This window comes from Ceratotherium simum, chromosome 20, assembly GCF_057802395.1.
Source record: "Ceratotherium simum simum isolate JZ-2026a chromosome 20, ASM5780239v1, whole genome shotgun sequence".
NCBI lineage: Eukaryota > Metazoa > Chordata > Mammalia > Perissodactyla > Rhinocerotidae > Ceratotherium > Ceratotherium simum.
The window spans coordinates 6340166-6471670 of record NC_141919.1 but is presented as its reverse complement, the minus strand read 5'-3'; the positions used below and the strand labels follow the sequence as shown (position 1 = coordinate 6471670).

Genomic DNA, 131505 nt, shown 5'->3' with positions numbered 1-131505 from the left:
CAACCATTTGTTGGTTGTGTGATCGCAGACAGTTGACTCAACCTTCAAGTGTCTCAGTGAGCTCGGTGCTTTATATGTGGCCTGTTTATCTTGCAAGATTTTTGGAAGGTTAAAATAAAATAATGTAGGGAAGTGATTTATAAGGCATGTTCTTATTGTTCTATACATAAGGATAGGTAAATAGACAGACAGATGAAGTGAGTGAGTCACGGACTGAAATCTTTTTTCGTTTTTTTTTTTTTTTTTGTGAGGAAGATCAGCCCTAAGCTTACATCCATGCCAATCCTCCTTTTTTTGCTAAGGAAGACTGGCCGTGTGCTAACATCCATGCCCATCTTCATCCACTTTATGTGGGATGTCGCCACAGCATGGCCCGACAAGTGATGCGTCGGTGTGCGCCCGGGATCTGAACCCAGGCCTCCAGCAGCGGAGTGCACGCACTTAACTGCTACGCCACGGGGCCAGCCCCACGGACTGAATTTTTGTGTCCCCTAACATTCATATGTTGAAGCCCCAGCCCCCAATGTGATGGTATTTGGAGGTGGAACCTTTGGGAGGTGATTGGGTTTAGAAGAGCTTGTGAATGTGGAGCTGCCATGATGGCATTGGTGCTGTTAAAGACAGCCAAGCTTTCTCTCTCCACCATGTGAGGACACAGCAAGGGGCTGGCTATCTGCAAGCTAGAAAAAGGGACCTCACCAGGAACTGAATCTGTCTTGATCTTAGATTTCCAGCCTCCAGAATTGTGAGAAATATCTGTGGTTTAAGCCACCCACCCAGTCTATGGTATTTTGTTAGAGCAGCTTGAGTAGACTAATACAGGTAGGTAGGTAAGGAGATGACAGACAGATAGATAGATGATAGATACACAGATGATGGATGGAGATGGAGCATATATATAAATGCTTACTGAGTTCTTGAAGGAATAGTGCTTTGATTGCCTTCACTAGGCTATTGAAATAAGAGATCCCCATCTTAATGGGAGCATGAAAGTGCTAACTTTTATGAAGTAAACATATGGAAAATTATAATAACTGAGCCTAACAACACACAGCACTAAGTCTAGTGCAACACTGATGAGATTAGCCCTGTAAGAACAAAGAGCGCCATCCCAGAGAGGCTGCCGGACTCCTCCAGGCACCTGTGGCCTGATCACTTCCTCTAAGTTGTGTATCACAGTCCAGAGGTCAAAGCCCCTGCTCTCTGGCTGCAGAGACTTGCCTGCCCTTTGCACTCAGAACTGCCTCTAGGAAGCAGGGCTGAAATTCAGTTTGCTTCTAATAGTCCCATACCCACTCTCTGCCATGCCTGTCAATATTATCAGGGACAAATTTTCAGGGACAAAATTCATAATTCTTGACATTTTTTTTTTAAAGAACTTCAAGCTAAAAATAATCCTGAAAAACCTTCAATGAGGAGCGATGTCAGCATCACGGTGCAGTGACCCTCTCCCCTTAGACTCTCCCCCAGAAGATTCAACAAAGAGGACATTCATATACCAACAGAGGACATTCACATAACACAAAAACCGGCTGAGAGACCCACGCAGCCATACATCTGAAGGTGGAGGTGCTGGACCCCCAAAGGAAGTGTAAGGAGGCAAGGAGAGATCCTCTCCCTCCCTCAATGGCAGTGACCCCAGGACTGCATGGTTCCTAGAGAGAGGGGGGGAGTGGCAGCCCTCTGTGGGAAAACCATCCCTCTCCAAGTTCCCTCACAGCCTGTGGGAGCCCCACATGGAGGTGACTGAGTTGTTGCAGGAGTGTCTTTATCAAGGTAGCACCCCAGGAGAGCAGACAGCGAAGGAAGAGCGAGAAGCCCCTGGGATCAGGCAGGTGAAAGAAAGTGTCCCTCCCCCAACCCAGCGCTCCAACATAGCCAGTCCGCCAGAGCACCCACAGATCATGGTAGGCTCAGAATACACAACTCTTAACCTCCACCCAGTGGTGGCAGGTGGAAGCTTTGTCCAGACACTATCCCTATACTTAAACACAAATCTATGCTGCCAAATAGTTTGAAAAAATATATTAAATCTCCAGAATAGAAGGAAAATGACAGGCACCCAGAAATCAATCCTTGAAGGCACAGAAATTTATAATCTAAATAATAGAGAATTCAAAGTAGTTATCATAAAAAAGCTCAATGAGTTACAAGAAAATACAGATAGTTCAATGAAATCAGGAATTTCTTCACAAAAGAGATGGAAACTATAAAGAAAAACCAATCAGAAATGTTGGAGATGAAGAACACAATGGAGGAGAGAAAGAAAAATCTGGACTCTTTAAATACCAGAGCCAACAATATTGAGGATAGAACTAGCAATCTAGAGGATAGGAATGCAGAAATGCTCCAGATGGAGGAGGAGAGAGAACTAAGAGTAAAAAGAAATGGAGAAATTCTCCAAGAAATATCTGACTCAATTAGGAAACGCAACATAAGGATTATAGCTATTCCAGAGGGAGAATAGAGGGAAAAAGGAGCAGAGAGCTTATTCAAAGAAATAATACCTGAGAACTTCCCAAACCTGGGGAAGGAGCTGGAAATACAAGTGAATGAAGTCAATAGATCTCTTAAATATATCAACATGTAAACACCCTCTCCAAGGCATATAGTAGTAAAGCTGGCAAAAGTCAATGATAAAAAATATTAAGGGCAGCGAGACAAAAAAAAAAATAACGTACAAAGAAATTCCTATCAGGCTCTCAGCTGATTTCTCAGCAGAAACTTTACAGGCTAGGAGAGAGTGGAATGATATATTCAAAATTCTGAAAGACAAAAACTTTCAGCCAAGAATACTCTAGCCCGCGAAAATATCGTTCAGATAGATGGAGAAAAAATAAGTATCCCAGATAAACAAAAGCTAAGCGAGTTCATTGTCACAAGGCCCCCACTACAAGATATGCTCAAGAATGCCCTCAAACCTAAAAATAATCCTGAGAAGGCAAACATGTAACAAACGCATGAGAGATGTAAAGATGATTTTGAATTTCATGTGTTGATGCACTTACACAGCTGAAGCTATTTTTAAATAAATAGAAATATTCTTTTATTTTTTATGAAAATACATGAACATGACAGCAACGTGAATAATACCGAAATTCCACCCGTCTCATCCCAGTTCCCCTCTCCAGGGACAGATTTTCACAACTTCGATGTTACCCCCATAATCCTAAATATGCTGATCCTGCTGCATAACAACAGATCCATTTTAGACAACATCTTTACCACCTAACATGAGGGGGAGGATAAACTCCCACTCCCACTACTTCTCCTCCCTCTTCCTTTCCAATATGTCACATTCATTTCATTACTTTGCTGCTTCTCTCTTGTAACATCATGTAAATTTGCTCCCTTTAGTGATGAGGGAAGTGGCAGCACAGTGGCTAAAGCACTGGTTCTGGAGATGGACCACCTGGCTTGGCATCCATGTTCTTCAGTTTCTCAGCTCTGCATCCCTGAGTAATTTACATAACCTTCCTGTGCCTCTCTTTCCTCACCTGTAACCCAGTAAATGGATAATATCTATCTCATGGGGTTTCTCATGATGATGCAACAAAATAATGCATTTGCAGCCTTCAGTGCCCAAAACACAGAAGCTCTCAAGAAATACTAGCTATTATTATTAATTTCCTGGTTTATCAACCTTCACCCTAAACTCATGATTTTCTCTATGCATGAGACTGTTTGTGTCCCCCAGTTCCTCTGCCTTTCCTTTCCCTTTGTACAACTCACCTTCTGTCAATAATGTGTTTGCTTTTGTTTGTCTGTGCTGCTAACATTTACACTTTGTCATGTAATTGAAGCACTGTCCCATGTTTAATCCACAGGTTGGCTCCAAGAGTTGAAAACCAATAAATTGTTTATATATGCTTAGGTATAAGTGAAAAGAATGACAGTAATGATAGAAGAGATGGTAGGGAGGAATTGGGAGTATTTTTTGTCATTGTAAGGTACTTGTACCACCCGTGAAGCAGTATAGTGTTTTTTGAAAACGGACTTGCATTTACTGTAAATGTATATGGCAAACCTTAGGGAAATCATTTAAAAAGGGGAAAAAAAGAAGTATAACTGATATGCTACAAAAGAACAAAAAACAAAATCATATAAAATGCTCAATCAAAACTTAAAAAGGCAGAAAAATAGGGAAAGACAAAAATAGGAACAAAGAACAAGGGCAACAAATAGAATACAGTAAGAAATGTAACAGATAATAATCGAATACATCAATAATCGCTTGGAATGTCAATGATCTAAATATACAAATTAAAACGCAGAGATTGTCAAAGTGGATCAAAAAAACCAAGACCCAACTATATGTTGTCTACAACAAACTCACTTTAAATAAAAAGACACATATAGATTAAAAGTAAATGAACAGAGAAAGATAATCCATGCTAAGACTAATCAAAAGAAAGAAATAATTGTATTAATTTCAAACAGAGCAGACGTCAGAACAACGAGAGCTATCAGGGATAAAGAGAAATATTACATAATGATAAAGGGGTCAATTTTCCAAGAAGACATAACAATCCATTATGTATATGTACCTAACAACAGAGCATCAAAGTACCTGATACAAAAACTGAGAGAACTGTAAAAAGAAATACATGAATCCACTATTATAGCTGGAGACTTTAACACTCCTCTATCAGAATGGACAGATCCAGAAGGCAGAAGTCAATTAGAACATAGCTGAACTCAACAACCCTATCAATCAACTGGATATAACGGACATCTACAGATGACTCCATCCAACAACAGCAGAATACACATCTTCTCAAGATCACACGGAACATTCATCAAGACAGACCACATTCTGGGCCATTAACACCTTAACAAATTTAAAAAATGGAAATGATACAATGTCTACCATCAGAGAACAATATAATTAAACTAGAAATTAATAACAAAAAGATAGCCAGAAAATCCTCAAATACAGGGAGATTAAACAACACACTTCTAAATAACATGAGTCAAAAAAGACATCTCAAAATAAATTATTTAAAATATTTTTAAATATTTAAAATATTTTGAACTACAGTAAATAAAAATAACATAATTTATCAAAATTTGTCTGATGCAGTGACAGCAGTGTTTAGAGGAAATTTATAGCACTGAATGCATATATCAGAAAGAAGGAAGATCTAAAATCAATAATCTAAGCTTCCACCTTAGGAATCAAGGGGGAAAAGGAGCAAATTAAATCCAAGGTAAGCAGAAGAAAAGAAATAATAAAAATTAGAGCAGAAATCAATGGAATCAAAACAGGAAATCAATACAGAAAATCAACAAAATCAAAAACTGGGTCTTTGAAAAGATCAGTAAAATCGATAAGCCTAGAGCTAAGCTAACTCAGAAATGAAAGAGGACATCACTACAGACAGATCCCATGGAAATTAAAAGGATAATAAAGGAACGCTATGAACAACTCTATGCCCACAAATTTGATAACCTAGATGAAATGGACCAATTCCTTGAAAGACACAGTCTGCCGAAACTCACACAAAAAGCAATACAGTATTTGAATACGCCTCTGTCTATTAAAGAAATTGAATCAATATAACCTTCCAAAACAGAAAGCCCCAGGCTCCGACGGGTTCACCGGCCAATTCTACCGAAACTGAAGAAGAAACTCACCCCCCGTCTCGCGCCCTCACCACCCCTCAAGCCCGGTCCCGGGGGGTCGCAGCCGCGGGCAGGGACGGGCTCCCTCAGCCCGCCCAGCGGTCCCCCGCCTCGGGAGCGGGAGCCGGGCGGAGGGCAGGGGTCGCCGCTGCCGCAGCCCCACGACCCGCCCGAGCCCCCGGCCGAGGGCCCCGCCCCCACGTGGCCCGGCCCGGGGTGGGGCTCCGCGCCCCCCGCGCTCACCTGCGGGGACGCCCGCTGCCGGCAGCGCCGCCGAAGCCCCGCTCCGCTCGGCCGGCGGGAGCTCGGCAGGTGCCTCAGGACGCCGCCTCCTCGGGGCGCGGGGGCGGCCGTCGAGGGGGTGCCCGGCCCCCGACCAACGGGGGACACGCGGGAGCTCGGCCGGCCGCACAAAGGGCCGGGGGACAGACGACACGCCGCGGCGAGTCCCTCACGCCGCTGCCCAACCGAAGCTGTCGGCGACTAGAGGCGGCGTCTCTGTCCCGGAACAGCGGCGACAGTGGAAGTAAGTGCGGCTGTGGGCGGGAGCGCGGCGACAGCAGCCGGCGTGGAACGGTGCCCAGCTCACCCAGCCCGCCGGCCTGCGCGCTCCGCCTCGGCCAATGGCTCGGCGTCCTCTCGGGTTCCGTAGCCGCGGTCCCGCCTCCGCCGCGGCCCCGCCCCCGCCGCGGCCCCGCCCCCGCCGCGGCCCCGCCCCCTCAGCTGTGGTGAGGGAGTGCCTGGTAGGCTGCTTCCTGGTTTGTGTCTGGTCCCAGAGGTGTCTTCTTTTTGTGTATTTTCTATAGATGTTTTCTTTGTGGTTAGGATGGGGGTTGCATTTAACATCCTAAAGTTATAAAAATCTAATTTGAATTTCACCAACTTAACTTTAATAGTATACAAACATTTACAAATTACGTTTTTATGCATTGCGTGACAATAAGTTTAATAATTTTTATACATTTATTCCTTAAATTATGTAGAAAATAAAAAGTGGAGTTACAAACCAAAATGAGAATAATATTAATTTTTATAACTGCCCATGTATTTACCTTTACTGGAGATAAAAGTGAAGTATTTAAGATCCTGTTTCATAAAATTGACCTTGGCACAGTTAGTGTAGTTCATTCACCCTTTAATTACTTGCTCCTCCTAAGATAGAACTGGTTACTACATGGATGGTGCTTTCTGATAAAATTGCAAGGTGATTTATTTTTTCTCTTTTAAATCACTTTGAGGGTATACTCTTCTGCTCTTTTCACAGGGCCCACACAGCTTAAGTGCTTAATCTGCTGGATGTGGTTGAATGTTTTGATTAGCTCAAGTGTGAGGCAAAAACAGAGTTATAGTTGCTCTAAATTTCATCTTCTTTGCGGAGTTTATAGAAGAGAAGTGTGGGGCTGGCCCCATGGCTTAGCGGTTAAGTGCACGTGCTCCGCTACTGGGGGCCGGGGTTCAGATCCCGGGCTCGCACCCACGCACTGCTCCTCTGGCCATGCTGAGGCCGTGTCCCGCATACAGCAACTAGAAGGATGTGCAACTATAACGTACAACTATCTGCTGGGGTTTTGGAGAAAAAAAGGAGGAGGATTGCCAGTGGATGTTAGCTCAGAGCCGGTCTTCCTCAACAAAAAGAGGAGGATTAGCATGGATGTTAGCTCAGGGCTGATCTTCCTCACAAAAAAAAAAAAAAAAGAAGAAGAAGAGAAGTGTGTCACAGCCGGAAAACCACAGGGCTAAGTGTTGGTGGTATAAGCAATAGAAGTGGCCCAGAACTACTTATGCTTATGCTCAATATTTCTCTTATTTTTGAGTATTAAGGATGTGAGGGGCCAGCCTGGCGGTGCAGTGGTTAAGTGCGTTTACTCCACTTTGGTGGCCTGCGGTTCGCAGGTTCCGATCCCAGTCTCGCACTGAGGCACTGCTTGTCAGGCCATGCTGTGGTGAGGTCCCATATAAAGTAGAGGAGGATGGGCATGGATGTTAGCCCAGGGCCAGTCTTCCTCAGCAAAAAGAGGAGGATTGGCATCGGATGTTAGCTCAGGGCTAATCTTTCTCACAAAAAAAAAAAAAAAAAGGATGTGAAAATTATTTGTTGGAGCAGATAAGGAAAAGAAGTGATGAAAGAACACACACTATTTTTCTGTAGAAAGAGGGAGGATATGAAGGGGAGGAGAGGCTATCCCATGAATAACTTCTCCTTATTAGCTACTCAGATAACAGAACTATCACTGTAGAGCCAGTTAAGGAATGCCTTGAAAGTCCTATAGTTAGGAGAAACTCAATTTTCCATTGGTAGGGGGTTCGGACTTTTCAGAGTTTTTCTTTGCCAGTAACAGACATCTATGATGTGCTTGTTCAAGCCTTTTCCCCTTATTTAAACAATGGAATGGCTATCTTACCGACTTAAGTTCTTAGTATATTCTAGATCTGATTACTTTGTTGGAACTATGTATTGCAAATATCTTCTCCCACTGTGTTGCTTTTTTTTTGTTTAGTTCACTTAATGGAATGGTGTGTTTTGAAGAGCAGAGGTTCTTAATTTTAATATAAGCCAATTTATCATTTTTCTTTTATGGTTAGTTAGTGCTTTTTGTATTCTATTTGAGAAATCTTTGCCTACTCCAAAGTCATGAAGATATTCATCTAGGTTTTCTTCTAAAGCTAAATTGTCTTGCTTTTGACATCTAATTGATTTTTGAGTATGGTGTGAGGTAGGGGTCAAGATTTTTTTTCCATATTGATATTGACCCAGCCTGTTTATTGAAAATACCATCCTTTCCTGACAGCACTACAGTGTCACCTTGGTCATAAATCTAGTGACTTTGTATGTGTGAGAGTCTAAAGTACCCTCACACTTACTTGGTCTCCTAGTCTGTACTTGGGCCGTTACCACATTGTCTTAATTTCCATAACTTTATAATAACTCCTGATATCTGAATGTATAAATCGTCCAGTTTTGTTTTCCAGATTTTCTTGGATAATTTTGGCCTTTCAAATTTCCACAAACATTTTAGAGTCACTTGTCAGTTTCCATTGTTAAAAAAAAAAAAGAACCTGTGAGGATTTTGATGGGGATAGCATTGAATCTGTAGATCAATTTAGGGAGAGTAGAAATCTTTACCATTTCTCTCAATAATGTTTTATAACGGTCGAGGTCTTACATATCTTAGTTTCCTTTTTATTAAAAATTTTACTGAAAAGAAAGAACGCAAGTCAAATTTATTGGTTCGTAGTGCAAAGCCATGGGACTTCTTATGTTTTTGAGCTCAAAACCTTCAATTACAGCTGAGAAATCGGAGCCCCAGGGATGGTGGGTATGCCATTCACCAGGTCTGGAACCCCAGTCTTGATTCTCAACTCAGTGCTCTCTCTCCAGCACTGCCCTGCTTCTCTTCAACACTCTGAATTTAGCGTAATATGTAATTTCAACTCTTCTGTAAGCGATTTTAGATTTAGTAATCTAACAAAACCAAAGCTCTAAAAAGAGCTATGTTATAAAGAAAAGTCCTGTTTCTAATATCTATATTTTCTTCTTTTAAATTGTTTAAATTGGGTTTGTTTTTAGTGGACTTCATAAAATCCATAAATCCCGTTAAGTTGTATGCCAAGTTTTACATAGGGACACTTGGAGAAATCCCATTTTAATGACCTCAAGGGATCATGACCCTACCCCCAACAAAGCAAAACGGTTATAAAAGATAGGTTATTTTATTTTTTTGAGAGAAGATAAAACTCATCTTAATCTAAAAGTCTCATGTAATATTTCCTTTCTTTTTTCTGTCTGAATCATTTTATGTACACGGCGAACTTGCTATGTTAGGTAAGAAAGAATAAATAATTATTGAGTTCAGATTTCCATATTTGATTTCTTTTAAATAGGCCATTCTTATTAAGTTGCTCTTATTATCTCTTTAATGGTTTTATTACTGTAAGTGATCTAGCTGTACTCTTAGCTGATTTGTAATAGACGCTTCAGTTTTAAGGATCACTTCATAGATTAGATTTTGTCATATACTTCAGAATATACCTCTAGTCTCAAGGTACATGTTTCTAAATTGTCTAAACCTCTCCATTTCCAGTGCCACATCCTAGTCTAGTCTCTACTGTCTTCTGTGTTTGTTTGCTCTCTTCAGTGGTTTCTCTGCCTTTAGGACTCAGATTTGTTCTTTACAGGAGTCTACTAAAATTCAGAGTCCAGAGCATCTTCTGCCTCCTGCACCATTTTGCTTCAACACGTCCTGTACCCATTTGTCACATCGTTCCTTGGTCGGGAACCTGCATTGACCCCTCTGCCCCCACATCAGTCTTCAGCTCTGCCTGCCCCTCAAAGGTGCTGTAACATGGTGTGTGAGAGACACATGGATCCTGATTCACCTCAAAACTAGTTCTTTCAGTAGTAACATCTCTTAATATTTTGCTCATCCCCTCTTTGGTGTCTTTGCTCAGTGTTTTCACCTTGATAACACTCTTAATTACTCTGGTGCATGTTAGTTTTTTCTATAAACAGCAAATCATACCAGATTTGTGGTATAACATCTACCTCACTCTGTTATAATGTTTACATGTAAAGTCAGGGGCAGGAACAGGAGTGATGGAAAAATTCAGGAAAAACTGCACTTGGAATTTAAACTGTCTTTAAAAATTTAGTGAGGGTTGATTGTTTCAATTAAATTACCATGCCATAGACATGAAGATATATTTTAAATTTCGGGTGTTCTGTAATCTGACGGTAATCTTTTTAAAATTTCTCGACTATAGGAAACTCATATCTTGCATACCTTCAAAGAGGACTTTTGTGGGGACATCCTTAATGGGCCATCGTTGGCCACCTCAGACCAGAAAAGAACTTTGATTCTTTAAGTAAGTTCTTGTTTAGATCTCAAATGTTATGCAACTACCTCTACTGCTTCTTCTAGTAATAACCATGGCAGGACAGATAATATTTGAGTATTTAATATGTGCCAGGCACTGTTTTAAGTGCCTTACATGAATTCACTCATTTCATCCTCCCAACAACCATATGAGGAATTATGTTGCCCAGTTCACAGATGAAGAGGTTGGCACAGAGAGGTTAAGTAATTTGCCCAGGGCCGCAGAGTAAGTGATGGAGCCTAGATTCAAACCCAGCAGGCTGGCTGCCTCTCTCCAACAGTGTGAAATTAATGCCGTCTTTATTTCCTTTTCATATTTTAAGGAACAAGTAAGAATTAATACGGTGATGAATAATGGATGCTTTGCAATGCTTGAAGTGTAAGAAACAGTAAATCAGAACATTTGAAACGAATGGTATCAAGTATCTTAGTGTACATGACAGTTTTAATTCTGTTGTAGAATTTCTTTCCCAAGTGTAAATACTGAAGGGAATTGATAGTGAATATTTTTTTCCTTCCATTTGGTACTTGCAATGTATCATTTTGCTATTGCCTTTCTCTAAGAAATTACAAGAAGATCAGGGCCATCTTGTATGTACCACTGACTTCTACTTGAATCTGGAGATGGGATGGGACATTTACAGGCATCTACCCCGTGCTAGAGACGCTGCAGCCTCGGGGTTTGCAGGAGGCTGCGCACAGGAGCAGTAGCAAGTCCAGCAGCGGGTTCTGATCATCTTCACCTGGTGTGTTCTCTCTGCAGTCACTTATGTCAGCAATTCAAGGTAATATTGAGGAAGCTAAGAAACGACTGGATTTACCAGAACCTTTGAAACTCAAAGAAGACAATTTCAAGGTTCCTAAAAGCAAAGTAATGAATGGATACTGATGAAAAATCATCTTATTTATTCATTCACTGTTTTCTCGTATTTTACTGCTCATAACTGTACAGTCTCATCTTGATTATATTTTAAAAATCAAACATTTTCCTAGAGCTGTGAATTAGTTTAGACAGTACAGTGAAGTTACCATATTAAGCTTCAACTGTTCAATTAAACCCATCATGCTACAGTGATAAAAGGATTCATTTTAAAAATCAAAAGTCTTTTTTATGTGATATATTGATTAAAATGTACCACTAGAAGGGTCTTAAGTGTCTTATATAATGGGAATGAAATGTACATAAGTACAGGTAAAAAGGCAAGTCAGTAGTTTGAGATGAGAACGATAATTCTCATGGTAAAATCCTAGCACATCTGTACCTGCACAGCGTGTGCTGCTCAACAGAGAAGGTTGTAAGTGTCACTGCATCAAACAGAGGTTTCATAGTTTATGATAAACCTCATGGGAAAATCCAGACTTTGTATTTTTGATATTCTGGGAAGTAATATGTTATTATAGACATGAAGACTTGTGAAATTTCATTTTAATCAGTCATTTCCTGAATGGGGTCAAATCACTGCACTGTGTTCCATTTTTGTTACAGCTGCCTCAGTTCTAATTGGTCTAGACTCCCACTGCCTATCATTTTTTTCGTCATATCATTTGTCTTTTAAAGCAGTAAAATGAGTGTTTTTCAAATCTCTAGGTCTTGTTTTTGTGTCGTATAACACTTCTCTCTTCTTTTTAAGAGTAGATATTCTTCTTCAACATTTTTTTTGACTCTAGTTCTTTTTTCCTTTAAACAATTGTCAGTGTCAGGTTTTTTTCCATTTAGTATATCCTACAACTGTACACTTACAAAAGATTTCATCTATATCTACCATTCCATCCCTTCACTATTCGAACAGTGATTAAGTGCAAATTTGTATTGCATTTTAGAAAAAAACAAACCTAAAACTTTATCTTTAGGTTTCCTCAAAGTTTAATGAACACATAGCTGTTCATTTATATATACCAGTTTCTTGAAGAAACTGGAAAATTCTTGTATTCCCCCTAGGGAAACTATTTAAGAACCAATTAAACTATGAAATAGAAAGTTGTTTATTTTTAATGTGATCATATGTTCCTGAGCAAATGTAAACTGTTGTAGTTGTGTGCGCACAGTGTAATTTAATGCTAAAGATTGCTAAAAGTTTTAGCTAATCTTTATACTCTGATCCTCCTACTAACTACTAAGAAGTGATCTGTGGCCACTTGTGATTTTTGTTTATATTGGCAGAAAGTTGAAATCTTTGGATGTCTAGGAAATTAAGATCACAGATTGTTTGGGTCCCTGAAACAGTACATTGTGTTATTATTTACTTTAGCACCAGATTTGGGGGTAGGATAGGGGGCAAAAATATACAGGAGGTAATTTTAAAGATAACTCATTATAAATCATTTTTACCTAATTTGCATAAATGAATTAGAGAACTGATTTTAGCAAAAATATTTATAAAGTATTTAGGAAAATATCTAAAGCTCATGTTGGAGAGGGGGAAGTGTGAATAAATTCAGGTGGATTGTGTTTTACTTTTTGGTGTATGAATTTATGGCAGACAATGTAGTATGTGTCTTTTTTATTTCTTCTTTATAAAAATACTTAGAAAATGTAATTTAATGTCAGATATCTTATACTTGAAAGAAGCCTCAATTTTCAGTGGCTCCATGAAGCAAAGTTAAAAACAAACACGGAAAGTGTAAAAACAGATTTGTGTTTGTTTGAATAGCTTGCTGCTAATTGTGTCCTCATTAAGTGTGTGAAGTCTGTGATATTGTCACCTTACATTTTGTTAAATAGCCATTGCTTTTGAAACTCATATAGTATGCAGTTTAGAAGTTAGTTAATAGTGTCTACGTTTTTTTAAGATTTTATATGAAGTATGTATTATAAGAAATTGCAGTAGTACCCTTTTTGATTAGTTTGAATGTTTTCAGGCCTTGAAATCAATCTCGACTGGGTGATGTTTCCTCTCTCCCTGTGTCAGCCTGAATCTTTGCCTTGTCTGTATAAGATCCTAATTTGTGGCTGATGCTTCCTTTCAGGTGCATTAGAGGCCTGACTAGCAGGTCACAGGCGGCAGCTGTAGGGAGAACCTGGCGTTTGGTGGTGGTTCTACAGCCAAAGGCCTTGCCTGAAGGGCCCCTGTTTCTTATGCCTGCGGCACAGTGTCGGGTTTGTTTGGAGCGTTCACAGGGCGTCAGGACTCTCAGACCACTTTCTGAGGGCGAGGGTCCCCATTACAGTGTGGAGCTGTCAGGGCCAGAGGAGTCTAAGTGGGTCTGAGTCCCCTCCCGTGACTCCTGCTCCCCAACAGGGCTCTGTAGCCTTCCTGACTCGCGCCACCAACCCCACAGCAGTGACCCGGCACTCCTGCCTGTCTCTCTGTAAGCAGGACACACAGCTGCTCTTGCACACTCGTCTCCAGCGCTCCCAGCTCTGGAGGGCTAAAGCCTGCAGTCAGGGCCGGCGCGTAACACGGTTCTGACCGGGCAGAGGGAAACAGAAGTCTGCTTGGGATTTGTGAGGACAGTTTTGCTTTCCTGGTGAGAGTGCTAGCCTGTTCCTGTTCCCCTCTTACCTGGAAAGTGGACATGAGGCTGATAGAGGAGAACCAATCTGAGCTTCAGAGACGGAGATAGGAAGTAAATCCCCCCTATAAAAAGAGATGCCATCGTAAGCAAGAGTTAGCAGAAACACATTACACAATAAGCTCTGTAGAGATGACAGATGTAGGAACTGTCAGATACAGAATTTGAAATGACTGTTTAATATGTGGAAAGAAATAAAAGAATGTCAAAAATGGTCAAACAACAAGGTTCTACAAAAATAGGGCAGATTAATAATTGTCAAAATAGAATTTATAGTGATGAAAAAATAATTGAAATTAAAATCTCAGTGGACAGGTTAAGTACAGATCAGACACAGATGGTGAACTGTGAGATCTGACGAGGCTATGACTGTGTTGTCATGTACCTATTGTCTATTGTTCCAAAGTTACCTTCCATACTCTGACGTGGCTGTGACTCGACATTTTTTTGACAGTTGGCTTCCTTTTGGGTCAGGTCACACGTGGAGTTTGAGCCCCAGCTTGTGTCCCAGGCAGCTCAGTTAGTCCTTGTGCTTATTTCCCCTGTTCCTGAGTGTGTTTAGAATAGATGTACTTGACAACTGACAGAATCCCTACTTTGATTCCCTGATTATAAAAAGGGCCAAGTAGAAGCCAGAACAGTAAACCACCAAATCAATGCTACATCTTGGGAAACTGCAGAGAGCCATCGTCAAAAGATTCAGGGTAAAGGCTCCTATCATATCTGTTGAGACTAGACAGAAATCTGATGGATCTTGGAGAATGACTATATTATCATTAACTTATCAGGTGATGACCTCCACTGCAGCTGTTGTCCAAGATATGGAAAACATCTCAACAAATTTCCAAGGATTGGTATAAAGAACACATTGATCACAACACAGGGGAGAAAAATCAATGTTATAAAAATACAAAAATATCACAATGGAAAGCTATGTTGAAATGAATGATAATATGCAACATGCAAAAGTTTGTGTGATGCAGCTAATGCTTTCCTCAAGAGATATATAGCTTAGAATATATGGATAAGAAAGATCAATAATCTAAACTCTGATCTCAGGCTAGAAAAAGAACAGCAAAAGAAACCAGACCAAAAAGAGTGCATATTGTATGATTCTATGTAGATTTTAAGAACAGGCAAAACTGTAGCAAAAAATGTCCAAGTGGTTCTTGAGGACGGAGTGACTTGGGAGGATCTTGAAGGCTGTTGGGTGTTTTCATCTCACTGTCCTGTTTCTAGAGCTGGGTGATGGTTGCACAGTGTGCTCGCTGTGTGAAAATTCGTCAAGCTTTATACTTGTGCTCAGACAAATAAGACAAATAATGTTCTGTATAGCTCAGCTGTGAATATCATTTACATGATCATAAGAATTACAGCACTGAATTTTTATAAAATAAGATAAATATATTTTGGGGAAGGATGAGGAGATGGGAAGAGGCAGCAATAGAAAGGAAGAGTTTGTAAAAGAAATGTTCATCTTCCATTAGTGGGAAATGAGTAGGTAGACGCCCAACCTGAGAACATAAGAAGCAGCAGTGTGAGCGTCTCCCTTAGAGACAGGGAGATAAATGTTAAATCACTGAAAGGATGGAAATTGCTCCTAAGAAGTGGGAAATGGGGTGTGATGGGGGCAAACAAATTAATAGTTCTTTTTCTTACTGTGTCTTGTTGAATAATTGGATTCCTTAAACTATGTGCAGGTATATCTTGATGAAACTAAAAATCAGCCTTTAAAAAGTTAATTATGTGTTTAGAGTGTGTTCAAACAGTTGGGAAACCTAAGATAAACTTAGTTTTAAACAGTGAATTATATTTTCAAATGACACACTCATGTTTTTATTCAATTTCCAAACACCTTTTCAGGTAAAATACCTCTAAATTTAATGAGTCCAATTAGTAATCTGAAAAAAAAAAATACACACACTAGAAAGCAGTGCTGTGCTATAGAAGTCTGTGCTATGAGGATAATGTTCCATTTCTTCATTCTCCAGTAATTACTTTAAATAGCCACATGTGCCTGGTGACTACTGTATTAGACAGTTTACCTATAGAGGATCTAAAAAGCCTGGGATCACAGGGAAAATAGTATATTTACTGTACTTTTGTCAGATTAAGAACTGGACCCATTGCTTTAATTTTGAGATACTTCATCTGAAAATGCATTGATTGCATTTCTTGAAAATAGAATAGCATACTGTGAAGTTGATTGTTTCCCAACTTTTCGGGTAACTCCATATATGATACTCTTTCCTCCTACTTAGTTTGCTATTCTTTTAATAATTGTTCATTGATTTTCAGCCATTATTTCCCACATAAGCATTTAAGTCTAAAAATCTCCCCCTGCCTACTACAGGTTGACCTGTTGGCGTGTGGAATCAGCCACTTGTAAAGGGAGTGAGCTGTCCAGCATTTGCATCTCAGCATAGCTTTCCTGATCACTTTCCTACACAGTCACTTTCCCTTAAAGGTCTCAATGGATTGCGTTATTCAGTTGGGTTGAAAGGCATTTAACAGGAGGGAGATGGATATATTCGAGTGGCCCTCATGAATACGTGAATTCACATACCAACCCCACAGTAGTCTATTCACAGCAGCCTCCCACAAACTCCAGTGTCTTGTATTTTTATAGTCACCTTAGCTCTCTGACCTAAAGTGAATGCTTCTAGAGGGCTTGGACTGTATTTTAATTCCCCCAGCACCTATGTATAGAAAGTGCTCTGTGGGTGCAATTGTACATTAATTAGAAATAAATGTATCTCTGATATTGGGGCCTTAATGTAGCAACAGAAATAGAGGAAGTTTCAGTGGGAACCCAGCTTGTGGGACAAATAGTTTTTAAACCTGGCTCTGCCTCCCTCAGTTCCATTTTGTTCTCCAAGTCAAAATCTGTGCTATGGATGAAACTTCTAGGGCTGAATTTTGTTATCTGTTGAGGCCTGGTTAAAGTCATTGCGATGGGTATTAAATTATTTCTTGTATTTTTCTTATAGAAAATGATGACTTCTAGAATTTTTTGTTATTTCTAATCCTTCATGAATAATACTTTAAAAAATGCAATAAAAATTAAGTACGTGGAAAACAGTCGCGCACTTGGATGTCTTGGTGGTGTCCAAATGCTATAGGAGATTCCCAACACTCTCAGTTTCGGTGAGAGACAGGTCACAGGCCAGGAGCAGGTGCAAACCTCACTTCGGGGGCCCCTGTTCTAGAGGCCTTAGGCTTTCTCTTTTAGCTAAACAGGGTTGAGTGATCATTTTGTAAAAGGCCAGACAGTACATTCTTTAGGTTTTGCCAAAATGAAAAAGTGACCATAAATGATACGTAAATAAACGGGTGTGACTAGGTTTCAAACTTTCATTTACTGAGGCAGCAGGAAGGATTTGGCTCACAGGCCTATAGTTTGCCAACTTCTGAGTTAGAGGAATATGTTTTCAACCTTTATTAGGGCACAGTGACATAGTAACATTCTTTTTCCTAATTACTATGCAGGTTTTATGTTATTCATGTGCACATTTAATTTTGAAGTATAGGTGTTAAAATTGGAGGAGGATAGGTATGGATTTAAAGTGGTACTGGCCTCTTCAAATCAGGAGTGTCCAGGTGAATTGAAAATGTTTACTGTTCTAATTGGAGGTGTAGGTGAGCACAAGATGCCAACACTGGATGGGAACTGAATGTACGTGTCCTTCCCAAATTCATATGTTGAAGTCCTAACCCCCAATGTGATGGTATTAGGAGGTGGGGGCTTGGGGAGGTGATTAGGGCATGAGGGTGGAGCCCCATGAATAGGATTAGTGATCTTATAAAAGGATTCCAGAGAGCTCCCTCGCTGTCTTTTCGCCATGTGGGGATACAGTCAGAAGTTGGCAGTCTGCAACCCAGAAGAGGGCTTTCACCAGAACTTGACCATGCTGGTACCCTGATCTTGGACTTCCAGCCTCCAGAACTGTGAGAAATAAATTTCTGTCATCTAAAAGTCACCCAGTCCCTGGTATTTTGTTATAGTAGCCTAAATAGACTAAGACAGGTACCATTATATGAAACTTCAAATAGAAGCTCCCTTTCCTCCCCTCTTCTCCCTTTCCATCTATTTTATTCTCTCCTCACCCCCATTTCCTCCCTCTCTTCTCTCCTTTTCTCTCTAATGGAAACAGGTGTAAACAGTTGAATTGAGAGTGAAGAAGATGCAAACAGGATTCATTTATAAAATCGTGGTAATTTTTCTCTTTGGAACTAGGTTTGAGATGTCAAATTGCCTGCCTCCTGAATATTGGTCTTAATACAATTTCTTAAGATCAATGCTCTAAACCAGCACTAGTTCCCTGGATTATCCAGGATGGTGGGGAGGGCAGATCGGGGGGGGGAGGAGAGGTGGTGCCAGTCTCTGCACAGTTAGGAGTCTTGAGAGCTCACCATTGCTGTCTATAGTGGAGCCTCAGCTTAGGAAGGGGTTAGGTTGTAAAGTCAGCAAGCTTGATCAAAAGGTGGATATAGAGGTCGAAACTACCTATGAAAACTTATCTTGAGGTGATGTCAGCATCATGGCAGAGTGATCTTCCTCCACTGAACTCTCCCCCTCTAAGACACAGCAAAAAGGACATTCATATTCCAACAGAAGCTATTCACACAACACAGGGGATGTCTGAGGCACCCAGGCAGCCATACACCTGAGGACTGAGGAGCTGAAATCCCCAGAGTAAGTGGAAGGAGGTAAGAGGAGATCCCTTCCTTCCCCAAAGACTGTGACCCTGAGACTGAGACCACACAGCTCTCAGAAAGGGGGGAGGGGCGACTCTCTGCAGGTAAACTTTGAGCCAAGAATACTCTATCCAGAAAAAATATCCATCATATATGATGGAGAAATAATAACTATCCCAGATAAACAAAAGCTAAGGGAGTTCATTGCCACGAGACCCCCACTACAAGAAGTGCTAAAGAAGGCCCTCATGCCTGAGAAAAACAAAAGAAAGGGGATTCAAAGTTTTGAACAAGGATGAAGATTGGTCGACAAAACTAGAAAAATTGGAGCTCTCTATCAGAATAGGTTAGCAAACTCCTAATTATAAAACCAAAGGTCAAGGGAAGGAACATACCAAAAATAAATATAACCTCATCACTTTAAACACAAACTCACAATATAAGAACGAATAAGATGTGACAACAATAACTTAGAAGAGGAATAGAAAAGAAATCGAATTGACTTAGTCTCAGGGAATAAGAGGCCATCAAAAAATGGACTATAACATCCACAAGTTTTTTTATACAAACCTCATGGTAACCACTAACCAAATAATCAGAACAGAGTCACACATGATAAATAAAGAGAAAACCAAGAGAATCCCCATACAGAACTACCAAACTGAATTGGTAGTCTGAAAAACATGGGATGAGAAACAAAAGAAATGCAAAAAACCAGAAAATAAGCGATAAAATAGCATCAATAAGCCCTCATATATCAATAATTACTGTAAATGTAAATGGAGTGAAGTCTCCAACCAAAAGACACAGAGTAGTGTCATGGATTAAAAAACAAGACCCAACAATATGCTGCCTCCAGGAAACACATCTCAGCTCTAAAGACAAACACAGGTTCAGAGTAAAAGGATGGAAGACAATATTCCAAGCTAATGGAAAACAAAAGAAAGCAGGTGTTGCCATACTTATATCAGACAAAGTAGACTTCAAGATAAAACAGGTAATGAGAGACGAAGAGGGGAAATATATAATGATAAAAGGGACACTCCACCAAGAAGACATATCACTTATATATGCACCCAACCCAGGACCCACAAGGTACATAAAGCAATTATTAACAAACCTAAAAGGAGATATTAACAACAACACAATAATAGTAGGGGATCTTAACACCACAATTTCATCAATGGATAGATCATCCAGACAGAAAGTCAATAAGGAAATAATGGACTTAAATGAAAAACTAGATGAGATGGACTTAGATATATATAGAGCATTCCATCCAAACACAGCAGATTACACATTCTTCTCAAGTGTGCATGGAACATTCTCAAGAATAGACCATATGTTGGGAAACAAGGCATGCTTCTATAAATTTAAGAAGATTGAAATCCAGCAAGCATTTTTTCCAACCATAATGCCATGAAGCTGGAAATCAACTACAGGAAAAAAACTGGGAAAGTGACAAAGCTGTGGAGGCACAACAACATGCTACTAAACAACCAATGAATTATGGATGAAATTAAAGGAGAAATCAAATCATATCTGGAGCCAAATGAAAACGAAAATACACTGTACCAAGTCATATGGGATGCAGCAAAAGTAGTCCTGAGAGGAAAATTTACGGCAATACAGGCCCACCTTAACAAATAAGAAAAAGCGCAAATAAGCAACCTCAAACTACGCCTAATAGAATTAGAAAAAGAAGAACAAACAAAGCCTAAAGTCAGCAGAAGTAGAGAAATATTAAAAATCAGAGCAGAAATAAATGAAATTAAAAAACAGTGGAAAGGATAAATGAAACAAAGAGCTGGTTCTTTGAGAAGCTAAACAAAATTGACAAACACTTAGCCAGACTCACCAAGAAAAAAAGAGAAAAGGCTCAAATAAACAAAATTAGAAATAAAAACGGAGAAATTATAACAGATACCACAGAAATACAAATTATAAGAGAATACTGTGAAGAACTTGCAAAAGAATGAAAGTAGACCATCTTCTTTTGCCATACACAAAAATTAACTCAAAATGAATCAAAGAACTGAAACTATAAAACTCCTGGAAGAAAATATAGGTAGTACACTATTTGTCATCGGCCATAAAGGGATCTTTTCAAATTCCACGTCTACTCAGACAAGGGAAACAAAAGAAAAGATAAACAAGTGGGTCTTCATCAGATTAAAGAGCTTCTACAAGGCAAGTGAAACCAGAATCAAAATGAATAGGCAACCTACCAGCTGGGAAAAAATATTTGCAAACTATATATCTGACAAGGGCTTAATCTCCATAATATATAAAGAACTCACACAACTGAATAACAAAAAAAAAACAAACAACCCGATCAAAAAATGGGCAGAGGAAATGAACAGACACTTCTCCAAAGAAGATATACAGGTGGCCAATAGGCACATGAAAAGATGCTCAACATCACTAATTATCAGGGAAATGCAAATCAAAACCACACTAAGATATCATCTTACACCCGTTATAATGGCTAGAATCACCAAGACAAAAAACAACAAATGCTGGAGAGGCTGTGGAGAAATGGGAACCCTAATCTGCTGTTGGTGGGAATGCAAACTGGTGCAGCCTCTATGGAAAACAGTATGGAGATTACTCAAAAAATTAAAAATAGAAATACATTATGATCTAGTTATCCCATTACTGGGTATCTACCCAATGAACCTGAAATCAACAATCCAAAGAGGCTTATCCACCCCTATGTTCATTGCAGCATTATTCACTATAACCAAGAAGTGGAAGCAACCCAAGTGTCTATTGGGTGATGATTAGATAAAGAAGATGTGGTATATATATACAATGGAATACTCCTTCCTTCCTTCCTTCCTTCCTTCCTTCCTTCCTTCCTTCCTTCCTTCCTTCCTTCCTTCCTTCCTTCCTTCCTTCCTTCCTTCCTTCCCGAGGGATCCTTTTGGAGAGCCAAGCCCATGATATTGATTACACACTTTATCAAGTTCAATAAAACACATTTATTGAATTATTACTACATGTTGATCCTTGTGGGGAAATAAAGAGACAAATACACCATAGTTCCTGCTGAGGATATCACAGTCCTGAGAAAGATTTAGATGAAATGACTTTCTGCAAGGCAGAGGGAACCTCCATCCTAGAGATTCATCTGCCACTGGAGAAGCCTCATCGTACTGTTCTGGAGAGAGACCCTGCTTCCTACGCGTTCAGCAGAGCAGTGATGAGACCATTCATGCAAACATTCAGTCAGCCAACAAATATTAAATGCTAGAATCAGAGGAGTGTTGACTAAAAACACAACAGGCTCCCAACTCTCTTCATTAGAAATTCCCAGTATCTTAGCAAAGATGCTCATCCCATTCAGATACTTGCTATTTCCTCATTCATTCAGCTTTCAAACATTTATTGAATGTCTACTAGTTTCCTAGCACTGTGATAGGTGATAGAGATTCAAAGATGAGGACTTTAAGGGGCTTACAGTCTAACAAAGAGATAAATTTGTAAATGAATGTCTTAAAATGTCACAGGTGCTCCTATGGAACTTTATACAGAACATAGGGGAACATAAAGAGGGGAGGTTAATTCCACTGGAAGAGGTCAAAAATGCCTTCATAGAACAGTTCACCCTTGAACTGACTTTAGAAATATGAGTAGATATTGGATCAGAAGATGGAGATGAGGGTTGAGGAATGGGTGTGCAGAAAGGGATGAGATTCCAGGCATCAAAGGCAGCAGCATCTTCATTGATGAGAAAGCCCCTCTAGTCTCTAGGGAACTGATTCTCGCAGTGGGTGCTGGGCATCACGGGGAGAAGATGCTCAGCAGTGGGCTGTGCCCAGACCACAGAGGATTTCTTTGTCATGGGAAGGAGTTTGATTCTTCTTCCTAGCAAGCCCAAGGGGTGCCTCTAAGGTGGTAAGCACCTCCTCTCTCCATCCTGCAACCCATGAGCTCTCAAACCCAGGAGATATTGAGAGGCCACTCACCTTGTGACAGGGAAGCCAGTGCAGTCTTCCTGGGTTGGCCCCCAGCACATGAGGCTTCACAGATCTGGCAGTGGCCATGCTTGTCAATGTGTTCTCCTGGGGAACAAAATCTAGTTGTTTACCTCATTTCTACATGCCAATGCTGCCTAGGCTCAGTCTGAGAGCAGCCAGATCTCTCTCTGGCTGCTTCTAAAAGCAATAGAGGTGATGGATAGCAATTAGACTTTGGGTGGCAAACATGATGTAGTCTACACTGAAATTGGAATATAATGATTTACACCTGACATTTACATATTGTTATAAACCAGTGTTACCTCAATAAAAAATATAATAAAAATAAATAAGTAAAGGCATAGTTTTAAAAACTTCAAAATAAAATAAAATAAAAGCAAGGGAGACAGCACAGAAGAGACCTTGAATGGCTTAAGTTGCCAGTCCTAAATCCTGACTTTATAATAACAACTGCTCCTCTCCCAAGGGCCTTAGAAGTTGGAACATCAAAAAGTTATGAGGCAATGATGTAATTTTTGATCTAGTCAACATGTGTTACAGATTTTATAAGTAGGGAGAGGCCAAAGGGAGCTTCCCACAGGACCCCTTTACTGAGCTCCTACTGACTTTCCTGTTAAAGGCTGAGGGCTCCTGGCCCACAGAGACCCAATCAGTAGCCTTGGTTCAAGTCGAGCAACAAGCAGGACCCCCCCAGATCTTATCCTACCACTCTGGGGGATGGTGGTTACTAGCCAAGCATTGGAGTTGGAGAGTGGTTGACATTTCACAGATGTGAGCTGCATCTCACCCTGAAAGAGTAACAATGAAGAGACAGCCAGAGAATTCTTCATTTAATTGGAAAGTTTATCTTTCCCAAGGGAAAACGCATAGGAGAATTTCCACAGAAGCAAGTCCAGCCTCACAAACTATTGTGAATATTTTAAGAAATCAGTCTTAACGGCAATGGTGATGGAGAGACACCAACCACATTGAGGGTGATAATCCACTGATGGGTCTCTACTCATTGAATTCAACCCTCTACTCACACTACACTCATCCCCTCCTCCCACTGTCTTAAAAGAAGTGGATACATTTCTTCGGTCTGATCCAAAGAGCCCTGTTGTATGGTTTGGAAACGGCTCAGAAAATACAGTTTCAGATTTCAGCAGAGTCACAACCTTCACTTGTCCCTCACCTCACACGCAACTTTCATAGCTCTGGAAGCATCTGAACATTGTCAATCAGATCCAGCCAGAGTGGTGAGATGGCATGTACTCACCCATGGTTTAATCAAGTGGTCTTAGTGAAACTCTGAGATTCGCTGTCTTATTTAGTATAGTTGCATTGAAAAAAGCCCTGGAAACATAGACTTGACTGGAGAGAAGTGGAGGATGTCCACCCCTCTGGCTTTTCCCATAGCTTTACTGAACTAGTACCATTGGGTAAGGTAAAAATTACATGCATACGTTTTCCACTTGCTAGCACTAAACCACAAAAATGAAAATAGGAGGCAGCTAGAGTTTGTCCTTACATAGCAGAAAAAGCCTTTCATGTAGAGTTATTCTATTAGTTTTGTTAACTAAAGGGGAAAAGTACATATCAGAGCAATGCATATATCTAACAGTGGCACATCCCACACATCTTGGACTCTGCTCTTCTGTGTCTTCCAATTATTGCCAAGGTACAGTGTGGACCTGGAATCCGATCTGTAACTTTTAGAATGAGACTGTGGTTCTTAGCTCAGGAGTGACTCCCAGGAGCCCTAGGCTCAAAAGAGTGAGTAACCAGCACCGGCAAAGTATGCAAATGTGCAAGTTGTTCACTGCACAAGGTGCTGCCCAGACATTCAAGTGGAGGTGGAAATCCAGCCCACATTCATCTCACCAAGCCATGCACTCTGGTGTTAGCTGTCTCTGCCTCTGTTGGGGGCACCTTTTACAATTCAAACAAAGGTATTAGAAAGGACTAGTTGCATTCTTGGCAATCAGCAGTCCCAAGGCAGAAAATAGCTGGGACTTCTGTCTAGCAGGAGTGGTGATTTCAGGTTGGGACTATCTCATTCAGCATAGGCATCATATTTTTGCAGCCTTCTTTTTATTTATTCAGGCCCCCCCATTCCACCTCTTAATTATTGCCCTTGCTGTAATCTCTTCCACTTTTGTCATTAGAGGCATGACCAATTGAACAGTGTGATTTTCAGTCCAGGCATCAGCAAGATAAAGAGCAGAGGATCCGGGAAGGAGCTGATAGGAAGAAGTGGATCTTGCCTACATTGCCAATGCTAATAACTTTTGTTTACAGAGTTGGATAATAGCTATGTATCTTTCAAAATATATATGCTGAGTGGAATGGAGGAGGGTCATGGAGACTTCTAAACTCAAATAAAGTGTATTCTAGAGAAATGCACGATCCTAGAGAGCACGGGTCATTCATTCTTTCATTCCATGGATATTTTTTGAACATCTATGTGCCAGGTACTAGGTGAGATTTAGAGATATACAAATTAAAAAGGACCCGCTCTTGGGTTCTCAAAGAGTTTTGAGAAAATGATTTGTAAAGAGATGGTTATAATCCAAATGCTGCCAGGGACCTTTGATTTCCTCGGACAGTCTAGATTAAAGTCTAAAACAGAAGATCAAGGGCATACACTGGACTCTGCTAGACCTAGAGGTCGAGACTGTTACTCTGCCTTGGCATCTGTGCCTATAGGAACTGACACAGTGGTTTGATTCTCCCAACTCCTGATATCCATCCATCTTAATCTCGATGATGTATTAGAGTCAACGCAAGGGTAGGATTTTAAACTAAATACACCTTGCTCGGCTGAATCGAACTCGACTTAGGTGATTCCGAGAGTTATACATATCCACACTCAGATTCTCCTTGGTAACTGCAGATGATGCATGGCTAGGATAACAAGGGTTATTCAGATATTATCATGAAAATTTCAAATTCTATCTTTTGTTTGCCTCCTCATTGGCTTCCATAAGCCAGTAGGTGGCACTGATACCTTGTCCTCATACTTCCTTGATTTGCTCAACTATAATGGCCCCAGTTGGCATCCACAAAGTGCTATCTTAGATACAATCATCACTAGGAATTGCCCCATCTCCAAGATTTCAAATACCGCCTACAAACACAACCTTCTTTTGCCCTACTATGAGTCTAACACAGTCCAGGTAGTGGCCTAGGCTGCTTGGTCATCCTTTCATTTATCCTTCTAGTTGCCTCGTGCATTCCTCACTTGGGGCAGGCCAAAACTTTCCAAGAATCAAGTTCCACCCATTCTTTCTCAGAAGGTGACCTCACTACCTAATTTGCTGATAAGATAGTGAGTTTCCCCAGACACTTTTTGTTGGTGTTAAAATTCCTCTCTATCTTCTTCTTGACTGTTCACTTGTTGTCTGCCTCTGAGGAGGGTCTGCCTCTCCTCTTGGCCATTGTCAACTCTCTAGACAATGCTCTCAACATTTCCTCAGGATATTTCCCCACCAGTGTCTGTCTTTAATCTTTTCTTCACATTTCCCATCATCCTCTGACCTACAAAAGTTCTCCTCAACCTAAAACCAAGTACTTTTCTTCCCTAAGTGACTCTAAAAACATGTTTTTTCCTCCCACCATTTAGAAACAAAATGGAGAAAACCTCAAAACCTTGAAGCATATCTAAGACAGTCAGCATAGTACAGCTAAACTGTGCATCTCTCTCAAGTCTGAATGTCTCTTAATTTTAGAACAAGCTCTGGCTTTAGAACAGAGGAGAATAGAAGGACCTGCCTGGATTTTCATATTTATGTAACACTTAATCATGGATGCCACTAACAGGGTGAAGACCTCTCTGAGGGACCACCAGCAACTAGTTCAAAGCCTGGGGAAGAATAGGTCCCAGGTGCAATGCAGGATTATTTGTCATTCTGACATCTAGAAGGAAAAGGGGTCAGCAGGACCACAAAAGGCTGATATTGTTGCCAGCTCCACTCATGTTCAAATTTTTAACACATTCATCATCAAAGTGCCTTTCTTTACGGGGAGGGTGTCGAACAGATTGCAGTATTCTATAGATTGGAAAAAATGTAGGTGCAACAAGCACCTCTGTTAACAACAGCTGGAAACATGATTAGCCTAATCTCCCAGGACACAGAGGGAACTGTGACTGACTAAGGGAACATGGTACTGGCCACACACTAAACGGCTCCTTGTTGGCCCTGGTATCGGTTCCCCTACATTAAACCCAGCATATATGGGGTTAAAACCAAAAGCACTCATCCCCTTTCCCTGCTTCTTTAGCTACATTCTTATGTAAATATCAGTTTCTTTCACCTTTATTTCTCTGAGCTTCACAAGGAAAACAGAAGTTACAAATTATTAAAGCACAATTGGCCTCACCTTGGGCTCATGCTAAAGTTTTTGCTAATTACAGTTCCCTAAAATTTATTACAGGGAAACCGATGTCCAGAGAATATCAATAAACTGAAACTACCCAGACCCCAACGCCTTGGCTTCCTGGCACCTGAATCCACCATCCATCACAGAGGCAGGCAAACAATATGGGTCACCTGCAGATTCCCTTATCTCACCATCCCCCCCTGCAAGCAGCCTCAAAAGGATAAACACAGGCTGGTGGGAAGGCAGCAGCCAGCAAAGCCACATATGTCCCCTCCTCTACCTAAAACCCCCAGTAAAAACCCCTACATTTTTCCCTTTGGGGTGGTAGATCTGAGTTTTAGCTTCCATCTCCTTATCTGGCTGCCTTTCAATAATAAAAGCCCCTTTCCTTGTCATAAACCTGGTGTTCTAGATTTCATTTTTGGCCCCTGTTGTGTGATGGGTCAACAAACCTGTGTTTGTGTCCAGTAACAGTTGCACCAGGCACTGTGTAAGTACCTTACACTCAGTAGCTTATTATTTCCACGAAAATCGGTGAGGTTGGTGCGGTTTTACCTCCATTTTACAGATAAAGAAACCAAGACTCCATGATGGTGGCTTTGCCACTGAGTGGTCTGTGTGAAGCTAGAGACTGTAACTTGAAACAGCTACCAAATTACCTCTCCAATGATGGTAATGTGGAGATTCAGGGAAAACAAGAGAATCTAAGAACTGGATAGAGAAATATTAATAATAAATTGCTGCTATGAAAATGGAAGAAAAAGATTAAACAAAAGGTAGAAACAAGTAGAAGTTAAATATATAAAGTGAGTCAGTAAAGGTTTTGATATCAGAGGCAGCAACTGGGGAAAAGTAAAATATACGACCTGAATAAAGGGTATTAACATGAAGTCATGGGGTTCACTTTCCCTCTCAAGCCCTATCCCTGACCACCAAATGGATCAATCTGTCTGTCCCTGGGAGAATCCTCAATGCCCACCCTGTCACAGGGGTTGGAGCAGCAATGACACAATTACAGAAAATCGTCATGAAGGGCCCAGGAGGTCACATCTAGGGAGTAAATCTCACTGTGGTGACTGTGAAGTCCCTCTGTCCACACTGTGCTCTCCCATCTGGGATCCAGACAACCTTCCTTCTTCTCTGATGCTTTGCCCATTGGATTATAAACTTCTCTTAGGGAAGGCATTTATGGAACTCAACAATACCCTCCCCCCAGTAATCACCCCACAGGAAATAAGAGGACTCAATGGACATATTTTCTTTGAAGCAATGGCGTTTGCCTTAAGATGACCTTCAGACTTGAGAGGTACAAGAAGAGAACTCTAATTCCAGAGAGTTTTCATCAGGACTTTCATGACGCAGAACTGACCGATGCCACTCACTCCTGGTGGACATTGACTATGAGTTCTGAGAGACAAGGTCTTCATATTTGAAAGCAAAAGGGACATTCCTAGATGATAACATTTCCACAATAAAGGTAAAATATCAGGCAGCATCACTTTCCTGTTAAGAAAATCATAAAACTTCCAAACTTGTCATCTCTGCATTTTCTCCTTTTCTATTTCACTTTATACCTTGGAGTTATGTTTACTGATGGACAATGGAGGTACCTAAAGACAGACTCGTGTGCATATTTTTTAACCCACTTATTGTGGAGGTCTTAGGGAAAGATGGGGGCAGATGGGATACGTGTATGGTCGGCAGTTTTTATTTAAATCAATCTGCAAAATGTAACTGAAGAAGGTAGTAAAAATAGCTGAGAAATCAAACATAAAACTCATGTAATAACCAGGAATCAACGGATGTGGACAAAGAATTATACAAAGAAGGTAGTGTCCTGTCACCTGTTTCCACCCCCGTGGAAAAGTCACATGAGCATCAGCAGTTCCACAACTGCATGAATCTACATGATCTGAAAGCAGGGTCTTGGCTAAATGCTAAAAGGTGTCAGGTACAGCAGCTTGGCTCCACTTTAGAAAGACAAATTCCAAGACAGTTTACAAAACCATGATCAAGAAAAGAGGAAGGTGCAAAGGTGAATGAAATTTAGGATCAGCAGCACAGTGGTGGGCACCCCAAAGTCAGACCTTTCTTGAGCACCAGTGGGTCAAGTAGTGTGGAAAGCACTTACTGTTTCCTTCCTCACCATCTTTGCAATAACTCCATGAGCTACATGATATTAAGTGTCCCCATTTTACAGGTAAGGGTATTGAGTAGAAAAATTAAGTACTGTGTCCAAAGTAACCCAGCTAGTAAATAGTTCAACAGCAAATGAAACCCACACAGGCTGGTTCTGCACCCTGAACTCTTAATCATTTTGTTGTCTGCATGGACGGCAGGGCTTGTGGTAAGAAGATCACAGAGGACTTCTGTGACCCTTGTTCAGGCAAACTTTGTGCTGTAGGATTAGAAAAGCACCTTGTGTATGGGGTTAGTAAATAACACTGAATTAGTTGCACCATCTTTGAAAGCAAAGCACTGAAGCTAAGGTTCAACGGCAGATGGGGACAGAGAGATAAGAGATCTGGGCTGAGAGTCAGACCCAGATTCTAGCCTCTTGTCTGCCACTAACTCACCAGGTGAACATGGACCATTCATTTGTCCTCAATAAAACTGAAGCTTAATCATGTCTAAGGCCACATTAAATGCTGGAAAGTAATGACCCAGACAGGCTTTTTCAATGAATTGGTAACAGAATGGTAACATTTACAAATATTTATGTTGAGTAATCTGCTAATTTGACTTTATATTTCCATATATTACTTGTGCATATAAATTTGTGCTTCTCCCTTTGTATTTCAAAGTGAAAGATACATAAATCATGACAGACATGCAAATGTCACGTATTATTTTCTTGTCGTAGGACTCTCCACTGCTATAGCTTGTGGCCAGTGTGGATGAACACTGTTCCAGGTACCAAGGCTTCTTTCCATTTGCTGCTGTGCTGCTGATGGAGATGGTGTAGATGCTGTTAGTGTAGCCATCACAGGAGCAGTGGTCTTTGCTCCTTCCACCATTTCCCGATGCCCAGACAAAAACAGAGCCAAGGTCTCTCCGTCCCTGTTCACAAAGAGAAGAAGTTAAATGATGGAAGACAAGGATCACAGACTCTAGGTGAAGACAAGATCAAAACCAACAGAGCAGAATCAAATATTTGCAGGAGGAGGGATGGTATTTTGATAACTTGCTGGATTTAGCTGTTTTTTGAAGTAAGAGGACTTGCTTTTAGAAACTAAAATAATCTGATGTAATGTACAACATGGTGACTATAGTTAACAATACTCTATTGTATATTTGAAAACTGCTAAGAGGGTAGATCTTAAAAGTTCTCATCACGAGAAAAAAAATTTGTAACTATGTGGAGTGATGGATGTTAATTAGACTCACTGTGGTGATCATTTCACAATGTACACAAATACTGTATCATTAATGTTGTACACTTGAAACTAATATAATGTTACATGTCAGTTATATCCCAATAAAAAAAGAAACTAAAATAACTCCTTTCACGTGATGTAGTCATAGAAGTAACAAGAGCACCAATGATGATGATAATAAGGGCTAATATTTATTAGGTACTCATCATGGACCAGGCACGTGTTACATGAATTGGACTGAAATCTTCCAACAACCCTGTGAGAATGGTACAATTTTTGTCCCCATAGTACAAAATGGTACAAATTTTGTCCCCATGAAGAACTCAGGTATGGAAGTTAAGTAAGGTTCCAAAGGTCATACAGCTAGTAAGTGGAAGGACAAAATTTGAACCCAGACAGCCAGGACCCAGAACTGTAATATCATTGGTCGTAATCATCAGAGTCACATAATATTGCTTTAAATCTTTACATCCACCGTGAAGTGGGTGCTATTGTGCACCCTCATCTGACATGTGAGGACCATGAGGTGTAGAGAGGTTAGTATTCATCCTGAGATCACATCATCAGTGGGGGGCAGAATCGGGTACTATATCCTTCCTTCTAGAGCTGAGCCTCCCCCGTGCATGGTGCGGACACTAATCATCGAGGGACGTTAATGCACTCTACCAGAAATAAAAGGATTGCAAGATCAAATATGGGCCTGGCCTCATGGCCAAGTGGTTAAAGTTCTGCACGCTCTGCTGTGGTGGCCTGGGTTTGCAGGTTCCGAACCTGAGCGCGACAAACTTAACCACTATGCCATGGGCCGGCTGCTATTATTATTTTTTTCACATCTTTGTTATGAGCTTTAAAAGATGCAGCTGGCTTACAACTTCGCTAGACACCTTCGGAGTAGGTAAGTACAGTTAGAGAAAGAATGTTACTTAGAAGAGGCTTTTTAAATTAAGAGAAGACAGATATTGAAGGAAATATACTGTGGAATTGGAAAAGATGGAGTCTCCCGTATTAAGGCACTAAAATGGAGCCAAGCAGATATGAGGAGGAGAGGAAAAAACTCCTTTGTCAGGATGAACACTGAACTCATTAAATGCCTGAGATGCATCTGCAAGTCTTCTCAAGGAAGGTAAGATTACCGGGACAGAGACCCTGCTCCTGTCAGGAAGATAAGATCATTGGGACAGAGACCCCGTTCCTTTCAGGAAGATAAGATAATCGGGGCAGAGACCTTCTTCCTGTTAGAGTCATCTTCCACTTTCTTAAGTTTAGTGGCTTGTTTCCACCACCCCTCACCCCACGATTACCTTGCCCCTGGAATTGGCTAAAAGGTGTTCCTTCCCTCTTTTCTTCTTTGTGTTTGTTACCTGTGACTATTCAAAGGTGTCCTCCCTTCTCCCTTCAACACAGGAGCACAATTCAAGTGCTACTTGAATTTGTGCTTTCCCAGTCTGCAGGCCTAAAAAACCCCAAATAACTTCTCTTTGTTTTAAGTTTACCAGAATCTACCTCATAATCGATTGACAATGTTAAGAGAGTATAGGGAGGTGTGAAAACACCTGTTGGTTGCCTGAAAACAAGCGAACCAAAAAGGAACTTTTCAAGTTTAGTATCACGAAAATTTGGAGATACAGAACAACGGTCATCTAGATAGACAGAAGGCCAAAAGGCTCATGAAAAGATGTTCAACATCACTAATCATCAGGGAAATGCAATTCAAAACCACAGTAAGATATCATGTTATAACCATAAGAATGGCTGTAATCACCAAGACAAAAAACATCAAATTGTGGAGAGGATGTGGAGAAACGGGAACCCTAATCCACTGCTGGTGGGAATGCAAACTGGTGCAGCCTCTGTGGAAAACAGTATGGAGATTCCTCAGAAAATTAAAAATAGAAATACCATACCACCCAGCTATCCCACTACTGGGTATCTACCCAAAAACAGTGGTCACTTGTCTATCTCCCTCTCAAAGATGAGTGTGTTTCCTGCTGCTACCTTGGGGCTTTAGGGTTGTCCGGGTTTTCTTAAAGTCTGAGTAAGGGCTCAATTCACTTTGGAATGGGAAAACCTGTCCTCTAATGTAGCAGAGTTCATCTGCAGAGGCTGATCTTGATAGATGAATAGAAATGTATGTATTTATGCACACACACCAACAAACAGATAGTTTATTTTTTTTAAGGGACTCTTCGACCTCATTACCACGGCAGGCCAAAATTGAATATAAGAGATCTCATTTTTCACTTCAGAATTCCAGACTGAAGAGTAATAAACATTTTTCTTTGTTTCCTCTTTTATTATTTTTTATTTTTATCTAATACTAGGTAGTTTATAATACTGAATAAAGCACTATAGTTTTATGGAAACAAAATTTTAGTTGTGAAAGGTACTTTAAAGTTTATTTTGTCCACTCTTAATTTTAGTGATGAGAAAACTAGAGCACAGAGGTTATGGGGTTGGCTAGGCCATACATCAAGATCTATTCTTTATGTGAGACATCTTAAGATGTGGCCCTGGTTTCTGTCCCACCCACTCGTCACACATCCCACAGGTCCTGGGTTTTCAGAACACTCCCAATGTTAAATACTCCAGAGCTTAAACACTCCCTAGGACCCAGAAATTCTAATTCCAAAATAGTGGATTCCCTCTTGTTTTTAGAGGAATTTCTAAAATTCCAGGTCATACTCTGTGTCTAGATTTTTGGCTTGCTAAAAGTGATTGTCAGAGTAAATATTCTTAATCCATGTGACAAAATGCAAGGCTAACCATTAGCAAGAATGAGAAGTGCTCTCTTTGCCTGATTTCCTTCAACCTGTTAAAATCCAGCTCACCCTCTTGCACATGGTCCGTTTCCCGAACCACAGTGACCACTCCTTCTTTGAAATCCAATATCACCCACTACAGGAAGCCACCAAGCAAACTCTAAGTGTGAAGTCAAACTGAAATGAGTGTAAATCCTAACTGTGCCACGTCCTCCTGTGTGGCTTCAGCAACCACCTGACCTCTCTGACCTCAGTTTCCTCATCTGAAACACAGAGCTCATAATACCCTCCTCGTTTGGTTGGTGGTGATTAAAAACACATGAAGCGCCTGCACAGTGACTGGTCCACAGCAGTCACTCAATGAGCGGGAGTTGTCACCCTCATGTCTCATTTCAGCACCTAATTCCACATAATCTATCTCTGTGAACTGACTCCTGCACATGCTTGGTGAGCTCCTAGTAACTGGGGTCTGGTCTCAGGCTTCTTTCCCACCCCCCTCTACTCATACTGCTCCCTGGGCCTAGCACAGGCTTATTCAGTTGGTTAGGACTCAGCAAATTTAAAAAACAAACAAAAAAGTCCAAATATGTCAAAATTCACTCCCCTTCTCCCCTAAAAAAGGTAAGGCAGAATCCTGGATGCTTTTTGTTAAATGTGCCTTCTGGCTCAGAGTCTTTTCCAGATAACAAAACTAAAGTAGAGTACTTAAATGCTCCAAATTACAGTGTCAGGGAGTCGGGAAGTATACCATGAATTCGGAGCACTCTGTGTTGGGTCTTACAGAATATCTAGAAGGAAACTCAAAATGACTGTCCTCATACTAGGTGGCTCTCATCCTGTCTTCAGAATTGACCTCACCTTTCTTGACCTTTCTGCACTTCAGTCTCCTCACCTGTGCACAGGAGCAGCTGGGTTCAGTTAGGGGTCCCAACTCCTGAGTGATAAAGGCCTTTGCTGTTCCTCAGCAGATGGGTGATGGGCGGGGACAGGGAACTGAGCACTGACTGGGCTGAGCGTCAGGAGAGTGGAGGATGATGGGAAGTCCCACTGCAAGGTGATACTAATCAGACTGTATTTCCACAGTCTGAGAACTTATTTTTTTCTCACACTGACATTTTTGAAACCAATAGGCATTTGATGCATTGATTCAACACGTGTTCATTACTTTGGTGCTGTTTCTTTTTTTTATTTCCTTAAAAGTTGATATTAAATTGATGGTGCTTTTACAAAGGAAGTTATCTCAGAACTAAGCAAACTGTTAACATTAATACTTAGCAAGTACTTTGCCAAACATTTTACATATGTTTTCTCTTTAATTCTCACAAGAACCCTGTAAGTAGCTAGTATAATTCTCACTTAACAGTTAAGAAAACTGAGACTTTGGCTTCTTTGAAGATGGTCCTTTGCTCCAGGTGACCAGCAGGAAGGAGGTGAGGGGAAGCTCAACCCGGGCTGACCCCCAAAAGGGCAGAGGGAGCAGCAGCCTCGCTCTCTGACCAAGAACAACACCAGGCCCAGTTATCAACAGCTTCGAATTATACCTCGCCCACCTCCTCACCGTCCAAGGAGCCCCAGAACCTTCCAAACCTTCCTGCAGGTGTAAATGTGGAAAACTCTCCTCCTGAAGGCTTCAGCCCTAAGATATATCAGAGCAGCCTCTTCAACCCTCCGAGATCCATTCGTGACCCGAGTTCTCAACGTTCCCTTTAAACAGCTTCATAATCTTGAGTGGCAAACTTTATCACTTTCATTTTATCTAAATTACATTTAGGTATATTTGTTGAATTTGAAATCATTGCCCAAGCCTAGAATGAAGGAATTCTCTATGTAATGACACAGAAAAAGTGTTGTGCGATGAAACAGCATCCAGAGATGAGCTGCACTTCAGTCTGCACAGAATAAACCAATTACAAGACAAGCCTCCAATATGCTGTAAATGTGCACTGGGAAAATCTGAGAAGTGCACCCCCAAAACTCTGCAGTGATCATCTTTTTGTTTGGGGGAGGGGTATTTATTCTAACACTGTTGTGATGTTTGAATTTTTTATTTTCACTTCAGGAATTTCTTTTAAATTGCAAATTGAGATAAAATGGCCCCAATCCTCCAAAATAAGCTCCAGCCAAATATGTTTGCACAGCATTATAGTAAAGACAGTTTCCAACTGAACAAAAAGCCATTCACAGTCCCAGTCCGGTTACACCTCGTTCTCATGTTCCCTCCTCATGCCTGTCCAGGGACACCGCTGACTCACATTGTGTTCAGGTGTAATCGAAGCTGGGATTCCATTTTCTCTTCTGCTTTTTTCACTTAATAGACGTCAAAGAGTCTTCTTTGTTTTTGCCACAGTAAGTTTTTGCCTCGTGGTTAGATACTAAGGGTATTTCCAAATTATATTGTTATAAACGTGAGCTACGAACACTTTTGAATATACTCATAGCTTTGCTTTCTCTTGGCTTTTTAAAGGATTTTCTTGGAATTCCCAGGAGTAGGATTCTTGGGTCAAAACCTACAAAATTCTATGGCTCTTGATTGCCTTCCAAATGGACTATGCTTATACTGCTATCAGTAATATCTGAGTACCATTTTCTCCTCATTTACTATATAATTATCTTATGTACCACATATTCATATACTGTATAATTATTTTTGTCAATATTGCAACAGAAAAATGGTACATCACTGAGGCTTCATTTTGTATTTGTTTGATTACTAGTGGCTCAATGTTTTCTCTTGAGTATGTTAACATGTGAGAGGAAGGAGAGTTTGGAAGCAATGATTCCAGCTCTGGAGCCAGAACACCCAGCTCTGAAACCAGGCACCATCGTCCACCAAGTCAGACTTCAGTAGGCCCTTCACCTCTCCAAGCCTCAGCTTCTTCACTGGTAAAGAAAAATAAAATAAATTTTAAGTGATTTATTTGACAAATAATGAACCCTTAGTGAACGTTAGCAATTTATTCGTTATTATTGTTTATATTTTCTCTTGTCTAGACTTTGTTCAAATCTTTAATTCATGTGTAGAGGTAACTTTTTTCAGACGCCTAAAATGAGAAACTATATTTCGGGTTTCCTAACAAATACCTGAATACTATTAATTTGATTCCACACCAGGCATCCATTATACAGAGGAGAATCCTAGGTTCTGGGGGAAAAATACAGTCATAAATAACGCATCTCCCGGATCTCAAGGATTCACACAATGGTTATTTGCCGAGCCTTCTGGGGAAATTATAGGCTAGGTCAATAGAGTTAAAAACTACTTAGAGGGCCGGCCCTGTGGCTTGGTGGTTAAGTGCGCGCGCTGCAATGCTGGTGGCCTGGGTTCGGATCCCGGGTGCGCATCGAGGCACCACTTCTCCGTCCATCCTGAGGCCGAGTCCCACATACAGCAACTAGAAGGATGTGCAGCTATGACATACAACTATCTACTGGGGCTTTGGGGGGAAAAATTAAATAAATAAAATCTTTAAAAAAAAAAAAAACTACTTAGAGAACAATGCATCCACTGTAGAGCTGAGAGGAACTCTGGAGAGCATCTAGTCCTGCTGGAAACACCAGCTCTGGGAGCAGTCACTAGGTCGTGGGGGTGGGGGTGGATTCTGTGGTCCAATAAATTAGGAGAAATGCGGGCATAAAGAAAGTTAGACAAGACTCTGTACTCATGGGCTCCTTATTTCTTGGTCTTTAAGACAGTAATGGTCACTGTGAATATTTAAAGACAGAGACATGCTATTCAGTATTTCTCAAACTTATTTGACCAAGAAAACTTTTTAGAGGAGCATATTTCCCGACCATAAGGAAAAACTCCATCTAGTAGTCCCTCTCTCCTCTTTACTCATGAGGAAGCCGGGCCCAGGGGCACAAGTGACTTCTAAGGGTCAACAATGAGTGAAGGCTGAGGCCAACCAGAGCCTGGAGCTTCACCCTTGGGAATGTGTCCTTTCACACTCTACTGCATTGCCCAGCTCAATCCTTTTGGGGGGGGGGGGTGTTAGGGAGGGCCATTGACAGAACCCCAGAAGGGAAGTCTGACTTTCCTTTGTGGTCAATTTCCATCAAACACTGCTCCCCTTTTGTGCATTCCCTCTCTGGATACGGATCAAATTTAATAACCAAGAAAAGGAAGAAAAAAAATCTCTCTATGAGTCAAACAAGAAACCTAGTCTATGTTTTCTATATTTGCACTTTGTTTTACCACCTCCCTTTCCAAAATTGTATTACTGAGAAGTATCAATCTACCCTGAGGCTGACTTGGACCATGTTCCAAAATCACATCTGCCATCAAACACTGGTCCCTTTCCTAATGGATCCAGTTCAGCACAGGGGACAATCCTCAAAATGGTCAGAAATGTCTGTAGACTCCAAACAAGGTGTTTACTTTCAAGGCACTCATTTCAGTTTGTACATGTTTTTTAAAATCCTATGTTTTTACAGTCATATCTCCTATTTTCAGTGAACTCAGAAGCTCTCTCATAGAGGCAATCAGCACAACATTCTTATGTTGTCTATAATGTACTTTAAAATCCCTCTGCATAGGCAGTAAGATATAGTCGTGAGGTTTTCATCTATTCCCTGCGGCTGGGAGGTTAGACCCCCAAACAGGAGCATATTCCTGGGCACCCGCACTCTAGAGGCAGCAGCTACAGGTGCTTCAGGCATTTTCATTGCAAGCCGGAGGTTTGGTTCAGCAGAAGGAATGTTAGAACTGGGTCTTCCTAGGAGAATTTAATGACTGATTAGCATAATAACAGATGTGAGAAAAGAGAAAGACAAACACAGATCCCAATTTCCTCCCTATCCTGCATGAATATTGGCTTCTCAGTAGCCTGAACCAGCTTCTCCTCCTCTTCCAAACACAACTATCTTCCTCTCTAGGGCCAGCCCCTTTCTCTTCTCATCCTAGCTCCCTCTTGGGATGATCATTTTCATATGCAATGATTATTGATATGCAACAGCTCCCAAACAGGTATTTCCACCCCAGATCTCTTTCCTGACTCCCAGTTGCCTATTCCTCACCCCCACTTGGATGTGGCACAAGCAAAACATGTCCAAATGGAATCATCTTCTGTCACCCACCATGCCGACCCACTCCTTCTCCAGTGTTAGTCTAACACCATAAATGGTGGTCACCGTCGTATCCCACTCAGTTATGTATGCCAGAAACTTCTGAAGCATCCTTGATACCTCCCCCTCCATCAACTGTATCCAAATAATCACCACTTTCTTACTGATTTTAACTATGAACTCGACCTCTCTCTCTCTGCCATTGACTTCTTCTCAGCCCCACTGCACTATCCCCGGGTGACTGCAAAAGCCTTTGCACTATTTGCCCATGCTCCATGCTCCCCCTCCTCAGGATGGCCACTTACGTGCAGGCTGAGTGGGGCTGAAGCCTTTGGCCTGGCCTGGCTGGGACAAAGCAGTACAGCTTTTTTAATTGATCCACCCAGAAAGGAAGCCTTTTTCTAGTTTGCACAGAGGCACCATAGACACCAACTGGGCCTAACCCTGCAAACAGTTCTCCACACAGCAGCCATGATGATTGTTTAAAAAACCCAAACCTTATCAATCGTCTCATCTCCCATTTAAAACCCTTCAATGGGTTCCAACTACCTTTGGGGAAAATTTAAAAGAATCAACAGGGCCGGCTCCGTGGCTTAGCGGTTAAGTGCGCGCGCTCTGATGCTGGCGGCCCGGGTTCGGATCCCGGGCGCGCCCCGAGGCACCGCTTCTCCGTCCAACGCGAGACCGAGTCCCACGTACAGCAACTAGAAGGATGTGAACCTATGACATACAACTATCTACTGGGGCTTTGGGGGGAAAAAATTAATAAATAAAATCTTAAAAGAATCAACAAAGAAACTCCTGCAACTAATAAGCAATTAGAACAAGGTTGCAGGATACTCAGTGAATATACGAAAGCTAATCACTTTCCTATACACCAGCAAAAACAAATGGAATTTAAAATTAAAAACACATTACTATTTATATTAGCACCACCAAAAATAAAATACTTAGTTATAAATCTAACTCAAATGGATTGTAGACCTAAATGTAAAATGCAAAACTATAAAATTCCTATAAGGTAACTTAGGAGAAAATCTAGATGCCCTTGGGTATGGTGATGACTTTTTAGATACAACACGAAAGCACGATCCATGAAAGAAACAAGTGATAAGCTGGACTTCATTAAAATTTAAAACTTCTGCTCTGTGCAAGACACTGGCAAGAAAATGAGAAGAAAAGCCACAGACTAGGAGAAAACATTTGCAATAGACATATTTGATAAAGAACTGTTATCTAATATATACAAAGAACTCAAAATCAGTAAGAAAATGAACAACTCTATTAAAAAATGGGCAAAATACCTGAACAGATATCTTACAAAAGATTATGTACAGATGGCAAATAAGCTCATGAAAAGATGCTCCACGTCATGTGTCATTAGGGAAATGCAAATAAACAACAATGAAATGAGTCCCCACTACCCTTCTGTTAAAGTCTAAAGTCCTGAAAAAGACCAAGGGCCCTCATCCCCAGCCACATTCCTGCCTTGGTCTCAACCCTTTTCAGCCTGGAACTTCAGCCCCTAATTCACTTGACTGCGTCCTCCTCACTTTTCAGGCCTCATTTTAAAGACCACTTTCTAGGGAGACCCACCTGAGTAATCCCCTTCCCAATTTGTATATGTTACTTTATATATTAATTATTCTGATAAGACACAGAATCTTTGCCTTCTAGGCAGATTACTCAGAAAGTAAAGAAAAACCTCTTTACAACCTCTTATTAAGAACAGACTAATAATCCCAGAAACTTTTGCCATTTTTACAGGGAGAACACCAAATTCTAGTTTTGTATCAGTATAATATTTGACACTAAAACTTAGAAGAAATTCTTGTAAATGAAGCCATCAAACCTTAGCCAGCTTTGACAACAGTAAACAAAATTCCCTCTCTGAGAACCTTCTACAACTTTCTACATCCCTTCTGGATTTTCATACACTTTTCTTTTTCTCATCCTCGAAGAACCGGTCACTTTAGTTTAGGATAAAATTATTCTCCCTTTCTTAACAAAATACATCCTGCATTATGGCATACAAAGTTATTCCTTTCTGGCATTATATCTCCAAGCAGAGTCTCACCCACTGTTAGGGGCTGAATTGTGTTCTTCTAAAATTTACATGTGGAAGTCCTAACCCCCAGTACCTCAGGATGTGACTATATCTGGAGACAGCACCTTTAAAGAGGTGAGTAAGTTAAATGAGGTCCTTAGGGTGGGCCCTGAGCCAATGTGACTGGTGCCCTTCTAAGAGGAGATGAGGACACAGAGATACGCAAAGGGAAAACCACGGGAAGACATAGGGAGAAGAGGGTCCTCTACTAGCCAAGGAGAGAGGTCTGAGATGAAACCAACCCTGCTGACTCCTTGATCTTTGACTTCCAGCCTCCAGAATCGTGAGAAAATAAAGTTCTGTTGTTTAAGCCACTCAGTGTCTGGTGCTTCGTTATGGCAGCCCCAGCAGACTAACACCCTCACAGAGAAAACTATGCGGCAGATAGCTGTGAACTGTCTGTCGTGCACCAGGATATTGTAGCAGACTAGCCGAGGAGGAGGAGAGGTGAACGGTTTTTAAAGATCGGTGTACATGACCTGCTAGGAGCCCAGGCAGTTCCGGACAAGCCCACCGCCAGAGGATTTGGTAAGAGATTTCAGTTCTGGAAGAAGGAAAACTCTGAACTCTGTGGATGTCTGCTATAGTGTAATGGATTTTTTGCAGGCCTTCAAGATGATAGTTGTGGGAAATTTTTTAGAAATGGCTATTTCTTCCATTTTTAAAGACAATTTAACATGCTGTGAATTTACTTTTACAAAGTTTTATTGGTAGATGAAAGAAGTTGGTATGTTCTCCATTTCATGGTGAGGGTTTGAATGTTGCCATCAGCTCCTCTCTCCTCATTCAGCCTGACCCTGGAAATGACCTCCTTAGCCTTGGCCCCAAATATGTACTAGAGTCCATCCTTCATTAATTACAGTTCATCCTTGATAATTATAGGAAATCTTTGAGTCACAAGTTGCTTCTTGTCCATTTGTAATTTAATTGCTTAACACTAAGAAAAATGTTTTCCCTGAAAATTGTCAACCATCCACAAAATCGGCTATCCACAGGACTGAAGGTACTGCATGGGGGAGCTCAGTGAGCCTGGGTTGGTCCCAGGTGACCTGCACAGCACCTGCTAAAATCTGGGTGGGTATCAGCCATTCTGTCCCCGTAACGATGTAGGAATTTGGGCCCAGTGTGAACAGAGCTTCTTTTTTTCCCAAAAATGTTAACTGAAAAATCTTTATTTTTTTGGAAAACGTAAAACCTGATTTTAAGTATTGACTCATTTTTTTCTGTTTTAAAACACAAGGAATCAAATCAAATTTGGTTCATGTATCATTCGTTTTCAAATCTCTGTCTTAGAAACTGCTATACTTGGTGATTACATTCTCAGGTGAATGAGAAATTATGACCTGTGATGTTAATATTGTACATTTTTCGTGAAATGAGGCGGTAGGAGACAGAAATTAATGCTATTGAAAATATCTCTTCAGTCTCTCAATTTATGTTTTCTATGAAGTGTACATTATTTCAAGCATATTGAGTAAAGGAGTCTTTTACAGGCTAACCAAGGAATCGTGGCACTATTTTTTAATATTCATGCTAATGAAAAATATAGTCAAGGTTCTAGCTCAGGATGTCAAAGGCCTGGCTCCCTGCCCTTCAAGGGAGTTCCCAAATGCCTGTTCCTGTTTTTCCCAGGTGTGTGTCTCCCTGGGCCTGCCTTTATTCTTCACCACATTGGCTTTGACATGGAAGCATGGCTTAGGGGCGTCATGTTTCCTTGTTGTCTATCTGTGGCCAATGACGTGTATGTTTAGACCAGAGTTTCTCAACTTTGGCACCTCTGACATTTTGGCCAGATAGTCTTATGTTGTGGGGATTGTCCTGTGCATTGTAAGACGTGCAGCAGCGTCCCTGGCTCTAACGGGAGATCACTATACACCTATTACAACGGCCACATCCAAAACACTGACCACACCAAATGCTGGTGAGGATGTGGAGCTACAGGAACTCTCATTCATTGCTGGTGGAAATGTCAGATGGTACAGCCACTTTGGAAGACAGTTTGGCGGCTTCTTACAAAACTAAACATACTCTTACCATATAATCCAGCAATCACACTCCTTGGTATTCACTCAAATGAGTTGAAAACTATGTCCACACAAAAACCTGCACATGGATGTTGATAGCAGCTTTATTCACAATTGCCAACACTTGGAAGCAACCAAGATGTGCTTAAGCAGGTGAATGGGTAAATCAACTGTGGTACATTCAGACAGCGGAATATTCTTCAGTGCTTAAAAAAAAAGAAAAACAGATATCAAGCCATGAAAAGACATGGAGGAATCTTAAATGCATATTGCTAAGTGAAAGAAACTAATCTAAAAAGACTACCTTCTGTATGATTCCAACTATATGACATCTGGAAAAGGCAAAACTATAGAGACAATAAAGAGATCAGTGGTTGTCTGGGAGCAGGGGATGGGGAGGGATGAATAGGCAGAGAACAGAGGATTTTTAGGGCAATGAAACTACTCTGTATGATGCTACAGTGATGGATAATGTGCCATTATACATTTGTCAAAATACATAGAACGTACAGTACAAAGAGTGAACCCTAAGGTAAACTAGACGTTGTATGAAGGTGATGTGTCCATGAAGCTTCATCCATTGTAACAAATGTTCTACTCTGGTGAGAGATGTTGACAGTGGGGGATGTGGTCAGGGAGGGGGCAGGGGACGTATGCAAACTCTGTATTTTCTGCTCTATTTTGCTGTGAACCTAAAACTCCTCTAAAAAATAATGTTTCTTTAAAAGGAAAAATAATATTGGCAAAACAGAGTTCAGTAGCTGGTTTAGTTATCTAATCCTGCAGAACAACCCACCCAAAACTTAATGACAATGATGTATTACTCCTCACGACTCTGTGGGTTGGCTGGGGCACAGCTGAGTGTTTCTTCTTTTGGGAGCTAAGCTGGGTCTGAAACGCCCAAGATACTTAGGGCCTCTCTTCATAAGTTTCCCTCTCTGGCCGGGTAGCTGGACTCCTTATACGGCGGCTAGCTTCTAAGAGCGAGCATTCAAAGCATATGAAGTGGGTGCTGCAGATCCCTGTGGACCCACCCTGGGATCACACGGCATCACTTCTGCCTAATTCTATTGGTCAAAATTACAGGTCCAGGCCAGTTTAATAGGGAGGGGTTCCACCTCTTGATAGAAGGGGTGGCAAGGAATTGGTGGACATTTTTAATCCATCATACTATCTTTTGTTCAATCAGTGATAACTTTTCAATCTAACCCACCCTACTTACACTTTTTTTTTTCCTCTTCAACATATAGCTATAGTCCATGCTGAAAACAGCTCAGCAAATTACAGAAATTTTCTGTGCAGCTGTATTCTTTGTATATTGGGCAGAAAAAATGACAGACCCTAAAATTTCATATCTCAATTGTGAAAAGGGGAAAGGAAACACCAGTAATTTTAGAGACAAACTGAAATAATTAAATATGTAATTACTTTCAGTAACATTGGCCAATTTTATGACCAGTAAATCCTGCCTTAAAAGGGGAAGTTTTCTGAAAAGAAGTGAAAGTTTATCTCCAGAATCCGAGAAGTATTTACTAATTATTGTGAAAATACTCCAGTGCCCTATCAGGTGTTTCTTACCTTTCTTCTCAGAAATTTTTAGCATGTCTTTTTCTCCTATACCATCATTGTACCAAATATATAATTAAAAACATTTTTTTTAATGGGAAAGAAGTCTGAATTCTTCTGCTGTGTAATTCTGGCTTTTCTTCTCCATCGTATCCTTCTTAATGAATCATACATTCAAAAGAAGCTCCAAAAATCATAACTTTTCAAATTAGAGTGATCTATTATCAAATACTTCTGTAACTAAGGAAAGGAATAGAATGCAGTGGTCGTGCCTCACAAAGAACCAAATCCAAGTGCATGAAGCAGGGAGTAAGCCAGCCTTTCTACTGAGTGTAGGATTCTCCTGTGCCCAGCATATTGCCTGAAGTGAACATAACTCCTTAATTTTCACTTTCCATTTGCATTTCTAATTTCAAATATCAATGAAGTAAAAAATAAAGTGGTAATGTGCCACCTTGTGGAAGTACGAGGAATTAGTGTAGTTTTTTGGGTTTTTTTTTTTTTTTTTTTTTTGGTGGTGAGAATTTAACATTGTATTTTTATGTTTTTTTCCAATTATACAAGCAATAATTGTTTGGTGCAAAAAACACAGGAAAAACATAAAGAACAGTGGATACTCAAATATTAGTGGAGTATATGAAAAACATTAGTAATCACTGCAATCTTGATTTGGAGTGAACCCTGTTGAATGAATGAATTTTTCTAAAAATACTGATTTTTTAGGTCAGCTGTTGGCCTCACATTAGGATCTGATCTTCCAAAAATATTATTAATGTCCCATTTGGATGCAAGGTGATAACATTTTGTTTACAATTCTATACAGGTATAAAAATAGTTGATTAGTATATTGATAACTCTCCTTTTCCATGTGTGGTGTGTATTTATTAGACAATCAACCAAACATTTCACTATGAGTTATTATGGGATAGTTTGAAACAGGCGACCTCGAGACCAGTTAACTCTCCCAGAAAGGGTGATCTTAGGTCCACTGTCAAAGACAGAATTCAAGGCTGGAGAGCTCCCCACTATTTCATAGATTCTTCATGTTCTTTGTTTGAAATTGAATATATTTGACATATAACATGTGTACATTTAAGGTGTACAGTAAATTTAAGGTATACAACATGTTAATTTGATACATTTATATATTGTAACATGATTCCCTTTGTAGCAATATTTAGCACTTGTATCTCATTCCATAATTATCCTTTCTTTTTAGTGGTTGGTATAACTAAGTTCTACTTCATGTCCTTTGGGGTTTAGCAAGTCCCAGGCTCTAGCTCTCAGTTTCCTTTTCTGCAAAATGATAGTGTTAGACCATATCAGTAATGTTAAAACTGTATGCTTCAAGAGGTTCCATAAATATTTGATTCCAATTTCATTCTAGGGGCCGGCCCAGTGGCGTAGTGGTTAAGTTCGCTGCTCCGCTTCAGTGGCCCAGGGTTTGTAGGTTTGGATCCCAGGCATGGACCTACACACCACTCATCAAGACATGCTGTGGCAGCATCCTGTATACTAAATTGAGGAAGACTGGCACAGATTTTAGCTCAAGGACAAGCTTTCTCAAGCAAAAAGAGGAAGATTGGCAACAGAGGTTAGCTCAGGGCCAATCATCTTCACACACACACACAAAAAATTTCATTCTAAAAATATATCTTAGGGGCCAGCCCCGTGGCACAGTAGTTAAGTGCGTGTACTCTACTGCGGTTGCCCGGGGTTCGCAGGTTCAGATCCCGGGCGTGCACCGAGGCACCGCTTGTCAAGCCATGGTGTGGCAGCATCCCATATAAAGTAGAGGAAAATGGGCACAGATGTTAGCCCACGGCCAGTCTTCCTCAGAAAAAAGAGGAGGATTGGCATCAGATGTTAGCTCAGGGCTAATCTTCCTCACACACAAAAAAAATAATAAAATAAAATAAAAAAGTACAAAAATATATTTTATTAATTTAGTTTATACAATATCATACTAACCTGTATATTTCCTCTATTTGGCATGTTATAAAAAGTGTATACAGTGATATGAACCAAATCTGGATGCATTAGAGACTGTCAACATGTTAACATGTTCTCATTGAGTAAATTTATACTATACAAAGTAAATTTTCTAAGTTAAGCTACGAAATACATTTGTGGTAATAAAATACACTTTTCTTTGTTTCTTTTTCATACTAGGGTTTCATGTGAGATTTTACATGTCTGATTTCAAGGGTAGAATTCTGAGGACATTGACACCTCAGTCAGCTCATTTGTGTTGTAGTCTGGTTATAATATCCTCTCTACAACAGATCAACAGGTAATCATAATAAAAGCAGCTAATACTGAGGTCTTACTACACGCAAGACACTGATATAGCTGCTTTCCATGCATTGACTCTTACATCTTTCCAATGCTTTATGAGGTGGCCATTGTTATTACTCCCATCTTACAGTCAGGAAACGGGCACAGAGAGGTGAATTAATGCGCCTAAAGAAGTGGGAAAGCCCTCCCACCTCCTCCTAAGCTCTATCACCTCACAGTAGAATCTTCCTTCTCTGGTTTGTATATTGCACATTCCTGCGTCAGAAATGAGACTAATGGAACTCACCCCAGCTTGACACCTTTTCCTCCCTCCTCTCTGCTTAGCTGATTCACACCCATCCTGAGGGTCTACTCAAGTCTCACCTCTTCTGGAAAGCACTGTCCAGTGTACCTGACTCACAGGGCTCCCCTGTCTCCCTGGTCCACTGTAGCATTGGACATCCTGGGAGACCTGTTTATCCAAAGGCCCAGGAGTGAGTTAGAGGAACTACAGAAGTTCATGAGAGCTCCTGGATAGTGTGGGTGTGATAGGGAGGGTCCTGTGAATAACGGCTTAGTTTAGACTTACCCTAGGATAATAGAAAGCATGGAAAGGCTTTTGGTGTGGCTTGATCAGACTGGCATTTAAGAAAGGCCACTGCAGCATGAAAAATTGACTAGGTTCAACTTAATGCTTGGAAGAATCTAAAGGAGGTTGTTACAATTGGGCAGGTAACCTGTGGTACCTCGGATTCATTTGGGGCAGGGGAGAGAGATGGATTGGGAGAAACTTGGTGACTGTTTAGATACTGAAGGTGTGAACCCTGATGTCAGACTTAAAGGCATAAAAAAGTTAATCACTCTTGATTGAAATGAAGATAAGTCCTAAATTTCTATCTTCAACTCTGACTTCACTCTACCTCCACCCTCATAAATCCAGTTGCCTCCTTGCCCCTCCATCTGGGTGTCCAGTAGGCATCTCAATATCAGCAACACAGAAACACTGGGTTCCACAATTGCTCCTCTCCCAGTCTCCTCCTCAAATCACCTGAACTCTAGGACCGAGTTTGTGCACTCCACTAACTAGAGAACCTGAAACTCTTTCATCAATAAGCTTCAGTAACACTGAAAAAAATACCAATAAGCCAGATCTCCCCCAGAAAAGGCAACTTGATTCTTATAATTGAAGAAAGGAGCATAATAGGATTGGAACAGCTAGGATGTGCCTCTTCAGGAAATTTCCAAACCACAAATTTCCCTTAGTATTTACTAGGGCTTAATTTTTTTTTCCAGAGCTAAAAATTCAGAAGTTCATATTGTTTATCCTTTGGAGGTCTACCCTAGAGTGGAGTGGAGCAGAGTGGAGGATGGAAACAAACAGATCCTTTAAAATGGGTTTATCCAAGCCCAGCCAGGGCACTCATGAGGCATTCTCAAAGGGTATAAGGTATAGGAGAACAGAATTTGCCACCCTAAAATGTGTCCCTTTGGCTTGAATATTTTTGAGAATAAAAGACTCAGGAAGAAACTTTGATCTTCCCCTTAACTGCCTAACAGTATTTAACATAGAAGGCCTGTTTCAGGAAGGAGCTATCACCATAGATAACTCCAGTATAATATGAACTAGGCCCTTTGATCAAAGTCCTCTCCATGTTCCATTGTCTCTGCAAGGCAAGGCAAACATTTGTTTACCAAACATGTGCTTTTCTATCTCCATGTGAATCGTCTTCCTCTCCTTTCAAGTCCCAAAACACTACTCCCAACATCGTCTTTTTTCTTTAGCTGAAGATGGTATTTAAGGCAGTGGCTTTGGCCCTTTTGGAGAGTTACTCAGTTTTCATGGATTTCTCCCATGTATGCATGTTATTAAACTTTGATTTTCTCCTGTTATTCTGTCTCATGTCAATTTAATTCTTAGACCAACATTGATGCAAAATAGCCAATATCCATTCTGTAGATAACAGAGATAAGGTGAGTTTTACTTGAGCCAATCTGAGAATTATAACCCCAGAAGGCATTTTCCAGAAAGGAAGAAAGCATTCCAGAGAAGCATAGTTTTCAGTATAGTCTTATACCTTTTTAGAACAGAGAACATACATTAAACACACCCAGGATACATATTCATCAAAGTTTCAAAGAGGTATCCAGTTGCAAATTAGTGGATCAACATGACCCTGATGACTGGAAAGGGACTATTATGGGCATTACTGAGAGGGCCTTATGGATCCTGGCATAGGAAGGAAAGTATGCCTCTTTATCATATGAGAGCATTCTTTACTTTAATGGTTAAAGCAGAGGTACAATTATGTTTGATAAGTCAGGCTTCTTTAGTTCAACCCAAATCAGTTTTGAACCAGAAGTTACCCCATATACCTCAATACATGAAAATCTCTTGTCACCAGCCAGAAGAACCTAGAAGGGTAGAGGAAAATTTCTTCCTCCCCTACAAAAGCATTCTCATAGGTGAGCTGGGGAGCAAACAATGAGCTCATTTAACAAGCGTTTCTTGAGGGAAGGGACACTAACCTTTATTGAGTGCCTACTCTATTCCAGGCACTGTGTTGGGGGTTTTAAATGTGTGATCTCATTTAATCCTCATAATGAAATGTTGGAGCTCTTGGGATTAATCCTGAACCATTTTCTCCAGTTCATTCTATATGTTACCTGCTGTCAACTCACGTTTCTCTCTCTAGCTTGACTTCTGAGGGCCACACCCAAACTCACTCAGATTTTCTTCTCCACTTCTCTGATTAAATGTCCCATGAGAATCTCAAACATTTCCAGGACTCTCCATGTCCTGCCCAGCCCTCCCCACCAAACTGCCAATCTTATCATTTTCTTTTCTCAGTAAATATTTTTATCTTATCTCAGTAAATGACATCCAAATTATCTTTAAAGGCTCCATATCTTTTCCAAATTGCCACTACACATCCATTCTCCTTTACTGAAAACCTCTCAGTGGCTTCCCATAGTTCTTAGAATAGAATGCAGATGCCTCAAGGGGACACCTCCATACTTTTGCTTTGTTTTCTGGGGCTCTACCCAGGAAGGCCTTGCAGGTTCCAGGTTCCTTCCCATGTCAGGGACTTGTATTTCCTCCACACTCATAGAGATTGGACATGAGATTAGTTTTTACATTTTTTGCAATTTAATACTTTAAAATGAAGCTGTGCCATTTGTTCTTAGGCTCTGATACCTGATACAAAGATGTTTGAATTTTGACACCCTGTTTAAAACCTCCTATTTATATTCATATACATAGTTCCTTCCAAACAACCCACAAACGGGATAACAGTACCAATATTGTTCTGCAATTTATTTTTTTTTACATACTTTGCAGAATCCTTTTATATCAGTTCTTATACGCCTTATTCTTTCTAACTTCTACTTACCCTCTCATGGTATGACTGTACCATAATTCACCACTTCCCCTATAAGCTGCTCTGATGTTTTTCTTTTATTAATGCTGTAATGAATATCTTTGTACAGGGTCCCTGAGGATTTGTGTATTTCTGAGATTCCTACGATGTTGGATCGTAAGAAATGTGCATATTTAAATGTTCATCTGTGTGTTCTGGCTGCCCTAAACTGAAGTCTAGAGCTGAAAGAGGTATTAGAAGGCATGCGAGGCCAGCCCCGTGGCTTAGTGGTTAAATGCGCATGCTCTGCTACTAGCCACTGGGGTTCGGATCCCGGGCGCGCGCCGAGCACCACTTCTCCGGCCATGCTGAGGTCGCGTCCCACATACAGCAACTAGAAGGATGTGCAACTATGACATACAACCATCTACTGGGGCTTTGGGGAAAAAAAAAAAGGGGGAGTATTGACAATAGATGTTAGCTCAGAGCAGGTCTTCCTCAGCAAAAAGAGGAGGATTAGCACGGATGTTAGCTCAGGGCTGATCTTCCTCACACAAAAAAAAAGGCATGCGGTCCATCGTGCTTTGTGACAGGAGAGGAAATCTTGGTACAAAAACGCCTAGGTGGCCACTGGAGATCAAAACGGAGCTGTGATGGAGGACGAGGCTAGAGATGCTGATTTGGAAAGTCCCCTCCGAGGTGACTGTGGGGCTGTGAATTTCTGAGAAAGAGGACATCTAGCGAGGCAGCTGCCCTCCAGGAGTAAGAGGGGGAGGAGCACTTGCAACGCAGAGAACCAGGCTGTTCAGGAAAGAGCAGTGCCAGCAGCTGGGCCAGGAGCCGAGGAAATAATGGGGCATGAGAGCTAAGGAAGGACGGTTGGATTTGGCAAGGATGGTTTTTAGTAGAGTGGTCTGCTCTGAATTCTCATCAAACACGTGTTCGAGATTTTCAGCACAGAAACAAGTACCGTTTATTGGCTGTTTACGACTAAAGTCCTCTAAGCCACCCCTGAGACAGAGGTTAAGGAACCCTGGTCACACAGCTGGTGAGAGGCTGAAGCTTGTTTTCTGATCTGCAGTGTCCCCTGCCTCCCTCCACACAGGAAGCTGCATGTCTCCCCTGAACTAGTTTGGAAGATCTGAACTCAAAAGTGTGGAGTTGGCTAGTCTTCCCCACGCCCTGGGAAGGGTTTATGGGGTATCCAGGGCCTCCGGACCTTTTCCAGATTGCTCTTAGGCCACGCCCACCAGGCCACCTCCCACTCCGGGCCACGCCCACAGCCTCCAGGGCTGGCAGCGGGGACGCCTCTCAGCAAACCTGTGAGCCAGGGTGGCCTAGAACCGCTGACTGGTTCCCTCACGAGTTTCTTCAGCGTATTGAGTGCGTGGGTCAAGAGAAAAGCAATGGGTCAGCAGGGTTAGAGTTTGGACTGGGGAGTGTCTGCTCAGGTTCAAGATTTGGCTTCACGGCTTATTAGCCAAGTAATGTGGATCCAGTTACTTGACGTCTCTGAGCCTCAATTTCCTTGTCTGAAAAGAGGGGGAAATGATAGAACCTGCCCCAGAGTTATTGGGAGGATCGAGTGAGGTAGTCTATGTGGCGAGCTTAGAACGGAAAATGCTCTTAGAGTCCCCGGAGGGCAGGGACTGAGCTGGAGAGGCAGTGTGACACGGAGGCTCAGAGCACAGACTGGGCCTGGCCTGTCTGGGTTTGAGTCTGGCTCTAACACCACACAGGCTGGCTGTCTAGTTCACCTTCCTTCAGCTGCCTCATCTATGAAAAGGGATGGTGACCAGCACCACAGACTACCGCGAGGATCAGCAGGCAGTGAAGTCTAGAGCAGAGCCGGGCACAGCTAGCACCGCGGACACGTTTGCTGCTGTTCACCATCCTCTCTCCAGCCGTCAGGAGAGTGTCTAGTGCCTTTGTTTGCTCAACGGCGTGATGAATTATCTTTAAGAATTACCAGAAAGTGGCTTCTTTCCGGTTCATTATTTTGCTTATTCATTCCAAAAAGTTATTGAATTCTTAACAACAGCAAGAGGTAGTGGGAGTACCTCCTCCCACTGATGGAGAATGTACGGAGTTCTCTGCCTAGCGCTGGGGTATGAAGAGAAAACTTTGAAAAGACAGTCTTTGCTTTCAAGAATTTCACGGACTGGCAGAGGAAGTAAGGAACGTGGGTGATCACTACAAAGTGCATTTAGCTGTGGGTGCAATACCACTTTGGCTATCTTGTTTAATCCTCACAGGCACAAATAAATCTCAACACATAACAGGGGAATATATGATACAAATGAAATGAAATGGAGTGAACCCCACATGTGAGTTTTAAAATTCTCCATATAGCCCTTTTACTCCCTTTTGGCTTGGAAAGATTTGGATGCCCAGACCTCTGTGTCTAGACTTTCTTTTTGTTCCAATTATTAATCTTGCTTTGGTTCTCTATACATAAAGCAAATACGCTGCCTTCCATAAGTCATTTAAGGATGGAGAGCTTCCCTCCAGTGTAAAATGAAAATGCAGTATAAGGGGGTGTGAAACTTGGAGGTATGTACCTAGGTGGGTGTACCTGGGAGGTAAACAGGTCCCAGGGGTCTGGCCTATGTCACTCCCAGAAGCCAGGAAGGCATCACAGAGGAGGCAGCCCTTGTGGGGAGCGGCTCCAAGGGTGAGGAAGCTTTACCTGAAGGGTGGATTGCATGTGGAGAATGAAGGGGGAGGCAAGGGTGTGAGGGTGATGTTCCATGCAGAGAAATCACGTGTGCAAAGCAGTGTGGGAAAGCTTAGCATGATCTAGAGAAAGAATGAGAGATAATGGGATCTGGTGGGCAAGGATCAAGGGCTTACCTCCCTGGCTTAGGTGTTTTTTCCTGTGAGCCATGGGGAGCCATTGAAGAATATTGAGCAGGGGAGTGACAGGACTAAATGTCCATGTGTGAAATACTTCTTGGGTGGTCACATGAAGATGAACCAAAAGAATAAGAACTAGAGGCAAGAAGCTGGCAAGGAAACTATGGCCATGGTTTAGGTGAGAGAAGGTGAGTGTCTGAACAGATGAGACACTGAAGGAATGGAAAGAAGCTGAGGAGGGAGACATAAAAACTGGTGATTGTTGGGTGTGAGATGTGAGAGTAAATTAACAAGCTGAGCTCTCCACCGAGGTCTGACGTGGGAAACAGGGTGAAGGGCGGTGCCGTGGAGATGAAAGGAAACAGGCATGGGAAACTGTTTGGGGAGTTTGATTTTGGTTTTAGTCACACTGAGTTGGAGGTGCCTGTGTGACGGCCAGGTGGAGCTGTCCAGTGGGCACTTTCCAGATATGGGCGTGGAGCACCTGCCTTCTGTAACTTGGACTTCTTTTCTGTGCTTTCTTCATTTCCTCCCACCCTCTCTCCACCGGTTCCTATGGGGTCATGGATTCTTAAGAGTGATGATGAAAACTCAAGACCCTTTCTCCAGAAAAACGCATATGGACACTTGTATAAGAAAAACCTCAGTCCTCCTCCTGGGTTTCTCCTCTACTCTCACACGACTACCACACTCACAGCACTTCTGACACCAGATTGCAGGGGGGTTCCCCACACCAAGCAATTCTGTGACACGAGCTGGGTGTCCTACAATTTACCTCAATTCTGACACTATCTACCTGGAGACAACATCAGATCCCACAGCTTAAGGGCTCAGTCTCACAAGACTGCTCCCCCTCCCACTTCAGATGCCAATCACAAGTCACCTGTGCTTCTGACTGATGGGCTATAAATCAGAGGTTCCCACGACCTCCTCCTAGGGTTCACTAAATTTGCCAGAAGGCTCACAGAGCTCAGGAAAACAGTTTACTTACTGTTTACCAGTTTATTATAAGAGTATATGATAAAGGAAACAGATGAACATCCATATGGAAGAGACGTTTAGGGCAAGGTATGTGGAAAGAGGCATGGAGATTCCATGCCCTCCCTGGGCACACCACTCACCCGCATCTCCAAGTGTTCACCCATCCAAAAGCTCTCCGAACCCTGTACTATTGGGATTTTTATGGAGGCGTCCTCATGCAAGCATGATCAATCATTAACTCCATTTCCAGCCCCTCTCCCCTCTCTGGAGAATGGGGAAGTGGGGCTGAAAATTTCAGGCTACTAATCATGACTTGGTCTTTCTGGTGACCAGCCCCCATCCAGGAGCCATCCAGGAGCCCACCAGAGTCGCCTCATTACAACAAAAGATGCTCCTAGTGCTCTTATTACTTAGAAATTTTCAAAAGTTTCAGGAGCTCTATACCAGGAATGGGGATGAAGACCAAATATATATTTCTTATTATAAGTCACAATATCCCAACATGCATGCAAAATGTTTGTTTAATTTCAGGAGATAGTATTCATGGACCTTATCCAAGAAGTTCTAAGTCTCACAGCCATGGTAGAGTAAGAGGAAGCCCCGGGGACACGAACACTCCAAGGGTGAGTGGAGGAAGGGGGAGCCACAAAGGCCACTCAGAGGGAGTGGCCAAGGGAGGAGGAGCACCAGGAAAGGGCGGCTTGAATCCGAGGAGGGCTAAGCTTCAGTATCCAATTGAGGACTGCCCAGGGGTTATGGATTTGCAATGAGAAGGAGCCACTGGTGACCCCAGTGGGTGATGATTCTGTAGGGTGATCAGGCATGAGTTGCTAAGAAGTGACTTGCAGATGATGAAGTGGATTTAGGGAGTGTCGCCTCTTCTCTCAACAAGGCTCTAATTAGATCTGAGGTCATTCTTCACAGACTGGCATTGAGCGCCCTACATGCCGTAACTGCTTCTACCAATGACGATTAGCCAGTCACCGGTATTTATTTAGACAAAGTCTTTTTAGAAATGAAGGTCAAGTTTAAGATCCAAATCCTTTGAAGAAAGAATGAGATCTGAGAGGACAGTGAGTGGAGAAAACAAAAGATACAGAAAGATCCAAGTTACAAAGAATGAAAACTTGGTCTATGTGGATTCATGAACTTTTTCCTTTAAAGACTGAAATCTGAGTTGTTTTCCTATTTTATATGTGAAATCAGAAATTAATAAACTTGTGGGGAAAAAGTTGTTTCCCTTAGAGGTAATACACGAGTAAGATAGAATTCCCTCTTAGCAAAGACAGCAGAAATGCATTTCTTTTATAAACTGACTAAAGGAGACAAAAAACTATTACTCACCTTTAAAATATGCAACCATTTAAAAAATCCACATCTACAATGAGACTAATTCAGTGCACATGTGGGTGGCAACAGTTATAATTGAAAGATGGATGATAGAGCAGCAAAGAAACATTCAAAAGAAAAGAAAAGGTCTTGTTGTACGGAAGGGTGTGGAAATAGCCTAGTGTCTTGCTTCTTGGAACTCAGGCTTCCTGTACATCAGTTACTACTCTTCCGGGAACTACAAGGAAAGGCCTTTGTTTCTGGGACGTCACTGAGTGGGCTCAAGCTGATGCTCTTGGTGTCCGGGTTGCAGGGCTTCCCTCCACTTCTCGATCGTGGTCTCAGACTCATGGTGACCTCCACATACCAGGCCCACTTCAAGGGAGTCTCGGGCCCTAGCAGAACTTCTTTGATCAAGACTGCAAGATTTCTATGCAGTTACAAAGTCCTGTGACTCTTTCTTTGTTGGTTAATATGTAATTACTTATAACTGGGTTCTGAGTTATGAGAACAATAACAGCCAACCTTCGATAGTTCTTTCTATGTGCCAAGCATTAGTCTACATGCTTTCCATGTGAACTCATTCTTCATAACGTGAAAAAAAGAGATGTTAGCTGAGTCATCACCCAGGGTCACACAGCTAATCAGTGACGACAGAGCTGGAACTGAACCCAGGTAATCTATTCTTAACCTCTATTGCCTTGTTCTAATCCATATACTCACCGCACAGAAAGCCTGAGAATAAAATAATAAACAGCCCCGTTCCCACCAGCCAGAACCGACAATTAACATTCCAATCCAATTTGCATTATGACATTTCTTTTTTAAAGAATCCAAATAGTACAGGCAGATAAACAACTCTGTTGTCAAGGACGCCTGGGCCACCGGCCCAGCTTTCCTTCTCTTGCTCTAAAGAGGCAAGCACTGTCACGAATTTAATTCATGTACTTCCAATCTGGTTTGTAGTGATGCCACAGGCACTTACAGGTAAAACAGACCCCTTTATTGTTACCTGATTGCTACCTGTCTCCTGTTCAAATTCAAGGAATGCTAGACTGCAGCTCCCTCCTGCCCCAAAAAATCCTGCACTTGTTTACTGTGCTTGAAGCACCATTCTTTGAACCAAGGATTGAGATAAAGCCTGTGCTGAGATACAAAGACAGATAGGCTCCATCTGGAGAAGAGGTTGTAATGCCGAGGCCGGGTTGCGTGGAAGAATGTTCAGGTGGGAAAGGGGAGAAGCAAGGAGCACGTCTACAGATGTTTAAAGAGCCGGAGCTCCTTCTCTGCCCCCAGGGCTGCCGTAACCATAGACTCCGCCATCTCAGGAGACAGCGGTCCATGCAGGAGCTTAAGGCAAAATTCTTGGCCTGGTCTTCGGTTCTTTCTCTTGCATTCCAAGTCCTGTAGATGAGGTCAGGGGTCTTTCTTTGTTTTGTTCACTGATGCCTTCCAAGTGTCTAGACTAGTGCCTGGCTCATGATAGGCTCTCAGTAAATATTTCTTTGGGAGCTGGAGGTGCCAAAGGCAGCCAGGGAAACAGCGGGAAAAGCCCGAGTCTTCAAGGCAGACAGCCTGGGTTGGGTTGTCTGGCTCCAGCACGTTCTGGCTGTGTGTCTAGGGCACAGTGTTAACTTCTGAGGCTCATGGGCTATTTTGGGCCTGGACAGGGTTGGCGCTCCATCACAGTTCACTGTGTGTGACATCTCTTTACCAGGCACTTCTCTTGCCAAGGCTGTGCTAAGCATAGTCTCCGCTCCCTGATCCCTTCCCCACCCCACTCTAGAGGCCCTGAGGTTCTCAGCCTTGATAGGCTCCTTTGTGTTCAGCCATGCTGATTTAGAGGGAACAAAGAGAGGCAGAGCTGGCAATCAGAATTTCTACTTGCTTCCTGTGACCAAGACAGCAAAGGGAGTGTTATGGGGAAAACCCAACCTGCCGTGTAGAGGGACGCATATTACACGGACTTACATCAGGCCTCTTACCCACACTTGGAAACAGATTTGGAGTTTCCCAGACTCAAAGCAGTCTTGGATGGAGACAAGTAAATACACCCATTTTACAGGCTGCCAACCTAAGCCCCATGTTTTATAAGAGTGATCAACATCCAAGCTGATAACTTAGAAAGGATTTTTGAACAATTAAAGCAATATTTGCTGAACATTTACTATATGTCAGGCACTGTTGTAGGTGCTGGGGATGCAAAAATGAAGAAAATCTACATCCCTGCCTTCCTGGAGCTTTCCGTCCAGCAGGGGAAGCAGGCCATCTATTCGGCCAATAATACATTGTACCGTTTCACAAGAGAATCTGTGCTATGGAATTCTTATTCTGGAATAAGAACTATGATCACAAAAAATTTAAAAAATTTAGTAAACAGATATTTGTTCACTAAATCCCGGAGGGAGTAAAGACAGGGCAGCCATCAGATTTATTTTGCAAAATTTAAGAAAAATAAGGTGAGTGTGCTGCCCACTGAGTGGGGGAACCATCACATTTTATTTTATATACATCCTCTCCCAGAGTTTTACAACCCGGTCATGCTGACTAAGACCTTCCTATCTGGTCTGTATCACTTTCTTCCCCCTCTGCCACACATTTGAGGCAACCTCCCTTCTGCCCACCTCTCTTCCAGGTTCGGGATGAGGAAACTGAGGGTCAGAGCCCTTGAGTGACTCACTCAGGTCCTGCAGTTGGGTTAATGAGGGGAGAGTCTGGAGCCTGGGTTCTGACCCCTTAATGGGTTCTCAAATTACCCCCTACTGGAAGTCCAGAATGTCATGGGCTGGACTAGGGTGGGGGAAGAGTGAGGGGAGATATATAGAGATATATATAGCTATTATGGCTGCAGTCTTCATTTATTCAGGAAATAATGGAGTATTTACATTAATAATAATAGTTAATTTATTGAGTATTATAAGTGCCAGCCCTGGTCCAACAATTTCACAAATATTCTTAGTAGATCCTCACAAAACCATAAGAAGTCTAAGAAACTGAGGCTCTTGCGAGTTTGCAAAAACTGCTCAAGATTCCATCCCAGAAGTGGGGGGATTAGGATTAGAACCAGGCAGTCTAGTTTCAGACCAAAACATACAGATGCAAAACCAGAAGTGAGAATATGTCCCTCATATGATCCCACGTCAGAATCTCATGGTACCTGGTGGACCCCCTGACAGCAGATTGTCCATTGGGATTGGGATTGGCCTGGTCTCTTCGTTCTGCTGTTTCACTGCTCCCTGGGCCAGAGTGTCATCTGTGTGCCGCGACTTTGGCTCCATACAACGTCCAGCATCCCACCAACTGTCCACTCAATAAGTTAACACCAACTGATTGTCCTTGCTCAAGGGGCCTCCAAATCATGCTTTTCAAATCCTATCATTCCTTTTATATTTGCTGCTGGCATTATTGCATCGAGTATAGCTCCTCATCAGCTGCGGCTATTTGATTACCTTGAAATGTAATTCCTGCGTAAATGCTTCCTTTCCCCTTTACTTTCGCAGTAAGGAATTAAAACTGCTTAAACGATGACAATTATGAGGGTTTTTTCTAGGGTTTTCTTTTTTAAGAATCATTACAGACTCACGAATTTTCACACATTTGATGTTTTCAATCCACTATAAACATTGTTTTTTTTTATGTTAAAATCGCCTCAACTTGGACTACTTTTGAAGCCCTTTTCCTGTAGATGTATCCTGTAGATGCAACCTCAGCGAGGTGTGAAAGCGTCCTTGTTTCTAGCACAAGGAGTCCTAGGTGCACCAACTGGTTCCTTTTAGGGGGATCGTATTCAGAAGCCGAGCTCCGGACCTTCAGAGCTCCATATAGCTACTCTCTGAGCTGCCTCCAGGCCAAGCCCCTTCCCGGGCACAGGGGATTCTATCGTGCACAAAACAGTCAGTGTCCTCAACTAGTGGGCTGGCAAGAGGATTGGGGACAGCCCTGCTGAGGAGCTGAGAGCTGAGCAATGAGGAAGAACCAGTCCACGGGCCAGTTCAAGTTCAAGTACAAATGCTCCAAGGCCAGAACATAGTCTGGAGGGCCTGGAAGGTTTGTGAGCAAGGAAGAGAGTAGAACAAGATGAGGCGAGGGCGGGTGTTCTGCCCTGTTCCTCCACTAACAGAGAGCACCAGCGAACAATATCTCAGTATTTCAATCCTCATAAGAGGAAGCTGGGAATAGGAGTTCTTTTCTTTTAGTAATTAAAATTTAGATTAAGTGAATGAATAGAAGTCACCTGGAATGATTAGTTTTGAATCATGCTAATGAATGCTAGCAAAGCCAATGATAAGTAACAAAGTAAACAGAAAAACTTAGAAACTGAGGTTTTCTTGTGTAATTTTACATAGTTTTGTGTATGTGTGATTATGATTGTTTCATTGCATATGTAGGACATAGTCCTTTTCTGCTCTTCAGTTGTTTCTAGCACAGGAGATTGAATAAAATTAAATATCCACATTTCCCAGTCAAATAGTACAACTTCCAGATGCTCTAGCACCTGGTCTAAGAGCCCTGACACTAGCTCAAGCTTCTGCCAATATGTGAAATAAGCGGTACAGATGGGTGAGGCTGAAAATGTAAGTGAGCTCAAGATGTGATTTAAACACTTACTTTTAGACTTAGAAAATTTTAAGGCCAATTTATAACATTTGGGGTTCATGCCTAAGTTCCTTAAATTTAATGTCACTGATAATTGCTTGGCATCTCTATAGTTCTGAGCCATATAGTTGACCTAGTATTGATAGATCTTACCATTTTATGGATATGTTATATAAGAGGAAACCCCTACGCCAACAATCTTAACCCCTGTGAATAGCAGCATTTTTGTTGTTGTTGGTAAATAAATCTTACCCAACTCTGAACTGAAATAATAAAATTTGCATGGAATCTGTGTTTAAGCACACAAGGGGAAATATGTTGGATAATATATAGTTTCAGAGACTTAAAAAATGTAAATTTGGGCTTCTGGGGTGTTAAGTGGCAGGGTCAGCCAGCCACAGCCCCATGGGTCTGCTTTCTCAAAGGCGGATATGAGACTTTCTACTCGGAGTCTCCTGAGTGTTGTGTGGATGGAAGACCCATTTGACAAGGGAAGGGTGAAATGAAAAAGCCCTCATTAGCCAGTGCAGGAAACCAGCGCTCGACATCAGCTACAGGCTCGCTTATGAGCAGGGTGGCCCAGTTGCAATCCTTCTAAGCCTCGACTTTGCATGCCCACCACGCATCCAAATGCAAAATCCTCACCAACCTGCACATCATGGTCCTACTGAGTGTCTCTCAGTGGACATGGGAGGCCTGCACAGCCCACCTGCACTACCAATGGATCCCTGCAGAAGACAGCCACACGACTAACATTAGCTCCCACTTTCAAGAAGCAATAGACTTCATTGACTGTGTCAGGGGAAAGGGAGGCAAGGTCCTGGTCCACTGTGAGGCTGGGATCCCCCGATCACCCACTATCTGCATGGCTTACCTCATGAAGACCAAGCAGCTGGCCTGAAGGAGGCCTTGGATTGCATCAAGCAGAGGAGTGTGATCTCGCCCAACTTTGGCTTCATGGGCCATCTCCTGCAGTGTGAATCTGACATGCTTCCACGTCCATCCCCAGGCTCCCTCCTGCCAAGGGTGGCAGCTGGCTCTTCATTTATAGCCCACTTGCAGACACTGGGCCCTGACATGCAGGGTTCCTACTGCACATGCCCTACCTCCATGCTGGCACCAGTGCCCACCCACTCCACAGTCTCAGAGCTCAGCAGAAGCCCCAGGGCCGTGGTCACATCCTGCTAAACCTGGGATGGGAGAACCAGCCCAGCCCCACCAGCAACTGGGATTTTTTTTTAGACTCTGGACATTTCCTACCTGTGCAATACTGAAGACCTCACTCTGTCCCACATCCGGGATAGGGAGTGGTCACCAGGCTTGCAGACGAACTTCAGACTGACCTCGGGGATAGGTTCTCGGGACCAAAGGAAGGTGAAACCATTCTGAGAGCACAGCATGTGTGACTCTTGTACTTCCAGATGCCCTGCCCTCTCAGGACTGCCCAGTCCTTGCACTTCAAAGTTCTCCTTTTCATTTCAAGTGTAAGGCAATAAATACCTGCAGCAACAGGGGAGAAAGGAGTTGATAGACTAGGAGAAAAGGCAGCTACAAAGCCAATTCACTTTGAAGCAAGCACAATTTCCACCTTATTATTTTAACTTTGGCAGCCTCCGTTTCTGTCTCTGTTGCATCAGGGCATAAGCTAATCACCGTCTAGTTAGGAAAGTAACCCTAGAGGGTTTGTAGGGACACAATGTATATGCTGATTTGAACCCTCAAACATTTTTGAGATTCCCTCTTGGGTTCATTGGAGGCGGTTGATTGAAGCAACAAGACATTGACTCTTATTGCTTAACAAGACATTAACAAGACACTGACAGTTTCCTTTTCACTGTGGGTTCTTCCCCGACCTTGGACTTTGGCATAATTCTTATTCACGAAGCTTTCTTATTGCATGTCTCCTCAAAGCAACTCTGGTATCATTTTGAAAGGAGTTCTTCAGACCACCGACCGAAAATCAGCCCTTTGAGGTGATGGCAGAGGATGTCAGGAGAAAAAGAGTACCTACTGTGTATGCCGGGTCAGTGGCACTGAAAACGGTCATTCCTCAGCTTGCTGTCTTTGTATGTGCTTGTTTGCCTCTTGTGACACTTGTTTTCTTCCCTGTCCCTACGGGCTGTCTTCAAGCTATTGACTTCTGGGATTTGCAGATTTCCCAATGTGGTGCTACTTCTTTTTTATCTGTAGGTTATTTCTCCAGGGGAAAAGCCAATAATTTCCAAAAATCCATACAAATATGAAGAAAAACAATATGTTATTATGGTTGTTATTGTTATTATTTTTGTTGTTATTGTTTTTTATAGTGCAAAATATAGTATATAGTACAAAACATAGAAAAGTTGCAGAATAATGTAAAAACTCCCATAACTTAATCAGACTCACCATTAACATATTACTTCATTTGCTTTATTATCTCATAATTATACATTGACATGTTTGCTTTTTCTCTGAACCATTTGGGAATAAATTGCAGACATCATTCCCTTTATTCCTAAATACTCCAATGTCTGTTACTTGAGGACATTCTCTTACATAACCACAGTGTGATTATCAAGATGAGAAAATTTAACATGGATACATTATTGTGACCAAATTCAAATTTGTTCAATTGTCCCTCTGTTGTCCTTTATAACAAACATTTCCCTTGGTCCAGGACCCACTCCGGGATGATATGTTGCATTTATTCATTATGTATCTTTGGTATCCTGTAATCTGGAATGAATAGCCTTTCTGCCTTCTTTGTCTTTCGTGAACTTAACAATTTTGAAGAATTCAGGCCAATTATTTTGTAAAATATTCCTCAACTGGGTCTAATGTCTTTATGATTAGATTTGGGTTATACATTTTGGGCAGGAATACCATGAAGTGATGTTGTGGCCTCCTTAGTGCATCATATGGGGAGACACATGCTGTCGCTTTGTCCCATTCTTGGTGACCATTTGGTTAAGATGATGTCTTCCAGGTTTCCCCAACATAAAGTTTCTGTTATTCTTTGTCTTTGATTAATATGCCATTTTGGGGGAGACACTGAGAGGCTACGTAAGTGTCCTTCTCCTCATCAAATTTTTCCAGCTGCTAGTTTTAGCATCCATTCATGATTCTTGCCATGATGGTCACAAAATAGTGAAGAAAACATATTTGAGTGTTCTCTTTTCCCGAGATTGCAATATTTTTTTCCAGTGGCAGCCTTATTTAGCTGATCATCCAAAACCACCCACCATTCCCTCATGAACCACGTCCTGTTTTCTCATCCACGAAAAGAGACAAAGAATGTTTCCCACAACAGAATGACCAGCACTGTGGTGCTTAGGAAGCAGTGCCTATGTGTTCAAACCTTTAAATCTCACCAGATTAACTCACCTGATCACATCAGAAGACTGCAGCTGGCACTATCGCTAACCCCTGTTATGGGTAAGAATGGGGAAATTTATACACAGACTCAGGCCGGTATGAAACTGGTTTTTGCAGATCACTCATACAGCAGTCTTTTTCTCTGAACATTGCAAACGGATCATAACAAATTAAAAGAGAAGATTTTTATTTCTGGAAATCTCGTTTTCTCAGACTCCAGAATGGGTTTCCTGGAAAGTCTTTGTTCATCTGCAAGTAGTATGTTGCCGTTACCGTAACCCAGGCCAACGTCAACGTATTTCTTCACTCCCTTTGTTAATCTTATGTGACCAGGTGTGGCGGTAACATTCTTCTAGACACTTACTGAGCCCCAGAAGTCAACTCTAGGTGGCCTTTGTGGGCAGCTGCTGCCAGGTTTCCCCTGGAATCTTGAGTGTATGCATTCTTACTACACATGCCAGACACTTCCCAGGCAGCACCTCATTTAACTCTCACAGCAGGCTGGTTGTAAGACACGTGCAACTATTACCCTCGTTGTGCAGGTAACTACGGATATTTAGAGAGATTACTGGGAAGTAACTTGCCTGAGGTTCCAGCTAGTTAGTGTTAGTAGGAGGCAAAGCCTGGATTGGAAGCTGGACTGAGTCCAGAGCCTGTGCTGTCCACTGCTATGTTACACTCATCCAAAACAAACCCATAGATAGTTTTAGGCAGGCCCAGGAACAGGCTGAGCTAGACAAGGTGACTGGGGAGCAAAATTTAAGAGGCCCTCACTCTCAGGTGCTGACCCTGCACTTGCCTGACACTGAGAGTGGGTGCCTCCTCAAATTTGCGCCCTAGATTCTTTGCTTACTTCACCCTCCTCCCAGCCCTGGTCATTGGGGAGGGCTGGCCAGTGTGAACTGGCCTCCCTAACAACTCAGTGCAACTTACACGTCTCCCTGGGATACAAGGGAATGTAGGGATTTCCATTTTCTTCCTTTGGCCAATGGAAAAGCTGTTCATCCTTGAGCCTACTCTGTTCTGAGCACTATGCTAGGCACGGGAAAGAGCAGAGACTAAGATCGGTACAGTCCCTACCCCCCCACACCCCCCATAGCAACAACTGGTTTCTTCCAACAATTTTAAGATGCAAGTTTCCCTCATTACCTGCTTTCTAATTATCTGTATCTCTCTTCATCACTTCCAGTCAGATTTTTTACATTTAGTGACATGGTGACTACTTATTATGGCACATCATCACAATTGTGGGGGAAATTGATAAAGATCCCCGTGTCTCCATCCATCAGCGGGAATCAATAAAGAGCTACAGCATGAAGAAACCTCAGATGGTGCTGATAAATGGTGAGGATTGGAATAGGGCTCTGGGTCACAAAGTGAGAAGTCAGAGATCATCTTTCCCACAGTGTCAGCATGGGGGAGGGGCTTGAGGAGAGGCTGACCTGACCCCCCGTCTGGCGGGGGGCAGGGTTGCAATGCTTTCCTGTGCAAGTGCAGCGTAGCACTTGCTCACCCACAGGTGCGCCTGGCTTCAGGTAGAAAGCATGCGTCTAAAACACGTGCAGACACTGTTTAGAGATCACGGCACTTTTTAAAAAACATTTTAAGATAAGCATTACCTTATAACAATGAATTTACTACATGCAGGCACTATCCCATGTAATTTTAAGTATATTAACAGATTTTGTCATCTCTATCATAGTGAAAAATGGGCGCTACTATCCCCATTTTGTAGGTGAAGAATCTGAGGCCTGGAGAACACAGTAACTTGTCCACATTCACAGGGCTGGTAAGTCAGGGATCAGCACACACTGTCTGTAAAGGGCCAGGTAGTGAATATTTTAGCCTCTAGAGTCATACAGTCTCTGTCTCAACTACCCAGCCCTGCCCTTGTGGAGCGATAGCAGCCATCGACGGCACATAAATGAATGGGAATGTTCGTGTTCCAGAGAAATTTTATTTATGGACACTGAATTTGAATTCCACATAGTTTGCGTGTCATAAAATATTCCTCCTTTTGATTTTTTTCAACCATTTAAAAATCTAAACACCTTCTTAGCTCGGGCCGTATAAACACGTCAGCAGGCTGGGTTGGCTCTTGAGCTGAGTTTGCTGCCAGAGGTGGTAGAACAGGACTCGATCCAGGCAGCAGGGTTCCAGCCAGCTCTTAACCATTATGTATATACGTATCTGGCTACATCATGAGAATAAGAGTGTCGTGATCTTTACAGAAAACTCAGCAAAGTATAAAGGAGAAAATAACAACCACCCGCAAAACCACAACCCAGAAATAACGTCTAGTAGTATTTGATATTCCATTCTCTTGCCTTCTTTATGCAGTAATTCAGTTTATTCTAGTTTTTCACCCATCATAAGTGTTTTCCACATTTCCACACAGGTCACACAATTATAATAATTAATAGATACATAACAGTTCATTTTAAATGTACTAGGGGAAATTGCTGTCTTGAAGAATCCTACAGCGACTAATTTCATAAAGCAAAGAATCCTTTTATTAAGTGAGCAGTTGGTCACCTCTCAATTATCTGCTGCATATTTGCATTTCTAGGATTTGGGCTTTTAAAAGCCACCCAGTCTGCAGACAGGGATGTAGTGAAAAGGCTTTGGAATCCACCAGGCCTGAATTTGACTTCTCATTGTCCCTTTATTAGCAAAATGACCCTGAGCAAATTGTTAACTTTCCCACACCTCAGTTTTCCCTGGTTCTGAAGATAAACCATGACCACCACATATAAAGTGCGGAGCATGTACCTGGCACAGAATGGTGGTCACTTGGTGGCAGCTGACCCTTACCTTCCCCGCCACCCCCACCACCCCTAGTCTCCAACACCACCCACAGGAAATAGATTATTTCACTCGTGACTAGAGAAAGTATCCTTTTCTGTATTGTGCAGTAGAAGAATTTCTCCCTGAAGTGAAAATGGGCAGGCAATCATGGGGATAATGAGAAAGATCAATGAGGTGGGTGGATCTGAACTGGAAGGCTCCACCCAGCACCCGCACTCCCGCCCCGCCCCAACCAGGGGATTATTATTGAAGTTCCCAAACTGAGACAGCGCCCAGGTCCCTACAACAGCAGGTGGCATTCTGACATCAGCAGAGGCTGTGTTCGTTTTCACAGGTACGGAGGACTGCCAGAGCAGGCACCTGAGAAGGTTTCAGAGCCCAGCCAAATCCATGAGCAGCAAAGAGATCATGGAGCTGAAGAACATGACAGCCCTGGGAGCCGAGGGCTACAGCAACACTGGCTTCCAGGTGAGCAGAAGTTCCATCTCATGTTTAAGACCAAGCAAAGGGAAATAATGCTCTTTCCTTGCCTCCTTGGCAAGATTCTTAAGTAAAGCAGTGGGGTTATTGGGACACGATAAGGTTTTTTTTTTTTTTTTTTAAAGATTTTATTTATTTATTTTTCCCCAAAGCCCCAGTAGATAGTTGTGTGTCACAGCTGCACATCCTTCTAGTTGCTGTGTGTGGGACGCGGCCTCAGCATGGCCGGAGAAGCAGCGCGTCGGTGCGAGCCCGGGATCCGAACCCGGGTCGCCAGCAGTGGAGCGCGCTCACTTAACCACCAAGCCACGGGGCCGGCCCACGATAAGGTTTTTAACAACACTCTTTAAGCCTATTATTTTTCCTTCTTGAGTTCTTCTTGAGTTGACAAACCTGAAAAGTCTCTTTTAATGGAACACGTTGTTTTTTTTTTAAATTCCCCCCCCCCTCCCCAGAAAGCCCCAGTAGTTAGTTGTATGTCATAGCTGCACATTCTTCTAGTTGCTGTACGTGGGACCCGGCCACCGCCCGGGATCCGAACCCAGGCCGCCAGCAGTGGAGCGTGTGCACTTAACCGCTAAGCCACGGGGCCAGCCCTAATGGAACATGTTTTGATCCCTGACTTGCCCTGTCGTTTAGAAACCAGACTGTCTTCTGCTTTTGTTTCTGGCTCACAGGCTCATCCGGGGATACGGTATTCACCTGCAGACATTTTTCCACAGAACTGGTGAGAAAGAAGAGCAGGAATCGAGATCCTCAGGGTTCCTTTCTCTTAAACCAGGTCCCAGAGCCTCTGTCAGATGGTGGCCAGGGGGCCTGCACCAGTGGAGCTGGGTTATGGAAACCAGTCTCATGTCTTCAAAAGGAGGAGGGGGAAGGATTCAGAGAAGAGGGAGAGATGATAGTTGACAGTAAGAGAGGTCAGATAAAGCTCAGAATTTCTAAGGGTGAAAATTCAGGCAATTTTGAAAGAATATTTTTACTAAAGGATATTCTTTAGAATCCCAGTTCAAGTTTCCTCCTGCCTGTGAGTAAGCATCCGTCTTACTCATCAAGTATCAAGCATCAAGGCCCTCAGAGGCACAGAGCCCGTGCTTGCTCTGAAGACAGTTGGGTGGGACCCACTTATGAAAGTCTTGAGGGGGGACTAGACGGGAAATGAGCCTCTGCACACACACACAGAGAGGTTGACCCACTCCGTGAACTGCCTGGAGAGCCAGTCAGGTTGGGAGAGTTTGTTAAATGTAAGTCAAAATTTGGGAGGTTGTATAGGTGTGGAACATTGACAGAGACTTCTATCCCAGATACTTTCAATATAAAAGTTCTGAGGTTGGAAGTAATTATGCAAAGTAAAGAAGAAGGATATTGTTTTTCCAACACACTAGTCGGGGAGGTCAACATGAATCACACTCGGGTTATTGAGAAGGTTTTCACATAGCTCAGGACCAGCTCGGCTGGAGCTATCCAGATGCTTTTCTGTTTTTCCCACAAGTGATTTAACACACAGAAAGCACAGGACAATAGTCTGCTTTCGTGAAGGAGGTTTAAAAAAATACATTCTTGGGGGTGGCCCCGTGGCACAGCGGTTAAGTACGCGGGCTCCGCTGCTGGAGGCCTGGGTTCGGATCCCAGGCCTGCACTGACGCACCGCTTGTCGGGCCATGCTGTGGCGGCATCCCACATAAAGTGGAGGAAGATGGGCACGGATGATAGCTCAGGGCCAGTCTTCCTCAGCAAAAAACAGGAGGATTGGCATAGATGTTAGCTCAGGGCTGATCTTCCTCACACACACACACAAAATACATTCTCTACTCTTTCCTCAAATCTGTATGATGACACTTAGACTTACTTATTTCTGGGGGGAAACAGCCCAGATGACTGTAACCCATGTCAATTCCATGACATCTCAGAGGGGAAGGATTCAGGGATTTCTTTTTTTTCCTCATTCAAGCATTCCTGAAATGGTTCCCTCTGAAAAAGAGGAACCACTTGCTTATCAGTGGTTAAGTCATTGGTAAGAAAACAGGAAATCCTTAGCAATTTGGATCAATGTGGATATTTGCTGAGGGCTAAGGCAGCACTGTCTAATAGAAATATAGTGCATCCACATGTAATTTAAAATTTTTCTACAAGTCCATTAAAAATGTAAAATGAATGCAAATATTTTATTTAACATAATATATTAAAAATATTATCATTAAAACATGTAATCAATGTAAAAATTATTAATGAGATATTTTACATTCTTTGTTTCATACTATCTTTAAAATCCGGTGTGCATATTACACTTGCAGTACATGCCAATTCTAATGCTAGATTTTTATCAGAAACACTTGATCTGTATTTAGATTTCTTAAAGTTTATAATTGAAAAAGTCAGTTCATACCCAATTCCAAACATACTTAAATGTTTTCCAGTAAATGAACCTAGTGTCCATTTTTAAATTTAAATTTAAATTTGTTAAAATTAAATAAAATTAGCCTTCAGGCCCTCACTTGCACTAATCACATTTCAAGTACTCAGTAGCCACATGTGGCTAGTGACTATTGTATTGGATGGCTCAGGTAAGATCCATATTTTTTGGTTTTGGAGGACACACACAAAATCTGATGATCCCTGCCCTTTAAGGACCTGACCACTAAGTCATAAAATTAAAAGTCAAGTAACAACCTTAGATTTGTTTCTGTGAGATCAGTAGTAATATCCCCTCCCTCATTCATGATTTTAGTAATTTGTTTTTTTTTTACCCCTTGTTCTTTTGTCGGGACTTTCCTTTGTTGGGGGGTTTATTATTGCTAACTCAATCTCTTTTGTTATAAGTCTGAGATTTCTGTTTCTTCTTGAGTCAGTTTAAGTAATTTGTGTGTTTCTAGGAATTTGCCCATTTCATCTAGTTCATCTAATTTGCTGGCATACAATTGTTCATAGTATTCTCTTAATGTCCTTTGTATTTTTGTAATAAAATGGTTATAATGGCCCCACTTTCATTCCTGATTTTCATTAGTTGCATCTTTTCTCATTTTTTCTTTGTCAGTCTAACTAAAGATTTGTCAATTTTGTTCCTTTCAAGAATCGATTTGTTGTTTCATTGATTTTATTTATTGTTTTTCTAATCTCTATTTCTTTCATCTCTAATTTTTATTATTTCCTTTCTTCTTGTAGCTTCAGTTTACTTTGCTCTTTTTCTAGTTTTTTTACAGTGGAAGATTAGGTTAATGATTGAGATCTTTCTTCTTTAATAATATAAGCAATTATAGCCATAAATTTCCCTCTAAGCACTGCTTTAGCTTCATTCCATAAACATTGGTATGTTATGTTTTTATTTTCATTAATTATTTCTTACTTACCCTTATGATTTCTTCTTTAATCTATTGGTTATTTAGGAATGTGTTTATTAATTTTTATGTTTTATAAATTTCCCATGTTTTCCTCTGTTATTCATTTGTAATTTCATTGCATTATGGTTGGAGAAGATACTTTGTGTGATTTCAATCTTTTAAAATTTGTTGACGCTTGTTTTGGCCTAATATATGGTCTAGCTTCAGAATGTGCCACGTGCATTTGAGAACAATGTGTATCCTACTGTTGTTGGTGGAGTGTTCTGTATATGTCTGTTAGGCCTTGTTGGTGTATAGCATTGTTCAATTCCTCTATTTCCTTACTGATCATCTCTGGTTGTTCTATCCATTATTGAAAGTTGAGTATCCAATTATTATCGTTGAATTGTCTATTTTTCCTCTGAATTCTGTCAGTTTTTGCTTCATGTATTTTGAAGCTCTGTTATTAGGTGCAAATATATTTATAATTTTAGTTCTTTTTCATGAATTGACCCTTTTATCATTATAAAATTCTCTTTGCCTCTAGTAACAATTTTTGTCTTAAAATAATTTTGTCTGATATCATAGCCACTCAAGCTCTCCCTGATTACTATTTGCATGACATACCTTTCCTATTCTTTTCTTTCAATCTATTTAGGACATTGAATCTAAAGTGTGTCTCTTTAGACAGCATATACAGTCATATACCGTATAATGATGTTTCAGTCAATGGTGGACCACATATACAACAGTGGTCTCATAAGATTAGTACCATATAGCCTAGGTGTGTAGTAGGCTATACCATCTAGGTTTGTGTAAATACACTCTATGATGTTCACAGAATGATGAAATGACCCAATGAATTTCAGAATGTATCCACATCATTAAGTTAAACATGACTGTAGTTGGATTATGTTTTTTATCCATTCTGCCAATCTCTGCCTTTAAATTGAAAGAATCAATCCATTTTACTCAATATAATTAATGATAAGGTAGAATTTACATCTACTATTTTGCAATTTATTTTTCATATTATCTCATGTTTTTTCCCTCTCAATTCCTCCATTACTTCCTTCTTTGGTATTAAATAGATATTTTCTAGTATACCAGTTTAATTCTTCTGTCATTTCTTTTAGTATATTTTTTTCAGTTATTTCCTTGGAGAGTGTCCTAAGGATTAAAATTCACATCACAATTTTTAAATATCTGGTTAGGACTAATCCCAATTTAATTTCAGTAACATACAAAACTTAGTATAGTTCCATTCCCTTCCCCTCCTTTACCCTATTGTCATACAAATTATATCTTTATACATTATAAGCCCATCAACACAGTTTTATAATTATTGCTTTAGGCAATTGTTCTTTAAATCAGATTGAAGAAAGGGGTTGCAGATAAAAATACATTATATTTAACTACGTAGTTATGTTTATTGTTGTTCTTTATTTCTTCATATAGATTTCAGTTACTGTATGGTGTTCTTTCATTAGAGCCTGAATGACTGTTTTAGTATTTCTTATAGGGAAGATTTGCTAGCAGTGAATTCTGTTTTTATATATCTGGTAATATCTTCAAATTTTTAAAGAATAGTTGTGCTATATATAGAATTCTTGATTAACAGTCTTGTTCTTTCAGCACTGTGAATATGTATGTCATCTCATTGCCTTCTAGCCTCCATGGTGTCTGATGAGAAATGAGTTGTTAATCTCTTTAAGGATTCCTTATATGCGGGCTTCCTCTCTTTTGCTGCTTTCAAGATTATCCCTTTGTCTCTGTCTTTCAACATTTTGATTATGATGTGTTTAGGTGTGGATATTTTTGAGTTTATCCTACTTGGAACTTGGTAAACTTCTTGATTGTGTAGATTAATGCTTTTCATTCATGAATTAGGAAGTTCTCAAACATTATTTCTTCAAATATTCTTTTGCCTCTTTCTCTCTCCTCTCCTTCTGGGACTGCCACTCTGCATATGTGGATGGTGTCCCACAGGTCTCTGAGGCTCTGATTCTGTTTATTGATATTCTCTATGTGGTAAGACAGTATTATCCTCATACTTTCCTTTGGTCCTTTGTATATGGTTTCCTTTAGCTTTTTGAACATGTTTAAGATCGTTGATTCAAAATCTTTGTCTAATAAACCCAACATCTACGCTTCCTCATGGACAGTTTCTTTTGACTGCTTTTTTTCAGGTGTATGAGCCACTCTTTTGCATTTCTTTGCATATATCACAATTTTTTTGTTGAAAACTGGATATTTTAGGGCCGGCCCTGTGGCTTACTGGTTAAGTGCACGCACTCCGCTGCTGGTGGCCTGGGTTCGGATCCCGGGTGTGCACTGATGCACCGCTTCTCTGGCCATGCTGAGGCCGCGTCCCACATACAGCAACTAGAAGGATGTGCAGCTATGACATACAACTATCTACCGGGGCTTTGGGGGAAAAAATAAATACATAAATAAAATTAAAAGAAAACTGGATATTTTAAATAATGTGGCAACTCTGGAAAACAGATACATCCCTTCTTCCCCAGGATTTGTTGTTGTTATTGTTGTCACTGTTTGTTTAGTGACTTTGAACTAATTCTATATAGTCTGTATTTTTTGTCATTTGTGGCCACTAAAGTCTCTGCTCAGTTAGCTTAATGATCAGCTAAGGACTACACATAAATTTTCAAGTGCCTGGAACCAATAAATCTCCCAGTCTCTGCTGAGGGCTCTGTGTGCATGCTGGGGGGCTTGCCTTCAGTCTTCAGGCAGGCAGTTTACAACTCTACGTTCACCTTTACTTCCTGCTTCTGTCTCAAGATCAGCCAGAGATGAGAGCTTTGGTCCTTCTCAGGTCTTTCCCAGGCATGAACACAACCCTGGCATGTGCGTGGGCTTCTAGATTCCCAGGAATGTCAGAGCTTTTGAAAGCCCTTTATGGATATCTCACTCCCCAGCTTTTCCTCTAAATTTTTGCCTAGCTTGTTGTTTTCTCCACCTGTTATCACCACCTCAGGCAGCTGCCTAGGTTAAACACTTGCCCCCTGGGAAATAGTACTGAGTGAGATGTGAGTCAGATCAAATACAGACAAGCTTTGTGAGTGAGATTTTGTAAGGAACTGAAAGACTAGTCAAATGATGGCAGTGCCAACCCCATTTTGGCCCCTCCATAGGTTGTTAGGCTGCTAGTTTTCATTGTGATTGCAGAGTTGTTGTTTTCCAAGTTTGTCATGAGTCTGAGGAGAGGGGCATATGACTAGGGAATTAAAACATCATAAAGCTTGCTATTCTGAGATTCAGTAGTTTTACTTGGGAAAAAAAAAAAACCACTCTCTGGATTATTGCAAGACTGCTTGATTTCCAGAGTTTTAAAAAAGTTATTTTGACAATTTTGCATGTGTTCTTATTGCTTTAATGAAGGAGAGGAGTTTTGGAGGTCCTTATTCCACCATTCCTGCTCATGTCACCAACCTTATATTCAAACAGCAAAGTCAGGCATGTCACAAGGGAGTATGTATGATGAAGTGATGAATGGTTCTGGCCACATGTCTGGTTTCAGGAAGAGTGAATGTACCCTAGGCTGGAATGCATTGGATGATCAGTCATGCATAGAGCAAGGACTAAAGTTTTGAGCCTTTCAGCCATAACTGTTGCCTTTTACCAAAATGGGGGGAAGAATTCAGCCATCTAATGGTCATAGGAAAAGGAAAGGAGAAGAGGGAGATTAAATGCCACTTTTTTCTAGCATGAATGTCCCAAGAGAGATGCCATCCTGAGTTGCAGAGGCTTCTTTTGAGGCTCTACATGTTGATTGCATGGAGTAAGATCAGTTTGTTATCCATCTCTGGTCCTACAAGGATTTCCATGCAGATGTCGTGTCAGTAATGACTGGAAGCCCCTGATCAGCCATGGGAACACCAGTTTCAACTGTCTTACAAGGAAATATGTTCTGCAAGCACATCCCCAACCTTCAGAAAGTAGGCAGCAGAGTTTTTCAGAAAAACACTCTTACCTCAATTAGGACAGAACCAAGACTGGTTACCAGGCTCTAGTTGTTTGTTTCACTACTGATCACAAAAGTTCCACTCCACAGTCCCTCAATTTAAAGTGAGGGTGATGGTACCTGTTGACCCATCTTTTCCAGACACTGTTGACGTTGATGAGAGCTGAGTCCTGGATACTAGCTAAACTGTTATTAGTCAAATTGAAAAAATAAGAGTTGGAGGTATTTGGAATTTTATACAGAACAGAGAATTGTGAGTATGAACCGAGAGTGTCCATCATGCCATAGAAGTTTGGAACTCTGTCTTCAGATTGCAGGTGTAGGCACACATGGTGCAGTGTGATTTCCACTCAAAGACAGGATCCCGATTTGGAGGCAGCTAATTCCACTCCACACATGGGCTAAGGTATCCGACTCAGAAGTCACCTATGGTCTTGGCAACCCTAATCATTCTTTGTTTTTCCTTTGAAAGGAAGTTAAAAAAAAGATGGTATGTAAAAGTTCTGGTCACCAATTCCAGTGTGTGTGTGTGTGTGTGTGTGTGTGTGTGTGTGTGTTGGGGGGGTTCCCACAAATCCAAGCCATTCTCTGACACCAGCTGAGTGTCCTACAGTTCACCTCAATTCTGACACTGTCTACCTGCAGATAGTGTCAAATCCCACAGGTTAAGGGCTCAGTCTTACAAAACTGCCCCCCGCCCCCCACAACTTCAAACACCATATGCAAGTCCAGGTTATCACCTGTGCTTCTGACTGACTGGCTTGATTGGAAGTTCCAACAATCCCTTCCGTGAGTTTGACTGATTTGCTAGAACAGCTCACAGAACTGAGACAAACATTTACTTACTAGATTATCAGTTTGTTATGAAAAGATAGAACTCAGGAACAGCCAGATGAAAGAGATGCATAAGGCAAGGTGTGGGCAAGGGGCCTGGAGCTTCCATGCTCTCTCCAGGTGTGTCACTCTCCCCAAATCTCCATGTGTCTACCAATCCAGAAGCTCTTTGAACCCCCTCCTTTTGGGTTTTTACTGAGGCTTTGTTACATAGGCATGATTGATTAAGTCATTGATCATTGGTGATTCAAATCAATCTCCAGACCCTCTCCCTCTCAGGAGGTCAGGGATGGTACTTAAAGTTCCAACCCTCTAATCACATGGTTGGGTCGTCTCCCGCGCCCCCCTCTCCCCCCACCCCTCGCAACCAGCCCCCATCCTTAGGTTACCTAGGTGCTTACCCAAGGCCACCTAATTAACATGACAAAAGACACATTTATCACTCTCATCACTTAGAAAATTCCAGTGGTTTTAGGAGCTCTGTGCCAGAAAAGAGAAGGAAGACCAGATATATACTTACAATAAATCACAATATCACATTATGCATGTCTTGTGTCATTGGAATTAGATAGAAATTTCTTATGAAAATCCTGTGAGTCACATGGTTAAGAAGGCTCCCATGGGTGTTCAGGAACAAAATAGATGGCTAGCAGGAATAGTTAAGGTGGGAAGCAGGAAAGGTAACTGAAGACTTCTCAAAGTTCCTTTCAGTCTCCTGGTTCTGTAAATTCAGGCTTTGTTTGCTCCAACAGCCAAAACTCTTTGACATAAAGCATGACATTTATCGACTCAACAAAAATTTGTTAAGCTCTGACATTGTGCCAGGCATTATGCTAGGAGCTGGAAACAGAGATCTACTGTTTGGTTAAAATTAGTTAACAATGGAAAACGAGCACAAACAGTTTGTAAAATTGCTGTTCATGACATAAGAAGGTGATCTTACCCAGACTGAGAGTTGGGGAATATTTTCCAGATGTTCCAAGTGAACACTCACAGTCTTTCATTCTTTCACTCATTCATTCCCAAATATATATCCAGCACCTACTCTATGTTAGGTGGAAGGAGAGTATTCAGTAGGGCACAAAGGATATAATTTCCCAAGCTACCATGTCAAGAACTATTTTTTTCCATATTACATTATGTGGAGAAGCCAGGCCCTGAATGGGAAGGCATGAGAGGCATGAGCAGGGAGACAGAAACATGGTAGAGAGAGGCAGACAGGAATAGAGGCCAGTTCTGATTTACCTCAAGGCTCTTTGCTAACTTCAAATTCCTGGTCCCAAGAATCCAAAACCGATGATAAGTTCAGGTTTAAAATTGAATTTCTATACTCTGTGGACTCAGGAACATTCTAGAATAAACTAGCCAGCCAGATTATAAGGGGTTGTAACTAAATAATGGTATAAACTCCTCCATGACACACGGTCAGAAAGCAACCCATTAATGTGAGGCAAGGCTCTTTGCACTGGGAGAAAGTGTCAGTCATAGTCTAAAAGGGGCTAAGACAGACATATCTGCTCCCCTTCTGGGCTACCCAGTTGCCTTACTCTCCTGACCTGCTCAAATTTGGGAGCACACCAAAACCCCAAACAGCACGAGCTATCAAGTTGTGCAGTTGTCCGCTGACGGGTCCTACTTCCCTGTCCGTGTCCCTCCCTTTCAATTATATCACTTTACAGCTTTTCTAGATTTTAAAGGATTCTTATTTTTCTAATAGAAGTTATTGCATCCTGAGTTTCTCATCCACGTAAGTCCATTGATTCAGGAATATTTTCAAGGAGGAAAAGGTTACAGAGCACTGGTCTAACTTGTACAGCCAGGGAAGTTTGAAAAAAATTGCCTAAACAAGGGCCAGACCAATGCAGATAAAGCAGGTGGGGGCAAAGGTCTAGTTACATGTTATGTTGGATCCAGCAAGGAGGGATAGAGAGACAAAGACACACACAAAGCCACAAAAACACATTTCTAGAAGCCAGCAAATGATAAACGTCTTGTTGGCCCCCATGGCAACTTCCTTGTTCCCCTGCAGGGCATGAGGTCTTCAGGTCAGAGAAGAGGGAAGAAAGAGGTAAGGGAAGAAGAACTGAGAAAGCACAGGTGGGGGTAAGAGGTAGTCTGCAATGCCCCAGGTGCCAACTGTACTCTATGTGGCCCTCACCTTGGCTGGAGATGACAAGGGCTTCTTGTTAAGGAGGAAGTGGGAGAGGGAGGAAATGGGGTGAGCTCCTGAAAAAAGCCAGACTGGGGTGGGGAGTGACAACAGGGCACAGATGCTGAGGCTGAAGGCCACATACAGAATCATGACGAGGAGGGCAAAACATAGGTTCTTTGGGTGAAGAGTTGAGGCTTCAGAGCCAGACTGCCAGGCCCACCATTCAGCAAGTTGCCTAACTTCTGCACCTGTTTCCTCACCCAAAAATAGACACTAATACCCTGCATCGTAGAACTGTTGGGAGATTAACGTGGAGCACTGGCACCTAGCACTTGCTCAAGTGTCAGCAACTGTCAATCAATCTGTTTAGTTGGGGAATGCTATTTTGGTGCAGACCGAACCAAAATTTGAATTTCGGGTGTGAAGTCCACCTCTTCTAATAGAAAATACTGGAATCCAATAATGGAAAAATTATAGGAGATGCCAACATGCAGCTTTGAATTGTTATCATGTCAGCCAAATGTAAAACCTCAAGCCCCTTAGGTCCCTGCCAGACTGGGGGACCACGGCTCCCAACATCTGTGTCACTTCAAAGGATTTCATAAAGTTATTTTCAAACATTTTGGTTCATTCAGATCCACTTCTTATCTAGTCAAATGCATTTCTTAAAAAATTTATATACGGTAAATTTACTCCATGTGTTTCTAATAAATTTACATTTATTTAGTCAGCACACTTGGGAAAGAAATGCTTGATGGCCAAGGTGATTTTAGAAATCCCCAAAAAGCAACTTTTTTCCAAATGTGAGCAAATGCAAATGCCTCTGACTTGATGATGTAGCCTTTTTTAGTGCTTCACTATCAACTGCTCTGGCATAAAATAGTCCATGTCATAGTAAGGCTAATACTTACAGAAGTGACCATAACTCCGCAAGGTAGCACAAGAGTGAGGTAGGCACAACCAACCCAGGCTTCACCCTGCAGGTGATCAAGGTTTTGGCATAAAATCACCTTTACATTAATGGGGCTGGAGTGTGGCTGCAGCACAGACCAAACGTTGAAGTCAATGTCACTGAACTTGCAAGAAGGTCCCAATTAGTGATACCCACTGTACAAGCCGATGATGGCAAAAGAAAAACAGGATTTGGAATAGCTTAGGGGCTACTCAAGACGATACAACATGAGGTTACAAGATGAAGGCATCATTAATGACATCCAATATCTCTTCACACCACCTGTGTCTCTCTCTCCCTATTTCCATTTTCCTCCTTCTTATTCTGTCTTACTCCAATAACAGATTTTAAGAAAGAGCTGAAGCCATGTTTGCTGCTCTTAATTTTAGAAATAAATCATTTAGTGACTTATCTAAATAAATTGCTTCACAGACAGATGTTATTATATTCTTCATCTCTTTTTGTATGTCCTAAATATTAGACAGCATATAATGTTTCTTAATCTCTCGATCTTTGTCTGAAGATTGGAAGCCCTACAGGAAAAAGATTTCCCACTGCTGGCTTGGTGGGCCCGTGGTGAAAGCATTGTTATGAACAAAAACCAATCTACAGTCACCTTGCAGTCTGAATTTTGATTCCTTCAGACAGACTGGAAATTTGTCCACTAAAAACAAATCAGAGAAGGAAAGCAGACTAAGAATCTAGTTTTGATTGATAGTTTCAAAGGGATTGTATCCTTGTTTCTTTATTTTTTTCTCAACTGTGGGAAGAAGTTTTGCTGGTAAGAGCATTTTCAGTTCTCCCAGGACTAAATGGGTTACATCTTTGGAATTTTCGGACACAGCCAAGTTCATTCCAATTAATCTATAGAAGTATTATCTTGAAGTTTTTAATAGCCCTTATCACAACTATAATTAAATAACCAATTGTATAATTTATGGGTCACAGCTTTTATTCTAAACTCCCTGAGAACAAGAATCATATGGGCAATGACCAGCAACCAGCACAGTGTCTAGCTCACAGTAGGCACACAATAAATATTTCTTAGAGGAATGAATGAGAATGCCTGGGATGGAGCCCCAGGGAAGTGTACTTGTATAACATTAAGGGTTTAGTGAAAAGGCTGAAATGGTACAGGAAAGGGAGAAGGAGAAGTCCAGGAGGCAGGAGGAAACTAGCAAAGTGTGCTATCACAGAAGTCAGGGACAGGAACATTCTAAGGAGGCAGTGGTCCACTGTGTATGATGAAAACTGGATTTAGGGATGTGGAGACCACGGATGACTTTGTCAAGGGTGATTTTCCTGGAGGGGAAGAAGTGGAAGCCATCCTGGAATGGGTTGAAGAGTGCGTATGAGGCAAGAAATGGAACCAGTGTCTTAGTCCATTCAGGTTGCTATAACAAAACACCGCAGGCAGGTGGCTTATAAACAGCAGACATTTATTTCTCACAGTTCTGGAGGCTAGAAGTCCAAGATCAAGGCACCAGCGTGGTCACATTCTAGTGAGGGCCCTCTTTCTGGTTCATAGCCAGCCCACTCTCACAGTGTCCTCACGTGGTGCAGGGGCTAGGGATCTCTGCGGGGGTCTCTTTTATAAGGGCACTAATCCCATTCATGAGGGCTCCAACCTCAGGAGCTAATCACCTCCCACATGTCCCACCTCCTAATACTAGCATCTTTGGGGGTTAGAATTTCAGCATAATGAATTTGAGGGGATACAAACATTCAGACCATAGAAACCAGTAAGTGCAGATAGAAGATTGGTTTTTATGGGGAGGATAAAGGATGCTTATCTATGAATTCTTGGCTTTAGAGCAATAAAAATTGATAAAGATGCAAATCTTTGAGAATCAAGGGAAGGAGGGGTTGAGTAAGTTGTGTGTGGGTAAGCGCAGAGCACAGTCCTGGCCCAGAGTCAGGAGTCCAGGTGTTCCCATATTATTGCTCTCAGGATTAGCTTCTCCATGGGTGTCTTGAGATTTCTCTGCTCTTCTCTATCTCAGATATATAGTAGAAGTTTTGTGAGTGCCTTCCTCTATTCAAACAAATCAGCCTAAGTCAAAGAAAGGCAAGAAACAATAACAGAAAATTAGAACCAGGCTGAAATAATGACACATCATCAAACTCAAATTATCAACACAGTGGCCGACCTGGTGGTGTAGCGGTTGAGATCGTGTGCTCTGCTTCGGCGGCCTGGGGTTCGCAGGTTTGGATCCTGGGCGCTGACCAACGTACCACTTGTCAAGCCATGCTGAGGTGGCATCCCATATCAAGCGTAGGAAGATGGGCATGGATGTTAGCCCAGGGCTAATCTTCCTCACACACACAAAAAAAAATCATCAACACAAATATCAAAGCTACTATAAGAGTTAAAGACAACTGAGCAGGGGAGGGGCAGTGATGTCTTGGAACGCATGATTCTACATTTACATGCCTTTTAGCTAGCCCTGTGCTCTGAAAACTCTGCATGTAAAAAAAGAAGTAAAAAATATTAGGGCTGGCCCCATGGCCTAGTTGTTAAGTTCAATGCAATCCACTTCAGTGGCCCAGGTTCTGTTCCCAGGCACCGACACACCACTCGTCGGCAGCCGTGCTGTGGCAGTGACCCACATACAAAATAGAGGAAGACTGGCACAGGTGTTAGCTCAGGGCAAATCTTCCTCAGCAAAAATATATGTATGTAAGTGCATTTGGAAAAATTTAACTCCATTATTGGGTGGTGACAAGCAGACCACTCCATTATAAAAGTACATTTCTCTCTTTCTAATCAGTAAGTAATCCAGGGGTGATATTTCAAGGCTATGTGAACATCCAGTTCCCCAACACATTTCACCCAATGGTCTTAGCATCCATTGATGACCCTTTCCCGAATTAATTATTATTTTGGGAGCTGCAAAAGGATGATTTTCGTTTCTTTAACATTCCTTACCTCATATTCTTCTGAAAAGAATAGATTTTCCTTTTTTTCATCTTTATCTCTCTTTTTGACTATCATTATCGACTAATACTCTCTTTTATTCAATCTTTTATAATCAATTACCAACATTATTTGTATCTTCCAAGATTTTATTATGAAAATTTTTAAACATACAGAAGAGTTGAAAGAATTTCATAGTGAACACTTATATCCTCACCACCTACATTCTACAATTCATATTTTACTGTACTTGCTTTCTCACATATTTATTCATCTATGCTACCCTCTATCCACCCATCAGTCCATCTTATTTTTTGACACGAGTAAGTTGCGGACATCACTCATATTTTTGATTTTTTATTGATGTCATAATAGTTTATAACATTGTGAGATTCCAGTGGTACATTATTATTTGTCAGTCACCATATAAATGCACCCCTTTACCCCTCATGCCCACCCCCCAACTCCCTTCCCCTGGTAACCACCAAACTGTTCTCTCTGTCTGTGTGTTAGTTTATATTCCACATATGAGTGAAGTCATACAGTGTTTATCTTTTTCTGTCTGGCTTATTTCACTTAACAAATTACCCTCCAGGTCCATCCATGTTGTTGCAAATGGGACGATTTTGTCTTTTTTTATGGCTGAGTAGTATCCCATTGTATATATGTACCATGTCTTCTTTATCCAATCGTCTGTCAATGGACACTTGAGTTGCTTCCACTTCTTGTCTATAGTGAATAATGCTGCAATGAACATAGGGGTGCATAAGCCTCTTTGGATCGTTGATTTCAAGTTCTTTGGATAAATACCCAGAAATGGGTTAGCAGGATCATAAGGTATTTCCATTTTTAATTTTTTGAGGAATCTCCATACTGTTTTCTATAGAGGCTGCACCAGTTTGCATTCTCATCAGCAGTGAATGAGGGTTCCCTTTTCTCCATATCCTCCCCGACATTTGTTATTTTTTGTCTTGGTGCTTATAGCCATTCTCACAGGTGTAAGGTGATATCTTAGTGTAGTTTTGATTTGCATTTCCATGATGATTAGTGATATTGAACATCTTTTCGTGTGCCTATTGGCCATTTGTATATCTTCCTTGGAAAAATGTATGTTTCTATCCTCTGCCCATTTTTTGATCGGGTTATTTATTTTTTTGTTGTTCAGTTGTGTGAGTTCTTTATATATTATGGAGATTAACCCCTTGTCAGATATATGATTTTCAAATATTTTATCCCAGCTGATTGGTTGTCTTTTCATTTTGATCCAAAGGTTTCATTTGCCTTTCAGAAGCTCTTTAGTCTGATGAAGTCCCACTTGTTTATTTTTTGTTTTGTTTACCGTATTTGAGTAGACATGGGATTCAAAAATATCCCTCTATGACTTACGTGAAAGACTGTTTTGCCCATATTTTCTTCCAGGAGTTTTATAGTTTCAGGTATTACCTTCAAGTCTTTGATCTATTTTGAGTTAATTTTGGTGTATGGTGAAAGCAAATAGTCTACTTTCATTCTTTCACACGATACTGTCTAGTTTTCCCAGCACCATTTATTGAAGAGACTTTCCTTTCTCCATTCTATGTTCTTAGCTCCTTTGTTGAAGATTAGCTGTCCATATATGTGTGGTTTTATTTCTGGACTTTCAAGTCTGTTCCAGTGATCTCTACGTCTGTTTTTGTACCAGTACCATGCTGTTTCGATTATTATAGCTTTGTAGTATGTTTTGATGTCAGGGATTGTGGTGCCTCAAGCTTTGTTCTTTTTTCTTGGGATCATTTTAGCTATTTGGGGTCTTCTCTTGCACCATATGAATTTTAGGATTCCTTGTTCTATTTCTGTGAAAAATTTAATTGGGATTCTGATTGGGATTGCACTGAATCTGTAGATTGCTTTAGGTGATATAGACATTTTAACTATGTTTATTCTTCCAATCCATGTGCATGGGATGTCTTTCCATTTCTTTATGTCATCATCAATTTCTTTCAATAATGTCGTATAGTTTTCATTGTATAGCTCTTTCACCACCTTGGTAAGATTCATTCCTAGATATTTTCTTCTTTTTGTTGCAATTGTAAATTGGATTGTATTCTTGAGTTCTCTTTCTGCTAGTTTGTTATTAGAATACAGAAATGCAACTGATTTTTTAGGTTGATTTTGTACCCTGCAACTTTGCTATATTGTTGATTATTTCTAATAGTTTTCTGATGGATTCTTTAGGGTTTTCTATATATAAAATCATGTCATCTGTAAACAGCGAGAGTTTCACTTCTTCCTTGCCTAGTTGGATTCCTTTTATTCCTTTTTCTTGCCTAATTGCTCTGGCCAGAACTTCCAGTACTATGCTGAATAAAAGTGGCAAGAGTGGGCACCCTTGTCTTGTTCCTGTCCTCAGAGAAATGGCTTTCAGTTTTTCCCTGTTGAGTATGATATTGGCTGTGGGTTTGTCATATATGGCCTTTATCATGTTGAGGTACTTTCCTTCTATACCCATTTTGTTGAGAGTTTTTATCATAAATGGATGTTGGATCTTGTCAAATGCTTTCTCTGCATCTATTGAGATGATCATGTGGTTTTTATTCCTCATTCTGTTAATGTGGTATATCACATTGATTGATTTGTGGATGTTGAACCATCCTTGTGTCCCTGGTATAAATTCCACTTGATCATGATTTATGATCTTTCTAATGTATTGCTGTATTCGATTTGCCAATATTTTGTTGAGGAATTTTACATCTATGTTCATCAGCGATATTGCTCTGTAATTTTCCTTCTTTGTATTGTCCTTGTCTGGCTTTGGTATCAGGGTGATGTTGGCCTCATAGAATGTGTTAGGAAGTGTGCTATCTTCCTCTATTTTTTGGAACAGTTTGAGAAGTATAGGTATTAAATCTTCTTTGAATGTTTGGTAAAATTCTCCAGAGAAGCCATCTGGTCCTGGACTTTTATTTTTTGGGAGGCTTTTGATTACTGTTTCAATCTCTTTAATTGTGATTGGTCTATTCGGATTCTCTATTTCTTCTTGATTCAGTTTTGGGAGGTTGTATGAGTCTAAGAATTTATCCATTTCTTCTAGCTTGTCCAATTTGTTGGCATATAGTTTTTAATAGTATTCTCTTATAATCCTTTGTATTTCTGTGGTATCCATTGTGACTTCTCCTCTTTCATTTCTAATTTTATTTATTTGAGGCTTCTGTCTCTTTTTCTTGGTGAGTCTGGCTAAGGGTTTGTCAATTTTGTTTATCTTCTCAAAGAACCAGCTCTTTGTTTCTTTGACCTTTTCTAACGTTTTTCTTTTTTTTTGTTTCAATTTCATTTATTTCTGCTCTAACTTTTATTATTTCCCTCCTTCTGTTGACTTTGGGCTTTGTTTGTTCTTCTTTTTCTAATTCTGTTTGGTGTACTCTAAGATTGCTTATTTGGGATTTTTCTTGTTTGTTAAGGTTGGCCTGTATTGCTATGAATTTCCCTCTCAGGACTGCACTTGCTGCATCCCATATGAGTTGGTATTGTGTATTTTCATTTTCATTTGTCACCAGATATTCTTTTATTTCTTCTTTAATTTCTTCAATGATCCATTTGTTGTTCAGTAGCATGTTGTTTAGTCTCCACATCTTTGTCTCTTTCCTAGTATTTTTTTGTGTGTGTGTGAGGAAGATCACACACTCCTCTTTTTGCTGAGGAAGACTGGCCCTGTGCTAACATCTGTGCCTATCTTCCTCCACTTTATATGCGATGCTGCCACAGCATGGCCTGACAAGCGATGCATTGGTGCCCGCCTGGGATCCAAACCCAGGCCACCAGCAGCAGAGCATACGCACTTAACTGCTACGCCATGGACTGGCCCCTCCCAACTTTTTTCTTGTAGTTGATTTCTAGTTTCATAGCATTGTGTTTGGAAAAGATGCTTGCTATGATTTCAATCTTAAATTATAGAGGCTTGCTGTGTTTCCCGACATATGGTGTATTCCTGAGAATGTTCCATGCACGCTTGAGAAGAATGTGTAATCTGCTGTGTTTGGATGGGGTGCTCTATATATATCTATTAAGTCCCTCTGGTCTAGTTTTTCATTTAAGTCCACTATTTCCTTATTGACTTTCTGTCTGGATGATCTATCCACTGATGTAAGTGGGGTGTTAAGGTCCACTACTATTATTGTGTTGTTGTTGATATCTCCTTTTAGGTTTGTTAATAGCTGCCTTATGTACTTTGGTGCTCCTGTGTTGGGCGCATATATGTTTATAAGTGATATGTCTTCTTGGTAGAGTGTCCCTTTTATCATATATATTGCCCCTCTTTGTCTCTCATTAACTGTTTCATCTTGAAGTCTACTTTGACTGATATAAGTATGGCAACACCTACTTTCTTTTGTTTGCCATTCGCTTAGAGTATCGTTTTCTATCACTTCACTCTGAACCTGTGTTTGTCTTTAGAGCTGAGATGTGTTTCCTGGAGGCAGCAAATTGTTGGGTCTTGTTTTTTAATCTATCCAGCCATTCTGTGTCTTTTGATTGAGGAATTCAATCTATTTACATTTAGAGTGATTATTGATATATGAGGCCTTAATGCTTCCATTTTATCTCTTATTTTTCAGTTGTTATATATATCCCTTGTTTCTTGCTCTGTGTATTTTGGACTGCTAATTCAGTTTGGTCGCTCTCTGTGATGGTTTTCTCATTCTTTATCATTTGTGTCTTTGTTCTTATTTTTTGTTTAGTGGTTACTATGTGGTTTGTATAAAAGATCTTGTAGATAAGATAGTCCATTCCCTAATAGCCTCCTATTCCCTTAGTCTAAGCAGGTTTCAGCCCTTTCCTCTTGCCCTTCTAAGTTGTTGTCATCACAACTTATTCCATTATGTTTTGTGAATTTGTGGTTAAAATGAAGTGATAATATTTATTTTCAAAATTTTCCCTTCATCTGTAGAGTTATAATTAAATGTTTCCCAATCTGTTCTGAAAGAAAGTTGAAATTTTCTGATTCTATCTGCCTATTTATCTGCTTGCTCAAGGCTTTGTAAACTTTCTTTCTTTTTTTCTCAGGTATGAGGGCTTTCTTGATCAAATCTTGTAGGGGTGGTCTTGTGGCAATGAACTCCCTCAGCTTTTGTTTATCTGGGAAAGTTTTTATTTCTCCATCATATTTGAAGGATATTTTCGCTGGATATAGTATTCCTGGCTGAAAGTTTTTGTCTTTCAAAATTTTGAATATATCGTTCCACTCTCTCCTAGCCTGTAAGGTTTCTGCTGAACCATCTGCTGAAAGCCTGATAGAGCTTCCTTTGTAGGTTATGCTCCTCTGCCTTGCTGCCTTTAATATTTTTCCTTTATCCTTGACTTTTGCCAGCTTTACTCATATGTGCCTTGGAGAAGATCTTTGTACATTGATGTAATTAGGAGTCCTGTTAGTTTCTTTCACATGTAATTCTAGCTCCTTCTCCAGGTTTGGGAAGTCCTCAGTTATTTCTTTGAAGACACTCTCTGCTCCTTTTTCCCTCTCTTCTCCCTCTGGAACACGTATAATCCTTATGTTGCATTTCCTAATTGAGTTGGATATTTCTCAGAGAATTTCTTCATTTCTTTTTTTTTTTTAATATAATTTTATTTATTTATTTTTTCCCCCAAAGCCCAGTAGATAGTTGTATGTCATAGTTGCACATCCTTCTAGTTGCTGTATGTGGGACGTGACCTCAGCATGGCCGGAGAAGTGGTGCGTCACTGCACGCCCGGGATGCGAACCCGGGCCACCAGCAGCGGAGCGCGCACACCTAACCACTAAGCCACGGGGCCTCTTCATTTCTTTTTAGTCTAAGTTCTCTCTCCTCCTCCATCTGAAGCATTTCTGTGTTCCTATCCTACAGATTGTCAACTCTGTTGTGTAAGGACTCCAGATTTGTCTTTATCTCCTCCATTGTGTTTATCATCTCTAACAATTCTGTTTGGTTTTTCTTTATAGTTTCAATTTCTTTTGTGAAGAATTCCCTCTGTTCAGTAATTTGGTTTCTGATTTCATTGAACTGTCTTTCAGAATTCTCTTTTAGCTTGTTGAGTTTTCTTATGATGGCTGTCTTGAATTCTTTGTCATTTAGATCGCAGATTTCTGTGCCTTCAGGATTGGTTTCTGGGTGTCTGTCTTTTTCCTTCTTGTCTGGAGTATTAATATATTTCTTTATAACATTTGATAGAGTGGATTTGTTCCGGCACATAGTGATAGTTTCTGGATGCAGATTCCACCTGCTGCCCCTTGGCGGGTGGGCAGGAGCTGTGTAATCTGAGCCCACTGCCATGATCTCTGTCGGGTGTGGGCTGTCCAAGCCTGGTTCACTCCTTGGGATCGCAGCGGCCCTGTGGGGTCTCCCGCCGAAGGTGAAAGTAGTCACAGGAGGCGGCTCAGGGCTACTGCCGCCTGCTCCCATGGACCCATGGAGTTGTGCTGCCCCCTTGGCAGTTGGCAGTCTGAGCTTGTTCACCTGGACTCAGAGCTCAGCTGCCTTCTGTTCCTAGGTCGCACAAGCTATTGTGCTTTGTGGGTGGGACTTCCCCTCTGGGACCGAGCAGCAGCCACTCCCTGGGACTGGGTGGTATTGTGGATTCTCCCACCAGGTGAGACAGTGATCACACAGGGGCTCAGGGCTACTGTCGCCTGCTCTCACAGCCCTGCCAAGACACGCTTCCCTGCTTTGGGGCAGTAGCGGTACTATGGACATTCACGGCAGCTGGGAGCTTGTTTGCCCAGACTCGGAGCTCAGCTGCCCTCTGCTCCTAGGTGGCACCAGCTATTGTGCTTGGTGGGCAGGGCCTCCCTGCTGGGATTGGGCCAAAGCCACTCCCTGGGACCTCAGTGGGATTGTGGTTTCTCCCACTAGACGAGACAGTGATCACACAGGGGGCTCAGGGCTACTGCCGCCTGCTCCCACAGTCCCGCTGAGACATGCTTCCTCCCTTTGGGGCCAAAGCAGCACTATGGGCATTCGTGGCAGCTGGGAGTTTGTTCGCCTGGTGGCAGCTCAGGCACCCTCTGCTCCTAGGTCACACCAGCCTTTGTACTTAGTGGGCGGGGCTTCCCCACTGGGTCCAAACCTGTGCTGTGCTCTGTGGGCTGCACGGCCCTGAGGGCTCTCCCAGTAGACAGGGAAGCAATCACACGGGGGGCTCAGGGCTGCTGTCACCTGTTTCCACAGTTGTGCTGAGCCACGCTCCCACCCTTAGGGCCACAGTGGTGCTATTATCGCTTTAGCCGGGAAAGTAGTCGTACGTGTGCCCTGGGCTGCCTGGTGTCCAGAGGGTGCTCACCTATCTCCACCACCTCCTCGGGGGTGTAGTCCATCCAACTTCAGATATATAGCGGCTCAGGTCTCTCAGGTGTCCTGATGTACTGTGTGGGTATGCTCTGCTGATCAGTGAATGTCCTTTTAGTTGTAGTTCGAAGGGGGAGAGACACCGGGAACAGCTCACTCCACCATGTTGCTCTGTTTTTGACTTTTTTGGTGCTCAGTTTGTTTGACTCTTGGTCAGTGATCTCAGAATTCTTTTTGACAAAAATTGAGTTTATTTATTAGATATAACCACCCCAGACAATATATGAAGCAAACATTTAGTTAAAATTGAGGCTGTGGTTTAGCCTATTATTGCTTTTAATTAGGTTCCTGCTTTCAGAGCTGACAGACCGCTAGAATCAGAAGTGGAGCCAAGCGTTGGCCTTCACGGCAGGTGTATCTTACAGCCTAGAGGGAGTGGGGCCACCAAGTAGACATTTCACGCAGCAACCACTGGTGTCCAGCCTACAGGAGCCTGTCTATTCTGGCACCAGAATTAACATTGAAAGCTAATCTGCATTTCATCTTCTAAATATCACCCAGGACTCTGATGAATTCTGATGGAAAAAATGACCACTTTTAGAAAAATCATATGACATCAGCCTCAGAGACAATTAAAATTACAAGATGCTTAAAGATCACTCATGTGCTGTTTATTTCAAGAATCTATATGGACACGATGCTGAGGCCTATATTACTGGGTATTATTGATTTTCTCCACTAGCAGATTTACTGGAAGATAATATGGATGGATCCAGAAGTGAAAGCAAGATATCCAATTACAAATAAGAAAAAAGGTCCATATTCTCCCAGATGTATCCATTTATCGTTGCTTCATAACTAAGAGATACATTCAGGTGTGGGAAGGGCAGGGGCCTGAGGGGAAAGGGGCACATTCCACTCCACAGAGGAAGAGGAGGTAGAACTTCTCCTGTGAAATGGATGTGAAGATGTGAAAGGACCTCTGTGGGCTGCACGGCCCTGAGGGCTCTCAGGGAGTTAATACATACAAGTGGGAAAAAGAATTCATATCTGTTGCAAATATCTCCAAATATCATTTACGTCCGTGGCTTTGACATTAAGGTAGTTATTAGAACTTCCCACTGGACTTTGTTGGTTTTTTTTTTCTTGTTTATTAATGTGTTAATAAAGCTGCGTATACGTTATTCTATCACAAATTAGTTTTAATATTTTAATAATTGTATTTAAATGTAATTGGTTTCCTTTTAATCATATATATTTAGTTCTACGTATTTTAAAACATCTGAAAGGGGGCCACAGGCTCCTCCTGCTTTAGGACACTTCCCAGAAGTTGCACATCTCCTCCGTCACGGTGGAGAACATAGTCACAGCCACAGGGAGGTTAGGAAATGTGCCTTTATTCTGGAAAATCTCAGACCCTGCTAAAATTCAGAGTTCTCTTTCTAAAGGAAATGGGGAAGAAGAGGTACTGGGGACAGCTAACAGTCTTGGCCATGGTACATTTTCTATTTGGGTTGCAGAGTTCAATAGATGTTCACTAAATTCATATTATTTACCTTGGTTGTCCATATCTTTACTTTTGCTCACTTGATCTGTCATAGACTGAAAGGTTCTCTCAACCTCTTTCCCAATGTGTTTTTAGATATTTCTCTCATGTTTCCTTTATGTTAATCTATGCCATTTGTCCATAGATAGCCATGCTTCTCGGAGTGTGAGATTGTACCCTGACCATTGCTTCTTTTTAGACACACTTAATTGCTGTTTTTGTCCTATATTCAGGTTGACTGAGATGATGACCCCCTTTCTGAGTCATTTTCAGTCTAAGGCTGTGTTTGTTTGTTATTCCATCTGACTCAATCAAATCCATTGTTGATTTGCCAGATATGTTTGTTTTTTCCTAGCTCCTCTTATCATGTTTTATGTTGTGCTTTTTAAAAATTGTCCCACTGTATGGTTTGCATGTTCTTTATTTTTGTTTGGTTTCTTCTGAAAACTTGTATTGTTTTGTGTTAATGGTTCCTTTTATAACCAGCTTAAGATTATGAGTAGTAATCACAAAATTAGCATATTTTCCACTTTCCATTACTTTCTTCCCTTCATTTCCACCACTTGATTTTAGATGCATATGTATCTTTGAGTGTCCACCTTTGTATCTTAAACACTATTACTTGTAATCTCTTTCAACTCCTAGAAGTTGAAAGATGAGGAAACTCGTCTACTTACCCTACCTTCCACATTTTCTCTTCCTTCTTCTTCAAGTAGTGTTCTGACTATCTTTTCTACATTGTCAGGGGTTATGTTTATAATTTGTTCGGGAATGAGTTTTAGATTTACATGTACTAAATAGATTTAAAACGTACTATCACTCCTTTTGCCATAATTTCTCCATTCACCATTTGTTTGGCTGAAGCTCTTCCTCAAGTAGTTTCTTCAAGAAAGCTCATAGAAACCATCTTCTATGAACACTTCTATGCTTCAATTTATTTTTGTAAATCTGAGGATTATAAGCCTTCCTCTAACTTTTCTCCTTTAGGTGCAGAGCTCTGCCTCTTTCCCCTTTTCCTTACATCCTATACTTAGAGATTCCCTTTGCCCCCGGCTCACAAAGATCATAAGGGGAGAATGTTGTCAGTGTTCTGTAACCCTGACTCCTTGTACTCAATTCAAAGCTCCCTTCAAATCACTAGGAGATAACAGAGAATTGTTCCAGGGAAGTGTGACAATGAGCCCCAGGCTGACCGGGTGGTTCCCTCCCACAGCACTGCTGCTGCTTTCTCAGTCTATAAACCCACCCAGGCCAGCAAGAAAAACAGGAACATCTCATGGAGGAACGGTCTAGCCAGTGCCCATAACTCACATCCAGGATTCCTTAAACCCAAGACTTGAGGCAGAAGTTACAGGAGCCAGGAGGATCGGGAGCAATGGGAAAGCTCAAAGGCTGCAGGAATACCACCTTGGAAAATGCATTTGTTCCAAGGCAAAGCCTGTGCAATTTGGAGGAAAATATTATAGATAAATGGCCTTAAAATATTTGACATTTGTAGAGTTTAAAAGTGGAAAAAAAAGAGGGTCTGGCCTGGTGGCGCAAGTGGTTAAGTGCGCACACTATGCTGCGGTGGCCCGGGGTTCACCGGATCGGAGACCGCGCACCGACATACTGCTTGTAGAGCCATGCTTTGGCAGTGTCCCATATAAAGTAGAGGAAGATGGGCACAGATGTTAGCTTGGAGCCAATCTTCCTCAGCAAAAAGAGGAGGATTGGCATCAGATGTTAGCTCAGTGCTGATCTTCCTCACACACACAAAAAAAAAGTAAAAAAAAAGAAAGAGAGAGAGAGGAATGATCTCAAGCAATTGAAGAGATCAGATTCATGATACAGAGGTTCACTTTTACAAGCCAAATTTTGACAACAGAGAACAAAGTGACTGTAAATGCTCCAGGGCAAGCAAGTAGAGCCTAAACCGAGCAATCAACATAAAAGTCAATGAGCACTCATTACATGAGGCACTGGAACAGCCCCATGGCCCCACGAGGTAGGTGAGGAATCTGACATTCCCATGAAGCAGGGTATGGGGCCTCAGGAAATTAAGTCTGGATTTGAATCCAGGTGGGACCGTGGAACCCAAGCTTTTCATCACAATGGAGCACCAATTAATATAGATAATTTATCAATATTCCAAAAAGCAGTCACCCTCAGGTTTATGATGAGCCACTTCCTATGAGCTATTTGTATTGGATTTTGGGATTTTAAGTTACTGTTTGAGGCAGTTGCTCTAGTCTAGTTCCATTCTGTGCTCAGAGAAATGGATACAGAAAGATCACTTGAAGAAGCTCAGAAAAACAGCAGAAACTGGAGATGTATTTCTGACACCTTCATCTGGGCACCGAAGGCTTAGAACATTAGAACATAAGGTAACTGTGTTGGAGAAGTAGAGAAAGCTCTCCTGTACCATTTGGTCTCTACTTAGTTGTAGAGACACTGTTTTAGCTGCTACTATAATGAGCTCGACAGCCCCTAGGATTACCTTCTCCATCCATTCAGAAATGGTTACTGAGCACTTCCATGCCTGGCATTGTACCATGCACATGGTATTCAGCAGAGAACATGGGACAGAGTATCTGGCTTCCCGGTTTAGAGTCCAGTGGGTGTAAATGTACAGTATAGATTTACACAGTCCCAAGTCCAACTGACATCATCACAGGCCCATTTTTGTCACAGGCATTGGGACTTTGACATCTGTGGTGACATTTAAGGCATCACCCCTTCTCAGAATGCACCACATTGACTGCTTCTAGGAAGACTGTGTGAGTGTCAGGCTCTAGAACCAGTTAAAGATCGTCATAGCGAATCCTCGGGGTCCATGTCAACATCATGTTGCCTGCTGGGCAATTTCCATCTTCCCATAAACCTACATGATCTCCATCCCACCAAAGGTCAGGGTGAAAGTCTCCTTGGGGTGAAGGTGTCTGTTCTCACCCCAGGCCTCAAAGCCGGGCTGTGCCCCCTCAGCAAGGCCAGTCCCACAGTCAGAGCACACCGGGCCAGAGCAGTTCCTACAAAGAAGATGGAAGAAAGGCCCCCCTGGCGCAGTGATGTCGAGTCTGCAGCAGAGAAACCCCGGCCACGAAAACTGAGACATGGAAGCTATGTTGTGCAGTCAGGGCCACAGTGGGAGGGAGAGAGGGAGCGGGTGGTGCAGACACAGACGGAAGAAAAGACATCCAACTAATGATGGAGACAAGACATGTCCACAAATGCAGGAGGGCCCACTCAGGTTATTTAAAGCATAGAAGCTACTTAAAACCAGTCTATTGGGTGGGAGGGCGACTATTCTGGCTTGAGAAATAACCACCAGAGCCCAAATAGAGATTAAAAGTGGCCACAAGCATTTCAGGAATATTTTAGCACCCTGTCATTTCTACTCTTGTCTTTTAGTATCTAGAATTCAAATCAGCTTTCTTCATTGAAAGGGAATTTAACCTGTAGGTGTGCTACTACATCCTTAGACATTCCCAAGGCCAAAGGGTCTTGGCCCAAGGGCCAAACACCACACGCAGGCTATAGTCTGGGGTGGGACAGTCCCAGTTCAGATCCCATCTCGGCCGTTCCTGGTTGTGCAACCTGAGTCAAGTGATTGCTTATCTTTGCCTTTAGTTTCTTTATCTGTAAAATGGAGATCACAGCACCCACCTCACAGGCCTCTTAGGATCAAATACAAAATTTTTAAAGAGTTTAACCCAGTGTCTTATGCCTACTAAATATTATACCAGTCCAGGTGCAAATAAAGCAAAAACCAAAGTAGCAAGGGAGAAGTCTGTTTCCTGCAGACAAAAATTGGGCAGTGGAAGGACAGACCTGGAGGGGAAGTGCTGCCCAAGATTTTCAGGACTCAAGTCCCCCCAACTCACCACTCTGACGTCACCAGGGCAGGGCCCTTGTGCTCATGGCCCAGCTGGGATCATCCACGTCCCAGGGCATCAGGCTGGAAGAAAGGATGAAAGGGAAAAAGAGCACCCATCTCTGAAGGAGCGTCCCCGAGCTGCCCCACTCAGGGCTCCACTTCTATTTGCATTTCATGGGCCAGAATCTAGTTGAAATGAAGCTTGGAAATGTAGCCTTTATTCTGGGTGGCCATGTGTTCAGCTAAAATTCTGCAGAAGGGGACACCACAAATAGATAGGGGGAGTGATTTCAGTAATGTCCTATGTTCTAGAAGTTACATGGTTTAGAAACTGAATGAAAGGAAGAAATTCATAAAAAGACCTCTGGCCATCTGTACTCCCTGTAACACCCACTGTGGGTCTGCACTTGCTTGAGCAGCTTCCAAAGTGCAAGATCAAACCCCAGGCACAATGTACTCCTGGCCCAAGGATCTGTCCCTCGGAGGGGTCTCAATCCAAGGTTGAGAACACCCAGCAACCAACGCTAACTGGGGAAATTAAAAGTGACATGCTGTAAACTGCCTGGAAATACCCATACACAACACCCACAACGTTGTTACCCATTTGGTGTAGCAACAGGCTTGCATTTGGAACAAGACCACGGGTGTAGTTCAGTGTACTAAGGTATCTAGTAAGAAGAAATGCTAAATAGATGGAAGGAAACAATGTACTAAGAAGTAAATATAGACCACCAATTCTGGCCCTATGACTCCAATTTGAAAGGACGCAGGGAAGCTTGTGTTTTAATGGTCATTTTTCAGGCTCCAGTGAACACCCACAACACCCCCTTTATTTCTGTTGGAAATCCTGAAATGGGGGACATTGTTCTTCCTGAAAAAGCTAAAAAGCCAAGGCATGTACTCTACTGGGGGTAAAACAATCCCATCACACGCTACAAAATACATCCAGGGGTGCTCTTGTTACCACGCACACCCACTCTACCCTTCCCCCAACACACACACACACACACACACACACACACACACCCCTTCCTTTTTTATTAACTTTGTAACGGCAGGCTCCGTGCTATGTTCCACACGTTTCAGATTCTGCCCCCAGGTGGCAGGAATAATCAGCATCAAGGTGACAGGAATAATCAGCATCTCCTCGGGGAACCAGAAAATGTCAGGATTCTGGAAGGGACCATAAGAACTGTTGTATAGATGGTGGCTGATGCTTAGAAAGATGAGGCATGTGTTACATCACGCATGTTATTAGGGACCCTGAGGACCAGCCCCTCAGTTACCTGTGTCCTGTTTTCTACCAGTTCATGCTGGATTTTATTTTTAAATTTTTATTGGAAATTTTCAGCATCCGTGGAAGTAAGAATAGTAAAATGAGTCCCTGAGTATCCATCAGCCAGATTCAGCAATTAGCAACACTTTGTCATCTTTCCATACTATCTATATTGTCCCTCCCTACTATATTTCTATACCAAGTATCCAGAGGTATTACATTGCTGTACCAGTTAGTGCAACATTAAAATCATTGTGGTTCATTAATTCAACAAATAATTGTGAGTGTCTGCCATGTGCGAGGAACTGTGCTAAAGTAAGATATACACAGCTGTAACACAAAAGGGCAGTTTGGCAACAAGACTTTTATGCGTAAATCATGTATGTGCTCGAAATTAGATTTTATTCACATTTATACACTCTTGTGTTTCAATAAATGGAAAATGGAACACAAGTTGGAATTGCAATTTTGTCTAGATCCTTGGGGCCAGCCAGAGATCTAAAGGTAAAATCAAGTGATATACTTGTTCTTTTTTCAAAGACAAGGTCACAGCCAACAGGGCTAGCAGGGGACATTTCCTGGAAAGATATAGGGCCCTACTTGACACTGTTTATCTATCTGTTGCCATATAACAAGTACTGTATAAAAAGGCAAGCTGGGATGAGATAGGAAAGGAATTGGACACTTCCCACTCCCTCTAAAAAGAAAGGTAAAAGAGAAGCGAGCCAGGTGTTTTGTCACATCTGGAAAAAGCAGCTAGGGGGTCAGCACACTCCTCCAAGAGCACACCTCACTCAGTTCCTTAAAGTAAAACCAGCCTCACAAGAGGGGGCATTTTTCTTACGCTTGTTACTACCAAAGACTGCTTTAAACCAAACAAAACACATTTTAACATCCCATACATCCAACATCTAAAAGTAAAATTATCAGCCTAGGGTTTACTATATTTTGTTTTACTTTATAAGTTGAAAGCCTGTGTGAAGTGATGGAAAGGAGACTGGAAACCTGCCCCCTAATCTCAGCTCAGCTTATTGGAAAGTCCTATGGTCTGGACGAGGGCAATGTCCTCCTTCCTCTCTTCCTCAAGTTGGCCCACACCAATCTTTTCTATTGGAACAAAACAGAACAAAAATCGTCTACGTGTCTTTATGAGCCAAGATTCACTGGTTCTTTCTTTAACCAGCTGACTCATCTAAACTCCTCGTCTTTGTCATCCTATCCCTCAAAAGTCTTCTACATATCATTCATTGAAAAAACATTTGTTTTTTGGTTCTGCAATTTTATTTTTGCAGTCTGTACTTTTTTCTTAGAATGAAGATGACTGTCATGAAAACAAGAGCACATCAGGAAAGGACAACTCGCTGAGGAGTAGAGCTGTGCAGAACAGAGAGCATGGAAATGCCAAACAGGTAGGGCCGGAGGGAGGTGAGTGAATATGTTACCATGGTGACCGCTGTGCAACAGGCTCCTTAAAGCTACAGGGACAGAAAGCATGGCACTCAGCTGGCACTCGGAGGAATGAATTAAATGGTAATTAGGGTGTGTAACGCAGAGTCATGAAGAAAACACACAGTCCCAACCAAAGATTTTGTGTCTATACAGCTGTCCTCAGAGTTTTCTGATGGGGAGAGTACCAAGGCTTCCTCTGACACCTCACTATTACAAATTCCAAACTTCATCTTAAGGCTAAAGGCACTGGCTTAGACAAAAGCATCTCAGTTTTAAGGTAAATGAGGCAGATGAGGAAGATTCTAAGATATGGTTCTACAACTGTGTCCATCACACCCTAGAGTTCCTCAGTGACACCTAAGTTTACAGAGCAGGGTGAGGCGCTCTGTCACAACACCACTTTTATTTCCTCTATATTGAATTCTGGGTAGGATCTCATTTGAAGAAAGCCTTCTGCTGCTAAAAAGCAAGCAAATTATCCATTAGGTCATCCTTTTTTTAAAAGTAATTCTGGGCACCAACTATGGAGACATTTATTGAGAGGAGCTTTCTCATGATAAAAAGAATAAATGGTTCGAAGTAGAAAATTTGGAAAATTATTGCATTAAAATTTGGAAGGCAAAAAAAAAAACTTCTAATTCCAGAAAAAAAATGAGTGCCTAACATCTTGGAATATGGCCTTTTAATGAAAATATACACCCACATGCACATGTTACTCATATTGGGATCATGCTATACATATTAACCGTTTATTTCACTTAATATAGTGTAAAAAGTATCTGTTTCACTAAATATTATTCAACAAAAAAAGAGAAAACAATATGTCTGTCCACACAAAACCTGCACATGGATGTTTACAGTAGCTTTACTCATAATTGCCAACACTTGAAAGCAACCAAGATGTCTTTCAGTAGGTGAGTGGATAAACGAACTGTGGTATATCCAGGCAATGGAATATTCTTCAGCACCGAAAACAAATGAGCTGTCAAGTCATGAAAAGACATGGGGGAACACTAAATGTGTGTTACTAAGTAAAATTAGCAATCTGAAATGGCTACACACTGTATGATTCCAACCATACGACATTCGGGAAAAGGCAAAACTGTGGAGACAGTAAAAAGATCAGTTGCTACCAAGAGAGGAGGGAGGCATGACTAGGAAGAGCACAGGGGATTTCACAGCAGTGAAACTACTCTATATGATACTATACTGGTGGCTATATGTCATTATACATTTGTCCCAACCCACAGAATGTACAACACCAAGAGTGAACCCAAATGTGAACTATGGACTTTGGGTAATAATGATGTGTCAACATAGATGCATCAATTGCAACAAATTTACCACTTGAGTGGGAGCTGGTGATAATTGATGGGTTTGTCAATTTCAACAAATTTACCACTCAAGTGGGAGGCTATGCATGTATGGGAGCAGCAGATATATGGGAAATCTCCACTTTCCGCTCAGTTTTGCTGTGAACATAAAACTGCTCTAAAAAATAAAGTCTTTTTCTGTTTAATATTATTTCACAAAAAAATCAAAAACAAAAATTAGATACTTTACTATCATAAACAGAAATATGAAGACTGAGAAGTAGCTACTGGATTTTGCAACAATGGTCCTTGGATGACCTTGGCAGAAGCCGTCTCAGTGGAAGCCTGATCACAGTGGCTTGAGGGAGCAGGATGTGAGGGAGTGGGTCACTAAGAGTAACGGCAACTCTTTCAGGTGGTTTGGCTGTGAAGGGAAGGAGGGAGGGCAGATGTCCACGACCGTGGGGTCAAGAAGGTTTTGTTGTTGTTGTTTTATTTTGTTTTAAAGATAAAAAAAGTTAGGAAAAAGAAGAAAACAATAGTAATGTTAGACATTCCGTAGATAGTAGGTAACTTGGCAATTTCACCATAAGAAAATAATGATTATGATCATTTAAATCAGAAATTTTCTAAGCTTTGACTATTGGCCAAGCTAAGTGTTAGGGGAAAATGAATAAGGCTGGTCTCTACCCCGAGCTTAGCAGCTGCAGCTTGGACTCAGCTGGTCTCTCTTGCAATTATCCCCTCACCTTCCTAGTTCCTGAGGCCCAGCCCGGAAAGTTAAGGAAGTCTAAGTCAGAAGTATAACAGAATCTGGCTTCAGAGGACTATATGATCTTTGAGGATCCCTTCAGCTCAGAGACATGCTAATGACTTATTTCTATGATTTTTGTTGAAGTAAAGAGAATCAAAGGCCTCACGGGATATGGCAGAAAACTAAAGCTGAGATTTGGTACTATACCTCGTAAAGCATGTTCAAACTTCTCCACATCTGCACACTTCCTCCCCACCTATCCTTGCCATTGCCTACAATAGCTGGACCTATTTGAGACATTATTGCAGAATGGAGGGAGGTAGGAAATCCTCTATGCCATCCCAAGAATAGGATGGGTCATGGATATTTAAGAGTTCAGACAGTACCTAGAAAGATTGTACATGAAAGATGGCCCAGGTATATACTTCACTCCGTTAATTAGAGCAAGGGCCAGCTGAGTAAGCGAAATATTTCCCTTTAGCCTGACTGATAGAAGGACTCTAGTTCCCAAGGGGAGTTTATCAGCTCTTGAAGATGCTAAGCTAGTGTTCACATCTGCAGGCCAAGCCTTGGGCTGCCAGGAAAATAAAACCAGTCTTGGTCTCTGCAGAGGAGGAAGAAATTTTCCTCTACCCTTCTAGGATCTTCTGGCTGGTCTAAGAATTAAATTAACAGGAGACACGTTAACAGGAGAAAATCAAACAACATTTAATAACATGCATACATGGGAGAAACCCAGGAAAACTGAGTAACTTGCCAAAATTGCCAAAGCCACCACCATAAATAGCATTTTCAGCTAAAGGCAAAAGGAGTGTTGGGGGTGGGGAGAGTCAAGGACTTCAAAGGGAAGGAAGGCAATTCACAGGTAGGTGAAAAGGAGCAGACATTTGGAAAACAAGTGTTTGGCCACACAGAAACAGAAGAACACAGAGGGGAGCCCAACAAACAGGCTTTTCTAGGCTCCTCCCTGTCTACCACCTAGTTCATGTTATGCTAATGTGATAGCTCGCTTCCTAAGACACGTTTTTTTATTGGAATTCTTTTAGGCAGTTAAGGGAGAGGTAACAAGAAAAACGTTCAGAGTCTTTTGTTTCTTAAAAATAGTGAGCCTAAAATAATCCTCATGTTGAAGAGACACATTTTGGGGTGGCAAATATTGTTTCCTTTCATCTCAGTCCTTTGGAAACGAGGGCCTGAAGAGTATAAAGAGAGATTACACAGCCTCTGTTGCTAACTTCGTTTAGCTGTATACCTGAAAACAGAGCATCCGTTGAATGATTACAGTAGAGACAGGAGCAAAAAACAGAGATACGAGACTGTTCCTAAGGAAAAGGAAATAATATCAATGGCTCCTTTGGAAGTAAAGGAAGAGATGTGTGACTGGATTTTTTTGACAAGAAGAAAAAATGCCTGTGCAGTAGATAGTAGGAGCCATCTTCTTGCATAATGATTTAAAAGGACATTTTGAAGTTCTTTGCCAAAATTCTGGGCAAAAGAGATCAGGGTCCTTTATGCCCAGAATTCTCATTCTTCCATCTCTGCTCCAATGTTTGATTTCCAGGACGAAGAGCAAGTCACCATTGAGCAGGATTCTCCAAGAAACAAAGAAGATGAAAATGACGATCAAGAGACGCCTCAAAAAGGGTACAGTTTTCAACCAGGGAAATAACCACAACCTACCTCCCAAACAAAGTGGTTGTTTTATCCTCATCTAATTTTCAACATTTACCATGATTTATCAGAGATGGTCATGACCAGAAATCCCCCATCCCCACTACCCACCCAACACAATTTTCAGAAAGTTATGGGAGCTCTAGGATAATCAACACGGTAAATTCAAACTGCTGATGTCCTGGAAACCAATATCTGGGACAGTCTTCTAATTAAAGGTATGAATTACCAAATACCTGCTCCAGTCCATACAAAAATAGTTATTCATCTTCTCAATGTCAGTCAATAAGCAATTGATTTCTCAAAACCCATCCATTTTAAATTCCAACAAACTTGTTCTTACCTTGTAGTATCCTGAAGGTGTTCCAAGTCCTTATCCTCATTAGGTAGGAAAGGCCAGTTATGATCTGTATATTTTGGATCAGGAAAATGAAGCTCAGAGAAGTGACTTACCCAAAGTTAGTTAGCTAGAGTGGAACAAAGCTAACTTACAATTCCAGCTTCTGATTCCTAGTCCAAGACTGTCTGGTACTCTATCATAGCACCAAAGTATTTGTCAATATTCTAAATTCCTGTTGAAATTCCTAAGTCTCTAAGGAGCTTTGTGTTTATGTATCAGAAGATAGCTCTGGAGTTGGTCAGAATTAGGATTGAAATCTCGAATCACATAAACACCATCAAGAATATTTACCACCACAGAAACCTGAGCTCAGTTTCATCCTTCATTTTACTTTATGAATCTCTGACCCTGGGGGCTGAGAGCTTCTCCTGGGTGGTCAGAGGCACTCAGATTTCACTGATGTTAATGGGATGGAAACAACTATCAGGATATTGGGAGTTTTTCAGCCTAGAAAACCAAATGGCCAAGCGTCTATTTCTAGCTACTTTATATTATTCAGTGTGAGATTGCTGTAATGGACCACACACATTCCCTGCAATTAAGAAATCTGATGAATCCACCCTAAAGTAGATGGAGATGCCCTATTAAATGTTGCCCTTCACCACTGCTATTTTTTAACACTATATCCACAATTGAGGATAATGCATCATCAGCCTTTCCTAAACTAGACCATGAAAAACTATGTCTTTACTACACTTATATTCCTTCAATATCTTTTAGAACAATGGTTCTAATTCTCAATACACATTCACACATAGTAAGAACAAAAGTTTCATGAAATGAAATACCTATCATCACTCTGTGTGATACACTCTGAGATGTCCTCTTCTTTCTTTTAATGATGGTTATCATGCCCTGTGTGACTTCACAGCCCACCAATGGGTCCAACCCACAGCTGTAAAATACTGTTCCAGAAAAGCTGTGTACACTCCCATTGCATTTATCCTGTAATTCAACAAATGCCTGTCAAGCAGCCTTAGTGTCCCAGCTGCTGGTGCTGCAGGGCTCACAGACATCTACTCTCCAGGAAGTTACAGTCAGTCAGGGCCTCATAGCAAAACACAGTCAGAGAAGACAGGAGGAATAAAGTGCAGAGGACGCCTCTCCCTGAGGAGATGCAAGAGGGCTTCATAGAAGTGAAGGACTGAGCTGGGCCCTGAAACCTGAAGGGTGCTGAGACTGGGCATGTGGGCATGACTGTTGGAAGGAAGGGAACTGGAGGCCTTAACCAAGGGCAGAGGCGGTCCCAGCTAGGGCCAGGGGCCTGTGAGATCCTGGAGATTGGGAATCTTCTATACGGGATGAGAAGTGGTTGTTTTAGAAATGCTGTCCTGTGGCCTGGAGGTGGAAATGTCTAAATGTGTGAGTAATTCCTTCCACCCGGCCTCAAGCAGGAGAAGGAGAGGCCTCTGTTAGATGTGTCATTGAGGAAAGAGGCACCTGGGAAGCCAGGTTTCAGAGCAGGTGTGGAGGGGACCAGGAGCATCCCAGGAGAAGCAGAGGACAATCATGGGTACGGCCCTGTGGCCTCTCCACACTCCCTCTCTGGTGCACACCCTCCTCCCCGGAAGGTAGTGCTCACACACTACCTACTACCCCATATCAAAACTCTGGAAAGAAACAAAGACATGCCAACATTTCCAGAACATCCTGAGAAAGCTATATTACAACCCACTGGTTAATGGCTCTCAAATCTATGAAATCCTACTTTACATTTCAACCCCCTGTTGAAGTCTGTCACCTCCCACTAAAAAGTATGGTGAGTGACGACAGGGAACCACCAACTTACTCGAACTTTGTGGAACCAGAAGGGATGAGAGTTCATTGGATTTTTATTTTTTTAAAAATCAGCATTTAGTGACAGTGGCTTAAAAGCTAATGGAGGCCCTCGTAGTCCAATGAGAAACACTCTCGTCCAATGATTTATTTTCAGCTGTTGGTTAGTTACCCATCTCCCCTGCCTCATTTCCAGGAGCATGTTTTCTGCATCTCTGTAACCCCTCAAGGGCTGGCACATTCAGCATTCAGCAAATCACATCCATTCAGCAAAGGTGGTTCCAAGCCATGGCTGATTTTAGTCTAAAATGAAATGTTTCCCATTTCTGTTTTGTAGGACATAAAATTCATGAATTTGTTCGTTTGCTTGCTTGATTTACAAAGCCTCATCCAGCCTTAGCATGCCAGTTTATTTGATGTTTTTGGTGTTGACTTCTGCCTGCCTGTTTGCTTCTGTTATTACAGGTGTCTGCAAAGGAAGTATGGTATGGTTTGTGATTTTTGTCAGAAACACAAAACCACATTTCAGTACCTCATCTGGGGCATATTATTAGCAGGTAAATAACAAAAGGGGATGGGATCGAAGTGTCTTTTTTTGAGACTCTCCCAAATATTAGTTTTATGTGGAAGAAAATGTCTTTCCCCTGCCTAGACCTCACTGAATCATCCGGAGAGGGAGAGAAGTCAATCAGGAATCCCCTGAGTGGGGGTCTCAGCATGGGACGCCTATGTAGATGGGTTCCCATTCCAGTTTATGTACCAGTAGCTAACTCTGTACGTTACCTACTCTTGTGGTCTTTGTTATTATGGTGTGCATTTGAGGGTTGCTTAATGCAAATTCAGGTAACTGGAAAACATGGTGATAATCACAAGGTAGAAACCTAATTGCAGGGAGAAATATAAGCAATTAACACTTTATGCAAATACAACACGAGGAGGAGCCTAGGGTCATGTAGCCCACTCCTCTGGCCTAAAGGCAGGACCATACTGCTTTCACAGAGGAGCAGGTCTCCAGTTGCGCACCATCCCAAAGCAAAGGGCTCTGCAGCCCATTTTAAAGAGCACTCCTGTCTATAAACTGTGAACACTCCACCCAAGTCCACAGACATTAATCCAAGACCCCTGCACCCCGGGGTCAGTGGGTTTGCTGGTGCTCACACAGCAGGAACAGGGAACAGCTATGAACTTGCTGTGTGCCAGGCCAAAGAGTGATTTAGGCTTTCTGGGCCATTCGAGAAAACCACATAACTCTGCCGTTATGGCACGAAAGCGAGCAGAGAGTGTGGCTATGTTCCCGTGAAACTTTATTTGTAGAACACAAATACAAATATACAAGTACAGCTGTACTTGCCACCTACAAAAGCAAGTGGCGGGCCGGATTTCACCTGCAGACCATGTTTGCTGACCTTTAACAGGAAACCTTGTTCTTATCCTAGAATCTCCTCTTCCAAAACAGCCATCTTGGTAATTGCCCCCACCCCTTTCCCTTTCCTGTAGACATTCTGTGGAACTTAGAGATTGTTGGTGGCCAATTTTCCTACTCAAGCTTAGGCCAAATCTGAGCTGCAAACCAAGATAATCAGTACCTTTTATCAGCGGTTGCTTCAACGCCTGGCCTTTCTCTGACGGAAGCTCACCTGCTGAGTCTGAATGCCAGAGAAAGGTGGTTCATACTAAGTGAAAGGCCCAACAATCAAGCATCAGAATTCGAGAACTCAGAATGTTCTATAAGATAAAAAGACCTGACACCCTGTCCTCCTAGCATTCATGGTGAAACTGTTAGGGGCTTGCTTTGAAAAAAAGACAAAAACACGCAAAATATAGTACTTATAATCAGAGGAGGCAATAGCCCTATCAAGAGCACCCTTGCGTTCAATGGTTCCTTGACTGAACCTCCCCTTGGCTGAGCCAGATTGGTGCTGGAGGCTGGTCTCCAGCTGGTGCTGATGTTCCCCGTCTGCATTTGCTTCCTGGCAGGTTACCTGGCTATGGTGATCGCTGCCTGTGTGCTCAACTTTCACAGAGCCCTTCCTCTCTTCGTGATCACTGTGGCTGCCATCTTCTTTGTGGTCTGGGATCACTTCACGGCCAAATATGAGCATCGAATGGAAGAGTTCCTGTCTCCAGGCAGAAGGCTTCTGGACAGCCATTGGTTCTGGCTGAAGTGGTAAATGCAGTTGGTTCTCTTACTGCCGTTGAGAGGGATCTTAGTCTTTTCGAATACTCTTCCAAAAATGTGTTCTGAAATTACTTCCTCATTTACGGGATATTGAAGCTAGAAACAACCTAGAGAATAATCTGTTAAAATGCCTTCATTTTACAAACAGGAAATCAAAGCCTTGGTAAGGTAATGACTCACTCGAGATGTGTTCAAATGTCCATACAAACTGCATTAATTTCAAGTGCCACTAAATGATAAAATGTTGTCCAAAGAATGGGATGGTTCTGACTTGGGGAGGTGGCTTTCTGCTCTGGGCACGAGCTGGCCTCCTTGGGAGGAGGGGTCGGCGAATTATTAAAGCCAACCGTCTCCTATAGGAGCCCAAGTCCTGCAGGGACCACTCAGGGCTTTTCTTTTTTTTTTTGAAGATTTATTTATTTATTTTCCCCCTAAAGCCCCAGTAGATAGTTGTGTGTCATAGCTGCACATCCTTCTAGTTGCTGTATGTGGGACGCGGCCTCAGCATGGCCGCAGAAGCGGCGCATCAGTGCGCGCCCTGGATCCGAACCCGGGCCGCCAGCAGTGGAACGCGTGCACTTAACCGCTAAGCCACGGGGCCGGCCCTCACTCAGGGCTTTTCTCACAGCCTCTCTGAGGGGCCTCCTCTCCCTCCAGGGGGCCCTACTGGGTCGGACCCAGGAGCCATTCTCCCCAGGATGGTCCACCTGGGATCTGCCAGGAAACGTCACACATCCTTGGCCTAATAAAGCAGGGTTGTGCAGTCCCAACACACCACCCTTTCTGGCTCTGCCTCCAAGCCTTGAGTCAGCCTTGTCAGGCCCACAGATTGCCCAGGGAGTCAGAACCCACTCTAAAGGCCGACTTAGCTCTCTGAGGCTCAGATGAGATCCCCCAGCTGCAGAAAATGCATTTCAAGTTCTCCCTTAAAGGGAAGAAGATAACACCTCACCCATCTTCCAAAATGGAGGTGAGGACTTCCTGTAGATCTCTCAAAGAAATCACCAGACTTCCCTCTCCAAACATCCTTTCTTCTCTCTGATCCCTTTATATATCCTTGAAGGGCCCAAGAGTTGTGGGATGAGGGGGACACATTGTTTCATTTACTGGCTATTTGCCTTTATAGCCACAAAAAAAGAGGGTCTGTTGCAAGTTCTAGAAGCATAACTTCCTGCTGCCCGGGTGTGTCACTAGATATTTTTTATTTGTTTGTTGAAGCCTGATTAAGATTTTCAAGTTAGCACTTGGATGCTACAAACGACACCACAAATACAACAAATGACGCCAATGCCTCCTGTCTGGTTCTCGTAGGGTGATTTGGAGCTCGCTGGTCCTGGGAGTTATTCTCTGGCTGACCTTTGACACCGCCAAACTGGGCCAACGGCAGCTGGTGTCGTTCGGTGGGCTCCTGATGTACGTCATCCTGCTGTTTCTATTTTCCAAGCACCCAACCAAGGTGAGTATGAATTGATCTTTTTTGGTTTTTTTCCCTCTTTTTTCTCATGTGTGAATTGCTCAAGATAATCAGTGTGAGAGAATTTAACTATTATTCAATATTTTTCTTACCTTGCTATGATATTTTAAGTGGCCTGGTGCTCTTCTTCCTGAACTTTCATAGAACTGTTCCTGTCTCATTGTTCATTCTCAGGAATTTTCCAGTTACACAATCAGTGAGATGGTCTCTCCTGTCAAGTCCAGCTTCCACTCGTGTCCCCTACTTCTCCCCATCAAATACACATTCCAAGAGAACTCATCCATTTTGATCCAGATTTCCCCAGAGCAGTAAATAATCTAATATTCTACCATTGCATTCTGCAGTTTATCAAATTTCTATTTGCAAATCAGGCTTTTTTTTTTTTTTTTGTGAGGAAGATCAGCCCTGTGCTAACATCAATGCCAATCCTCCTTTTTTTGCTGAGGAAGACTGACCCTGAGCCAACATCCATGCTCATCTTCCTCCACTTTATATGGGATGCTGCTACAGCATGGCCTGACAAGCGGTGTGCACCCAGGATTGGAACCTGGGCCGCCAGCAGCGGAGAGCGCGCACTTAACCGCTACGCCACGGGGCCGGCCCCAGTTCAGGCTATTTTACTCCAAAAAATTTGTCCTTAAACAGTTTTGTTCACACTGAATTCCATTCTCCTCCTTGTTCTCTCAGTCAGTAACCCATTACATGGGCAAGAATTCTGAGACATCGATTGTCCACATATGACTCATAATGGCAAATCCTGGAAGACGTTACTGGCTGAAAGGTTGACCCCTCAAACAACAGCATTAGTCAGAGACCAAAGTCACCTCATATGATCCAAATTCTTTGCCCTGTAAACATCTCCACTGTTTTCTGTGCCCCCAACCCCATAGTTCTTGGCAGGCCGCTCTTCTCTGCACTAAAAATGAGAGCAGATGACGGTCCGTTACTCTGCACTCCCTGGGTCTGCATTAGAGGTAACTGGCTCCTTTTTACAGTGAAATGAGAGACCCTCCACAGGGTGGAATTTCTTTCACTTAATTCACTTACATATTGTCAGAGCAATAAACCTAGGACACACGGAGAAGTCATGTTCTGCCTCTCCATCGTCCAGACAGGGGAAATAGTTATATGTATCACATATTTACAGCATGACTAGCAAGGCTAGATCCTTCCTCCCTAATGGCCCTGCTGAGACTACTATTGGGGTCTAAGTTGTGTTATCATGACATAATGGTTACGTACTCCCCTGAGACTGAAGGCTTCACACTCAGGTTTAGAAAGAGGGAATACAACCCTGAGATTTTGGGTATGGTTCGATCAAGAGACTCTCTGCTCATGACTGCTTTGGCCTCCCAAAGAAGGCGGGTTACAGGCAGGCCACATGGGAGAAGCTTCCAAGGAAATAGTGATCTTCTGGGCATTTATGCTGAGTTCAGCATTCATTTTCTAACAAGATATATCTCTCTTCATCTTTCTGCATAGGTTAACTGGAGGCCCGTCTTTTGGGGAATTGGGTTACAGTTTCTTCTTGGGCTCATAATACTAAGGACTGACCCTGGACTTAGGGCTTTTCAGTGGTTGGGCAAACAAGTTCAGGTAAGTGGGGTTCAAAGAACGTCTTACTTTTATGGTGCTTTTAACATTTGAATATAATTCTCAAGACAAGTCAGAAATAGGTTTATTTCTCTGCGTGAGTTGACCCAAATTTTAATTTCATAGCATGAGTTAGAAAGTAATTTTATGTAGAAATATTAATCTGTCTAGTTTAGTAATATTATTGTTGCCCCTCACCCATACCATCTAGTACATCACTCCCCAATCCTGATTGCCCCCTTCATCCTGCTCAAGGGGTGTGGCACTTCTAAATGGTTCCGCAAACAGAGAAACAGGCTTTCTCTGCATCTCGTGGTAACCGGTGCCACCCATGTGCCATCGATGGCTTCTGGAGCAAATTACCACACTCAGCTTATCCTTTAGCACCCTAGAGTCATTGACTGTCAGAAACGCCAGGAAATCTGTGTGCAGTTACAGCTCAAAAATACACTTCCCTGCCATCCACCGGGGGGAGAAAAGCTGAGAAAATTAACTCCCCAAGGCTATGCACCCAGTTTGCTGGGTCCTCAGCCCCTGCCGAGCCTGGTGGGACCTGGGGACTGTCAGCGCGGCCTCAGTGGTTGTGACGACCTGCTGTTGCCCTTTCTCTCACTCAGACCTTCCTGGAGTACACGGATGCTGGGGCTGCCTTCGTCTTTGGGGAGAAATACACAGACCACTTCTTTGCATTTAAGGTAAAGCCAAACCCCTTTTCTTCGGAGCCACTTCCTGTTCAGGAACTGCTCAGTCTCTGTAGATGCTCAGATAGAAGCTGACTACCGGAACCCAGGCGTGTACTGCTGGGCTCGCCACAGGCGCACAGCACATCACTGTCCTTTCTCACATGCAGTTTTATCTCAAGTCAGCGGAGTGCAAACATTTTACTGTGTTACTGTAGCATTAAGGGAAACATCTAGAGGAGTCAGATATATTCGAATACTTTTGGAGGCTTGTAGCATTGTGTGAGATACTTATGAAAAATCATACGGGGCAACAGTATCTCAGATTTCAGGGAAAAGAACAATAGTTACCTGGCAATGAATAGGCATATGACCACTAATGGCTTCCAGACCCAGGATCACTGACAACTCTGTGCTCAGGAAACCTTCAGTCCCAGGCCAACCAGGACAACTGGTCACCCACATCAACATCTGTTCTTCCAGAACCATCCTCATGCTAAACCATTCCCATCTTTCCTTCAGCACAGCCTTTGCCTAGGCAGGCCTGGAGGCTGGGCATTCTCCTAACCAAAGAGGGATGTTATTTTACAGGGGAAAGGCAACCTGGCCCCATGCCTGGGCCTCATCGATTCCCTCCCAGGGCTCCCATATGCTCCAGAAAGCTCACTCTCCTCTGGGAAGTCCCTACAGATACCTGTCTATGAGTCAGAAAGATGCATTTGGCTTTTTCTTCAGCTTTCCTTTTTATGATGTATTACTGTTCCTACACTTCTAAATTGTTTTATTACTTAGAGACTCCAAATTTTCCTCCAAATTATCCCAGTTTCAGTTAGGCCAACTGTTAGGCTGAATTTTTTTTTTTTTTTTTTTTTTTTTGGTGAGGAAGACTCACACTGAGCTAACATTTGTTGCCAGTCCTCCTCTTTTCTTGCTTGAGAAAGATTAGCCCTGAGCTAACATCTGTGCCAACCTTCCTCTATTTTTTACATGACTAGCTGCCATAGCATGGCTGACAAGTGGTGTAGGTCCACGCCTGGGATCTGAACCTGCGAATTCATGCCACCAAAGCGGAGCGTGCCAAACTTAACCACTATGTCATGGGGCTGGCCCCTGAATCTTTTTTAAACTGATGATTTGATGCTTTTGTGCTGAGATAACTAAGACATCTCTGAAAAGTCAGGTGTTTATAAATTGAGATGGAAATATGCTCATATCACGAATTGAATCCAGAATTGGAAAAAATAAAGTCACAAAGAGGGCATAACTTGCTGCTCAGACTGCACCTGTGTCTTCAGACCTCCCCCTCCCCCACAACCCAGGGCAATAGCCTCCATCCCTTCTGCCAAAACAGAATCCCCGTGGGAACATTTTTGAAATTAGCCTTTAACTCCCTGAAGCTTTCAGGAAGGCTCTGCCCGCCCATTAAAGCCAATAAAGGCACATAAATGAGTGAGCTCTGAATAATGGCACAAAATGTTTTTTAATATATATTATTCATAGATTTTTCTAAATTGGATCCTGTACAAATCATCCTTGGTCATTCTGTGCCTCTGGTGGCAGCTTGTCCCTGGCCATTTCTCTGGGGAACAGAGGGGAAGGGGTGTGCGGGGCAGGGGTGGGGAGGGGCCCAGACCGCAGCTCTGTGTGGTCTCTGCAGGGTGGAAACTGCTCCCTGTGGACACACGGGCTGGAGTGAAGGCACCAAAGAGCATCAGGAAACTAGGATCCAGGAAAAGACAACCTCTGTCAACAGAGAAGTAAACTAGCTTCCAAAGTTTAATCTCTTCTTAGTGATTCAAAAGTCTATAAGTAAAATAACGGTCATTCTAAAACCTGAGAGTGAAGGCTTACTCTGTGGGAGGCAGTGCGTGTAAGGACCGACCACGCTCTATCTGATCTGTGGAGCCGCTGGAATAAGGATCTGAGGTTGCTCGCACTGAATCCTGACCCAGGTCACTGTGCTAATAAGTGGTGAAGCTCTTGTCTGTTTAACATCAGAACAGCAAGAACATCTGCCAGTGGCCTTCAGTTTGTTGAGCCTAATTATTACAAATTCCCCCAAAACTTTATTCCTTCTCGGAGACACTAAAGGCGGAAAAGCTCATTATAGCAGAGGGAAAAAAATGTCAAGTTTCCTATGAAACATATTCAAGCTTATCCAGAGCAAATTAGAACAAGAGACTGCAGAGGGGGAAGCTGCCTGATGAAAGTGTGGTGAAGCTCCAGAGGAGCTTCCAGTGTTGTTATGACGTTTCAGAGGGAAAAGGAGGTGGAAAGGAGGAGACATGTGAAACCTGCCAATACTCCTGAGGCCGACGTCAGCCCATAATTGCTTTCATCGTCCCCTCCAGGTCCTGCCAATCGTGGTTTTCTTCAGCGCCGTCATGTCCATGCTCTACTACCTTGGATTCATGCAGTGGCTCATTAGAAAGGTACAGGACTGGGCTGGGTTGGGTGACAGGTGTAGAGATGATTATTTCGGGGACAAAGTCATAAATACCTTTTATTCAGGGTTTTCTGAGGTGCCTTTCTCTTTGTACCAAGATCCACCCTACCCCCAAGTTATTAGATTCAAACCCAAAAATCCTACATGTGTCCCTAGAGGGAATTTTATCTCAGGGACTTCTAAACAGGCTTTGACTTGCAACCCACTGGATGTCCTCATGAAACCTTAGTGATTACTTCTTTAGCCAAAGAATTCCCTCCAACAGGTCTGACACCTGCCAGGGAAAGCAGGACTGTTCCTTCACCTTGGCAACCCACCCGGTGCCTTCCACAGAGTCACTGCTTATCCTCAGGAGGTTACAAAAGGGGGCACTCTGGTCTAGAGCTGCTAGGGATTCAAAGCAAGAAGGGGAAGCTGCTTTTCACTCCTGAGGGAGTTTTATAAGCACACAAATTTTTTTTTAAATGTGCGTCTCATTCCTGCTGCCCCAGCAACTGTCAGTGCTACACTCATAGGTTAGATCAGAAGACTATGAAATTTGTGACCTAGTTTGAATGCACACGAGAGCAAGGCAGAGCACACAGGGTTTGGGCACAGCCCCAGCCCTCCTTTGAGCCCTGTAAATAAATAAAATGGAGAGAGAGAGAACCAGAAAACCATCAGAATTCAGAATTTCAGCAAGAGCAGCAGGGCCCGTAATTTTCTGATTGTTGATTTAAAATTCAGAATTACTGTGCTCACGTCTAAGGAGAAAGAAGGCGACATCCTGAGGTGGGCACCACAGTCTCTGGGTGGAAGGGCCACCGTGGAAGTGGGACCATAAACCATGTTCGTTTGACTGTTAAGTAGGAAAGGCCAAACGTCAACTACATCCCACTACTTATTAGCTGAGGGATTTTGACAAAACAACTCAACTGTTCTGTGCCTCAGTTTCCTCCTCTATCAAATGGGCATAATTACAGGACTGGCCTCAAAGGGGTATTGTGAGGATTAAATGCATTACTCAGATCAAGGGCTCAAAACACTGCCTGGAATGCAGCAAAGCCTGCCGTGACTATTAGCAATCATTATAACTTGTTACTTGTAAACAAGTGTACATTTCAATAGAAACTCACTTGTATAATGTTGAAAGTGTATACAGTGACTCAGACTTACCTCTCAAATAGGAGGATTTGATTGGCCGGCTCTGTGGACTAGGTAAGATATACTCACAGTTAGCACCATTGCTGGCCTGTCAACAATTGTTCAAGGCCTCAGCACTTTTCTTCGAAGACTTTTATCCCTACTTTGAAGTTTGTGTATACAAGTAGCTCTTCACTGACTTTGTCCCTTGTCCCTTTTAGGTCGGATGGGTCATGCTGGTTACTATGGGATCATCTCCTATTGAATCTGTAGTTGCTGCTGGCAACATATTCCTTGGATTTGTAAGTTGTAATATCAAAAAACAAAACAAAACAAAACACCTGCTGAAATGGACACTCTTTCCAGAAAGTGGAATAAAAAAAATGATGATTTTATTTCTTTTAGTGTAGAGGGAAGAGTGTCAAAATAAGGACCCCTCAATCTTGACAAAGTCCAGATTCCAGAGAGAGAGAAAAAGAGAGTGAGAGAGAGAGATCCCTTCCAAGAGTCTCAGTGCACTGATGTGGCATTTGGGTTCTTGAAATTTTATGGAGAGGAAGAAAGATTGAATCATTTTCTCAAAGCATTGGACTTCTCATATATATAAATCTTTTCTGAATTTATTGAATTGCTGAGGTCTCTGGCCCACCCTTCAGAGGCTAGCGGCTCATTCACTCAGATGGAGTTCAGCACTTGTCTTGAGCCTGCCAACATGTAACAGGCAGCCTCACATTCTGTAGTTTAATGCTGTGGCAGTGAAAGAGACCAGGAAAGGCTTCCCACCAACAGCCATGCAGCTGTATAAATACTTGAGTTCGTTCTTAACTTGTCTGAACTGGTCAACGGTCTGTCTTTGCTGCACCTGAAGAACAACGCTGATGAGCAAAAGCATTTTCACTCCCTGATCTATCACATGGTTAAATGGTCTTTTGCCTGACATCCATTTAAGCAAAGAAATATGATGCAAAAGCGGTGTCTCTCAGAATAGCAGCATTCCTAAGATGTAGATAAGAAAGAAATAGTAATAATCATCCTCATCACTCTGGATGTGCAGCTTCAGGCAGAATGGAATCACATACCAAGGAAAGCATGTGTGAATGCTTGCTAGCATGGCTGCCCAAGGAAATTGGATTTGAAGCAAAAATAGTCACCTAGAAGAACACATGGCCCCAAATCCCAGGCTTACAACTGCTCCAGGCAGGGTGAGCCTTCTTATTGGTCAGCCCAGCTTGCTAACTTGAAGCATAGTCTTTACAGCAGGGCCCCTGCTTCCTTCTCTAGGAGTTGAAACTATCATAATTGTAGTGATAAAATCTCTCAGGACTAAGTAACGCACCATCTTGATTGATTACTCCTACCTGTGGGGTAAGAGGACTCGTGTACTGAATGTCTATTCATACATAAATTGAAGCCCAATACATTCACTCTTACAGAACATTTAGAAATAATGAGGGGAAAACTGTAAAATTGCACACATGCTTAATTTGATACTTAATATGCTAAAAGTACAGCTATTATTTATGAAGAGCCCCACGCTGCAGGCCGCCTGTCCTCCTTGATGGGACCCAAGCATTTACAACTACACTGTGATTTCTTTCCACCCAAGGGGAAGAAGTAGTCTCTGATTTTCAACTAGGAAAAGGCCTCTGGGCACCTGTCCTTGTTATTATTTTATGCTTTTGTCTCTATTTCCCTGTGGTGTCAGCAAAGAGGTTAAAGGTCTGTCGAGATGAAGCTGGAAGATGAGAAGACACAGAGTCTTGGGAACCACCAGATCTCAAGGCCAGGCCGCTGGGCAGAGTTACTTGGCCAATGGTGTTCCAACCTTAGAAAAGTGTCCCCAGCCATCAGAGTCCAGTCCTAGGCTAAGTGGAGGTCTTATGTGAATTGGCCTTGCAAACTCTGCAAACTTTACATGTGATTCTATGTGCACACTGACCTAGAGTTCAAATGACCCAGACATCTAGGGTGTAGGTTTTCAAACTGGAGCATGCATCAGAACCACCTGGAAGGCTTGTTCAAACAGGATTGCTGACCCCACCCCCAGAGTTTCTGATTCAGTAAGTCTGAGAATTTGCATGTCTAAGGAGTTCCCAGGTGATGCTGATAGAGCTGGTCTGATGTCCACACTTAGAAGTACTGCTTTAGACGATGAAATTTTGAGTGGATTGGCATGCTCTTCTAAGATAAAAGGGAATGCTTAATCTGGTCACTCTTTGTTTCCAGACGGAGTCTGCACTGCTGGTCCAACCGTATTTGTCACATGTCACCGGGTCCGAACTTCATGCGATCATGACCTCTGGGTTCTCTACCATCGCTGGAAGTGTCTTAGGCGCGTACATTTCTTTTGGGGTAAGAATGTTTGGGGATCAATTTATGGAAAATACAACCTCTTCTTTCTTTGTTATTGTCATTTCTTCTTTTTCTTTTACCATTGTTGCTGGATAAGGAGGCCAAAAGACTGTCCTTTTTACTGTATCATGGGCCACAGTTCCTTTGGCATTTGGATGGAGTGTCCCAAAGAAGCTTTGGGGCTTCACTTTTATATCCCCGCCACCTAAATGTGAATCACATCCAACCATAGCAGAATGAAATATATTATGAGGTTACTTTTCCTGAAATTATGTAAAATATGTAAAAAAAAAATCCTATTACACCAGTAAAGGCAGTCTAAACCAGAGGTCTGCAAAGTATGGCCCATGGGCCCATTCTAGATCGTTCCTCTTCTCTTGTAACTGAAGTTATACTGGAAACCAGCTACTCCTTTTCATTTCTCTCTGGCAGCTTTCATGCTACACAGTTGTGTAGTTGTGTAGTTGTGGCCCAAGAAGCTAAAAATATTTACTCTCTGGCCCTTTACAGAAAAAGTTTTCTGACCGTGGCCTAGAGCAGTGGTCCTCAAACCTTACTGCACATTAGAATCACCTGGGAGCTTTTAAAAGCCCAAATTCCCAGGCCCAAACCCCAGAGTAACTAAACTGGAATCTCTTGGGATGAGATCCAGGCATCAATATTTTTTTAATACTCCTCAGATTCCCTGTGCAGCCCGTTTGAGAGCTGGTGGTCTATAGCATAGGGATGGAGAGCCTTGTGCTAACTGGTGCATGTGCCCCCAGCACAGAGCTGACAAGCCACACATAGATGCAACCCCCATGGGAGAAATGGAATAGCACAGCAGCTGTGTGACCCAGGGGACTGGGCGTTCTCACAGGATAGGCGAGTTTCACTCCAGGTCTTCATCTGGGCTCAGAAGCCCATGAGCAGGAAGAGGGAAGAGGAAAAGGGCAAAGGAGGCCTCAGGAATAGCAGTGTGACTGGATCCCGGATGATCCACTCTGCCACCACCTTGGGAATGCTGCCTGCGAAAATGTGCTGGGGGGATGGGAGTGGGGAGGGTGCTGATTCCGGAATTCTGAAAAGATAGGGAAGAGAATCTAGAAATAAGGGTGTGGGGAGGGAAGGGGAAAGAGTTTCAGTAGGCCTGCAGTGAAGAAATGGAAATGGCTTACAGATTACAGGGACTCTGGATAAAAGAGTATTATGTAAAGGCATAGACATCCAGATGAGCAAAAGGAAGACAGAGAGGACTGTGTCCATGCCTGCACCCCAGACATCCCCTATCTACACTGGTGATGAATGAAATATGGGCTCTAGGGACTATTTGAACATTCAAAAGGATAACAGAGAGGTGGAGGAATCTTCTTTGAAGGTTCCGACAGCACAGGATTGATTCTCTTCTAAAATGATTAGACTTGAGTTTTGTGCGTCTCCCAGAGGATGTGGTGAGTTCACAGAGATTCCTCCCACCTCCCTCTGAGTCTCACTGTGATGCCAACTTGGCTCATTGAGCTCTTCCAAGCCTCCAAAGAAACATTGTTTTCTGGCGTAGACGCAATTCCTGCCCTTCTCTTCCCTTGTAAGGCTTTTGGGCTGTTCATTCTGAACACAACAGAAAAGCTAAAACTAAGTTGGCCTTCTTTCTCCTAAAATCACAGATTTCATCCACCCACTTGTTAACTGCTTCAGTTATGTCAGCGCCCGCATCGCTGGCTGTGGCTAAACTCTCTTGGCCTGAGACAGAAACACCTGAAATAACCATCAAGAATGCCATGAAAATGGAAATTGGGTAAGTGAGATACATTCACCTAGTTAATAACTATACAAGCTGGGGTGGGGAGTCCAAATTCAAAGTACAGCAAAAAATTGACAAAGAGAGTACAGTGGATTATGGTATTAAAGTGAATTTAATTTCCCAGTAACTGTTAGACTTCTCCCCAAAAAATCTTATTCAACCTCTTTTTTCATTGAAGTATAGCTGACATACAGTATTAGTTTCAGGTGTACAACATAGTGATTCGATATTTATATACATTATGAAATGATGACCATGGAAAGTCTAGTAACCATCTGTCACCATACAAAGTTATTACCACATTATTGGCTATATTCTTTATGCTGTACATTACATCCCCATGACTTATTTATTTTATAACTGGAAGATTGTACCTCTTAATCCTCTTCACCTATTTCACCCACCTCCTTCTTTCTAGTGACTACCAGTTTGTTCTCTATATCTATGAGTTTGTTTCTGTTTTGTTATGTTTATTCATTTGTTTTTCAGATTCCACATATAAGTGAAATCATACAGTATTTGTCTTTCTCTGTCTGACTTAGTTCACTTGGCATAATACCCTCTGGGTCCATCCATGTTGTCGTAAATGACAAGATGTCCTTCTTTTTTATGGCTAATATTCCATTTTATGGCTAATATACATATACCACATCTTCTTTATCCATTCATCTATTGATGGGCGCTTAGGTTGCTTCTGTATCTTGGCTGTTGTAACTAATGCTGTAATGAACATAGGAGTGCATATATCTTTTTGAATTAGTGTTTTCATGTTCTTTGAATAAACAACCAGAAGTAGAATTGCTGTATTGTATGGTAGTTCATTTTTAATTTTTGGGGAATCTCCATACAGTTTTCCATAGTGGCTGCACCAATCTACATTCCCACCAACAGTGTATGAGTGTTCCCTTTTCTGCACATTCTTGCCAACACGTATTTCTTGTCTTTTTGAGAATATCCATTCTGACAGACGTGAGGTGATAACTCATTGTAGTCTTGATTTGTATTTCCCTGATGATTAGTGATGTCGAGTATCTTTTCACGTGTCTGTTCACCATCTGTATGTCTTCTTTGGAAAAATGTCTGTTCAGTTCCTCTGCCAATTTTTAAATTGGATTTTTTGTTTATATCCTATTGAGTTGTATGAGTTCTTTATATATTTTGGATATTAACCCTTTATTGGATATATCATTTGTGAATATCTTCTCCCATTCAGTAGGTCGCATTTTCATTTTATTGATGGCTTCCTTTGCTGTGCAGAAGCTTTTTAGTGTGATGTAATTCCATTTGTTTAGTTTTGCTTTTTCTGCCTTTGCCTAAGGAGACAGATCTGTGAAAATATTGCTAAGACCAATGTCTAAGAGCTGAATGCCTATGTTTTCTTCTAGGAGTTTTATGACTTTAGGTCTTACGTTTAAGTCTTTAATCCATTTTGAATTTATTTTTGTGTATGGTGTAAGAAAGTGGCCTTGTTTCATTATTTTGCATGTAGCTGTCAAGTTTTTCCAAGACCACTTATTGAAGAGATTATCTTTTCCCCCATTGTATATTCTTGCCTCCTTTGTCATAGATTAATTGAACATGTAAGCATGGGTTTATTTTGGGCTGTCTATTCTGTTCCACTGATCAATGTGTCTATTTTTGTGCCAATACCATGCTGTTTTGATTACTATAGCTTTGTAGTATTGTTTGAAATCAGGGAGTGTGATACCTCCAGCTTTGTTCTTCTTTTTCAAGATTGCTTTGGCTGAAAACCTTTCCAAATACCTGAATGTCATTACATTTCCTTGACTTCAGTGTAGATATTTTGTTTTAAATATAGTGTAGTGTTCATTGAGCTTTGATTTAAGACTGTTGCAAAACCACAAGATGATCATTTCTGGAAGTGTCATATATAATAGGGAAAGAAGATGTGATCTAAGTATCCTTAACCTCTCTTCAGTTTGTTTTCTTTAGCCCTGTGCAAAACAAAGAAAAAGAGTGGAAAAGACTAAGGGATTCAGGATGTTCAAAAGTATTTCATTAAATAACAGAATCCATCAACAAACATGTTTCTGAGATTCATCCCTTGTTTGTATGGCGGTAAAGTCATAGCCATGAATGAAAAAGCAAGTTGTCAAAGAATATATACATGGAATATGTAAGATTCCACTTATAAAGTTAGCAAATGTGTAAACCTACCAAACATATTATTTAGGGACGCAGACATATAGGGAAATTGAAAAGAAAGTGAATGATGAGCAACTTCTAGGGAGCCAGGTGCCACTGAGATTAGAGAGAAGAGGATGAGATTAAGGAAGGGCACTGGGGGGAGGGACTCAAAGGTGGGGGTGACATTGCATTTCTTAGGTGATGGATATTCAGGTCTTCCTTGAATTGTTAGTTCTTATACCATGAATAATTTATGAATATTCTCTGGTAGCTGATTTTAATAAAATATAATTTTTCAATCAAAAATATTTTTATATTTTCCCAATTTTTTAATTATAAATACCCCCAATTAAAAGAGTAGTATAACAGTTAGACACCCATATGCCCATCACCTGCAGTCAGTAATTATAAACCCTGTCATGATTTCATAGAATTCAGGTGAGTATTTTGACCAAGGCATGGACATCTCCACCTGAGTGAGCTCTGTTTACGCCATTCCTACTCCTGTGATGTCCATCCACTGACAACTCCTTGGTAATTCTGCCATTGCTATTTTTTGATAAAGTGATTCAAGGAATCTCCTAGAAGCCGCATCACAGGGAGCATCCTCTTCCATCTCCCTGGTAGCACACATCGCTGTGAATCTGATTGCCTTCCTGGGCCTGTTGTCTTTTGTGGATGCAGCCCTGTCCTGGTTTGGAAACATGTTTGACTACCCACAACTGAGTTTTGAGGTATAATTCTATTATGTTTCTCCTCCATTTTGTTTCTGCCTATATTTGTTTAAAAATAAAATGGGTTTGTGAATTGCCTTCCCTAACTTCCTCTAGTGCACCCTTACACAATGCACGAGACCATCATGTATCCCCCATCTTCCCACCCTCTGTCTCCGTCTCCTTTTACCCTCCTTCCCCCAACATACAATCATTCTCTCCACCCTGAGAATCCAGGTTACTTCAAATGACCCAGTTCCAACCTTGACTCCTAGTGGATAAAGATGGACAAGGCATGTGAAGGGATTTCTGTGCCTACAGGAGACACAGCGGGGGTGGGAACAATCTTGTCATGAGGGTGAGGGAGAAGAATGGGAGCAAATCACTACTCTAATAAAGTGTCTATTTTTGGTTTTTGTAGATAATATGCTCCTATATCTTCATGCCTTTTTCCTTCATGATGGGAGTGGACTGGCAAGACAGCTTCATGGTTGCCAAACTCATAGGTTATAAGATATTCTTCAATGACTTTGTGGCCTATGAGCGCCTCTCAAAATTGGTGTATTTAAGGAAAGAGGCTGGACCCAAATTTGTGAATGGTGTGCAGCAGTATATGTCGGTGAGTAAATATTTTGATTTTTCAGTGCACTTCTTTATCACATACATACACTCATCAAATAGTTACTGGCACCCCTGAGTGTCAGGCCAGGCACTTGGGATATGTCAAAGAATAAAACAGACACCAAATCCCAGAGCTCATGGAACTCATAATGAACATAGCACCTCATAATTTTCAGTTATGCTGAATTAATCATTGTGTCTGTGTGTGTGTGTGTGTGTGTGTGTGTGTGTGTGTGTGTGGAGAAGCACAGCTAATCCTTACCACTATGACCATTTACTGTTGAGCACTGTGGATCCAAACCCAGAGTCATATGAGGTGGAATCAATCCATCAACAAACATTTATCGAATGCTTTCTGTGTGCAATGTACCTAGGTACAGAGGCCACAGCATTGAACAAGTGACGAGGCCTCTGCCCTCATGGGACTCATAGTCTAATGATCATGAAGGGCTCTTACTTTCAGCTTAAGGAATTCCAGGAACTCTGAGAAACTGCCTAAATGCAACATAGTGCCTGGACATGCTAAAGCAGTGGTGAGACACAATCGCTGCTCTCCAGGTACATGAGGGAAGAGACGAAGCTCAGAATCTCTGGTCTGAACCTTTGAGATGAGCACCCTATAACTATGTCAGGACTTCAGGTCAATAGCCTTCAAGGAGATGCTCATGTCTGCTTGGCCTTGAAGGGGATAAGGGAACTCAGGTGAGGCTATTACTTAGGCCATATTTGCAGCTGAGTTGCCACTTTTTATTTTCCTAAAGAATAGAAAGAATTGTCACACATGGAAACTCTTAGGGAAATGGTGAACATTTCTGTCCGCCACCATTACCCATTGAAACAATCCATTTGGAATTAATGTCTTAGGCATATATTGGGCTTTAAAGGAAAGTGGAGGGGAAGCATCCTGCCCAAGCTTCTAATTGAGACTGCCCACCTCTGAACAGCCCACCACTCTCCCAGCTTCCCAAGACCAAACATGCAAATTTACTCCCACGTATTACACGGAATAACAGCATACTCCAGGAGAGTGCTGATTTGTGTGCTATCATGAGGGGCATTTGGCCCACACCTCTGATATGAACAGTGGCTCTCTAGGTCTCCTGTTTCTCCAATGTTCATTCTTCAGCTGACCACGCAGGGGGCTTGGCCAAACATCCTCATTGTCTGGATGCCGCCACAAACCAGCTTCCCTTACAAAAGTAAACAATAGGCTAAATTAAGTGAGATGTTTTTCATCCCCAACTGCCAGTTGCCAGGAGAAAATAGTTTTGTTAATGAGCAAAGCAAGCTCACAGTTCTGGCAGTGCTGAGCAGGTTTGTGAGCAGGTTATCAAGAGGATAGAGACAGGACAGTGGAGTTGATTCGGGTTGGGGGCGAGCCCAACCAGGGGCAGGAGCTCAGAGGACGTTTAGGAATATGAGCTCAATAGCTTCTGTTATTGCTGAGTCTCGATGGGAAAAGCATTTTGTTTTTCCCAATTTCTCGTTTCTAATCAATGAAATAGGGATGCAATTTCTGTTTACCAACCAAGAAGTGGTGGGGATGTCCCAATAATCTGCTGGAAAAGGTACCACATGACTGAAGCATAAGATCTGGGTCCATGAGGCAAAAATCCAGTGTTATCCATTGAATTATGCCGACTGCTGACCTCCATCTAAGGTAAGAGGTCAGAAGGTCTATGTTGCACTTTATTACTCCAGTTTCTCGTTCTTAAAGATAATACTTTGCATGTTTGTTTCTTTGTTTACACGTAATACATTTCATGGTACAGAATTCAAAAGGTACAAAAAGGAGTAGAGGGAAAAATGAGTCATCCTCTCTACTTCTCTGCCACTCAGCTCCTCTCCCTGTACCATATTACGCTCACTGTTCTTAGCCTTGCTCCTTGCACTTGATAAGATATCTTGAATGCCTTTCTGTACCAGCGCCTGTGACGTAGTATCCTGTGGTATGAGCACACCATAATTTATTTTAACCAGTCCCTTGTTGATGAACACTCTTACCAATTTTTTGCTATTGGAAGTAGTGCTACAATGCCTGTCCTTGTACATATGGCATCTTTGTTCATGTGCGAGGAGAGCTGTAGGATGTGTTATTAATTTCCTAGTACAGTTCTTTCCATCACGTAATCTTGCACATTTATGGGCAAAGACAAAGGGGAATCATCCCAGCCTCCTTTTCGTCTTATTATAAAACCCTGCGTGGCCACATCTGCGTGCCCTCCTCCACAGATCCCCAGAAAGGAGAAAGAGGAGTCTCTAGTGCTTTATGCCATCTCCCCACCATGGTCTCTTAATAAGCTTGCCTGTTTTTGAAGCCATTAGAACTAAATGAAAAGCACCAGACAGAGCAGGGGATGAGGATGAGCTTTTCCAGAAACAGTGGAGTGCTCAAATACATGAAATATTTCTTCCCTGCCTGCTATATGCATGCTGAATGAAAACATCAACAAAGGAGCTCTCAGAAACCATGAAAAGAGGAGGGGCCTCATCAACAAAAACTTACCAGGACTACTTGAGTCTTGAGTGTGAGCTTTAAAAAATCCAGTTAGTGGGGCTGGCCCTGTGGCTTAGTGGTTGAGTGTGTGCGCTCCGCTGCTGGTGGCCCGGGTTCGGATCCGGGCACGCACCGGCATACCGCTTGTCTGGCCATGCTGAGGGGGCGTCCCACATACAGCAACTAGAAGGATGTGCAACTATGATGTACAACTATCTACTGGGGCTTTGGGGACAAAAAGGGGAAAAAAAAAAAGGAGGAAGATTGGCAATAGATGTTAGCTCGGGGCTGGTCTTCCTCAGCAAAAAGAGGAGGATTGGCATGGATGTTAGCTCAGGGCTGATCTTCCTCACACAAAAAAAAATTCCAGTTAGTGAAAGAAAAATAAGGCACCACCAGTTTTGAATTTAGCATAGGCCTGGTTTGTTCTTTGAACCAAATCATCAATTTTTTAGGCTTTGGGGGGAAAAGAATTACTGCCTCAATTGTGTGGATGCCTTTGCCAGATTGGCTGTGCCTCTGGTGAACAGTGAAGTGCACTGGATCTTCCAGGCCCCCTGTAGTCAGTCCCTCAACCTGAGAAAGAACTATCTGGCCTGAGCAGCACTTCTTGAATTCAGAATAGAGGTGAAGGACCACGCTCACACTTCAACGAGTTCACCTTCTGTCTTATCAGGGCCCTGTGAGAGCACAGTCCATTCTCCCACTTCCAAGCAGGCACCTAACATTCCTATGGGAGGGTCAGAGCTGAGGAACAAAAAAAGGCAAGCACACACCACAGCCAGACTGAAAGGGCTCCTGTGATATCTGTGAGCTTCCTTTTTACTAGTGTAATTCCTTTTACATTATATCATTTTTACTGAAGTATAATTTATATGCAGAAAAAGCCCATTTTTGGTGTACATGTGAGTTTTGACAAACATATCACCTGTGTAGCCACGACCATAATCAAGATATAGAACGTTTCCATCACACCCAGAAATTCTTCCTCATGGCCAGTTGTAGTCAACAACCCCCCACCCCCACCCTGACCCAGTCCCAGGCAGCCAATGATCTTTCTTTCATGATAGATTACTGTTGCTTCTTCAAGAATTTCATATAAATGGACTCACTTAGCATTCAGGTTGTTGCATGTATTAGTTATTTTCCTTTTTATTGTCAAGTAGTATTCTATTTTATGGATATCCACAATTTGTTTATCCATTTGCCTGTTGAAGGACATTTGGGTTGTTTCCAACTTGGGACTATTAGGAATAAAGCTGCTATAAATATTCATGTACAGTCCTCTTGTGGGCATATGTGTTTATTTCTCCTGGGAAAATCCCTAGGAGTGGGATTGCTGGCTGCTACAGGCAGTGGATGTTAACTTCATAAGAAACTGTCAAGTATGTTTGTGTTTTACCAACAGGCTGTGTCAGTTTACATTCTCACTGACAATGTACAAGAGTTCTAGTTGCTCCACATCCTCACCCACACTTAGTGTTGTCCATGTTTTTAGCCATTTTACTGGGTGTGTAGTGGTATCTCATTGTGTTAACTTGTGTTGCCCTGGTAACTAACACTGTCGAACATCTTCTCATGTGCTATTGGTCATTTGCATGTCTTTTGTGAAATCTCTTTATTCATTTATTAGGCACCTGTCTTATTATTATTGAGTTATAACAGTTCTTTATACATTCTGAATAAGTCCTTTGTCAAATAAATGTGAATATTTTCTGGGACCATTTTGTGTCTTCAGCAGCTGGTCCTGTGCCTGGCACATTATAGCAGGTGGCCAGGTCACATTGAATATTAACAGTTGTCATTGAGCAGAAAGTAGCATTTGTAGAGGCCAAGACTACCAATTCCAAGTCCTTTGTAGAGAGTCTCTGACTCCATGCAGCCCCTTTCTCTCCATCAAAATTCAAAGGGAGATGGAAAAAAGAGTCTAGGAAGCAACAGGTGTTTGACGCCATGCACTGTACACCTATTTGTCAGTATTGATCCCGTAGTCAGAATAGGAAGCACGGTTAGGGTGTCAGATTTACTAAGCTGGGTCACACCATGTATGCATCTGTGTGTTTATGCTTATTTACAGATTCGTTCTGAGACAATTGCCACTTACGCTCTCTGTGACTTTGCCAATATCGGTTCCCTAGGAATAGCAATCGGCGGAATCAGTAAGTGAAAAGAATATTCTTCAACAACAGATGTGGTGTAAACATGCTTCAGATCGCCATGTTGCTCTGTGACATTATTCATATCAGGAAAAGAAGGCCCTGTAAGAGTTGTAAATCCTTTGAGGTCTATTTGTTATCCCTGTTCTGCAATATAGTTTTCCTGTGTAGACCCAAGCTAACATCAGGAAGGATTTGCCCAAATGTACTGGTGCTTCTCCAGCCAGGGATGACACATAGGTTCCACTTTGCATGCCAGTTCCAGTAGATGTATAACGGCCACCTGGAGAAGGATTCTGAGGTCCAGTGGAAGTGGGAAAATGCTGTGATTAGTTGGTGATGTCTGCCATGGGCACAGAAGTGGATGGTGACAGAAGAGTGGCAGATGTTTGGGATCCTCCCTTGTGATGCATTTGCCTTGCCCAGCCCTCAACATGCTGTGCGAGCCCTTTGGATGAAACTTAGGACTTGTTTCTTCTGTAGAGAATGGAAGTCTCTGGGCCTTTGGTTGTGGACAAACTTCTTTTCCTCCCACACCAGAGAACTTCTCTGGATGTGGAACTCGTCACTAAGCTCTTGAATCTTGAATTTCCCAGCTAAGTTTAAAAAAAAGAAAAGTCGGCTGACCTGAGACTCCAGCCCCAGAACAATTCTCAGAGGCTGGGAATTTGGAATTCTAATCAATAAGCCTCTACATTAACCTCTCATACTTGCTTCCATGTTTCCCAGCATCCATGGCTCCTTCCAGGAAGCGTGACATCGCCTCAGGGGCAGTGAGAGCTCTGATTGCAGGGACCATCGCCAGCTTCATGACAGCCTGCATCGCAGGTACTGCTTCCGGTCTGTGTGTCCTGTCTCCCTGTGCCCGCAGCTTTCAGGGGGGCAGTGCCTCCCACCCACATATGCAGCATGTGCTGTGCAGAGAGCTGAGAGGTAGTGTGCTGTTAAGCATATTGTGGAGTGAAATGTGTGGAGCGTTGTGGAGAAGCTAAGAACAGAAGGAGAGTTCAGTGACTTCGTTAATCAATAAAATCAGTGGTGCTGTTTCACTTCTAGGCATACTCTCCAGCACTCCTGTAGACACCAACTGCCATCACATTCTAGAGAACGCCTTCCACTCTGCCTTACCTAAAAACACAACTGATGTAGTGTCTTGTTGTCAGAGTCTATTGAACAGGTATTGTATTCTTGATTATAATTTCTTTATATCCATTATTAATTAAAAATTAGACCTAAAGACCCCTTCCACTTATTTTTATAACTTCATAACTCTTACTTTATTTAAATATAAGAACTTATGTGGCACTTTTAACCACCTTTCATTTGGACTTTTCTCAGCTAAGACTAGGAACCATAACTATCTAGTGTTGCTCAAGCATTTCATATGTCCCCACTGTGAATTAGGCACTTGGTGTGCATTAGCTCACTTACACCTTGCAAACGCTGTGTAAGTTAGGCACTATTGGTTTTTAAGCATTATATAAAATCAGGGCTTGGGGAGGCTGTGTCACTGACCCAAGCAAAATGAGCGCAAGCACAATCAAGATTGAAAGACCCTAGAAAGTTTGGGTCTTTCTGCCCAAAGAGTCCATGCCCTTAACTAATATTCTAGTACCAGTTACTAGATGCTGCCTCCCTTTCAAGGGGATCAAGAGATGCAGGCAACATGGTGATGGTGAGGGGCTATGCTGGATGAGGGGCTGCCAGTGACCCATGCCAGCCACCCCCACCCTGTACAGTTTTATTTGCAAAATGGATATCCCCACCCCATCTGCCCTCCTTAATGTGTTTTACAAGGATTAATTCTATCCTTTCTTTGTTTATTCTGGAGGAAATAGGGGGAGTCCTTGAGGCCAAACAGGATTTGAGAGTCAAAACCAATTCTTTGGTGTCTCTATCCTTAATCCCCTCTAACCTGAATGTGAAGAGGGAATCAGCTCCGTGTCCTATGCTATTTTTAATGTGTTATCTTCTGCTCGTCTACCTTTTCCGTCTTCTAAGTCTCAGCTAACTGATTCATTCCACTTTCTACCAGCACTGTTGCCAAGGGTCCCGGAGAGGTCATCCCAGGAGGAAACCACAGCCTCTATTCTTTGAAGAACTGCTGTGAATTGTTGATTTCATCAACACTGAACTGCAGTTGGATCCCTAATCCATTTTGAGTTCAGCCACTTCTTCAACAGAACTCTAAGTACAGGTGCTGAACTTTCTGCTTTGGGGAGGGAAAAAAAGGCTATTCTCCACAGATACTTCCACCATGGAATCAGCTTTAACTGGAAAGAAGAAAATCAGGAATGAACCCTTCAGATCTAGAGCATCTTCCTCCTCTCCTCACCCCCCTCCCCACTGAGAACTACTATTGTGTCCCAAAGTGAGGTGTTGTCTCCAGTCCCAAAAATGTTTTCTGACCTTAGAATTTCAGGACATTTAACCAGAATACAGGTATAAATGATGGCTCACCACAACTGGGCTGTGACTCAGCTGTACCCACTTAGTGTGAGTCTCTAAGTAGTCCAGAGTGACTCGTTTTAAAAACGTCTCAGGTGAGGTCTCTCTGCATTCACCCTGGCTGACCTGAAATAGCCTAAATTTGAATCTCACATGGAGGATGACCAGTCACATATCACCCACTCATTCCCTGCTCTGAGGAAGTCCCGCAGAAATCAGGAGTCCTTCAGGAGAGCACCTAGACCATTCCAAAGCTAGGTTTTAAATGTTGTGTGCTTAGAGTTATACCAGTCAGCTTAAGTTGAACTATGCTGCAGTAACAAATAATTCAAAAACCTTAGTGGCTTACAAGTTTATTTTTCATTCACATTATGTGTTCATTGAGGGTCAATTTTGGCCATAGTCCATGTTGTCTTCATTTCCAGGAAGAAGGATAAGAGAACAGCCGCTATGTGGGTCATACTGGTCTTATGGGAGAGGGAAAAGAAAGGTGAGGACCACATGATGGCTCTTAGAACTTCTGCCAGGAAGTGACACCCTTCACTTCCACTACATTCCATTATCCAAAGCTAGTACTGTGACAAGCGTGACTCAACAGCCATAGATGATTTATCCTGTCACAGGGAGGGATAGTGAATATTTTGAAGAAATAATATGATATACCACATGGGTACATAATACCCATGTCTCCCTTCAAGAATTCAGCCTGTTATAGGGCATAACTGTAAGCCTATTCATGTGCAGATTTGGTTATGTTCCTGGTGACAAGACTGGAAAATGATGCTACTCTGTAGTCAGAAAGCCTTGGAATGGGCAGGCACCATGGCTTAGCGGTTAAGTGCGCGCACTCCACTGCTGGCGGCCCGGGTTCGGATCCCAGGCACGCACCGACGCACCGCTTCTCCGGCCATGCTGAGGCCATGTCCCACGTACAGCAACTAGAAGGATGTGCAGCTATGACATACAACTATCTACTGGGGCTTTGGGGGAAAAAATAAATAAATAAAATTATAAAAAAAAAAAGAAAGCCTTGGAAGGACCATTTAAAGAAGAAAAATAAGTCCTAGTTGAGACCTGAAAACCTTCCATTGATACTTCCAGAAGAGCATCAGCATCAAACTTGCTTAATGGATATCAAACAAGAACCTTAATGGGTTCTGAGACTTAATGGTCTCAGAAGAAAATTCCAGAAACAATAGTGGGGTGAACTTTAATGAAATGCTCATCATCAGTGCCCTTAAAAGCATAAAGACCATATTTTGTGAGAAAACACAAGCAGTAATGACTGGATTAAAAGGTGAATCACACAAAAGAAAGCATGTGAAAAAGGTTTGGAATACCTTAAGTAATTTATTTATATATTTTCCTTTCTGTAATGCACAAGAGTAATTTTTTTAAATCCCTGTGTAAATGGTTGATTTTTTGTGTGTGTGTGATGGTGGTGGTGAAGGAGGGAGCTAAATGCCCAAAGAACTCTTAATCTCTGAAGTACAATATACTAGGATATTTCTAGTTATTGATCATTTGTATCAAATTTTTCTTGGAACTCAATGTATTCTTTCAGTATTTAGACTTTATTTTAGGAAAATATATTTACATGTCTTTTCCCTCTGTTCTCAGTGTTCTGGTGTCAGCCTTCATAAAAGCCTATGGCATGGTGTATCAGGAATGCCAATTATTCACATGTTGGTTCTTCTTTGTCTGCTATGGCTATTATTTTTCTAACTCTTTTTTTTGTCTCTTTTTAACTCTTTGCATTTTTCTATTCTGTTTTATTCCTAAAAATCTCTTTCTGAGAGAATGTCTTTGCTGTTTCTAGTGTGCCTCTCCAGCCAACTAATTTTCAAATTCTGTCTGTTGTCGTTACCATTTTTGGATGTTTGTAGCTCTTCTCTGAGCTTTTTTTTTTTTTTCAAGGAAAACTTAATCACTGCTCTTTTTTTTTTTTTTTTTACTATTTTCTTCTTTTGAATCAAAAAGTAATATCCATTTGTAATAAAAAGTGATGATATTATACACCCATACATATCTTTCTCCCTACCCTGTTCACCTCAGCTCTCTTTCTAGTACCACACACCTCTTAGATTATTATTGTTAATTAGCATATGCACCTTTCTCCAAACTTATATAAGAATATGGGGAATTCATTGTTTCTACACAAAAGAATGAACCTCTTTACATATCACCTTCAACTTCTTTTCACTTGGCAATACACTTTGGAAATTACTACAAGTCATTATATATACTTCTAGCTCTATCCTTCCCTTCCTCCTAGTGTGCCACAGAGAGGAGGCTGGGGGCTTCAAATTTCATGGGCAGACTGGACAAACAACAGAATTCTTCAAAATAGATGTCTCAGCCTGGGCTTGAAACACGTTCTGGGTGCGAAGACTGTCTCCCATACTTTTGTGAGAATTAAATAAGTTAAATCACGTAAAGCACTTAGAAGAATGCATCACAGAGAAAGGCTATAAAATACAGTCTTCTTTGAGGTATAATTTATACACAGTAAATGCACAGATTTTATGTATACTGTTTGATGAGTTGTGACAAATGTATACACCCATGTGACTATCACCTCAATCAGGATGGAGCACATCCCCACCATTTTAGAAAGTCCCCTGGTGCCCCTTCCCAGTCACTCTCACCCCCCTATCCTCCCAGGGAAGCCTGATTGATTTTCTTTCTCCTAGAGATGAGTTCACATAAATCGTTCAGACAGAATTTCATATAAATGGAATCATACATGCACTTTTGTCTCTCACTTCTCTCATTCAGCATAATGCATTTAAGTATTATCCAGTAGGACATTCTGTTTTTATTGCTGAGTATTATCCCATTGTATGAATAAACCACCATTTATGAATCCATTCTACTCTTGATGGACAAGATTGTTTTCGTTTTTCCAGAATATTTGTTTTTGAAAGAAACTTCTATTTGCCACATATTGTTTAGGTGTTTCAGAATATTTTGAGCTTTAGAAATAAATTGGAATGTGAAGAAGACATGGTCCACTCTCATGGGAGGTTGCTACTTATAGCCCTTTCTCTCCCTCATCATCTTGTCGAGTCTCTTGAATTATGTTGTTCTTCACAGGGATTTTTAAGATTGTTGGCTTCGGGCCACAGACTGGAAGATCAGTGATTACTGAGCTTCAAAAAGGAATAACAGTTAAGCTGGAGCACCATGAGGTCACTCTTGGTTGAATAGCACGTTGATTAGCCTGCTCCCACACGCTACATAATGGCACTATCACTGTACTGCATTTTGAGAAAAATCGCTTGGCTTTTCTAAGTCTCCAATAAAAGTAAGAGTTACATTAGCATTTGAACTCATTGGGCTATAGAGCAGGAACATGAATAAAACAACATACAAGAAATGTGAAAAAAACACTTTGAGGTTTGAAAGCATTGTAGGAAAGCCTGATGCACACACATGGTGAGCTCTGATCATAACAGATTTGCAAGGCATAGAAGCATCAATCACTTCAAAGTTTTGTTATTTAGGAGCTATAATAAATTTAATCCCATTTATGGGAAAGGTTGGCCAGTTCTTACAAGCACTTGTGCGTAGCAAAGGCGCTAATTCTCATCAGAATTCACCCATCAAAATTCAACCTGCCCTGTCTGAGAGGGACATCTCAAACAGTTGAGAATTATTTGCTCTCTTTGACCATCCATTCATCAGTGTCTGGCCATATAAAACAGGTTATCCAGAAAGTGAGGGTTTCTGTGTCTACTTAAACCAAATGGAACCAAATAGAAGGAAACAATATCTTTTGGGGATTCAGGAAATGTCCTTCTGTCACAGTCTGACTTGTTTTCGTAGCAATAGACTCTGAAGTCATCAAACCAGCATAGCGTACTCACAGGAGGCTGCAGCTGGACACTCAGGAAAGTTCTTTCTTAAAAGGTACTGAAGTATCCAGAAAGAATTCAATCAACATTCCACCAAAATTAGCAGAGAGGCGGTCTTTAGATGACCTGAAGATAAAGTGAATTTCTTAAATGCTTTCCCCTCCCTCTTACCAGTAACATGCTTGAGGGGAATTTATTGAGGTTACAGGTTTTCACAAGTGCCTCTGCTTGGGTGGAGAACACAGACACTGTCCAGACATCAACAGCAAGGAACAAGGCAGAGATCCAGAGAGTTTCCCCAGCAACTGGCCAGAGCCCGTGTGGGCCTGGGAGGACAAGGTGGCGATTCAGGTTCTGGAGGTGGGCCCCTACGTTGGCCCGCTGCAACTGTATTGGGACAGACGCTCAGAGGCATTTTTGTCTCTACCCCTTCTCCTAACAGCTTTTATAAGATGTTTTATTGGAAAGTAATCAATCATATTTGTTGTAGAAAAAATATGCATAATATTAAGAAAATAAAAACTTTACCCCCATCCCATCACAAAAATATAACCAGTGCTAACAATCTGTGGTGGATAGCTGTTCAATGTGTGTGTGTCGGTGTGTGTGTATAATACTTTTAAAATGAGATAACTATTGTGATTTATTTTGAGGCCAGCTTCCCCCCCCTTAACATATCATGAACATGTTTGCATGTTGTTAAATGTTCTTCTACATCATCATTTTGAAGTGGCTGCAGAGCGCTCCGTTGTGTGACTGCACCATAATTCAACCTGTCTCCCATGGCTGGCTGTTATGGATGTTTCCCATTTTTCATGATTATTAACACATCTGCAATAAACATTCTTGAAGCCAAATCTTTACACAAATTCATGATAAGTTCTTTGTAAAATATACAAAAATGCTAGAGACACATAGAGATTTATCTCCCAACGGAATGTTTCCTATCTTATGCTAAGCCTCAGGGCAAAGTCAAATGATCAATCTCTGAATGGACGTTTTCCCAGTACAAAGCCAGTCTACCTATAATCAAAATCCTAGATTCTGCTGACCATCAAGTAGGTGAAACGCGACAGCACGCCCTGGCTTGTGTGGGATTTCATATAACCACTGACATCCACTTTGTAAAAACCTTTGGTAAATGACATACAGGGTTATCTTCATCTGATTAAAGATGAATTTTTTAGTTCCAGAGTTGCATCTAAAAATGATTTTTCTATTTCTTTGGTATGCTCTTATACTGCCAATACAGATTCGTTGGGTATGAATAAAACAAAAGCGAGTTTGAATGCTAACTCCTGACTATCCTTAGACCCAGTCCAAGAAGAAAGAAGTCCTAGTCCACAGAGAATCAAAAAGTATGGTCCTGGGGCCGGCCCTGTGGCCTAGTGGTTAAGTTCAGCACACTCTCCGTCAGCAGCCTGGGTTTGGTTCCTGGATGCAGACGTACACCACTTGTTAGTGGCCATGCTGTGGCAGCGACCCACATACAAAATAGAGGTAGACTGGCACAAATGTTAGCTCAGGGTGAATCTTCTTCAAGCAAAAAGAGGAACCTTGTCAACAGATGTTAGCTCAGGGTGAATCTTCCTCAGGAAAAAAAAAAAAAAATGTATGGTCCCCACAAGCACAGTTGGATACAGGGCATGCTGATGACAGGGGAGAGGGGAGCACTGCATGGGTCCCTCAGGAACTGGGTCTGTTCGCCCAATCAAAAGAGGGCAAGCAATTTCACCAGCAAAAGTGGGATCCAGAATTGTGTATCCTTTCTCCTCAGTTTGTCCAGGAGAGCAACCTTGAGTTTTCCTTTGCAGAGATAGGGGGTCAACCCCCTGTACTCCTGGTTCACAAATGGCAGCATACTAGACACTGTTCTGTACCTAAGCTCTTTTTCACTTAATAATATATTATAGGGCTCTTTCTAAATCACTATGTAAAGACTTCATTCTTTTGTACG

General features: G+C 41.9%; 1 protein-coding gene and 1 pseudogene across 1 annotated transcript; both read left to right on the top strand.

Annotated features, from left to right (window-relative positions):
* Window positions 1–51376: 51376 nt before the first annotated feature.
* LOC101400214 (dual specificity protein phosphatase 5 pseudogene) lies at window positions 51377–60538 on the top strand (annotated as a pseudogene).
* Window positions 60539–65887: 5349 nt separating this feature from the next.
* Window positions 65888–125405, top strand: LOC101400485 (solute carrier family 28 member 3-like). Its single transcript, XM_004440827.3, has 18 exons — window positions 65888–65980; window positions 95430–95528; window positions 99197–99279; window positions 101948–102039; window positions 103460–103649; window positions 104973–105117; window positions 106618–106731; window positions 107346–107423; window positions 109760–109840; window positions 111198–111278; window positions 113203–113328; window positions 114972–115102; window positions 117822–117990; window positions 118391–118588; window positions 123165–123246; window positions 123973–124071; window positions 124300–124420; window positions 125279–125405. The coding sequence occupies exons 1-18, from the start codon at window positions 65903–65905 to the stop codon at window positions 125403–125405; spliced, it is 2094 nt and encodes a 697-aa protein (XP_004440884.2). The 5' UTR covers window positions 65888–65902.
* Window positions 125406–131505: the final 6100 nt, after the last annotated feature.

Excerpts from the sequence above, each read along its gene's own strand:
- LOC101400485 (XM_004440827.3), top strand. The coding sequence starts at position 65,903 with ATGAGCAGCAAAGAGATCATGGAGCTGAAGAACATGACAGCCCTGGGA. Across the intron at positions 103,650-104,972 it reads CATTGGTTCTGGCTGAAGTG|GGTGATTTGGAGCTCGCTGG; the intron begins GTAAATGCAGTT and ends TGGTTCTCGTAG. Across the intron at positions 115,103-117,821 it reads GCCATGAAAATGGAAATTGG|TGATTCAAGGAATCTCCTAG; the intron begins GTAAGTGAGATA and ends TTTTTGATAAAG.